At 40.1% G+C, this 144,179-nt stretch overlaps 2 protein-coding genes across 2 annotated transcripts; one reads left to right on the forward strand and one right to left on the reverse strand.

Moving 5' to 3' along the window:
* Window positions 1-35,140: 35,140 nt before the first annotated feature.
* Window positions 35,141-43,956, forward strand: CSRP2 (cysteine and glycine rich protein 2). Its single transcript, XM_063155001.1, has 6 exons — window positions 35,141-35,174; window positions 38,964-39,082; window positions 40,982-41,150; window positions 42,153-42,285; window positions 42,963-43,056; window positions 43,653-43,956. The coding sequence occupies exons 2-6, from the start codon at window positions 38,971-38,973 to the stop codon at window positions 43,727-43,729; spliced, it is 585 nt and encodes a 194-aa protein (XP_063011071.1). The 5' UTR covers window positions 35,141-35,174; window positions 38,964-38,970; the 3' UTR covers window positions 43,730-43,956.
* A 1,905-nt stretch (window positions 43,957-45,861) lies between these two features.
* Window positions 45,862-111,351, reverse strand: ZDHHC17 (zinc finger DHHC-type palmitoyltransferase 17). Its single transcript, XM_063155002.1, has 17 exons — window positions 111,258-111,351; window positions 94,907-95,010; window positions 86,184-86,306; window positions 82,879-82,956; window positions 81,382-81,526; window positions 75,439-75,503; window positions 73,997-74,159; window positions 69,337-69,462; window positions 67,955-68,097; window positions 65,575-65,677; window positions 59,068-59,190; window positions 57,006-57,068; window positions 55,763-55,856; window positions 52,451-52,534; window positions 51,890-52,047; window positions 50,967-51,061; window positions 45,862-48,950 (listed from the first exon to the last, which is right to left on the reverse strand). Exons 1-17 carry the CDS (start codon window positions 111,318-111,320, stop codon window positions 48,812-48,814), a joined length of 1,869 nt encoding a protein of 622 aa, XP_063011072.1. The 5' UTR covers window positions 111,321-111,351; the 3' UTR covers window positions 45,862-48,811.
* Window positions 111,352-144,179: the final 32,828 nt, after the last annotated feature.

Consider the following 144,179-nt stretch of genomic DNA (forward strand, 5'->3'; position numbering starts at 1 on the left):
AACCCTAGTCCTGAAATATTCCTGAAGGCCAGGACATTAGCACACTACTCATTTTATATAAAACCTTAAGGTGGCTTGCAATAAATTCCCACAAACCAGCACAGAGCAAAAGCCCCTCACTATGCTTGCTCATCTCCACAGGTGTTTCCTTCCTGCCCATGGGCACACGGGTGTCCTTGGGAAGTAAAACATGTTCTGTGCTTCTCTGGGAAAGCAAGGCAGCAAGCTATTCATGAAAAAGAAAAAGCACTTCAAAGTCCCATGGAACACTTGGTTGCACGTCAGTGGCCATTGTTGCTGTCCCCTGTGCTGGCCAGCCATGCTCTGGCCTGGATGCTGTGCAGCTGCTCCAGGTTCCTGGAGCTGTACAGCTGGAAGGCTGGGTGCTGTGCAGCTGCTCCAGGTTCCTGGAGCTGTACAGCTGGAAGGCTGGATGCTGCCACAGCTGCCCATCACTGCCAGCCTGGCTGGCTCTCCCCATGGCTGGGGCATGTGCCCTGCAGAAGAGCTCTCCTGAGTACTGCAACACTGTACTTGTCTCTGCACTACTTATGTCTGCCTAGATGAAGCAAGAATTTCTATTTCTTTATAAAATAGACATCCTCCAGATGATTTCCAGTGAGGTGGAGCCCACTCTGCCTGCAGCCAGGCTTACACAGACATCTGAGTCATTCCTGATTAATCCAATACCTTGAGTCTCCAGGGGAAAATTTGGGTCCCTCAGGAATGTGTGGAAAGTTCCAGAAGTGGAACACTGGAGAATTAGATAAATACAATCTATTGAAAGGCAAAATATGTGTTAATTCAATTAAGTGTTTGGGATTTTCCTTCCACTTTTTCAAAATTTCCCTTTTTGTTTACACAAATGGATCGTGTGGCCAATAGATGCACAATGAAAGGAAGAAGGATTTCCTACACTCAGAGATACTTTTATACAGACATGGTGCCTACACTTTGAAACAAGAAAAGAAGGAAACTAACACTCAGCATGTGCTTGCAACTTCAAACAAGTGGGTATCTGCGTGAAACAAAAGGTAAATGTGTGTTTGGACATCTGAACAGGAAAGCCAGCATCTTTTATGAGCAGCAACACCGTTATTTCATAGAATCAGCTCTTGAGGCTTGGGATGTGTTTTGTCTCTGTGGTGCCCCTTTCTGTCTCTGTCCATACACTGGCAATAAATACTTTTCCTAAAGTGTGACACAACTAGTGTGTCCAGAAAAATTCCTGGTGAGTGTGATAAATGGAAGGGGAGACATCACTGCATTCCTTTTATTGGGAGAAGAAATACAGTGCCATCCTTCAGAACTACTTGGAGATGGTGCTGAGAAATAACATGATCACATCAGCTCAGGTCCAAGAGAAGTCCACATAAGCTGCTGGTAAAGAAACCATTAGCAGGGGGCAATCCAACCCTAAGGAAAGCTAAATGTCATTATCCTCAACACACTTAGTGTGCAAAATGCTGTACAGAGGGATGTTACCCCAACCATCTCACAGCCTTCTGAAAGAGCCCAGCTGAAGGGGCACAGGTCAGGGAACAGCCCATCAGGTCATGTTTGTGTTGAGGAGCACACCTGGTGCAGGCAGCTCGCTGCTGGGGGAGATGCACATTGAGGTACAGGTGGAGCTTTGGTGGGAGTCCAAGACAAGAGGCCAGGAACTGCCAACCCTTTGGATAACAAAGTGCACAAAGAGCAGAGGCATCAGCCAGGTGGATGGACACTGAGGAAGGGAGCAGGAGAGGAGGTCTCAGGAGAAGAGCACAAGTAGACTATGAGGGTATGAAAGCCATGCGGTTCCTTGGTTGGGAGATCTCTCTTCAGAGACACCAGCTTAGGCTGTTTCTGTGTTACTGCACCGTGAACAAATGGTTTTATGGAACGAGACACCTGAGATGCTTCTGGGGAAAACCTGGGGTTGAACCAGTCAGGAAACCTGGTCTGAGTGTAAATGGAGTTTGCAGGGAGTCAGGCAGGGCACCTGTGGGCTCCCTGGAGATGTGAAAGGGCTTCAGTCCCAGCAGTGAAAGTCTGGTAGGAGTGTGATGGGCAGAGAGCCACATCAATGGTCAGGCTGGGAAATTTCCTGGACACTTGCATGCCCAGTGGGATTGGATCATCCAGAGACTGAAAGAAGACAAAAGAAAGAGGTGGAGAGGCAAGAAGATAAGTGCTACTAGATCTCTTTGGCAGGTCTTCCTCCACCTATTTATGGCTCCGAGTCTCAAACAGCTAGCAACAGAGTCACTGTAGGTACAAAGAAGCTCATGGAAATCTTGCAAGTCTGTTCTCAAGACATGCAGACCAATGCAACAAACCATACTGCTCTCACAGCCTGTCTGATGCCTCCAAGAAGGAAAGAGAGGGAAGAAGATGGAGGGGGCACAGCTGCAGCATGTTGACAGTGCTAAGTTTCTGTGCATGCTCATCTGTGGAACTATTATTCAAGTTCTGATCTTACCTTTATTTAATTTCTTGCCCATCTGTCCACAGCAGAGTCACTGAGGTTACTGGCTCCTTTGTTTCCTCTGTAGCACCCTCTAAATGGAATAGAGTAAATCAGCAGTGAGTCAGCCCCAGGCTGGCTCACAGCATCAAATCATACAACCAACAGAATTAACCACAACCTGTAATCTTTCCATAGAAAAATATCTAGATCCCGAGTTTCATACCAAAATGAAAGTTTTGGAGTGCCTCCCTGAGTCACCCAAGGCTTCCTGAGCATCCAGTGAGACACAGTCTGAAAGAGTAATTCAGGTTTTAAGATGAATAAATGACATTCCAGGTACCTTGACTACAGGAATAAGAGAACTTAAAGCATTGAGACTCTTTATTTAGATGCCTCATTAACTGCCTATGATATGATGGGATGAATTTGGGCCAAAGGTGTTCATGCCACTGCAACAACAGGACTCTTGAGAAGGTTTCTGTCCTGTTTTTATTTGGATAAAGTCCAGCTCATCATTCTCCCACGAGCTTTGATCTCATCTCAGTGGCTGTGCTCAAGTCACTAATCCCAAAAGCACAAAGCATTCCATTTTCAATTTAGAAAGAGAGTGGGTGTATAAATGAGTATACCAAAATGGGTTTTGGGTAACCAGAGCAAGATGGAGAAAATAATTTCCAAACGCTGTTCTCAGCAAGGAATGTGCTCCATTATCCTCTCCCATGATTCAGAGGAGAAATCAGAGTTTATGCTATGCTGTAAGGGCTGAGTGTTTAACAGGACATACTGTTCTCTTGTCTGAGGACGCCTGGAATACACTAAGTGCACTTTAAGAAACCATTTATTTTATTAACTGTAATTATACGGGCCAGTAATGAAAACTAGAAGGAACTATCCCGAGTCCCTCCCAGCTATCAAGACTCATAACAACCAACATCAATTAGCTAAGCTATAAAGCAAACAGTTTTAAGACAACCAGAAATATCCTGGTAGGAGTGTAACTGGCCCAACTCCCAGCTTTCACACAACACATTCATATTCTTCTGTCTGCCTTATGATTTCATGGTAACTGTTCTTGCCTGGGGAGGGAGATGGCTCTATGTGGAAAATCGAAGTACTGTCTAAATTTCACACTAGATGTATACTACAGAGTGGAGTCTTTCATACATATTTGCTGGGAAAAAAAAAAAAACATTTAAAGACTAAGCTGCTGTTGATATTGAAGCTATAGGATCATGGATATGTGGGTTAGAATATATCTTTATATGCCATCTACCCCAATCTTGTTCTCAAAGCAGGAGTGTTGCCATCCCAAGACTCTTCCTGATGGAAAGCTACATTAGGTTTTTTCTTATTTGCAGGCAAGATAGTGGTTGACTTATCTGCAATGAGAGTGCCTTCTCAGCATCCATCCCCCATGAACACCCAGGACTTTCTGAGCATGGCTGCCACTAGCCAGTCACTTCCCAGCCTGTGCTGATACATGGGGTTATTCTGCAACAGGTGCAAAACTCTGCAATTCTCCTTATTAAATTATTTGAGCTGTTTAGGTTGGACTGGTTCTTATGTTTGGCAAGTGTGTTTTAGAAGCTCTGCCACTCATCTCATCAAATGTTAATTTTAATTAAGTATCTTGTATAAATTCACTGATGGTTCATTCTGTGAAATCATTCAGGCTGCTGATAGAAATGTTAGCAACATCTTCAGTACTCCTCTCATAAGTGACAACTGATCAGATGTAAGCCACCCTTTGAGTCCAGAGGTTCACTGCTCCTCAGTCCACCAAGCATTTTGTTTCTCCAGCCCATATTTCTTCAGCTTTCACATGAGAATGCAATGGGTGATGGATGGCACCAATATCATTAATAAAGTCATAGTGTATTGCCTACATGGCTCTCCTTCTCCACACAGTCACACTGTTGTAGAAGGCAATCCATGTCAACTATTTCTGAGTACCCTCTTGCCCATCTCATGTCTGTAAATGGATTCCAAGAAGACATATCCCATAATCTTTTCAGGAACAAAAGTGAAGTTGGCTGGCCAAAATACTTGCTGCTTTTTCTTTTCCCTTTTCTTTTCTTTTCTTTTCTTTTCTTTTCTTTTCTTTTCTTTTCTTTTCTTTTCTTTTCTTTTCTTTTCTTTTCTTTTCTTTTCTTTTCTTTTCTTTTCTTTTCTTTTCTTTTTTCTTTTCTTTTTTCTTTTTTTTCATGTGTGAGAGAGAGATTCTCAAAGAAAAGTCTGTCAGGACTTACCCTCTGCCCTATCATCCTACTCCTTCACAAAAGCATATGCTTTAGACAGAAAGTTTTCAGTTTCAGAAAAATGGCAGAAGGCTTTGGCTGTGCTTCTTTCTACTCAAATAGTTACATTTTCATTGAGAATAAATTTTTTTCCCTGCTTGTATCCTGCACCTCAGACTGGGAAAATCACAATCCCATTACCTTTGCAAGAAGGGTCTCCTTAACAGCTTTTTGGATCTTCCTGTTTCTTAAATCACTCCCAGCACCTTCAACAGTGCTGTGTTTGTTGGCCTCTTTCCTTATCTTATACACACACAGAGTTTCTTTAACTCCTTTCAAATGGGCTTTTGAGGTTTTGTTTAACACTTTGGATATCGAGTTATCCATTAATACTCTTTGCTGAGGCAAAGCACTCAATGGTTATACTTAGCGCTGTTTCTCCAGCCTCCCTCCCTAACCAGGATGTTTATTTTCCATAATACTCTTACAAGTTTAATCTCCTCACTGGAATTTGCATTTGTCTAGTGAACACAAATTCCCTCCCACTGGCACCCGCTAGCCTCTAACAAGGTAAGCTGTTCTTACAGGGTGTCAGGCACCCCAGCAACAAACAAAATCCCTCCTTCCCAAGATCCCTTCAGCTTTTGCAATATGCTGGCTCTGGAAACTTATTGATGGGGGTGCTTTTTGAAGTGCCTTGTGGGTGCTCAGTTTGAAGAAGCACCAGCTATCTTAGCCTGCTTCAGCCAGCTGGCTGTGACTCTTGCCAAGTGCAAAGGCTGTTTACCAAGATTTACCCTTCTTAGCAGAATTTTTGTGAGGACTTACCAATAATGGGGATTAGTCCTGATTTGAGCTCTCAGTAGACCAGAAGTCAGTACAGGCCCATCCATGCAATCCCCAGCGCACAGGAAGGACCAGCTCCTTCTGCACCCAAAGCTTGTCCCTGTTGGAAGGTGCAACCTGCTGCACCAGTGGTGGGAACCACTGGTTTGTGGGGCTGTGCTCAGGACAGCAGCAGCAGCCACCATCCCCTGGCACGTGTGTTGTGCCCAGTTCAGAGACAATAACTCCTCTTCCAAGGCCTCAGATCCGCAGCTTCACAGGAGGCATTAATTCAATTCCTCAAGTGGATGCCAAGCTCTGGAAAGGGAATCTGTGGCTCTTATACTTTGTATACACTGTGCTGGCAAGAGCACTTGTGTTAGCATGGCTGCATCCTCACTACAGCTGCTGCTGGCACTGATCTTCTGTATTAAAACACATGCCTCTACCCCAGCCAACATTCCTGCTGCAGCCAACGTTTCTAGGGTAAGCCTAGCTGGAGCTCCCAGCCAGGTGCAATTGCACACAACCAGCAGTGTCTGTCTGCCCTTTGGTGAAAGCTTTGTCCTGGAGCACAGCGTTCTAGAAATGGCTCAGCAGTAATGCTTAACCAGGCATGGGAATGCTTCTGAGTTTTTCCATCTTTCAGCCCATAGAAATGATCTTGGAATAATGGTAGATTTACACTCATTACATCACCATGAGGATTGCTTTCTCACTGGAAATCTTTCCTGGACCTCAGAGAGAATGGAAAGTTTGGAGGGGAGGTGTTTTCCAAAGCAAAACCATTCCAAAATACCTACCTCCAGCCAAACAATAGATGTTTGGCACCATCTGTCACAGTCTAACCAGCTTCCAGCTGCATCTGAGCATGCTTACAGGAAAGAGCCATGATGAGAGACAGCTACTGCCACATATAGCAAAGGAAAATGAAACACAGCTAAAAGCTCTGCTTCTCACCTCCCACTGATTCTCCCACGATAAATTCTTCCAGAAAATTAATTAAGGTTCTTTGTGTTTTGAATTCTATATTTGGTTGGATTTCTTTGCACTTGACATATTGTCTAAGTGCCACAGGAAAGAAAAGCCTTATAAGTTGTTGCATGTTATGTTCCAGAAACCATTTCTTCCCAAGGCAGTAAAATTGCACTCACTCAAGCCTAATCAGGCTATCTCCTAGGGCTGGCCCTAACAGAAAACCTTCCTGAGGCTAAGCAAATGTTACAAAGAGATTAAATATGTGCTGCAGTGATCGTTATAGACAGTCAGTGTGAACAAGTCCAGCACCCTGAAGCTCAAGGACACCCCTCTGAGAGGTGCCCACTTCAGAGGACAAGGGCAAACAGATCAATCCAACAACAGCAACCCCCAGCACAGTCAGGCAGGGGTAAAAAAGATTTGGAACTACACATCCTAGAAGGTCTCCAGCTGCTCCATTCGTGCTGGGCTCAAGGCAGGTCTCCTCCAAGTGAAGATGGTAATTTTTTGGTGTCCAGGCTTTCCCAGTGCCAGAGAGCTCAGCCTAAGCTGTGGTTTGTGGCTGCTTTGTGTCACTGCCAAAGGGCCACCACCAAGCTCACAGGTGCCAGGACAAACTGTTGTACAAGTCCATAGGAAGGAAAACTTTGTGGTGAAGAGGAGGAACAGGTGTTGAGTGGCAGTGATGTCCAGGGAAAATGGAAGGGAACTAATCCATTCATCGTTTTAAAACAATAAATTCCCTAAGCGGGAATTTACACCCCCAGGATTTTCTCCACTTTTTCTTTTTATATAGTCTCTTAGTCCCTGCCCAGTGATAGTGGGCATAACACCATTCACCTAATTCTGCCTAGGATTTAGCTTTCTTCCACAAAACCTGGGCTTGGGGACCACTGTACATGGAGCAGAGATGGCAGTAGTGTCTTCTGAAAAGGCAAACAGACCTAAAACCACAATAAGCTGCTGCAGTAGTGACCAGCTTTTCAGCTGGCTGTCTTCCAGAGAGGGATTTACAGTCCTTGACCATGCCAGCACTGGAGGTTAAGAGGCAGAAACCTGACCTAGCCAAAAGGAAATGCTTAAAGGAAGGGCGTAATATAACCTAACCCTCTTAACCTCATCCTGGGCTTGGGTGTTTTCCTGCAAACTCCTGGAGCTGGACTTCCAGCCCAAGCCCCTCCTGGCCTGCTGTCTGGCCAGGAGTGTGTACCCTTCTGTCACACACACTGCTTGTTGTGCACTGGGGATGTTACCTCCTCTCTCCAAACCATTACCAAGTAACTCATGCATTCAGCTATAGCCTCTTTTGCATTTCTTCTGCACCTACTGCTCACACTTGATACTTTGCTCTCCCCTCCTTGGCAGCACTCTGGTGATGCAGTGTTGGGAGGAGCAGCTCTGTGCTTGGGGCAGTACCTCAGAGGACACACATCAGGGCAGGGACACTCCTGCAGCTGGTGAATAGATGAAAAAAGTAAGAAGGAACTAGCAGTTGAAAGAAAACCTTATGCACAGATCCACCATCCAGCAGTGCCTCACCACAGGACCTGGAAGGGGCTGGGTGTGAGGGCTGGCAGAAACAAAGGAATCTGAGGCTTGGGAGGTGTCTGGCTTAAACTGAGTTAGGAGAATGGGGAGGAAGGTGCTTTCCTCTTTGTTTAATCATCTTCATTTCCTTGAAGTCCAAAGCGGTAATAAAAAATATATGTTAATGTGCTGAAAGGTAAGTTAATTTCAAAGTCAAGGTTATTTTGCCAGTGTCACATTGAAAACAGCCCTTGGACTTGAGATAGATTTGAAAAACAGTTACAAGCCCCTCACATGACTCAATTCCTCCAAAAAACCTTTTACCCCTTTTACCTACTTCTCCTTTCAGTTTCTGAGTCTATATTATTTGTCTTGAAATGAATAGTTCACTTTCTTTGATACTGCTTGCTGCCTCAACAGCTTGAGGAACACAGTTGGGAGTCAGCTCTGCATACATAAACACATGCTCAGTAGCAGGTCTTTTCCTAGTCTTTTATTTTTTTAAGAAAAAGCTGTCGGACAGATCAAACCCCATCACTTCCAATGGACACCTTTACAAGTTTAAGCTTGTTCCCTTTTACATGCTCACTCCTCCCACACCCTCACCTGTAGCAGAGCACTGGAGGTGCAGCCCACCTCCCCAGCTGGGGAGGTTTTCCAGTGTGTGCAAAGAAAAGGATCACCACATGCAGCAATGTTTCATTTCACGCAGAAAATGGGGAAATGGTTGTGCAAACCACTATACATATGGAAACTATCATACCCAAACCTTGGCTAGCTTCACTGGAATTCTGAAAGTCTTGTCACCTCTCCAAGGACTATTTTCCTATACTATTTCAGTCTTTACTTGCTCCCACCCATTTTGACACCAAAGCTGTTCAAAACAATCTATCACTTTTTTCCTTTTTCCTTCAGATGATGGGAGATTTTCCTGCCTACAAGAATAGCTGCTCTTTGTTAACTACACATCTAAATAAAATTAATCTGGGGTAAAAACCTGATCTGAAAAGCTTAAGCCCAATTTTTCAGTGGGTAATTATAATCTGAAACTACAGCTGTTAAACAGGAATGAACATACATCCCAATTAAGAATGAGGAGATGAAGCACTCTTTTCCAGGAGGAGCACAGATACCTATCCCAGCAACAGCTCTGGCAGTTCTCAGTTGGTACATCTTAAGGACTTTTATTGCCTTTCCTTTCTATTGTTGTACAACTCCTCCCTCTTCAGCATACTTAGCATATCTGAAGCAGAAAATAAATTTTTCCTCTATACAGATAGAGCCTATGATGGGGATACTGAGATGTGAGCCCTCAAACATATTTTGGCTCCTAATTTCAAGGAGATTCAACAACTCAAATGCATGTGAAGGTTTGGGATTAGTTAACCTTCAAAAGCTGTGTACCCACTGCATGGCCTCAAATCCCAATGGGTTTCCTGAGCTCTGGGCTTGTGTTTTGACACCTAGAGATGTTTTGCTCTGTTACAACTGTTCCTGAGTTCAGAATACTTTCTTGCTCAGTAAGGGAGTGGGACCAGTGCACACATGACATGGACAGACAGGCACAAAGAACTCCTCCACTGCAGGTTTCTGTCTTTGACACTTTGACTACAACCCTGCATCAACTGCTCATGCAACTTTGCCTGGGAAACAGGGGCAATCACATAAACACACACCCTGCCTTTGCCCTGCTGCTGGGGTGCTGCTGCTCTCGCCTGATCATAACCTCACATCACAAATAAAATTTGGCATTCACTCCTGAACCCTTCTTCTTTTTCCTCGTGAGTCCCAAGAGCAGAGGAAAGAGCTGTACTTCACGGAGAGCTATTTTATGAGAGTCTCCAGCACCCACAGTTAGACCCAATGGCAGCAGATTTTCAGAGAATTAGCTCAGGTGTTTTGGAGCTGAGCCCTTTCTAGATATTGAAACTCCACAGATTTATTCCCTAAAGTTGGTTCCTAAGAGCCATACCTTCAACCTCCAAAGCACAAAAATATCTCTTTTGTTCGAGGATTTAACTACTGCTTAGATTCATTAGCAAAGGTAATTTTGGCCTAATTAGTCTTCTAATTTCTATGTTATCCCTTGTAGGAATATGCCTCAGAAATTAGTAAAATGACTTATAATATATGCTAATCACCATAATCTGATTTGTCTTTAATTATACATGTAATGGGGAAACTAATTGGAAGATAAAGGGTATTTGGAAGGGCCAAAACATGTAAATCAGGAAGAGAATATAATACTATCATTAAGCAACAAAAAAAAAAAAAGGTTTTGAGTTTGTGGAAGATTATTTGTTTCCTATAGAAGAAATATCATATTGCTTTGCTTCTTTTAGAGCTCCTTATTGGAGCAAAATTGATTCATAAATCTAATGACAACTGAGGTTTTGGCCTTACAAAATCTGCCTGGCCTCAAATGGACCACCTAATACAAGGACAAAAACATAGAAAACTTATATGCAGAATAGAGAGTAAAGTAGAAATAAGCTTACCACTTATATTAGTGGTTTCTGAATGAAATTTTCTTAGTTCAAGAATTTCCTGCTTGCAGAAAATATCACTGAAGTTTCCTCTGTGTTTAAAAACCAGATTGAGCTGGTGGGTCTTTTATCAACTTCGCAGTGTATTTTTCTCCATTTCCATGGATTTAATGGACAATAACAGCAAAAAGAGCAATTTCCTGGGCATTTATTAATTCTGTTCCTGAAAATTACCTTTGGTATTTGGTACTGTCAAAATCTGTCCATGCTTAAAATGTTGCAGTGTAATGTGACTTTACAAAGCACAGCAAAATAAAAGGGAGAAAAGAAATAATAGCTGCTATATAAAGTTATCAAAAGGATGTAATTTAAAAATATCTTGTTACACAAAGGGCATAAATGAGCAAAAATGAAGATACTAGAGCTATCTATTGTGGAGGGATAAAATGTAAGAAAATAAAGATAGTGTGGAAGGTAGTCTCACACCTGAGAAGTTGCAGCTGTACTGATCACCAAAGATTAGGAACAGACCTGCCCTTAACAGGCCACAGCTCTGTCCAATAAGAAGACGAGAGCTACAAAAGAGTTGGAGTTTGGTGGTCGTGCTGTGAAGATGGTGGAGTCTGTATTGTGGAGGAGATGACCATGAGAAATCACTGAGAAGATATGGAACTTTTGCAATAAGAGGACAACTATCTGTCATTTTGCATAAATATTTGAAAGGATAAGCATTTTGTCACCTTAGTGCTTTCTGACAATAGGAGAATTGAGGTGCAGATTTGTAATTTGTCTTGATGTAAACCAGTTTTTTTGTTTAATAGTGGGTGTTGTTATGGTGTATTGTTTGGCTGTTTTTTCCCTGTTGTTAGACTGAAGTTGACAAATTGTGTTTTGACTATTCCAGTTCAATGAATATATCAGTAGCCATTGTTTTTTGTAGCAGAACCTACTCAGAGGCTGAGATGTGAATGGGGGAAGCAGACCCTCTCAGCCCTTTACCAGGGCTTGTCTCACCTGTGCATCTTTACTTTGTGCCTGCCCCTGAATTGCAGCTATAATGGATTTTCTTTTAAAAAAGACCAGCAGCAAACATTTGCGATGGTTTTCAAGCCTTCAATCCTTATCTTTGCTGATCCCATGGGTAAAATACACACCTTTGATCAAGTATGTGGAAAGCATCCACACCAGATTTTCAGGTATTTAAGGAAGCTTGAGTTATCATTTGATTGAATGTTCAAGTGCAGTTAAATTGAGCACATCCTTTTGGGCAAAAGCTTCCAGAAACCTGAGAGACACCCTGGCTCTTCAGCTCTGTCCCACAGACCAGCTTCTGTAACTTAATGCAGGGGAAATCTGCTCTCCCCAGGAAGAACATAATCTCCTCGCTTGGTACAGCTTTCTGCTCTACCTGGTCACATTCTCATCCACAAAAAAATTACACCAATATGTCCCAGCAAAGTGTCAGTGCTTTGCTGGGCTACAAGCCATTTTCTTTCATACAAAAGCTCTTGAGGAGATTTCATTAAATGACAAGCTGCATGTTATTTTTCAGGAAAAAAATACATCAGCATCTACCATTTTCCTACATTTTAAATCAGAGTACATTTGAATTGTAAGAGACTTGTACAAAATTTCTCTTTAGTACCTTCAGATAAACAAATAGCCAAAAAGAGTGGTGGCCACACCAAAGTCATGAGTTGGAGCAGGACACAGACAATAAACCTTACATACATGCTTAGCAAATACAATAAATACAATATATCATACAAAGAATCTCATCTGCACTGACCCTTATTATTTAAACACAAAACTATAATAGCTGGTATTTTTATTTTGAAATTAAAAGTCTTGTGCTAAAGGTTTTTCTAGATCTTTAGAGTCAGTTGTGTTTCTTTCTGTGTCTTTATGTCAGCAAAGAATTTGAACTAATGGCTATGGTGCATATCTCCCAGTTCAGGCAATATCAGGACCTCTCCTAATTTAGGCAACTTTAAAATATCAACAACTATATTTTTTAATGACTTGTGCATCCCCACCTTTGAGCCACTGGCAGCTGGGATCACATCACAGCTAGAATTGTCTGCTAATCTTCTTAAGAGAACTAACCACACAGCAGGATGTGCCTTAAAGCTTGTTTCTAATTTTTTTATAAGCTTTATTAAGTAGGGAATTGGGGAATCAGAACACGTTCATACATTTTTTACTTCCTCTATCAATAGGACAAAACCAGGCCAGCTACACAGAAGAAATGAAACATGAGTCAGTTGAAATATGAATTTAAATAATTTTCTGCACAGACCTAGATCTTTTATGATGACGAAATAGTCAAATGTTCTATTTGTCTGAGAACTTGCAATATTTGCTGAATAATTTGAACAATTAACTTTCCCATGAGGTATTACAAATTGTTTCAACCATCCACTGGTCTCTTTGGCTGGTAACTTAAGTCATCTGGTATTGATTACAGCTATTGGAAGTTTAAATGGCAACAAATCTAAGCAGACCCAAGCTGCACCTTGTATAATGTTCACAACAATGAAACAGCATTACTAGAGGTAGGAAGCCTTCAGCACAGCCTCACAAGTACCTGGCAATTTTCTGAATATTTACAAGCATCAAACAATAGCAGGAGCAGCAGCCAAGCACAAAGAGGTTTGGGGTTTTTCCTAATAAGCACATCCCATTATTTAGCACACCTTGGCACACATTTCACACAGTGCCACCAGTCATCCCTGTGGAGTTCACCGTGCCATCAAATGCCATCACTACTTGTGACATTGTTCCTTTCAAGGAAATACTGACTGCACCTTCACGTGGGAAGAGGTCTGTGCAGATGCCATCTGTCTACAAATGAAGCCACAGGCTAGAAGGTAACTTTGATTCCTTTAAAAGAAGACTTAAATGGGAAAGATAATCACCATCCCAGTGGGCTTCATTTGACCTTCATCTAGTGTTTTTCCATGGGTGTAAAACTGAGCAAGCCCAAATGTGGCCACACACCATAAATTATGAAAGCATGCCCAGAAAAGATACAGTGCAGAGGAGAATGATGTGAACAAATCTGGATGACATTTAACATAGAAGTTAATAGTCATATTGTTCTTGGGTTTTACTGAAAATTACCAGGCAGCCTCTGGAAAATATGTGCTGTTGGGAATCTGTTCAGAGTTTTATCAAAGCTTCTTTGCAATTAGTGGCAAATTATTGTTCATTCCTCTGGAATTCCTTGGAAAAAGATCACCCTGAATTCAGCCTTTTACTTTTCATAGCTTTGCAATCTGCAGCTCTATAGGAAACGTGTTTTCATAATGGATGTAATAGCAACTATTTGTGCAGCAAGCAGCAGTGATAAAGTGTTAGTGCAATTCAATAGCATTTCACTGTCAAGGGACTCGCCAACCTTAGTCTTTGCAGCTCCCAGTGAGGAATGTGTGTGATCAGGTTATCTCAGTAACCACAGTGACAGGAGTGGCCAGTCTCTCCATCCCAAGGCTGGTGGGTCACAGCAGCTCGCTCTGGTGTCACCGAGGTAGGCTCAGCTGGATTTAGGTGCTGTTCAAATATGCGGCTCTTTTCTTATTCGAGTGCTTCACAGCCATGTGAGTTAATTATTAACATTTCTGGCCAGAAGGAAGGCACATAGAAGGGAGTTTCTTGCCTAAAGCCAGGGTGCTGGAGCTGATCCCGTGGCCCATTTAGGAAGCCCATTGTCCTTGCGCTCCCAGTGCTTGCAAAGGTTCCACTGCTAACCTGACAGCTTCTGGGCTGCTTCTCCACACCTCAGAAAGGGGAAATATTTCACTCTCTAAGTCCCATTTGTCCCACATGGTTATCCTAAGTTCTGTGTGGGTCTGATGCAGCCTGGCCAAGCTGCAGAGGGGGAAGGTCCTTGCTGGAGATGTGGCACAGCCCAGCTGCAGCTCTGCTCAACCTTTACTCCTTCCTTCCCACCACCATTGCTACCCAGGGTAGCAGGCAAAGGAGTGCAGGAAGGAAAGCAGAGACACCTGGCCAAGCTTTTTTCCCTGAGGGAAAGTTTTCATCCCTGTGTCATCCATGGGTTGTGCCACTCCATTCTTTCTAAGGAGACTCTGCAAAGTCACTTCAGTGCAAGAGAAAATCAGAATTATATGTTCCCTCATTGAGGATCTGCCCAAAATCTTGAGCTAGCAACATCTACCTCATCGACAGTGATGGGCCACAGGGTACACTAATAGAAAAATAGATTATTATTAGCTACACCACTGAGAAAAAGCTGATATTAAAAGTACTATAAATATCTAGGGGGTTTTTTTCTTTTTTTTCAAAGACATGAGGTATGAGGCAAAGAAAATTAACCATAAGGGAAATAGTTGGAGTGGTGTCATGATTTTCATGGTTATTCCTAGCAGCATAATTGCCAACAGTATGAACAATGGGAGAGCATTGTTAATTTAAACAGCAAAATATTTTCCAGCAATTTATGTGGCAAAAAAGCAGCCAGAGTGAAGGCATGCAAAGATTTTAAAGTCAAAGATGCAACTAACAGTTCTGCTAGAAACATATCTTTCTTTTTTTCAAATAACAAAAAATGTTACTAATTTGATTAATTAGGAACCTCCAGAAATAAAAAATGCAGCATGAAAATCTTGATTAGCAATCATTGCTACCCAAAGTTAATGACTGTTAATGATTAATTAACAATTGCTCAAATGAGTTCCTGCAGCAGTAGGATAAAATTATATAGGAAATTACTGTGCCATGGTACACTAGACAAATGATTCCCCTAATGTGTATTTATAGAAGTAAATTGCACAAAGCAAGCAGCAGAACAATTATCAAAACTAATCAGTCCTGGAACTTAGGATGTTGTTTATCTTTTATCTGGGGCTATGAAGCAGTCAGATAATAACCATGAAAACCATATCACCTGTGGCAAGGCTCAGCATCTGGTGATGGATGCTCACCCAGAGCGCCAGCATTACAACAACACATGCTTTTCATGCCCCCTTGTAACCTTCTAGTTCTGAAGGAAAGTAAAAAAATTTGTGGAGACTGTTTTCTTCCAGGATCAGGGTTGGGAATTGCAATGATGGCTCTCTCTTTAAGGGCTTTATCCAGCAGACAAATGCAGTCAGGCAACTTTATATACAGCTGTGTGACCATTGGGTTCAAGGAACACTACAGTTGTATTTGCACTCATCTCACTGCAGGATCACTTCTTGGTCACTGACTTTACTGAGCTGTGCTTGCAGCAAAGTGAGGCTGGAAACTGCTTTCTATTAAACTGAAAAGAAGAGGAGGAAGGGGTAAAGATGTAAAATAATGAAATCATCAGAAAATTATTTGAGGCAGTAAAAACCCATTGGTAAGCTAATGAAAAGGAGAGACAAACCTACAAAATGTGTCACATGGTTGTATTTTGTTTAATAAGAGAAATTATTTTTAAGTGAATGGATGATTCACATGGAAAAATATGTCCTAAGTATTCATCATCTGTGGGAGAGTACTGTTACAACATGCATAATGCGGTTTCAGAGAGAACAGTTTGGCTTTGTAATAAAGATGTGGGTTTCAGTGGTAAGAAATGGCTATGTTACTTTAAAAACCTGTCAGAGTTCCAGAAATTAAACTTTTGCTAATGGAAAAATGTACCAGAATGATTCCCAAGCTGTTATTACAACTTAGTCTTGTCATGCAGAGAAATCTGCAGTTAGTTATCCATGCTACTGGATCATTAGATAGCCTCCTTCAAAGATACAGTCCCATTCATTTTATAGCATTACAGCAACACAGCTAAGGTTAATCATCTTCCCTTTCACAATATAGGAGAGTTGTAACACTGCAATGGGGAAAAACCTCCACATCCTAAAACTTTCATTGCCCCTTCTGGGCTATTAACTCCTTACCTACATCTGCTGTTGTGCTTAGTTCTCCTTACTCCCTGCATTCATTTGTTCAGCACGGAAATCTACAGGCAAATAAGCTTCCGAGTCAGTTTTCCTAAAGCAGAAAATTGTTTCATGGATGCAAAGGGAGGCCCAAGTTCATTGCCTCATCCAAAACCAGTTCTGTCAATGATAGCCTTTGATGGGACCCCTTGGACCAGTGTTTACTCACCACAGGGTGTTTGTACACAGCACATGGGGAATATATGTGTGGTCCAGGGCAGAAATCAACTTATTCATGTGGTCCAAACCCCAGTGCCTTCAGCTGAGCCAACTCATGCTGAAATGGGTACCAGAACCACAAGTAGGATGCAGCTTATGCAAATCTCAGAACAGAATCCAGGTGAGTACTGAATTGAAAATAAATGTATGAATCATTTTTTAATAACCCTTTCTGAGGGAAAAAAAGCATGAAATTTATTACTTTGATTGCTCATTCATTCAAAAGAGTACAAATGGAGTGATTTTCTGTAGCAGAAGTACATTTACTGCTTGTACAGCATAAGCTGGGGCAATCTGAATTTTCTTTCCTAACTATACTACTATATGGAAACAGATAACTTCTGGATTTTCAAATTAAACACTGTTACAAAGTCTTAGAGAAATTGATGGATGTGTTTAAAACAAATATGTGAGCTGGGTAAAGGAAAAGAAGGCATCTGTTACTGCAAAACAGTTAACACCATCTCCATGCATTTCAGGCTGCCAGAGCACAGGACAGGAACAAATAACTTGTTTAACTCATTAGCAAAAAAAGCAAACATAAAGCATTACTGCTGCCCTTTGATCATAACTTCCAGAACAAATTCTTTCTCCTCAAACTGCATTTCCTTTGATGGTATCTCCTTCCCAGAGGGTTTCTACGTCCTTTATTCTATTTGCAGGATTTCAACAGGGATCAATTTTGGCAAGATTTGCAGCATGTCCCTGCCCTTGATGGCATGCCATGCCTTTTGATGGCTTTCACTTTGGTGAGGATTTTTTCTTTTTCTTTTTAAGTATCCATGCCATGTCCCTCATATCTTCCCCTCCAAGTTGTGTCTTCCTCCTTGACTTTTTCCCCTGATTTTGAAACATCTGTGAGCTTAGTTTTGGCGTATTTTGGTCCTTTGCAATGCAGCTCATTCCCTCACAGCCTAGTTTTTGAAGACACTAAAACTCGGGATCTTCTGTTTTTTTTGAAGTTTTTTTCAATTGCATTTTATTTGATCCTATCTCCTTTCCAGAGTGTTTGTAAGCCTTTCTTTTCGGGTTCGCAAGATTCCTTTTCCCTTCCGAAAAGGAAATTTCATTTCCTTTTGGGAAGGGAAAAGGAATCTTGCGATTTCAATGGGCACCAATAGAGGAATCTTTGGTGCATGTCCCTGCACCTGATGGCATGCCATGCCTTTTGATGCCTTTGACTTTGGGAAAGATTTTTTCTTCTTTTTTGCATATCCATGCCATGTCCCTCATATGTTCCCCTCCAAGCTGTGTCTTCCTCCTTGGCTTTTTCCCCTGCTTTTGAAACCTCCATGAGTTTAGTTTTGGCATCTTTTGGTCCTTTGCACTGCACCTGTGGTGGTCCCCTGCCATTTTCTTGTAATCACCAAATTTCCCAAATTTTCTTTTTTTTCTCCTCCAATTGCAATTCCTTTGATGGTACCTCCATTCCAGCATCTTTGTAAGTCCTTCTCGTCTGTTTTGGCCTTCAGTGGGCATCAATTTTGGCAAGCTTTGCTGCATGTGCCAGCACTTGATGGCGTTTGGCCTGCCTGCATTTTGACACCTTTGACTTTGGGAAAGATTTTTTCTTTTTCTTTTCTTTCTTTTTGAGCATCCATGCCATATCCCTCATGTCTTCCCCTCCAAGTTGTGTCTTTCTCTTTGACTTTTTCCGCTGCTTTTGTAACATCTGTGAGGGTAATGTAGGCACATTTTGGTGTTTTGCACTTCACTTCTTGTAATCCCGGTCCATTTTCTTCTAGTCACTAAATTTCCTAAAATTTTTTTTTCTCTTGAATTTCATCTTCTTTGATGGTATGTCCTTTCCAGAGTGTTTGTAAATTCTTCTTTTATCTTTGCCGGTTTTTAGTGTTGTTCAGTCTTGTTAAGCTTTTGTGCGTTTCCCTGCCCTTTTTTCATGCCATGCCTTTTGATTGCTTTCACTTTGGTGAAGATTTTCTCTTTTTTTTTCTTTTTTGTCCTTTTCTGTTTTAAATATCCATGCCATGTCCCTCATATCTTTCTCTCCAAGTAGTGTCTTCCTCCTTGACTTTTTCCCCTGCTTTTGCAGCAGGTTTGAGGTTACTTTTCGTGTTTTAGTGCTTTACGTGTTTTAGTCCTTTGCACTGCACCTCATTTCCTCCCAGACCATTTTCTTCTAGTCGCTAAATCTTCACATTTTCTTGGGTTTTTTTGGGATTTTTTCAATTGCATTACATTTGATCATATCTCCTCTCCCTAGTGTTTGTAAGCCTTTCTTTTCTGCTGTGGAAGATTTAATTTCCCTCTCCTGAAAGGAAATGAAATTTTATTTCCCTTCTGGAAGGGAAATGATATCTTGCAATTTGAATGGGGAACTATTTTGGCAAGCTTTGGTCCATGTCCCTGTACTTGATGGCATGCCATGGCTTTCAATGTCTTTTACTTTAGTAAAGATTTTTTCTTTTTCTTTTGTTTTTTTGAAGTATCCATGCCATGTTTCTGATATCTTCCCCTCCAAGTTGTGTCTTCCTCCTTGACTTTTTCCCCGGCTTTTGCAACACCTGTGAGGTTTCTTTTGGCATGGTTTGGTCCTTTGCATTGCATCTCATTTCCTCTTTTCATGCTTTTGTCTGGGGTAGAGCTAATTTTCCTCACAGCGTCTGGTATGTCTGGTGTGGGGCTGTGTTTTGGATTTGTGCTGAACACAGGGTTGGTACTACATTTTTATTATTGCTGGGCAGGGCTTACACTGGGCCAGGGCCTTTGCTGCTTTTCATGCTGCCACACTGGTGAGGGAGCTGGGGATGCCTCGGGGGTTGGGAGGAGACACAGCCAGAACACGTCACCCAAACTGGGCAAAGGGGCATTCCAGGCCATCTGACATCATGCTCAGTGTATCAACTGGGGAAAGCAGGAGGAAGGGGGTGATGTGTGGAGTGAGGGTGTTTGTCATCCCAGGTCCTGACGGGGCTCTCCTGGAGATGGCTGAACACCTGCCTGCCCATGGGAAGTGATGCGTTCATTCCTTGTTGTGCTTTGCTTGTGTGCACAGCTCCTGCTTTCCTTATTAAAGTGTCTTTACCTCAACCCATGGGTTTTCTGGCTTTTACCCTTCCAGTTCTCCCCCTGATCCTACTGGTGGGGGAATGAATAAGCAGCTGTGTGGGTTTGGCTCCTGGGTGGGGTAACTGTGATTAAAATGTCCATATACCTCTCCTCTCATCACATGAATCTAATATGTTTCATTCCCTCTCATGAGATGTGATGCCAAGAACTCTTCAAGTAGGAGAATGCATCCACTGCCAGGTACTGTAGGATGGTGACTATATTTCTTCAACATTACTTTCCTGTTAAAAGTTATTAGGAATGCACTGTTGCAATTTTGCATCACTTTTGACCCAGGCTGTAGCTTTGTTCAATAAACATCACTGACCACACCATAAAGTATCTATCCAGCCAAAAAGGTAACCCCTTAAATGTGTACTTTTAGTAAGTAATAGTCAGGAAAAAAATTATGAAATTGAAAACTCCACAAGCCATGCTAAAGGAGAAAAATGAACCTTTTAGTAATGTTTGTATTAGTGACTTGTATCAACAATCCTGATGCAAACTGAAGTAAAATCTCAGTGGCGAATTCTAATGCATGCTGCAGAGAATTTGGAAAGATCAATATTTTGACACCTTTCTTTTGGCTGAACTCAAAACCCAAATCCCCTGCATTACAATATGTTCCCATACCCTATGGGGTTCTCCCGTTTGCCCTTGCTCCCAGTAATTCAAAGCTCCCTTTATGGCAGATGTTTGCACAGATCTATTTAAAATAAAAGAAGCATGGGTTCCAGTTTCCTCTTGGGTATCATTCTAGGCCTGGGGGAATTCAAGTCAGGTAGAAAACTTTTCTTCTTCTGACAGGAGAAATCCCAGTTCCACAAAACAAAGCTGCACAAAAGTCCCCAAACATGGGACAGCTGCTCCAGATCTGGCAAGTAACCAGAATGCACAAACTGAGCTCTGTCTCTAATGATGAAGTTCAAGGAAATGGCCTTAATTGGTCCCTTTGAAAGTGCCAAAGAATTGAGCAAATCTGATGAGCCAACGATGACCATGGAAACAAGCCACGGCAGCCACTCAGCCAAAAACAAGCAAAGCGATGAGTTGGCCAAAACACTGAATCAAAAAGTAGCTGAATCTTCTTGTACCCACAATGCTCTTCTGTGTTAAAATCCATTCTAGCTATAAGCCTAGAGACCTGCCTTCCTGTAAAACCCCTCACCCCCCTTTTTGCCCTTCAAATTGTTGTTTAAATCACATTCTTTACTTGTAATTTTCCAGCTCCTTCCCTCACTGTAAGACATCAAATACTGATGCTCTTGCTCTGTATATACCTCACCTCACACAGAAAAACCATCTGATGTTAACAGCCTGTTTGAGCAAATAGCAGCATGAGGGTTTCAGGGTGTGGCCAGCAACAGCACACTGGTACCTCTCTAGCCCTGGTCAGTGTTGCTCACCAGCCTGCCCCCATCAGCTGAGTGCCGCTGTCTTTGGGTGGCTTCCCTTCTTTGCATCCAGCACTCCCTGTCCTGTCACTTCACATGAACTACAAACAAACCAAAGGACAGCCTTGATTCCAGAATTAGGGGATTATATACAAGAATGTTGGGGCATGTCCTTCCTCTCAGGCCCCCGAAAAGGTGTGGATAGAGCCAGAAGCCCAGGTCTCAGGAAAACAGGGATGTTGGGGTACTGCATACACCCGTGACACAGAACTGTCCACATCAGCTTCTTCAGCTGTGTTTCAGAACATCCAGATGCCTAAGCCTCAAGTAACCACTAAAAGACTACGAAGTACAGCCCTATGTTTTAAGCAACACTGCAAGTTGACATTTAGCCATCTAAATTGTACAGACTGTGTGCATGTTGGATAAAAATTAACCAAGTGTTGAAACATACTTTCATTCCTCTAAAAATCATTTAAACTTTTGTTATCAGAGCACCTGCAACACAGGGCATCAGTGACACCCACCTGCTGCTTTCATGAGGGCTGGAGTGAGATCCACAGGCTGCTGGAGTGACATTTCCAAGTAAATGCTGTCAAATAAATATTTCTAATATCAGGTCTCTGTGTTCAGGCTCTTCAAACACATGCTAATGCAAGACAGAGTTGTACCAAGCAGGGTTCCCTTGGTACTTGAGGTAAACTTTTGGGTTTACGTTTGCTGAATTGAGCCTTTTGTAATGTAAGTTGGGACTCATGATGAATGAGGAGCTGTCTCCAGGAAAACTGGATTCCTGGAGATATTTTCCTTGATTGACATTTTAATATGTGCCCTGATAAAATATGGAAGTACTTCAGTTCAAAGGCTGAGGAGTGAAAGATATTTTACGAGCCTCAAATGAAAAAAATGTTTCAAGTCTACCACCTCTGTTGAACTCTCTAGAAAACATGCTGTGGCAGGAGAGTACAGAAAGAGCACAGTGCCATTTCTGTGCTATACCTCCAAAGGGGTGGTCATGTCTTGACTCAGAATCAAAGCCTGAAACCCTCACTCAGCTCCAAGACCTGGGCTGTAGCATGGCAATACCAGCCCCCACCGACTACAATGCCTGAGCAGGAACATGAAATCAGGTCCTGTGGGTCACAGCTCTGCTCTGCAAAGCAACTACAGGGAGCCTACTTAAGATTCATTCAAGCTGATGGGGACTTAAGGATGTCCTGAAGTGGGCATTTTATCAGGGAGCATACTTACTGACCAAACAATGCCCTGGGCATACAAAAGGCATTGTTGGCAACTTGTGCAATAGAAATAGCATAAGTACAGAGCCCAAATCCAGAAAATTGCTCTGGATTGTAAATCAGTGGAGCCCACCGACCTCCTGAGCTTCACAAAAGTCTGTCTTAATTGTGTAACACGGTGAAAGCCTCAGCTAGGATCAAGCCCCCAGAGCTGGGAGCAGATGCTCAGAGCCCTGTGGATGCTCTTACAGGACGCAGTCCCTGAGTGATGCACATGCAGGCCTAGGCATGAGGAAGAGCAGGGTGGATAAGCCTTCATTCCAACAGCATGGACCCCTTCTGGACCCACAAGTGACATTCCACTCCCACAGGTCAGCTTGGAGCCCAGCAAGGGGACAGCTGGCATTCCTTCTGCCTGGACAGGGACCTAAGTCCAGGTTTCCCAGACTCTTGTTAACTGCTCTAATTGCAAGGTTGTCGCACACAGCCGCACCACAGGCTGCCTTCAGGGAAGCTGGCAATGGTATTTCTGCAAGAACAATCCTGCCTGTGTACTAAGCACAGCAATGGCTGTGGGACAGACACATTTTGCTTGGGATCCCAGCTGGTCTCTGGCATCCTCCACACCCCAAGGTAACTGCCCAAGTCCTCTACCAGATTTGACTCCGAGTTGTACACAGTGAGGTAACAGTTTTAAGTGGAAAAAAAATATGATTCAGCTTCTCCAGGTACTATTGTATAGTATGAAAATCATATCTGACATCTAGTGAATGTCAGCAACAGTGACAGCTGCTGGTTTTAGACAAATCCTGGAGTGCTGACGCTGCAATGTACAAGCACAGTATTGTACATTATCTGCTCGTGTCCCCCCCCACCCACCTGAAATTGAGCCTTCTGGGAAGACATCCAAGAAAGGAGAGCACCTAATACTCAGGCCTCTTGTCTCCTTTGACAAAACTCCATAGACTGGAGTAGATTTAAGAGGAACAGAAAACCTTAGCAAAACAAAGAAAACCATTTTTAAGAGCTGCACTGAGTGCCAGAAGGCTAAACAAAGACTTTATCTACTCCCAAAATAACAAATTGGTCTAGTGCCATGAGTAGTCTAGCAGTTCTAGAAAGCACATTACTTAATGCCAACAATAACAGACACCTTCGGTCAAATATGACCCCTTTAGAGAAATTTACCATATATGACTAATTCAGACAGCCAGTAGTAAATCAAAAGTCTGTTCCTCATCTCTACGTGAAATTATTTATAGCACAGTGAAATTCTAACATTAGAGTATATTGCATGATATATTCATATATTAGTGGTATATTGCACAATAATTTTATTTCATATATATTTATTTTTTCCCAACATTTCTTCCCTGAAGTACAGTTGAACTATGGAAAAAATACTCTAACTATAAAATACTATATAAATTCAACGGCAAACTTGCTACTAAGACAAACTAAAATAGCACTGAAACTTCACATAAGTTATTTGAAAAGGTCAGGGCAATAGATGTGAGATGATGTAAACCATGTTGTCCTCCCAGTCCACGTGAAAATAATGTTTGCATATAGATATACATGTGCACATGAGTCTGTGCATGTGTGGGCATTCCATACCAGCTTGAGGGCTGCTCTAAGGCAAGGAGGAGTAAAATAGGTCAGATTAAAGCTTTGGAGTGAAGGTGGCAAAAAAGACTGCCAGGCATAGGGGAAAATAAAGGATTAGGCAACATGTTATGTCCTGCATTTTCCATACAGTGAGAGCAGGAGAAGCAAAAAGGCAATGCAAGCAAAATGAGTATCAAGAAATGCTTGTGTAAGTTAGAGAACAGCCCCTTGAAACTACTTCCATACACATTACTAAGATGAACAGCATAGAAAACAAAAGGATTACATTCACACAGATTTGAATATCTTATGGAGTTACAGTAGCTAAATAAACAACTCCAAGAATCACCAGCGTTCCTCATTTAAGAAGGACTTTGTCTTGTTGTACAAGTCCAAAGCAGCAAGAGCAGTGTCCTGATGGCAGGCAAGCTGTCAATGGCAGGACCAGGCAATCCATCGTTTCCTCATTATACAAACTCATTTCAAACAAGGCCCCAGTGATGTGCTGACCCCCACAAACATCCACAGGCAAGTGCAGGGCCTCCATCCTCAATGGTGAAAGCCTCACTGAGCTGGCACAGGCTTGAGCGCATACAGTCACATGTACAAGGAACAAAACATGGGCAAACAGGCCAAAAAATGTCTGGCTGAGCGCCATGCCAGCTGCGCTGTGAAACAGTGGGCTGGAAACAAGGAAACAAACTGATAGAAATCTCCAACACCTCCAAGCCTCCAAGGTGTCCAGGTGCTCTACAGTAAATCTGCATGATCAAAAAATGATTTAGTATCTAACCAGCTTGCCTGCCACCTCGCCAAACAAGAGCTGTACTCCTGAAGCACACTAGCTCCTAGGGAACATTTTCCTGAAATAGCAAACTGGTAAGAGCAAGCCAGGTGGTCTGAGAGAGGAGGCAACATGCACATGAGGGGTCTTCTGCTGTGTGCCCTAAATTTGGGAAGCCCTCTGCTCAAGTAAAACAGCTGATGGAAACTACCAGCATTGATTACCCCAAATTATCGGTGAGAGTCTCATGAAATGGTTGAATGCTCATCTCTCAGCTGATTTCTATACTGGTTTTGCCACCAGACTCCAGATTCACCACAGGCAATGGAATTGCCCCATTTCTTTCTCTTAAGACCATTGAAAGTATCACCAAACAGTAATAATTCTGCTAACCTACAAAGCAGCTCTATTTTACCTTATATCTTCTGCAAAAATAAAAATCCTCTTCTGTTTGGCATAGAATGGCTGCTTTTTAGGAGAGCTAATTACTTTTGATTTGTGTTAACCCTCTTGCTGGGAACATAATGCCTAATTGAAAACAGTATCTGGTTGCCTGACAACAATTACATGCAAACAAATCAAAACAAATTTTAGCTGTGAATTTCAGGCCCACGTAGTTACACTTAGAACATTAAAATCCAGGTTTGGAAGGATGCAAACAATGCCAAGGGGCCTTTACAAGGCCTGATTCACACCAAATTACCATGGGCTGGAAACAAAAGTATTTTATTTCTTTTGTAAAGAAAACACAACGGTTTGGTTTTGGATTGAAAAATTCCTAAGCTTTTAATGCTGCAATACCTGCCAAAATTGTTCAGTGTTAGTTGCATTTTTGCTCCACTGCTGTTTCTGCAGGGTTTGGCCTGAGTTGTGCTGAGGATTTGCTGTTGGACAAAGAGAGCTTGTGGCTCACTGCAGAAACAAGACTGAGACCACGTCTGGTGGAGGAAAGACAGACAGCAGGCTGCTTGCTCAATGACCAGGGCCATAAGAGTATTGCCTAACATTAAATCTTCAGACTAGACTGCTGACCTTTAATTAGTGACCTTTAATTACAGTTGCAACCAGCTGTGAGAGGGATATGGCTCTCTAAACCTTACTGCCCCTGCTCAGTTATCACAGTTAGCTGCTATCCTCACTCAACAGGGGTAAGATGGCCAAGGAAAAGGAGCGAAAAACCGCCCCAAACTTACTGAAATCCACGGGCTTCTTTTAGCTGCCATGGCGGGGGGATGGTGGGGAGGGCTGGAACTAGGCAAACTTTTAAGTTCCTTTCCAATCCAAACCTATCCAATCCAAACCATTCTATGATTCAATAATTAGTAGGTTCTTGATTTGCCCTCAGCCTTGGCTAGATGAGGGGATCACCTACTCTTAGGAGGGTTTTGCAGCCCAGCAACAGCCAGCAGCCAGAGCTGCTCTAGCATGACCTACACCAGCCCCTGGGAGAGAGAAATGCCAAAAACGTTCTGCTGTTCCTCCCACTCTGAACCATGTCACTGAGGCTGTTATGTGCACACAAAGCGTAGTATTAAACTGCAGGGTACAGCATGTAACTTACAGGTTTTCAATTGAGAGCAGAAACGTTTGGGTGATTTACGTTGGACTGGTGGGTGTGTACTTGTGCTGAGCAAATGACAGAGAATAAATAATAATGTGTATAGACTATGATCAAAAAACTACAGGCATCTGTATCATAGAATCATAGATTAGCTTCAGTTGGAATGGACCTTTAAAGGCCATCTAGTCCAACACCCCCTGCAACAAGTAGTGACATCTTTTACGAGACCAGGTTGCTCAAAAAAAAGCCCCAGCCAACATGACCTTGAACATTTTCAGGAACAGGGCATCCACAACTTCTCTAGCAAGCTGTTGCAGTGCCTCGCAATAAAGAATCTCTTCCAAATACCTAAACTAAACCTACCCTCTTTCACTTTAAAGCCATTCCCCTTGCCCTGTCACTACTTGGTCTTGTAAAAAGTCCTTCTCCAGCTCTCTTGTCAGCCCCCTGCAGGCACTGGAAAGTGCTCTAAGGTGCCCCTGGGATCTCCTCTAGGCTGCACAGCCACAACTGTCTCAGCCTGCCTTCATACAAGAGGTGTTCCAGACCCCGATCATTGTTCCGGCTTTCTCTGGACCCATTTCAACAGGTCCACATCTGTATCCAGATAGATAGACAGATAAGGTTGTATACATTTTTGACTTAAAATTCAGTCTCTGATGAAATACGCAAATTATTTTCAGTTAAGAGAACAGGCCTTTCAGTAGTAGGAAAAGATCACCCTTAAATCCTTAAATTCCAATTAATGTGTTGTTTATTAAAGCTTTTGAACATCTGGACTGCTGCAGGAAAAAATCTTAGGACAAAAAAATAAAATCAAAGATAAATCTAACTGCACAAGCAGTAACATAACTTGCAAGGAATAGAGAAAATACATGTATTCCTGCATCTCATAACTAGTTTGGAGTTAATCAACTTCTGCATTTTAAAGTATTTTTTAACCTATTACTAAAACCTCTCTCATGCTGATGACTGTTTCCCTAGGTCAGTCTCCACTCTCAAACAGCATTAAATGCTGGTTCTTTGTCCTCTTCCAGAATGTTTCCCACTAGGATCTTGCATATTATCTTCCTACTTATCTCTGTTCCAGTTTCCCTTAGTACCACTCATCTTGTTTCCCCTATTTACGCATTTACCTCGTTTATTCTCTTTGCTTCCTATGCTCACTCCGAGCTTGACGCTTTCTCTTCTGCTTGCCAGTGTCCCCACTTATGCCTGCAAAACAACCTCCAGAACATTCATTTTTAAAAATCTTTTTAAATCCTTGCCCTTTAGATAATAAACCTCAACCACCTCCCCTTCAGTCTCTGCTAGTACATCTCCTCTTGGGGTTGGGTTAAGTAGGCTGTCTTCCCAACATCCCTACAATCTCTTTTATGATATAATATATCTTTTAATTAAGTGTATGGAAGAGCATAGACTTCAAGGAAGACCAGAAATTACTCTGTGGTAGACAATGGCAATTCCCTTATTTTTAAAGTTTGTGCAGATAGCTATCTCATCTGTGCTAGAAAAGAAAAATTTTTACTGTGGCCTAACATCTAGGAAGATAAACTGACTTCAAACACAAAGCAGAATCAATAAGAAACACAACAGCCTCATTTCATTCCCTTGCCTAATGAAGTGTAAAAAGCAAACTGACAGCACAACAAAGAGAAAAGAATAATTGATTTCAAAATGTATTCCAAAGGTGGCATTTGTAACCCAATTAAGGAAAATATTGGAAATTGTTTGGGCTTTTTCCTGACCGTGGAATTTCACTGTTGTTGATGCTGGATCTTCTTTCCAAGTGATAAAATTTCAATAGGAATCCATTCAGCTCTTTCATTGCTTTTTTATGCCCACATTTCTCAGCAAAAGAGATCTGTACTTTACAGGCGCTGGTCTACCATAGCAGGAGGATGTGTGGCTGTCACAGACCACGCATTATGTGACAGTGGTTGTCATAATCTGAACGCAGCATTGACAATAATGAGTGAGCCGAGCACTGAAAGCTGACCATCGGCGCCGTGCAGACGAGGCTCTGACACCCCCAGCCTCCGAGAGAGAGCTTCTGTGTTTGTGCCAAGAGAACAGGGATCTCTGCCAAGGCTGTGTGATGCCAAGAGCAGGCCAAAGTGCTCTTCCCAAGCGCGGTTGTTTTCACTCGCTGTGTGTGGAAGGGGCTTTAAATTGCTCTCCCAAGAAACCACAGAGCAGCAGAGTGCCTCGCAGTGATTTGTTCCTGACGATGCAGCATTGCCTCTAGGTGGGATTTTTGCACAGTCGGTTTTAGCTGGGGATTGTTGAGCACCCTGATTCATGCTGTGGCCAATAAGAGGGGTAAATAACAGGCAGGAATGGGAGCAGGAATGAGCATTGGGGCCAAGGGACACAGGGAGTTCCAGCGTCAGTGCTGGGTGATGGATATAACTGCTGCTGGGGGAAAGCAGCATCCCAAATGAGCAGTTTCTGCAGGGCAGCTCGCATCGGGTGCTCACAGTGCACTGCAATGGCTTTTACATTAATACAGTCACAAACACATCTCCAAGCACTTATCCCTGACATCCTCTACCTGCAGAAACCTTTGCAAACAATCAGCATTTCTATGGTGCTATTATTGCCTGTTTTTACTGGTTCAGATATTATTTAGTGATAGAGTAATTAAAATTTTCCAGCCAGTGATGATAACTAAATTAATTAATAACCAGATTAGCTGATTGATTGAACTGACAAAGTATTCATTCCTCCTCAGATGGCACTGAAGTGAGCGGTTCAGCTCCAAAATGCAGCTGTGAGGTATTACTGTTGTGTCATGCGGTCACAATAATTGGGAGGGAGGGGGTGTCTTTCCATTCCAGGAAGTTTTCCATCTTCCTTGGCAGATCTTTTAAACCAAGATGGCCACACAGCTGCTGCCATGGATCCTGCACACCAGGGATATGTCAGAGACAGAAATGTGTCCATCAAGAGTTTAATGGAAGTTCACTTTCATGGCAGGAGCTAATGCAGCCTCACCTGTAGCTGGTATCCACTGGAGAAAGTCATCACACAAATGCAGCACTGCTGCTGGTTCACCACAGAGGTTCAGACTCACAGCTGCTAGGCACCAAACCAGGAGCTGTGCAGGTTGGGAATAGCTCTCAGGCACAGGTCTCCCTTGGCAAGCTGCCTGCACCAGAATACCCTTGCTTTTTTAGACAGAGCCTGCTTCAGGTGCTCCGTTTTCAGGCAAAGGGATCAGAGGGGGGCTGTATCTTACGGCTGGCTCTTGCTGCTGCTGCTACACCCAGCCTTAGAAGCACCACTAAGGTGGTGAGCAGCGCCACTGAGGCACTCTTAGAGTCCTATTCCCCTTCAGTGGCTGTTAATGAAGCACGATCATATTTATGGGGAGTCCTGTCTTTCTCCTCCAGGAGGTTCAATGTGAGACAAGGTTTACCTACCCTTTACTTTTCTACTGCTGGAGAAAAACAGGCTTCACAGCATGCTCATACACTCCCAAATGACATGTGCTTGTCACTGGCATTACAGTCAGTAAAAAAGGAGTCTGATGCTCATGTTATGTTCAGATTAGAATAAAAGCCCACCAAGCCCCTCTGCAAAGAGTCAGAGCAATTAAAGCACTCCTGGCTGCACGGAGACATGCTAGAAACTACCAGCCTCACCACACTCGATAGCTTATTCTCCTGCAGGGGGACAGCTTTTCTGCCAAATTTTTCCCTTCCTTTCTCTACATCTGATGTTCCCAGCCTGGGAAAGGTAAAGCATCATTGCATCTTAGCATGTTGTGCTGCCAGGGGCAGGGACAGCTTTAGCAGCAATGGTTTGCAGCAAGCATCAGCACGTTGCTGGGTTTACTGCTGACCACCCCCTAGCTGTTTCTGTGGAGAATGAAATGCTTTTCCTTTGATGTAAGGACACTGGAAACTTCACGTAATGGCAACACAATGCAAGCTGGAAACTGTCCGCCCTCTTCTTTCTCACAAGGCTCAGCAGGGCTCTGGCACAAGACTGCCAGAGGCTCTGAGGAAGGTTGCTCACAGGTGATGAAACTCCCTGGCACAACAGGCTTTGAGCTTCCTGCTCTTATCAGGACAAGAAGCTGCATGCAGAGGTGCTGGTATGGTGCAGAATGGTTTAGAGTCCTAAGAGTTACCGGGAAAGGGGACAATGCAGGGGGAAAAAAAGATCATATGGGCTCTTTTTTTGAACCCAACCAGCACTTTTTGACATTATGTATTTGGAGGAACTGCTATCTGCTGTCCAGGTAGCTCCCTCAGCAGCCTGATGGAGCTGGGAAGCTTTCTGAAAACAGCAGAGTCAGAGAGTTTCACCTGGCTATCCCCTCTTTGCTTAATATCTAATATTAAATACACTTCCCTGCCCTCCTCAAAATCAGTTACAGTATTATTGGAACAAGCTGTGTGGGTCCTCAAATTCTGTCCTCTGCTAATGATATCCTGTCAGTCAGCAACAGAACTTGTACATGGTTGAGATTACTGAAGCTCTTGCCTGCAGGTTTTTCCATAGCATAACACAGGGGATAATCTGGCCTTGTGAGCATACAGTGAAAAAAAAATTGAGCTTTATTAAAGAAATCAATACTTTCAGCCTAGATTATGCCTCCTGCCAGGCAGGTGACATCATTACTAGTCCAGGTATTCATATTCTGCTGAGCTGGCATCTCAAACAGAGCTCATGTTTCCCCAGACTTTTCAGAAACCTCTGTTCAAACCCTTAGAACTTCAATGTTTTGCTGGGTTTTTACAGTGCTGTGATCTGATAATTTCATCACTGGCAGCCTACACCATGCTTTACCTCACTAAATGTATTTAGGATTAGATGCAAACCATGTGTTCCATTTAGATAAGTCCCACATCAGGCTGAAGTGTTGCAGGCAAGACCCTCAGAATGAATGATCCATCTCCCTGGGGGACCAGGAACACACTGGGTCCCAAAAACTTCACTGAACTGGAGAGGAATCTGAGAACCTCTGAGTCAAACCCGCTGCTCAATCTCCTTAAAATCCCGTCAGCGCTCACTTGTAACAGTAGGCAGCTCTGAAATTGCCTCCATTTCTGCCTGGAGCCTCTATAGCAAAATAAATAAAAACATAACCAATAATAAAGAAATCAATAACCTTAAGAAGCGTGGTCTTCTCATACTGAGAATGTTTTCCATATCTGTTGGATTTGAAGAGACAGTTAAAAACCAAAAATCACAACTCTGGTAAACACTAGAATTGCCTGTTGTAGTTTCATAAATTTGTGCAAACTTCACAGATCTATCATTATTATATTTATAGTAGAATAAACATATAACACTGCTGAAATGCATGGATGCTTAGACAAGGAAATTAGCTAAACACATAGTTCCCTTTGTGATAGGACAAATCTGGGTAATGCTAGGCACAAATTAATTTTTCACTTGCTGATGTTGCACTTGAAAATCCCTTTTACTAGGGGCACGTTTGGAGGATGGCCAGTGAGAAATTAAACAAGGAACCATGGGAAGCACTGCTCGGTGTCTGACCTCCAAGGCTGGTAAACAATAAACTCTATGCTAGCTTCAAAATAGCTTTCCTAATAGGCAAAATAGCTAAAATCAGGCTCTTACAAGAATATACTTAAGATTTTCAGTATTTGGATAAAACTAGTTCTGACAAGAAACCAGTGTCAGAATATGGATATACCCTCTGCAAAGTAAAATCTAGACTAACGAGAATAAACTTTCAGAAAACGATAGCAAAGGTCACCAGCAGAGCAGATTGACTCTGCCATAAGCAGCCGTGGGTCCATGCTCGCCGGATCAAATGAGGATAAGATAATCCCAGGTGATTGGAAGGTACTCAGCAGGTGCAAAAGCCCTGAGTACACTGATGTGTGCCAAGTCTTTTAAGAAGTAACTAGGTCAAACAAGCTGATGATTTACTCAGCTTTTCAAAACATGGAAAACAGCCCTCACATAAAATTATGGCATGGCTAAAACCTTGAGAAATCTGTTCTGAGGTGACAGACATGCGTCAGGTGAATTTTACATGTGAAAGGATATTGTCATCTTATTGTGAAATCCCATACCTTCTTGGTGATTTCTCATAGCCAGCTCCTCACAGCACTAACTCCTTCTTCTTCACAGCTCAACCAACGAACTCCAGCTCTCTCCTCACCCAGCTAACCCACTCTTTTGTAGCACTCGTCTCCTTATTGGACACAGCTGTGGCCTATTAAGCTCAGGCCTGTTCCTAATCTTTGGTGATTAGTACAGCTGCAACTCCTCAGGTGTGAGATTACCTTCTGCACTATGCTCTTACATTCTATTCCTCCACAAAGGGAGAACTACTTTTGTGTGGAGCCTGTGGGCTTTCCCATGGCTAAGAAAGCAGAAGAAGAGAGAGGAGACACACACACCCAACGTCCCCAGCCCCCTGAGCTGCCGAATCTGCAGGGGAAAGGAACAGGAGCTCTTAATACACTTGAACACTGCTTTTCAGAAATAAAGTGCCCTAATTATAATCTGCTGAGCTCAAAATGGCAAAAGCCAGACAAAAAGCTGGCAGACTGCAGAAGCCAGGCTGCCACAGTGGCTAGGTGGAAATTTCTCCCCAAGTCAGTGAGTAGAGGCATCACCTGAAATTTCGGGTGAGTCAGAAAGAGTAGCTTACAGCAGGTGTTAGTCAGGCAGGAGCACAGGGAAGGCTAGGATCGGGTCAGGAGGATGCTGAGGAAGGTGGAGGGGGCAGTGGGGCTGCTTGGGCAGTGGCAGGCATGCTCGGGATGACAGCTTGAAGGAGTGCAGGACAGCAAGGAGGAATGCAGCAGGGCTGGATCCAGGCTTTATCTTAAATATATTCTGAACTATGTTCTCAGGGAAGAAACAGAGAAAAAGAGACCTGCAGAGGGGATAGAATAAGTACGCTCATAAATAAAATAACTATGTATTTATAGATAACAAATATACCTATGCATACTTAAATTTATAAAATTTATTGATAAAAATAGTCCATATCAATAAAAATTAAGTATGTGGTAACATTTTTCATTCTTTCATTTGTTTTTCTTCATTCCAAGGTATTATTCCCAAGTGTTGCAGTAATGTATGCTTAATATTGTTCCTATAGTAATGGACATACTTGATATACTTATGTCTGACCCTCACGGTTACTCTGTTTCTGACAAACTGACTAAATACTAAACATGAGAAAATGAAATACTGGATGCCAGACTGTCTTCTAGCTCACTCAGCAGTGCCTCAACACTGAAGAGTGTTTTATTTCGTACCAGCATGGCCCCTTGGTCACAGTGAGAATTTCCTTTCTTTGAGCATGGTCAGACCTTGCTAGGTCTGCAAAGTTTCTCTCTCTCCATTGGGATCTCTGCTGTTTATTTTTTGTACTCTGTAGGAAATGTTATCAAAAGACAAAATGTATTAGCTCTGGAGGCTACCCGAGGAGACATGGTAAATAACTCAGCATCATCACACGCAGTTCCAGCAGGGCTGGGAGCAGGACAAGTTGGACAAGAGAGCACAGGCTCTGTTGCAGCAAATGGAGTCAGCCTGCTCTGTCTCACAGCCTCTCATCGACTCTGAGAGATCCTCTCCCTTCATGCAACCTCCAATTCAAGAAACAACAGTTGCTAACGCTTCTGCTTCTCCTAGTGCTCACTTCCCTCAAAGCCTCACATAAAGTTTTTGCTGTGATGCTTGAGGTCAGACTCTTGGTCTTGCTCACAATGAACACCAGCTTGTTCCACAGGAACAGATACTGGCTTTGCTTATGGAGCAGGACTCCGAGATGCACATAAATCATGCACAGTCTGGTCACTCAAGATTCTTTACAAATAAATAAAAGAAAATTAAAAAATGGAAAGCAAAAAATCTCAGCAAGTTGCAGCTGCCAGCATACAGGCTGCAGTACAATGGAAAGTACATTTTAAGGCGGGGAAGAGTAACCCTTGTATTCTCTGACCTGGGCTGGAGGTCATTGTCAGTCACCTCACAGTAGAGGCAGTTTGGGCCCAGGTGGCATGTCACCCAGTGTCTGTGCCAGCAGCTCGGCGGGATCTCTCTCACCCCAGCCAGCACAGAGCCCACCTCATTGCACAGTGCTTGCGCAGCAGGGCTCCTGCCTGCTGCCTCCACCAAGCTCGCTGAGCCTCATTCCTGGGGCTCCATCCCTGGTGGGTGTGAAAAGGTCGCTCCCGTGCTGCCTGGCATTCCTGTGGGCAGCGAGTAGGTGACTTGGTGTTGGGTTAATAACGAGCAGGGGATAAGCCCACATCTCCCGCTAGGCATAGGGAGCCCTGCGCATAATCCTGAAACCGACAGAGCCAGTGTGCAACAGCCCTGGGAAACTGGGGCGCTTACAGAAAGCAGCTGAAGCCTCGGGCAGTTTTCTCCAGCATGCTGTAGACAGCGCTAATTGCCGGCCTCTAGTGAAAATACTGTGGCCCCTCCTCATCAGTCCCCGCTGGAGCAGTGGTTCAGCGGGAGCCGCGGTGCCGAGTCCCCGAGGCTCCCATGAGCCGGGCACAGGCTCCTGCCCGCGCCCGCTCCTCACGTCCTGGGAAACCACTTTCCCGACCCCTGCATCCTTTCCCTGTGCTCTGGGGAAACGCGGTCACGGAGCCGGCAAGTACGTCAAGCAAAACCCTAAAACTGGGTGAAACCGCAAGCTGGGTTGCTGCGGTCCGAGGCTGCAGCCGGGCCATGTCCCGCTGCCCCCGGGGCGGCCCCGGCAGCGCCGAGCGCCGCGTCCCGAACCCCGTCCCGAGCCCCGGCCGGCCCAGCGCGGGCAGCGGGGCCCGGCCCCTCTGGCTCCGCCCCGGCGCTTTAAGGCGCCGCGGGGCCGCGCCGGCTGAGACGCGCCGAGCCGAGCCGAGCCGAGGTGAGTGCCGGGGCACGGGGGCCGGAGCGGGTCCCGGCAGGGCTCGGGGGTGGCGAGCGGCACACGGCGAGCCGGGGCCGGGGAGGAGCCGGGCGGGAGCGATGCTCACCCGCTCCGCTGCTCTAATGATGGAGCTGCCACGCACCGGGCTTCCCCGGCAAAGCCGTCTAGGATAACCGGATAGCCTGGAATTCTTGTGTGTCTGTCTTGCGGGTGGTTTAGGTCTCTTGAATCTGAGCCGCTGTTAGCCAACGGGTCGGAAAGGACTGGGCAGCTGCCGCGGCTTGTCCCGTGGACGCGTGCTGGGTAGGAGCAGCTGCCATCAAGCCGCAGCAGACAGCCAGAATTATTGGTGTTGCAGTGAGATCACCTGGATGTTTGATTGCTGCTTTTGAGCTCCCCGGAGGCCTGCGGGAACCAGCCGGAGAGTCCCGAGGGAGCAGGGCAGGCTTGAGGCGGGGCTGGCGGTCTGAGCCCGCTCCCCCCGGCGCTCGGCAGCGAGCCCTGGGCAGCAGCAGGCTCCGGGCACAGCTGCGAGGAGCGGGCCGGGCCGGTGCGCTGTCCCGGGGCACAGCCGTGAGGAGCGGGGCGCTGTCCCGGGGCACGGCCGTGAGGAGCGGTGCGCTGTCCCGGGGCACAGCTGTGAGGAGCGGTGCGCTGTCCCGGGCCACAGCCGTGAGGAGCGGGCTGTGAGGAGCGGTGCGCTGTCCCGGGGCACGGCCGTGAGGAGCGGGCCGTGAGGAGCGGGGCGCTGTCCCGGGGCACGGCCGTGAGGAGCGGTGCGCTGTCCCGGGACACAGCTGCTGCCGGGCACCAGCCCTCGCCCCCGAGGCGCCTCCTGAGCACCGCTGCCAGGAGGCAGCTCCTGATGTTGAGTAACTGAGGAAATATTGCCGTTCTTCCCACGCAAGCGTCATAGGAACATCATGGGGAGGATAAATGGAAATACTTTCCCTGGAAGAGAATACGGTTACCTTGACCTACCGACTTCAGTTCCTTTTTATTTTTCATTTAATGAATTCCCAAAGCCCTTATCAGAAGTTTTGAGTTAGCTAATGGTTGTCGGGTCGTCTAGTATTCTGTCTCTCTCGGGGAAGAAAGGGTGGAGCTGCACCCTGTCTTGCCCAACATTTCATGTGAAATCTGGGGCAAAGCTGGGGAAACCTGATTCAGGTCCTCAGCTGTAGTGTGCATGGAAACTGAATTATTGTTTGCTAACAAAACGATTAAGGTAATGCAGGCTCATGAAAATGTACAATAGAACATGAGGATGGTGGTGATGAGAGGAAAAGACAGAAGTAGTTCTTGTACCAAATACCATTTACATTTTGGAAAGCAAACAAAGTGGAAAGGAATCTTTTCTCCTTTTCTTTCCCCCCCCCCCCCCCCTGTCCGTGCATTCCTTTTCCAGAGCGTTGTGCAGCCTATATTCTCTTTAGCTAAGGACGCTCTTTGCTCTGATTGATGTCAGCTGCTGTGCGGTAGCACAGCCAAGCACTTGGATAAAAGAAATGGAATCTTGATTTTTAGACTGTACAGTTGTGCCAAGAATGACAAAAGCAAAGTGGGAAATGTCATAAAACTAATTTTATGAGCTAGGTCAGGGTATTAGTGCTAAACCATGGAGCAGTAATGATGCTAATCCCATGGAAGTATTAAACAAAGGGCTTTCTCAGTAATTGGTGTCAGTGTGCAAATGGCACTGCTCAGCCACTCCAAGAAAGGTTCCTAAGCTGTTGCTTAGGAATGTACCTAAGGTGCCCCAATTTAGGTTAATAAACTAATCTCACTTTCCCACATGCCATGAATGGCTGTCTGCCTGTCTTGGACAAAGGTCTTGGAGCAGCTACCTGGAAGCATGTCTTACTTGGGAACCACACGTCCTACCTTGCACTGCTGAACTGCTGCTGCTCATGCTGCTGGGGTGGGAGGCTTGTTTCACCAAGCAAGATGGGTCACATAATTCAGGTTTAGCCAAAACTGCTGCTCTCAGTTGTGATTTGGGAGTCTGCTCTACCTTGCCTGGGGTACAAGGCAGCTCGCTCTGCGCTGAGGCCTGTCCCCTGCTTTGGGAGAAAAACTCCTTAGAGAAAAGAGCTCTTCAAGCAAAGTGCTCCTCTCTGGCTCCCTGGGGTGGCACTTCCAGTTCCTCTCTGTTGACAAGGGAGGCAGCTGGAGATTGGTAGTCCTCTGCTTCTGGCTCAGAGGGATGAGCACAGAGTTAACTGAAGGCAGCAGGCTCTGGGCTTTGTGTGGGGATGATGTTGTGTGTATCTTCTCCTTGTCAGGCCTAGGAGAGCCTCTCAGGGCAACTAAAGGTGAGTTTTGCAGAGAAAAGTCAGAAGTCCCAAGAAATTCCTTCCCAGCCTCCCTCCCTGATGGCTGACCTGTCCTGCTGTGGGAACTCTGCAGGGAGGGAATGCTCTTGCTGGTGGGGGAGGATGGCAGGAGGTGCCTGTGGGCACCTTCCAGTGGTCAAACCACGGTCCTTGTCCAAAAGCCCTGTGTGAAATGAGGATCAGTAAGGAGCACTGGGGTGATGAGTGCTGAGCAGCTCTGCTGGGTTAAGCTCCTGGAGGCAGTAGCCCTGTCTGGCTGCTGCTGGCCTCTGTGCTGGTGGGAGGTGGTGGTGCTGAGCTGAGCCTTCAGCAAACACAGCTGTGTTAGCTCACGGTAGTGGCAGTGGTGGCGGGAGGAAAGCCCCAGAGATCTCGAGGGTGATGGGCAGGGATCTGCTTTGGAGCTTTAACCCCAGACAGTGAATGGGAGGAGCTGGGGGGAACCACTGATGGTGGTGCCAGAGAGTGCAGGGGAGTTCAGGAGGGAGCAGATCAGCTTGAGATGGGACAGCTACTGCTTCTGGCTTAATGTAAGAGACTGTTCCCAAGGCTACAGGCTGACACACTGGGTGAGATGCCTGTCCCCAGAGTTTTCTGAGTGTCCATTGCAAGTAATGCATGAGAGGGGGTTTCACTTCCTTTTAAATCAGCTGTGGCTACTTGAGTAGTTGGGTTTGGTTGATATACCGGCCTGGTAAAGGTGCAGTTCATGTAACAGGGGTGGAGTCCCTGGAAAATAATCCCCCTTAAACTTCTTTGAAGTGCAGGTGTGATCTCAAAGGAGTTCAGAATGTTCCTACAACCCTAATAAGTGGTTTTCTGGTGAAGTGAACTTTGGCTTGTTCCACATCCCAAATGACAGGCCCTGCAGTAAAACAAAATGCCATTGTTGGCATAACTGGTTTGCTTCTATCAGACAAGAGGCCCAGCATTAGTGAAGCATAGAAACTGAAATTATATCCATCTGGGGGGGCATTCGTTCCAGGTACAGTAAAGCTCTTTTGCATGAAACTGTAATTTGTGCATATCCAATTTATATAACTTTCAAAATCCCCGGGCAGGGACAGAGGACATGGCTCGTGAAGACTGTGTCTCTGTTTTTCTTGCTGTTCAGCAGCAGTGGTCTCTGTTCCCCTTGCCAGTTCATCTGCTTTTACAAACAGCCGTAGAGAGCCTGCCTAAGCCTTTAAGTCTGGTCTGGCATCTGAAGAGCTGGGAAATTGAACTGGTCCCAAAATCTTCTCACGCAGTGGAGGGTCATGTTTTTAAACAGTTGATGAAATTACAGAGTTGTGCTCTGATGCCACCCAAACTTCACAGATCTGGTTTAAAGGAGCCTGTAAGCCCAGCTGTCCTGGGGCCAGGGTGACACTGCATTTAACAATGTCTCTTAATTGTTAATGTGCATTTAACGATGCCCTCCTCCCCTCCTGCCTGGCTGGGCTCGCAGAACCACCATGCCGAACTGGGGAGGTGGCAACAAATGCGGAGCCTGTGGCCGCACCGTCTACCATGCTGAGGAGGTGCAGTGCGACGGGAGGAGCTTCCACCGCTGCTGCTTCCTCTGCAGTAAGTATTCTCCTCCAAAATCTCTCCTGCTGTAGCTGTCTGTGGGGGTCACAGCAGCAGGGGTCTGGTCCACAGAAGTGTCCCTGACACTGGGAAGGGCAGTGGCCAGAGGTGACTTTGTCTGTCATGATTCCTGCTTCCCCATGTGCTTCCTGGGCGTGGCAGTCCCGAGGGGAGAGCTCACCTCTCAGTGAGAGGTTTTGTCATGTCTCAGAGCAGAGCACATCCATTTGTATTCTTGCCAGAACAAATTTCCTCAGGAGTCTAAGGGATCCTGAGGCTGGAAACCTGGCTTAAGCATGGCTCATGCAGAGGAGGAAGGCCAGTGGCAGAGCCTTGTTTGCACTGATCTGAGCTCAGTGGGCTTCTCCCCGTGGTCCTGGGGCTGGCAGAGGCTGCAGGAACAGTTATCAAACTGCTGCCCTGGAGTCCTGTGCAGACCAGGACAGCAGTGCACACAAGCACAGCAGAGTTGTTGATGCTTTAGCACAGCCAAAAGCCTAAACTTTCTTGGCACAGAGGCCTGTGGTTTATTTCAGATGAAAGGAGTCCAAAGCATTATTTTCCAGTCCAACCAACAAGCCTAGTGAGGCATTGAAAATCGCTTTCTGTGCTGAAAATACCTCTGCTTAGATGAGGGGAACAAAGGGTCTCTGTGAATCGGAGGCTCCTACTTTGCGAGCAGACAGCCTCTCTGTCTGAATCAGAGAATTTTACCTTATTGCAAACATGAGGTACTGCTTTTCCCCACTTGTTGGTGATTAATACATATGGGCAGAACTAGGGTTTAGTCTTCTTATATTGTCTGCAGTCACCCTGGGCCTCTCAAACAAGTTTGCTGTTAAGTCTGCTGCCTAACCTTGGTGTGCTGTGCTGGCGTTGAGAGCCTCGGCACACCTACACTCCTTTCCTTGAGCTCTACAGTGGTCACAAAAAACAAAGATTAGATGCCTCGGCTGCCTCATTTTCAGCCTTTTATGGGAGTTACTATTAAAAGAAACCTAGAACTTGCAGTCAAACAATGGCTCTAGTGTGTCTGAATACATGGTTTTCCTTAGTGCATACTTCTGTTGGGGTTAAAGTCCATAGGCTTAACAAACATGCATTAATTCATTTATTTGTTGGATATTATATAAAAAGAACCTTGGAGCTAATGATTCCCATACACAAAAGTCACCCAGTGTTTTGCAGACATTAAAATCTTAAAACAAAAAATTCATTGAGAGTGTTTCTTTTTTTCTCCCCCAAATTCTTTTTCATGGGCATAATGCTGTTGCAGATGGAAAGGGCACGGCAGTTGCCATACAAAAGGTTTAGGAAGGAAGCAGTTCTCCTTTCTACTGTAACCTTGAGTAGAGGGCTTTCATTGTGCTGGAGGACAATGTAGGAATGCCAGAAAAGCACAGCCCCTCCTGTGTCAGCTGAGAACCAGCCCCAGCTCTGCCCTGAAGCAGTATTGGGGGGGGTGAGGGAGGTGGGAAACCTTGAAGATTCGGGTTTTTTCCCAGCCCCACCCTGGCCAAAAGGGCAGAGCAGGGGCTCTTCTGTACTGATAGGCTTTGGCTTCATGCTGTATGGCATCTGTCAAGGGAAACTGCAGACTGCCCTCTCTGGGTTTCTGAGCAGCCTCGTTCATCAAACCACGGCAAGTTTCCAGGCTTTAAATGTCACAGTCATGAAGAGGTGGGAGGGAATAGAGCCCTTTATGGGGCTAAGCATAATTCACAAATTCAAACAGCAACTTGCTCCCTCTAATCTCTGGTGGCCCCACTGCCTAATGGGAAGAATTTTGGACAGGGAAAACCACATCACTTCTCACTTGATTTTTGGCTTACCATGTGTGCTGATGGAAATAGTCCCTTAAGGCAGTGTTTAATTGTTTTGGTTTTTTACCTCCAGTGGTCTGCCGGAAAAACTTGGACAGCACAACTGTAGCAATTCATGATGCTGAGGTTTACTGCAAATCTTGCTATGGGAAAAAGTATGGCCCAAAAGGTTATGGATATGGCCAAGGGGCAGGCACACTGAACATGGACAGGGGAGAGAGACTAGGCATCAAGCCTGAGAGGTGAGTGAACTGAGTTGGGGGTGCATGGCCCTTGTCCTTCAGTACTATTTTCAGAGGAGTCTTTCAGGCTGGATTTTGTTTATGTTCATGTTGGGAATAGAAACGCTGCAAAATACCCCAGTCTAGTTGATTGCAGGGCATTGAACCTGCATTGCATGAAGCTCCCACTGGTGATTGTGTGAGTCAGAACAGTAGAAGCAGGAGTTAGTGCAAGCAAGGACACACTCATTTTATGAACGAGCCATAGGGGATTGGATTATGGAGCTGCTGATGGCATTGCATGAGCTTGCAGATGTGAATGTGGGTCTCACATTGCTCTACCGTTCTACAGATTCTTGCAGGGATGGATTTGGACAACTGAGAATCTGGGGCCACAAGCAGAATGAATTTTTAACTGGCAAATGAAGAACCATTTGTGCTTAATTATAGCCAAAACCAAAAGTCACATTAAATAGTAAACATTCCTAATCTGATTAAGTTCTTGCTGTAAAGCAGAGCATTAGGAATGCCAGAAAAGCACAGCTTTTCTGTGGAAAGAAGCCGAGGTATGTCTCACAATGTGCTTCATGCAAGTTCCCAAATGACTGCTTAGTATTTATATGATGTATGCTCTGCAGCCAAGTTCAGTGATCCATTCAGGTTCCTGATTATAATCAGTGGACAGGAACTTAACAGAATTATTTGTAGCTTACTGTCTGAAAAATCTATGTTCTGATGGAGTTCAGTTCTTCTAGTTAAGTGAAAAAAGGAAGGCTCTGAAGAAATTATCCTTTACAGTACCTTCTTTTTATCCTTTAAAGCCTGGCCTTTCTCTTCTTGTTGTTGTGGCTTTGGTTTTTTCTCTACCAAGTGTAATTGGATAGCCTTTCTGGTAACTTCTCCAGTTTTGCAGCAGTACTGTATTCTGTACTATCTGCTGGGTCGTGGTCTGTTCATGTTGCGAAGCAGAGCAAGAGATCATTTGAGTAAGAGTAGAGAAAACAAATCTCCTGTTTCTTTCAGCACGCCTTCTCCTCACCGGCCCACCACAAATCCAAACCCTTCCAAGTTCGCTCAGAAGTTTGGAGGGACAGAGAAATGCTCCAGGTGTGGTGATTCTGTTTATGCAGCAGAGAAAGTAATAGGAGCTGGCAAGGTAAGGAACTGCATGTGCCGTTTTGTACCTGCTATGTGGACTTTAAATTGGGCAAGGTGTGTGACGTCAGTCCCAGCAGGGAACCAACTGCAGGGCAGTTACCTTAAAACTGCATTTCTTTGCACTGGAAATAATCAAATCAATCAACTTAATTGAAAAAAAAAAGCACTTGAAATGCAGGGTGATGAGTGATCGCTTTAGATTTCAAAGGTGAAGATTTAATATTGTCTCATGTTTAAGACTTGAAGAAAGCGACAGAAGCCCCTCACCCAGAAGAGGAAACAATCTTTAGGTGTGCAGCTTGTGAGGGAGGCCGAATGTTTCATCTAAAGAATGTTTCATCTGAAGGGGGATGGTCTCTGAAAATACCATGTTAAACTGCATATCAGTCTGCCTGGTGTCTGGCTTACTTGCTACTGAGAGCCAAGATTGCTCTGAATTGATCACAGCAAGCCCAAACTTTCAGAGTGCTGCTCTGAGCAGAATGTTGGGTGGAATCTGGGGCTTTGTGCTGCTCACAGAAATGCAGATGCTCTTGTCTGCTGCTGGTGCACTTCAGCTGCTTTTCATTGCACCAGTCTCTAACCAATAGTGATGCAGATATCTCCAGTTAATGTGGTTTTTTACCAACTTGGGTATCCTGTGTGTTAATACTACTGTCATTATTTTTTCTCTAGCCATGGCACAAGAACTGCTTCCGATGTGCCAAGTGTGGAAAAAGCCTAGAATCTACAACCCTAACCGAAAAAGAGGGAGAAATCTATTGTAAAGGTGAGAAAAGAAGCAAAGAGCATTTGTTTATGGTTCAAGATGCCTTACAAGGACAAATAGTCAATGTCTTGCTGATATAAGAAACATTCAGCTTACGGTCACATGGAAGCGCTCTGTAAGTCATAGGAATAGAGTAAAAGATGAAATGGATATTACTGAAGCTGCTGATGTAATTGACATCTGCATCAAGTAAGACATCACATACTGAAAAATGCAGCAGCAGCCTTGCCCTGTGCCTGATCAGAGTAAGGAAACAAGCCAGCAAGCATTGTGCTCTGCCTTCTTGAGTGGTTGTGGATGTAAACTGGATCCACACAGTGGTTTGATGACAACAAATGACTTACAGATACCAAGCCACAGACTGGACCTGTGAATTGCTCTCACAGAGTGGGCAGGGAGCTACACAGATGGAACAGTCCTGGCTACTGAGTTCAGTCCTGTTAGTTATGCAGCTTAACAAAATGTTTCTAAGTGCTGCTTCCCAGGGGGATATTCTAGTGACTAAGGAGAAGCCACTGAGAGGCTTAGCCCAGACAGTGCTGTTCTTAATTAATGTGCTAGAAGACTCAGCTACTGTGTGTTCATCTTTCTCACAGGTTGTTACGCAAAGAACTTTGGCCCCAAGGGATTTGGGTATGGCCAGGGAGCAGGTGCCCTTGTTCATGCCCAGTGAGGGGGCTAAAACGCCTTCCAGTTCTGCTGAGATCCTGCCAGAAGGAGCAAGAGTTTTCCAAATGTTACTAACTACTGTGAAACAGATACTAGTTACTGTAGTGTACCTTCAGCCAATGATTTTAAAAACACACACAATGCTTTTTTTCTTGCCTTGTATATCACACTGTAACACTTTTAATACTGAGTATCAATGTAATAAAGCTTTGCTTGTTGATATACCCTAAATCTAAGTGTTGCCTACTTTGTCAACAATAAAAGTGAGGGGAGTGTTACTGGGTACTTCAGGGGTGGAAGAATGATGCTTTACAGACTTGATGCACAGCTCTGCTGAAAGCTGGACATACGCAGTCATGGCCTTCAGAGCTGAATAACTCTTCTCTAGCATCACACCATAATATATGTGTGTGCAAGGCAAAGAGCTGCTTGCTGCACAAAAGTAGTAAATCTTAATCTACTGCTCTCTAGGGTGACACAGCTCTGAAAGTGATAGATAAGGTGTACCTGTGTGCCTAAATGGCTGCCTGTCTGGCACAGAGTCTCTAGTAAATGAAAACCAAAGCGTAATATTTTGGAGGACTGAGCGTGCTTTGGTATTGAGGTACTGTTATGCACAGAACTTACTGTGCAGGAATACTCCACCCAGACAGCTGCAGATTAAGAAGTTAGGTAAAGATAGGAAAAGAACTTTGAAACTCTTGTCTAGTTTGAGAAACAAGCTGATACTTTTTTGGGATAAAAGAACGCTTCACAACACTGAATTTATGGAAACACATATAACTGGGACTGCTGCAATGAAACACTAAGCAATTGTGTCAGCGTGGTCTAAAGCAGTTTCAAGCAACATCTATGACCGTGGTCTGAGGCAGTGAAGCAGTTCAAGCCAAAAGCCTAATTAGAAAAATATGTACTACTCAAAATAATACACAAAGAGTATTTTGTACAGGTTATAAAGGAACCATGCGGATAGGAGGAAAAACAAGCCAGCTCAGTGACCCAATAACTTGTCCAGTTCACAGAGCAGGAAAGATTAGAGCTGAAAAAGACAACAGTAACTCTGAAGCAGCACATTTCAGGTGGGAGTGAGACAGTAAACAACAGCACAGCCTAGGAAACCTAGGAAAAACTCAGTCCTGCTACTCATACCATTGACATTGCTTTCATAGCAAGTAAGTCTGATTTTACTAAAAGGCAGCTAATGGGAGGTGCAAGGCACTGAGCTCTAGTGGAAGCATAATGAGGGTGCAGAGGGCTGGCTTCTTTCCAAAAAACCCCAAACCCAGGAGCCAGCTTTCAAATCATCAAGACTCCCAAACACAGCAATTCCTCTGGTGGAGAACTGCAAATCTTGGATGGAGATCTTCAGCACAGGTTGAAAGTCTTCCCTGGTCTTTTCCTGACAAGCTCATAGATGGTCAGCCCAGCCACAGCCTCACCAGGAACACTGCTTGGGGAAGGGGTGAACACCACCACCAATTCTCAATGCCAATAGCAAAACAAGACTCAGTGGAAAAACACTTTTTTCTTCCCTTCAGATGTGCTCCTAAGTCCTAGCCTTACACTTTAATACACCTTGCTGGTTATAAATATCCTGACTAGATTTGAACATGGATTGTTACCTTGTTTCTGCTCAAACTCTAACCTTTAGTGTGGATCAGAATAGCCAAGGCAGTCTGTGTCCTGCAAGTGCCACTCAGAAGCACACATCTTGGTGACACATCCTAGCCCTATGTAGATGCCTGGCTGACCCTTAGAATACTTCAAATGACATTATTATAATGTCATATATGAAAGGACATTAGGCCACATGAAGCATTACCTAGATGGAGTTCTCCCTTAAGAAAGCATGCTTGCCAGCATGCTTCACTCAAAAGACAGGAATATTTAATTTAGTGAATGCTAACTTTAATTGGTAGTGCAAAGGTGTAATTTACCACAGTGTAGTAACTCATAGGATTTCACATCTGTTCAGATTTGGGTGCATGCCATCTGTAAGACAGCTGTACCTCTTTCCAGAAAGGCTTCTGAAACTGGACACAAACTGCACTGTATGAAATCACACCCCAAGTCAATACAAACACTGCATCTAAGAGTCAATATTTATTTGATTAATAACTTACAAAATTTAACAGATTTAATTTACGTAAGGAGAGCTAGTTTATTAAACATTTTACAGATTTTTTTTGTTCACAATGTAATACACATCAAGATCTTGACAGTATTAAAATAATACTTGGCACAGTTATAAATAATATACAAAAAAATCCACAGCTTAAAATGTAGTGATGCTGTTTTACACATTAATTGAAAAAAAATCTGGTGGACATCAAAGAATACAAAAACCTGCAAAGAAACAGCACATGTTTAGGGCCAAGACAAAATTCCTATTTATTCTACCTATGTCAGATTAAGTTGGTCTGATCTGCTGTTGGTCTAGATCAGCTTAAGTTTCAGAAGCAATGCAGTTTTGGTTCAACAAGTGAATTTTAAGTTTGATAACTTGACAGAAAAAATGCTGCATAGTTGGCTCCCCCCTGCTTGCTTTATGATTTCACATCAACAATTCAGTGTTACTCAAGACAAGTTACATTTTGCACTGGAAACTTCATACATCCCAAATCCATATATGCATGTTAATTTTCACAACTACCTTCTATAGCTCAGATTCTGCAGGTCTCAACAAATCTGTCACCAGAGAGCTACTGGCATGGAAATAGTGCAGAACTTCCTACGTGCTACCAAGGATCACCTCTTCTTTTGCAAACATTTTTGACATGGAGTGCACGATACAATTCATGGCATTTAATGCTACTGGGTAAATGTGACCAAAACTTGCATCATGCACTGAACTGGGTGATATTTTATAAAGTGTACTGAAGCTCCTCAAGCCAACCTACCCCCAACTAAAATGTGAAAAAAGAAATTAATGAAAAATACACGGAACATCATTGGTGATCAAAATAAACCATAGTGTAAAGCTTTCATGCTTTTTTCTGATTGGAAAAAAAATATGAATAACTGAAGTCAACTGTTTTCACAGAAATAGAGCATGTTTTTGTTAGGATTACAAATTTTGTCTGACAACAGTAGCCAAAGATTATTCACCCCTATACCCAAACCTCTCCTGCTAAAAGTGTCCAAGACAACATTGATTTTTCCAGTAATAAACATTCAAGGACTCTGATGCTGCACTTCTGTAAATCCTGATATCTGGTACTTGCAAACTAAGTGTGTGTCTTGAGATCAATGAATAACTACAGAAAAAATGTTTACTTGCAAATACTGAACATCAACTATTTACAGTTTCACTGCTCCTCCTACTAAGGCAAGGGCCGGGAATACCACTAGATTGCTTTATTATCTGTAATCTGCATATTACAGAAAACGCTAATTTTGCCAAGCATCAAACATGCAGTGAATTTGCAGGGCATAATGCCTATTAACAGCAATATTTAACATCACTAAAAGCTCATTAGATATCTTCCTATACTTTTTTGGTTGAATAAAATGAAAATGAGCAGCTTTAAACACACTAAACACACACTCACAGAGAGAAAACTATTTGATAAATTATTTATATACAGATACACATTCTTTACACTGGTCTCAGACATCTGCTTTCAGGACCCTCCCCAAACTCCCCTCACAGGTTCCTTGAACCACTGGGTTGCTACAGCACTTAGAAGAGAACTAAACTGATTCTCAGTCTCTCTGTAAACAATAGTTAAGGAAGCAGTGAACAATTCACTATGAGTATATGAAAACACCATAACAAAAATCAGTGCATCACATTCAAGAAAAGCCCCTTTGGAATGCAATTTCAGATCATTCCTTACCTTCCAAACACATCTGTAGCATGAGAACTTAAAAACAGAAATTAAGGGTGATTTCCAGGTGCCAACGCACCATCTTCCTCAGAACACTGCTCTGCATTTTCTGTGCGCACGTGCCATTATGGGGATTCTTAATTTTTTGTTTTTGTTAAAATTTGGGTACCATTATTTCACATCCAAATGAAATAAGCATTTCAGGCGACTTTGGGTTCTTCTTCTCCAATTGCATTCAATTGTAAACTATCTTGTCTTTTAATAACTGAGACTTTTGCTTCTACATCTGTGGTATTCCCCATGTAATTTCTCTTCCAATGTGTCTCCAAATACACTACACTGTACTGTATGAGGACCAAACCTAATACTAAAACATCGCTAGTTTGTAAGTTGCTTATACAATTACTTCAAAGATAATTATTTTTTTCCCCACTTTTTTCCCTGAACATTATATGCTGTAAACTAATTTTACAGGTGTATCATGCATTTAGGCAGGGCTTTAACTTTGACAGAAAAGCTTTCCTTATTGGCGCAGCTGTTTATTTCAGACTACATTATTTCAGAACAGGGTTGTTACAAGTATTTAGTTGTACCACTAACTGGTGGCAAAAACAATCACCAAAAAACGTGGGCAACATATTTTTACTCAACATTACCTGACGTGCCCTACTGCTATAACTTAACATGTTACAGGGGATCCCCACCACAGGATGTTTATAACAGTACTGAAAAGCACATTTTTCAATGTACATCTTTCTACAGAAAATCTGTATTAAAAAAATCACATTACAGGAACTACAACATAGAGATCAGTGAACTCTGTATCATGAAATTTAGTTTTATATTCTAGATTCTTGTTTCAGTGGAATAATTGATATTGGGATACAAATTTTTCTGCTCAGCACAATATAACTACTTATGTCAATACTTCAATAATCTCATGCTCCATTGTGAAAGACATTAAATAAAAAATCCGATAACAAATACTGTGAATATGTTGTCATGAATAATTCTCATGTTAAGAACTGTTAAAATCCCTTTTTGATCCTCCTCCTCTTCCTTATCAGGTTTGGCAGTTTATTCTGTCCATTTTTACTTTTGTTAATAAAATTCTGATGAAGAGAAGGTACCTTTATGATTCATCATCAGCCCTACACATAGCATGCTACTCTTCAAGGGATGCGGAGTCGAGAGAGAGAGAGGGAAAATTTTCCAGGCACCACTCAGGATGATATGCTCACAGGATGAAGGTGGTGCTACACTAGCTGGTAGCCTGATCCTGAAGTTTGGTCATATTCTATTGTATACTGCCTTGTCCAGTCCACAATAACAGGCCGAAAAAGCCCACAGCATCTGAATTCAAAGAAGTCTATAATGTTCCTTATACATCCATGGCTAAAAACAAAAGAGAAACACACATTAGCAAGCAATATCATAGCTCATCTTACAAAGTACACAATCTTTTGCCTACCTACAAACTTGATTCTCCACCCTTAAAGTTTCTAACTTTAGAAAATGAGCTCTGTTCAGAATTTTTCTCATACTTGATCAGCAAGTTGATGAATAAGTTCTGAAATAAAAGTGGTCACCAGACTGGTAAATGTTTGATCCTTGGGCATAATCAAGACACCAACTTTCTTCCACTATCCACCAAAACATGTTTTTAGCAGTCCATCACCATGTAGCACAACCTGGTAGTTCAGATCCTGTTTTAAGAGGACAGTTGCATTGTACAGATGGATGCAAAACAAAATGGCATGAAATGAATGTCTTCCTAGAATAATTTCCATATTTATTGGTATCTGTTTCTGCATACATACTGGTTCACCAGCTGCAGGTCTAGAATCAACCAGGTCCCTTGGCAACACAAAATTAAGAAACCATGATCTGAATTAAATGAACTATTCAAGCACTTTCTGTGGCTGAATCAATTAACTGTCAGATATTTAAGAAAGCTACATAAAAACTCCCAGCATGCTGGGAATTTTTAACTTAATTAGACTGATTAATGGGCTGAATAGATCATAGTTTTCTGGAAGAGAAGCTCATGTAATGATATAGGAGAGAGCAGGTCTAAGCAAAAAGGAGATGAAACTATTTGATGTCAATGCTTCATGTGACAGGTGATGCCAAGTCAGTTATTTCAGACATCTGGTGTTATTTTCAGGTGTAATTTTTATAATAGCAGCTATTTCAGTAAAAATAGTTTGTGAATGTGACAGCAATTTGGGATCAAACCAGCACTTTTTTCTTATTCTGTGCACCACCCTGTGTTTTCCAGGCAAATTATTTGGTTTTGCTACAACTCTAATCTGTAGGAACACTGCAACTACAAGAAATGCTTGTCTGCTTCTCACAAGTTTTCTAAGAAGAGATATTAAAAAAAAGACCACACAAATTCCTAGCACAGAAATCCATCTGCTACAGAACAGAATCACGGAATGGGCAGGTTGAAAGAGACCACAGTGGGTCCTTGGCTCAACCAGGATCATCCCAGAGCTCATCGCACAGGATTGTGTGAATCCATGCTGACTGCTCCTGATCACATTTCCTATCTCCTTTACCCTGTGTTGCACCAGAAAGAGCAGCAGCTCCCACAGGAGGCACAGCATGTGCAGCAGGATGAGATGTGCTTTTTTCTTTTTCCAGCTCCTTTTGTAACATGCTCTCAACCCACCAATATACCAGCTTCATGCCTTCATTTATGTCCTGCTTTGGCTCCACAAGCTGCTCCATGACCCTGTATTCCATCTCAGTGCTATTTCATCCCCAAGCCCCCATCTTTCATCTTGCACCCTCATCATTACAGAAACCAGAATCCCAACCTACTCTTTTACATACTGATGCCCAAAAACTGTATGCATCAGCTTGCTCTCACCCATGCAACACCCACTTCAGTTCCTGGGACTCCTGCTCCCTCCCCACAAACAGCTTGGGCCATGCTCTTCCTGATGAATAGGAAGAAAGGGAAGTCTCTTTTCTCACAGAAGAGAAAAAGGGAAGCTACTGCACACAGCAACTTCACCAGCACAGTAAGTATTACTCAGGAGGAAGTGCCCAGTGTGGAAATTAATGTCCAGGTCAACACAGACATGCTGCAGTAAGCAACTACCTCTGGTCTGAGCATCTGCTTTATAAAGATGATACTTATTTCCCCATCAACTCTACAGTGAAATACAACCACTGCTGGAAAGCATTCTTTTCTGTGTTTGTCCCTCCTATGCTTCAAAACATTAATCACTTCCTTTAACTGGACAGAATGTGTAACTGAAAATAGCTGACAAGATTCAGCACTCCAAGTAGAGAAAACAGTCTGGAAGTGTTTAGATGTGTTCTGCTTCAACAAGCAACGTGATTCAAATGTATGTAAGGCTACACAAATAAGAAAATTGTATAGGCTTCAAAACTTACTTGAATGGGCTTTCAATAGATGTGGTTGTAACTTTAAAGTGCTTATATCTTCTTGCATTCATCCTTTCATTTGTTGTGATACCCAAGCAAGATATCTTAAGACAGGAAGAATAAGTATTTTAGCTCACATAAAAACATGCAACGAAGTACTGCACAAGACAGACTGAGAAAGGACCCAATTTACTGGTTTGTTTTTAAATTAATTTTTAAACAAACCAGTTTTTGACTGGGGAAATTATCAGGAGCAAATATAAACCATAAGACTTCGAAATTTATATACGTTGTAAGTGACAAATATTGTAAAAATGGACGACAAAATTTAAACTTCCTGTAAGTTTTATCTAAGCTTTAGAGGATAATCTTTCCAGAAGACTTCATGGAAATAGAAATTAAGTCTCATGGTTCATTAATGGCAAGTCATACTTCAAGGCTTTCAGTATGACTTTTCTTTCCACAGAAAGGATAAAAAGAAAAACAACTTGGGTTTGGTCAGACTAGAGTATAATAATATGGCCTCAACTCACACTGAAGCAGTGTAAGAAATTATTGCATGCTCTTTCATGTTACCACTCCCTTTCTGTTAATAACATACAGCATTATTATAAATTTGCCCCATGGCTCTTATCCTCTATTAGTCTTTGTTGCCTTTTTCTGGTCTGTTTTACCTTTTTGTCATTCTGAGAATGGAAAGCAAGAGGTAGGTATTTTAACCTCTTGCAAAAAAAAAAAAAAAAAGGCCATGTGAATTAGAGCTGAATGATGCCTAATACTGAGAGACAGCAGATGCCTGCCTCCTCCAGCAGGGCTGAGAGATTAAACACTTGGTCTAGCACAATGAACATGCACATTTAAATGACAGAACTATTTGATATTCTTATGTCACTCCCAAGACATGACATTATGAGTGAAGTGCCCTTCCATACCTGGTACATCTGACACATGAGCAACACAGCCACCCACATGAAGTGAAACACACTGTTTAGAAACATCCAAAACATCCATGGAGAACAGGTAGCAATCTGTGTAACATAGGTCCAAAATCCATCCTTTGTGTAACTTGTCTCACAGTGGAAACCCCAGTCTAGAGGGAAAAAAAAAGTCAAAAAATACACAAAGATTTAAGGTATGTTTGTTTTACAGCAACATATAATGCCCACATTAGAATGTGTTATATTAAATAAGAAAATGACAAGTGTCAGAATTCTGAGCTTTACTTCTCTCTCTTCCTTTCCCAGCTCCTTGAATACATGACACATGCACACACTTGTCTGTGATGAAAAAAAAAAGATCTAGAACAAGAAAAACATCTTCTAAATTAAAATACCAAATATAATCAAATATTAATGTGCAGTTCAATTCCAGGATAAAAATACCCAAAACCCTGATAAGGCAAAGACCTGTAAAAATCCATATGAGGAGATAAAGTATTCAGAAGCAATATTTAGAAGCAATATTTTAAAAAGCCAAAAATCACATTTACTCACAAGAGATACATCCATAGATCATCCAGCAGATCATAAAAAGCAGGAAGAACAGGTATCCCATAAAATAACGATGGTTCCCTGCTCCTAAAGTTGCACAACAGGGACCAAATTACTACACTTTTAGCAGCAGAAAGACAACATTACACCAGAAAGTTTAATTGCTTGCTTAGAAGTACTGCTTATTATTGTATACAGAAACATTATGCTACAATATTAAGCCTCTATAACTTCAAGACAGTGAAATTAGCTGGTTTACTTATGATTTTTCTTTTATTTCTCAGACAACAAAGCAACTTTAATTTTCTGTCATGTTACAACTGCAATACAGTAATTCATTTGTAACCTCTTTCATGAGCTAATAAAATTATTGATAGACAATATTTAGAGCAAAGTTGGTGACAGCTGTTTCAGAGCCCTTAACAGCCAGGAACTGAAAATTGTAAGTATTTGTTAAAAGCCACTGAAAAATCATCAAACTATGGAGTTCGCTTTGTTAAAAGTAACAGAAACATGAACAAATATACAACCTTCTTTGATAATTAACTAACTCAAATCTTATGTTGGGATGCCTGATGAAGCTAGCTAAAAATAAAATATCTGGTAAAACTTGTAAAACAAATACCTGTAACTGAACAAACAAGGTCTAGGAAACCTAGCTATAACAATGAATGGGATAAAAACAACTCTGCTTTAGACAGAATTCTAATGCAAGAAAACTCAGTTACTAAAAGACGGATCTATTTTTAACAGTAGCAGAGCTAAAAATATGCCTTTTATGAGAGTACATCATAATTCTGAAGTACTCAGCCTTCCTTCTGTTGGTAAAATATGTCCAGTGTTGCAACCTTCCAAGAGCTCCAGGCTGTAAACTAAACCCACAGAGATGATAATGGGCTACAAAAGCTTTGGCTGTCATCATTTACCAGCACAGCATTTACTTCTTTATTATCTCAAATGTTTTCCCTGCTAAAACAAGAGCATCCTCTGGAGGCAGAAAATAATCAAGTGCTTTCAGCAAGTGAGCTGAAAGACTGTATAAATAAGAGATGAGGAAAAACATACATATAACATAAACTAGACTAAACATAAGACACTTCCTTGAAAATCAAACAAGTTCCTGAAAACACAAAATCATGTTGTAATATTGCCTTCAATCACCTAAGGGCATATGAGAAAGTGGTGGGAATGCCCCTAAGGTATCACTTTCATTTGCATTCTAAATTTCAGAACTGCTAAGTTTCATAAAAGACATTCTATAAAGAACACAGAAGTTAAACAGTGGCCTAGAAGCCCATCTGAGAAACATCTGATGGGATGCTTCTTTCAGCAACATCTTTAGTGATACTAAACAAAATTCTGCCTAACAGGAAATCCGTATGTGTGAGGTAAAAACATGTAGCATTTAAAACCATAAATGAAATAGTACAATTTTGATTGCAGTTTAAAAAGAAAAAAAAAAGTGAAAAAATAAACTGGAGAACCTGTACTTTGAATAAGATTAGGCAAAACACAGTACTGTGCTCTACAGCTGCCTCCTGGACTGGCAGGAATAGAGTCATCCTCCGCAGTTAAAATAAAATTTTAAAAACTGTAGAAAAACATAACGCTATTTTGATGCTCCATTTAGAATATAAATATCATCACTTCCAGAGATTTGTTTGCTGTATTTTAACTAAAATTTTGAGGAAAAAAATTTGCCCTAGTTGCCAATTCCTTTATTTTTCAAATAGTCTCCACTTTTTGTCAACCTCTTAAAAATGGTAAAAATATTCTATGTGCCAAGTTTTATCCTCAAAGGATTTATTTTAAAGTGTCTGTAAATGCTCTTACAAGATTTCTCAGTCCTATCTTTAGCAACATTCTTATCCTTTTAACACATTCCACACACATCCAAATTCCACCTTTCCAGAAAGGCATGATTCATGTTTCCCTTTTTGGCAAACATACCACAAATGCTGTTTTAAGAATGGATTCTGTTTTGCAATCCCATGCTTAGAGTGACCACGTACCAATGTGAGACAGAGAAGCCATATATGGTTGTTCAAACCACCATCCCTCCAGTTCACTCCAGCTCCCATACTGTGATTTCAAATGCTTTTTCCCAGCATACTTTCAAGGGCCCTAAGTTTACCTCCAGTTACCCCTCTCTGTACACTACCAGTAAAAGACAGATTCTACTTTTCCATCATCACTGTGACTTAAAAACCATTTCCTCCACCTACCCTAATCCCATCACTGATACACTCAAACTAAGGGCTTTCCTTCCCCATTTGTTTTTTGGTTTTTTCTGGTTACAGATTAAAATACTGGATCTTTTTGTCCCATTGACACATACTTCTTGGTATCTTGTAAAACCTGAGCCCATGCTCCCCTGCCTGTCTGAATTAAAAATTTCTTAGTTTTTCATTGTAAAACATCTAAAATATAAAACAAAAATATCTCAGATAGTAACATCTGTAGGAAACATAAAACAGAAGGGGGTGATATAAATTGATCAATGAGACTTTAGAAATGTTCTATTACAATTTAAATGCCAAGATTTTACTCTTGATTTTCAGACCAAACTACTCTGATTATTCACTATTATATCTATTTGAAAGGACTACAATGAAACATTTATGCAACTGTCAACTGTCAGTGAACCCAGGTCTTAACTCCTCCCCAAGATTAAAGTTACCTCTGCTTGTGTCCTAAAAAATTAAACACGTGAAGCAAGCTGCACTCATTTCCTAGCTGAGAGGTCTTCAGTGCTCCCTGCATAATAATGGTTTTCAAATAAGTTTCTCAAAAAATATGACTGGAAATAGCAGCATTTAGAGACTTCATTTCTGTTTTATATCCATTCATTTAATAATCACTGGGGTGAACAAAAGACAACCTGGATGGTCGAAAAGAGGAGAATACCTCAACAGGAAGTCGTTCTGGATCTAACTTGTATAACCATAACAATTTTAAATACACATACTCTACCAATAAGCCACTGAATATTGGTCAAAATGAAAAATTTCATCTTATGTAATGGATAATAATCAGTTGTGGAATTGGGACATACCTTTTCAGCAGTAAAGCTTTGAATCTTTTCACTACTAAACTTCATGTCAATTAAAATACATATGTAGCAAACTGAATTAGACACAGAACAATTCTGAGGACGGGTATATAATAGACAATACAAATGAGAATAATGCAGAGAATCACAAGTAGAAAAAGAATTGAGCTCAATACTGAAAAGCTTTTCTTAAGAAGCCAAGTCACTTCCACTGTGAAATGAGAACAGCCAAACCTTGCAGAGCCTTTTAGCAAACTGCTCACCTACGCAGTTCCCCACCCACGGGCAGTGGTGATCAAACTTCGCTATACATCGATTGCAAACACCGCAGTGTTTGGACCTCACTGGCTTCCGTATCTGCAATAGATAACAAACATCTGTTTAGAAAAGCAAGTTACCCTGATGTATTTTAAATAGGCGAAAACACAAACCCTCCATTTAAATGTAAATTGATTGTGCTATTGTTAATTCCTCAGAGAACTTCAAACTTGAAGCTAATTCTAAAGGCAATCCTAGCTATTTAGCTTATTCTACTCACTTTTTAACACAAATATCCTTAAAACTGCACTGAAATGATTTTCACATTTTTTTTCTTACATGAAGAACTATTTTCCTCATACAAAGTTCTTCTATCACCTCCAGCTATTGAGCTTTGTATAGCAACCAGCTTAATTTCAGCTTTTAACAATGAAAATAAAGAATGAGCTTGAATTCCATGATTGTGTATCATTCATAACCAAGCTCTAACATAAACTTTTCAGGTTATTTTCTAAAGCCTGAAATATGATTCAACAAGCAGAACTCGATGGCACTTAAAATACTAAATTACTCCCAGAATTTTTTCTTGAAAGGTTATGTCTTGAAAGAAGTGTTCTGAAATATATATGTATATACACACACATCATTTTTAAGGTGCCACATCTGTATATAATTTTCCAGCTTGAAATTTGGAGATACAAACAGCATTCATGTTCCACATACATCAGAGCTTTGCAGTGTTAACACTGATATGCATGAGCATTTTGTATCTGCTAGTTAACTTCCAAAGAAAAAGCACGTTATATTTGCTTCACAAAAATTAAGATTTCTTCCCCCCCCCCGCCTCCTGACTATTGCCAGATAGGGAAACACACTTGATTTTTGAAAAAATGTTTTACTAGAAGCACACCATAACTTTACTGCAAGTTATAGAGGTAAGTGGAATGTCACATGTGATTTTTCTAACTTGCTAGGTGTATAACCAACCAACCTGGTAGATATACTGGATACTTGAATTTTGACACTGGCAAGTTACTTCCAAAGAGATAATCTTTTTCCTCTCACTGCTGCATTTTTTTTGTGTACATATTATGTATTGAAAACACTGCTTAGATTAAAGAGTACAAATAAATTCTGCCTTTGAAACTGCAGTAAGGTCAAATACGTGTTAATTACAGGAACACTAATTTTGGCTTAGTATTAAAGAAAAAAAAAAAAAACAGAGAAATGGATGAAAAAATACACTACCAAGCAGGTACTGCAGAATATACTGAGGTCCAAACTTCCTGTCTCTGCAAGTTCTACTATTGTCTGCAGGAAAAATAAAATTAGAATTTAGCATATAAACAAATGGTGACAAGCATTTTCAGACCTGTGGCTCTGAACCCTTGATTTCAGGTACTTTCTACACACAGGAGCAAATTCATTTCAGATCAAACTGATTTTGAATCTACTTTATTAAACCAATATGCATATTTACTTCCAAATTAATTCTAGTTTATACTTATTCCTAGTTACCTACTGTGATTTCAGTGCTGCTGGTGTCACTTTTGGTACCCTGGACAATTTCTTTATGAGTCCCTCTGATTTCAGTGGGAGTATAACACTACACTACAGAAAACAAAAGGATGTAAAAACAAATGTGCATGGTCTCATGCACATTCAGCTCAAAACCGGACTTCAGTATTTGCTTGTCCACAAGCAAAATCCCAAACCTGAGGAGAACAGAACTGAACAAGAGCAGATGAAGAGCTTTTAAATACAAGTATTGTGCAGACCCAGGATCACTTCCGTCAGATCCACATCACTGTGCTTTGTAAACCTTTGTGTACCTTCTATGCTTTTGAACTACAGGAATATCTTATTTATTTATTCCTTCACTTGCTTTAAGAGTGATTTGGGTTATTTTGTAACACAGAATGAAGGACATGACATATTAAAACAATAAACATCTGAAATTGTTGCTTGCTACTCATTTCTAAACATAATTAACATGTTCATCTAAAATTAATTTTCTTACTTAGTTATTTCAAAGCTAAAGGATAACTCAGCATTAAATACTTGAAGAGAAATTATGAAAATGTTATGAAGTGCTACACTGCATGAAGGTAACATACATGTCCTACAGTGGTTCATCCCCCTGGTAACAGAACATTTTACCATGTGGTTAGCTGCAATGTAAGAAATCCAAAACATTCACAGCCATATGCATCTGCCTCAAAAAGTTACATTTTGCAATTCCTACCCAGTTCAACAAGGCTTTTGGAACCACATTTAATCACCTACTTAAGCAAGTAGATTAAATAAACTGCATATTTGTGCAATTTGCTGAATCCAGTCCAAAGTGTCATAGTTGACTACTCTACTTAATCTAGTCCAGTTCAATGAGTGGAATTTAGTTGGGAATTTACTTTGGCAACTGGCAATAACAGAAATGGAATTTTCAGAGTAAATCCAAATCTGCATATTGACTAAGTACTCAGCTATACCTATTGCAGAACACAAAAGTTATTTCATTGACACCATCCTTTTAATGGCTATTATATTTTCATTCCTACATAAGAACATAACTCCAAGGGTCTGATTTTGATTCACACAGGTTTTTTCACAAATAACCATGAAGTAGAAGCTCAAAGTTCATTTTAGGTGGAATGTTGGCTTCTAGGAAACTTAAACAAAACAAAACAGTTTTGCTGCTTGTATAATTTTGGCATATTCAATGTTCCTTTTGGCTGCTGAGAACAATGTACTTAATTTAAAATAACAATATGAGATGCTAATAATGATACAATGTCTTAGATATCATTAGATCACCCATATTTTCTCTGACATTTATGCCAAAATAAAAGCCCACCTCAAACTGCCTGGGATTATGGCTGTTTTAGCTTCAAAATGTTTGTCAGTTTAATACTTTTAGATACAAAGGTAAAGAAAATTAGAGGTGCTTAGAAGTCTGGAAAGTTTTCATAAAATTAACTAACACTTTTCCCACAATGCGCTATTTGTTTCACTACGGCAAAAGTCTGAAACTTCACATTTTCTTTTTCACTTAACTGCTTTTCAAACTTTTAATATTGAAAATTCAAGTTACAATTTTATTTTGCTACTCAAAATGACTAATATGTAATTTTGCACCAGTTAAGACTTGAAATGCATTCCACATGTCAAAAAACAAATCTGGAAGACTTTTCAACATTTTAAACTTTTTTTATACAACTTACTGAAATGCAATGTACTGAATAGTAAACTAAATACTCTGATCAGCTGATGGAAGGCTGTTGAAGAACAAGTTCATATCTCTTGGCTTTACCTTTTTCTTTTGTTCTTCCGTGGCCTTGATGATTCCTGGATCAGATTTCCAGGATTTTCCAAAATTGTAGAAAAGTGCAATGCTATTAGCAAGGAACGGAAGATGTATAAAGAAAAAATTGAGATGTGTTTACAGTCAAGGAATCTCAAGTGTAAAACTGAATTTCCTCTTCAACATTCTCACTGATAATTCTGAAACAAAATTTAACTAAATTTAAATTTTACTAATGCCTTTGAGTCACTGTCTTCAGAATTAACAAAATTCAGCACTGCTGTAAGAACTAGCTTGGTACTCAGCATTTGCCATTGCTTGACCTTCAAAACTTACTTTTCAGAATGGTCTGTTTCATAAGATATTTCTAAAGCATTTATCATTCTAAAGGATGAACAACGATAGTTCAGTTTTTGTAACTGTTTTCCCTTTTAATTAAATTAAATCCCATGAAATTTATCTTCTCAATAACTATTTCCTGTTTTCAGAATAAACACTTTGGAGCTCTATTTATAAAACAGACATTTGACTGCCTATGTCTTCACTGGCTTGACATTCCTATGATATCACAGGACATGCTGTTTCTGGCCATAGAAGGAATTTTGCTGCAATGGCCACTGTTGCACGGCAATCATGTCCCAACACCACTTATCTCCAAGAAAGGTAGTGTCTGAAACCTGGTCCTGTAATAAGGCAACACACATATTTTGCATCACTGGAAGTTATTTTTAACATACTAATATGTCTAATACTTTAAAAACCACAGGATGTATTATTCTCTAGAAGTGTTTATAAAATCAGCTACCATAAAGACAAAAAATAGCCATTTGTTTTAAAATACATTTCCTGCATTCAATGTCTTGTCATGTAACATGCTAGTCTTACAGCACTTGACATTTCTTCAGAGAATTAAAACATTTTTAGCAGTGATGTTGAAAAAGCAAATACTTCAGATGTTTCTCCTCCACAAAAGGAAAATTATTTATTCTCATAAACCTACAAAAGACCTGACAAAACTGAATGAAGACACCTGCTGTCACTGCCACTTACAACTGCCAAAAGATGCCCTACTTGACAAATCTGTGGTGCAGAAGCCTCTACAGCATTATCCAAACAAAAAGGACACCTAGTACTCAGGCAGAAAACACTACACACCCAAATGACACTGCATTTTGAGGAACTTAGATACATTCAGATCTAAACAGCTTGCGATGCAAAAGAACCCAGAAATGCAAACAAATACAAGTAGGCCTCTTTTTGACTTCTGTAATGCTAAGGAAGTCACATTGTTTATGTGAAGTGTATCACAAATCATTTTTCTTTTCCTCTGGTTGGGGTAAGGAATTGGCTGTGAATTTCTAATAAAAAATATTGGTAAGCTAAATTAAAATTTTAATAAAGTATACCATATAGTAGAATTAGTATCAGCTTACTAAAGGCAATTTATCTTTCCAGTAACGTTTCCTGCAAGTTTATAATGGGGGAAAAAACATGAGCTATACTATAACCTGAACATTCACAGTTCTATTTTATACATTAGAGATTAAACACTCTGATGTCAAAATTTACACAATCCAACATCCTATTTTTTTCTAAAGCTACCTGCTGCCAAGAATAAGCTGGTGCAACTGAACTGCTTAGCTAGAGAGAGGTTACATTTTTTTAGAATACTAAAGTAATTGCTGGGTTTTTTCTAACAGTGAAAACTGATTTTCCATTAAGTGTACCTTAATCAGACAACCATTACAAACAATGAAGGTACAACCGGAACCAATTTTATGACCCATTTCTAAATACCATACGTCATGTCTAGACTTTTAAAGAAGATGTGAGAAAAGACTAAGAGGGTTTTTATAACCTTAATGCTTTGCAATTGTTTTTCCGCTAACTTAAATTTTGATAACCTGTAACAAAGCTGCAGAGTCCATTGTCTCAATGGACTTCTCCCCCATTTTACTCCCTTAAATACAGACAGAACATAAGAGACACCCCCCAGAACCTGTTTTCCCTGTGTTTTTATCAGGTGGTGTCAGATGAGAGCAATGCTAACAATGCAAATTGTGGCAGATTTTTTTCAGGGTATTTCCAGCACGTGATGTAAGTAAACAACTTCAGGTGTAGGATTCATCTCACCCACTTTAAATCACTCACTATGCCTTCACAGACATCAGGAAGGAAAAAAGCCATGTCCAATCTATCTTCAGTATCAAGATATTTAAATTATATAAGAGAAGCAGAGCCTTACAAGTGGCTATTTTTTGTCACTGGCTATGAAGAGTGTTTAAACTTCAGTACAGATGCCCACACTAGAGGTATCTAAAATCATACTGAACTTCCTTCTGAAGTCTACTTTGAAAGAGATCTTAGCAACTTGCATCATAGACATCTCTCAAAACTCTTCACATGTAAAAAATTCTTGTAGGTTTGCAATAGCTTCAGAGTAGAGCAGGGAATTGGTTCTCTAGGGAGAGTGTCCCATTTTGTGCTAACATCCTCATTTACAGCTACACAAGGAAAAGGCACATTACTGTATTATCAAAGGCTGCAAAATGCATAATATACCAGGCATTCACAACTCCTGCCTTACCACCAATTTGCTCCTCTTTTATGCAGTTTCCCCAGTTTTCATTGAGAGACAAAGCAGAAACACCCACAAAACACTTCCTACTTTTACTCCTGATCAATATTCTTTAATTATTGGAACAAGTACAAGATGCTGAAAATCATTGCAGGAATTGGAATGAAAAGGATCATCTCATTAAAAAGAAAATTTAAACAAAACAAGCACCACCAATCCCCTAAGTCAGGTAAACATGGGATAAGTTAATTTTTCATTGTGAACTGTAGTCTATTTAAAAGGCCTCAAATACATGCAGCTTCCTGCTATCAGGTATCATACAAGACTGAGATCAAGCCAAAATGCACATTATAGACCCAGATATGCCCTTTCACTAACCAAAAATCCTTTTCTCCTGCACAGAAAAATCTGCAGCCAGTGTAAGGTGTCAGAGATCAAATATACGCTAATAAACCTGCCAATTCACAGAATCACAGCATCACAGAATGGGTCAGAATGGGTCTCTTCCAGGCTGGAAGAGACCACAGTGGGTCATCTGGTCCAACCTTCCTGCTCAAGCAAGGTCACACCAGAGCACACAGCACAGGATTGTGTCCAGACTGTTCTGGAACACTGAGGAGAGACTCCAGAACCTCTCTGGGCAATCTGTTCCAGTGCATGCTCACCTTCATGGTAAAGAAGCTCCTTTTCATATTCAGGTGAAACTTCCTGTGCATAATTTTCTGCCCATTGCCTCTTGTCCTACTGCTTGGCACAATTAGGAAGAGCCTGGAAACATCCTCTGACACCCCCTGTTTAGATTCTTATAGACATTGATGACTAATGTCTCTCAGACATGTCTTTTTGAGTCTCAACAGGCCCAACTCCCTCAGCTTTTCCCTATTAGAAAGATGCTCCAAATCCCCAATTAATGACAGCTGTACATCTGGATCTAAGAGTCCAGGCAGGTAACAGCAGCTAGCTACATGAGAAGCCTCATTTCACTAGACATTTATTAGACAAAATCAGTTTGTAATTAACTGAAGCTCTGTAAAAGCCTTTTAACTCCATTTCTATCTGACATAAAAGAATCCCTTAGCTTACAAATTATTTCAGTTAGCCTATCTCGTCCAACACTGGATTTTTTAAAAAACTTTTTTCTTTAACTTTAGAAAAAGTATTTAGACATGGGAACAGAAGCTCTGGACAGCTGGGCCCAGAGTTTGGATATTTGGGGTCTTTAGTTCCTGTAGAAAAACAGCTGCTGACTTGTTTTTTTCTGCATGAAGACTTTTTGCTCTTTTCCTGAAACTAATTTTGGTAATAAATTTTTTTTAAATGCTTAACTGTACCAATTAGCTTGTTACAGTTTTTTAAATCTCATACAATTGTATCAGCTTTGTGAAAGAATGAAAATCATAAAGAATTCTCTAACACCCATTTTTAAAATAATCACTAATTGAAAATATGTGCAATGTTTGTTTCCTTTAACCTAGACCCCAGCAATTGGTGAAGTATATGTGAAATAAGATAATCAATACAGTGTTAGTCAATGATAAATTATTTTAAAAAACACAAATTGCCCTATATAATCTCAAAATCTCAGCATTGCAGAAAGGATGTCACAGCCATAAAAGCTCGCTTACTTAAAACTGCACACTCCCATTTGCACCAAATACAAACAGAAGAGAAAAAAATACTGTGAATAGTTTGGGTTACAGTAAACTCTGACATTTTAGAAAAACAGAGCAGTGTAAGAACCTTTTGACATAAGGAGCAGTATTTGTTCAGCTGCAACTGGAAAGACTGCATGAACAACTGAGGTATAATCTTGGCAGGGCATTTACAGGACACAAGAGAATGTTATACCTATAAATACTAATGAAAAAGAAAAAAAAAAGTGAAATTCTAGTCTCACATTATTAAAAGTGTAATTTTCCATAATTTTATTTCTTTTTCAAATAAACCTAAATTAAAACATAGTGACTTAGTGTGTAGGATTTTTGAGGGCATTTTTGCTCCTACTCTGCAAACACTAGAAAACTAGAATACACTAATGGGGCAAGACATAAGTATCCTTTGTTACAAACAAAATATAGTTACAAGGATGCAGCAAAACAGTGGCAGGGAGGCATAGGACCATAAACTCATATATAGACTCAAAAATACACAGATCATATTCCTCATTCCCTGCAAGAATAGGATTTCTACTTTATCAAATACACCAGACTCAGAAGCTGCTGAGAAAAATCCAACAGAATTGAAACATTTACAAAATGTTCAATACATTTTCAATACTGGCTTTTTGAAAGACACATTATTAAACCTTAGAAATTAGAGATCTATTTTTCATGTGACCACACTGAAATTCAAGAAAATGCACTGCAAATCCTTGTTTTTCTTTATGATACATTGCATCACCTGACCTTTTCTGTCCTATTAGGATTAAACACACAAGAGTTGATGTTCTTTAAATACTTGAATATTAAAGTTGCACTTGCAGCAATTAAGATCTTTATGTTATTTATAATGTAAAGTTCCAGTAAGGCAAGTCCTGATAGTTGTTTAAGGTTATAATTTCTCTTCCCCAAGCAAAAGACAGTCAGAAAATTTGTGAAAACTACTAGGACAGGTTTTATCACTTGAACAGAACAAAGTGTAAAGTAGTACTCTAGTCTGCTGTAAGCAATCATATAAAGCTGTAAAAATACAGGAATTCTTTATCCAACCACAATGCTATGCCTCATGTTATAAAAATAGAGGAGGCATGCAATTTCTTTTTTGCAATAAAGTTACAGGGCTACTTTCCAGAAGAAGAATGAATTTGGAATCTTATTACAAAGACTTCCAATTAAAAATCACCAATTAAAGAAAGATGGCCTCAAGCACTTGGTCTCTAAAACTGATTGTCAGAGAATTGTGTCAGCTCTAATGAAAGTAATTAGTAACTGAAGGTCTTAGACCACAACTTCTCTATACTGTTGGTGGTTGTGAGACACCAGCTTGGGACAGAAGTAGGACAGTATTTCATTGACATTCTGAAGTCAGGTTTTATTAGGGTAATCACCTACAGTTCTAGTGAACAATTAAGATTATTCTCTGCAAAAAAAAATGTGATGAACTTCAAGCTATTTAATCAGAATGAATTACAGAAATAAAAATCTAAGCAAGTTGATAGATATACGAATGAAATATGAGCTTCAGGATAAAAATCCCACAATTACAACTTTAAGAACTGTATTAAACATCAAATCTCTATTTTGTTTTCTTGGCAACTGAAATTACAGAACCCAAGAAAGTTGTTTAAAAGTTTGAATCCATTTAATTGCCATAGAAAACTAACATTCCCCACTGAACTCTGACTCAATTTCTACCTCCATGAGTAAGGGAAATTCTTATCTAGACAGACAATCAAAACCACAAAAATAAGGCAGTATGCTGAATCTCTATAATCTAGTATTGTTAATACACATATTTTCAACATAACTATAAATATAGTTATCAAATGCATCTAAAGTTTGCACAAAATGGAATTTCCAAAATCTTTCAGAAGCTGTAACTGTGAAACAAATTCCACTAGAATTGATACCGACCATGAATCAGCCTACTGTTTTCAGAATAGTGTCTAAAAAATGCAGTCAATTACATTGTGTCCCCTCACAGCCAGAGAATATTTTACAAAGTTGCTAACATGTCCTCCACATAGAAAATTGGTAAAGGAAATTCTGCCGAATACTGAAAGCAAGTTTTGAGGAAAATCTTTTACTTACCAAAGAACAGCAAGAGCATGCACATTTCTAAAGCAATAAATTAATGAACATTTATATAGAAAGCAATGTTTAGTGGTGATTCCCTTTTTATAATTATTATTAGTTCACTTAGTGTTATATATAGGATATAGCTGTGTAATTCCTCATACTATGAACATGAAAAAAATACTACTGTACACTAAAAAGGATATCATTCCAAAACCAGAAGAACCACGTCACATACATCCAGAATTTTGTTGCCAAATATATTCCAAGAGGCAGTGCACTGTGCATGGAGTGATCAAAGAATGACCTGCAATGTAGGAACAATGTCACATGGTAAGTTTTGATTCATAAAATGTAAATCCTGAACTACTGCTTCAGGGAAACACTTCCTATTAAAATATGTATTATATGGGATTTTGCACAATATGCCATACATACATTTTCCTCACTTTTCTGTTCAAGGTTCATGAGAAATTCCTTTTTTCAACCTGCCAAGACAGGCAGAATGAGTAAATACTGATGCTAAAACCACACTGTGCAAGCAGTCAGGAACCTGTGAGATTTTTAGCAACATGGACAGCGTTGCAAACTGCAGTAAGTTTTGAGATTCCAGCGTAAAGACATTTTGAAAACTCATACAATGAAACCTGTACATTAAAATCATGTCCTTAAGAAAACAAGCTTAAGAGACTTTGGTGTTATCAGCCTATATACTTGAAATATTTCAGATAATTCAATATTTTGCTTCTGCTACAGTTTCCAATATAAAGTTGAAAAAAAATCCAGACTAATTAATTTCCCATATATCGCTATATTTACCAAATTCTAAGATAAAATGTTGCTAGATTAATTAAAAAAATTAGGCCATAAGAATGACTTTCACTTTCTTACACTTTTGCATTTTAAAGACTTGTCTGAATAAAGTTGCACACAGTGAGATAAGCTAGGTGAATAACTAGGCTACTCCATATTCAAGAAGAAATTGCTACAAAACCTATGGAAAACAACACTCTAAACAACTAACCTCCCTGAAATAAAATTTCTGCATTATCTGCCTAAACATCCTGCTATTGATCCACTTTGCTTTTTGTGCTGGTGATTCCCTCAGGGGTGCCACAGACAAATGTGTGCAGGGAGTAGTTTCCATTTCCCTTCTTTACTCCCTTACAGTACCTCTCTTTTCTCTAGTGGAAGTTCCCTAGGTCTTAGGAGAAAACCCTGTAAGCAACATGAGCTAATTCAATGAATAATAGGTGAATATAGATTTGGCCACACAGTAGTTACTCTGCACTACTCTTTCTTTCAGTGAATTCTGTGCATTTTTGTGTGTGTGAAAGTAGGGAGGAAAATATAGCTAAGCAGATTACCTAAAATTCTACAGGGGAAGAAAACACTATTACAATAACAGCACAGGTTTAATTCAAACCTGGGCTTTGTGTAAAACATTTTAAAAATTATTTATACTAAATATTAAACAACAGATAAGAGAAAATAAAAATGTTAATCTTGAACTCATGTCAGTTAGGCCAAAAATATAAAACTTGACAAAACACAGATCTTGGGAGATTGGAAGAAATCTTGTCCTTCCTTTCTGTAGGAGGCACACCTGAGAATTTGACAAATGAGAAATATAGTTTTTTGTGGGAGGAGGCCAGCAAATTGCAAATCCTCAGAGGTGACAAAAAGACCAAACAGATCATCTCCAAGATCCTGCAAATGCTGGATAACCTTCCACTTCCCTCCCAGTCTACTAAGTTCACTAAAATCTTCTGAACTTGGTTTAAGGAGCAGATATATTTTCCTCTTGATACAGAAAGAAATGAGAAGCAAATGGTTCTAAACAAACATGACATCCAACCCCAGAAAAGCAGAAAGCTGCTAAGTATGGGGATACAACAAGTACTCCTATGTTGGCAGCACATGATAATGAAAAGCAAAGTAGAGATGAGGCAGTCTACAGCTCTTCAAAATCCACTGGAGGATGACTACACATGTGTGTGTGTGTATTTGTAGGTACATTTACAGACATTTGAAGTAATCATAAATACAACTAAAAGTATTTATGATCAGGTAACAAGATGTACAAAAAACACTATAAGAAAGCAGCCTCTTTCTTTAATCACGTATTTCCACAACAACAAAAGCTTCAAAATCTGATTCTAACTTAATTTCTCTCCATAAATATCTTTAGATGCTTTTGTGCATTTAAATTATTGAGAGAAAACAGTTTTAATAGTACACTTGCACATTGTCTTTATTACTTTATAGTAACTTTTCCATTGCTTGCTTTCTGCTACATTCATGCTGATAACTTTGTAGACAGACAATCAGCACCCTCCTCTGGATAATGACTGAATTTCTGTTCTGCTGTTAGCTTCTGTTAGCTCAGCAGTATTCACCCAAGCTAATTCCAGGTCTCACAAGACAATAGAGCATTACAGGAGCTATAGTTGCACAAGATCTTTTGCAGAAATAAAGACCAATTCCAACAAATGGAAATTTAAGGTTATCCATCCAATAAAGATGTCAGCAAAATACTTCTTACATGCACACTAAATAGACAGTGTCCCAGTAAAACACTTACTTTGAAAGAAACTGTACCATAGCCCAAACGCCACCATACATCAGCCCTTTAATGAGCCAAGAATCAATGTCTAGGTCTGCTATAAACCCAACCAGCCAAATAACTAGGAAAGGAGTTCCCAGCATCACCTTCTGACGGAATTCCTATATAGAAACAAACACCAGTGAGTAACTCTGTTTTCAGGAACAGATTGTATAATAAACACGACAGTCATAAAAACTTAAATTTTCAAAAAAATTTAGGGGGATAAATCTTCACAAATTTTCCTCATTTCTTGTCTTTACACATCTCCAATGAATTTGCAAAGAAAATAAACCTTCCTAAAGTCATATTACAAATTGATAACTTTTAGAACTGTCTTCTAGAGACTTTGCTACTAATCCAGAATCAAGCAACATTAGCTCTTTTTAACAAATCCGTAGGTGTATGAACTGCCACACAGCACATGACAATGTCAGTAAATTTTTATTACTCGTGTAACTGCAGTTTTTAAGCCATACTGAAGCATCTATTAATAAAGATATCACCTTTTTTGTCTTACACTGTGTGGATATGACTCCTGATGAAACCACTGAACTCTTTCCAAATAAATAAAGTACAGTGACAATGAAATATACAAACCACTTCAGGTCAATAATCACAGCAGTGTTACAGTACCACAGGGTTAAAGCCCAGACTGTAGCAGTACTTTCAGGACCTTGATGCAATGTATCTTTATTTTAAAAAATTATATCTGTGGTAGCAACACTTAATATCCAGTCCAACACTCTGCCTAAATGTTGATGGATACTAAGAAGAAAACATTAACTCCCTTTAAATTATCAAACAATATGTAGGAAGAGAGTTCTTCATGCTACAGCAGTATGTTAACCCTTACACCCTCATTTATGGCCTCTTCCTATCTGCAGTATTAAACAATGCTCTGAGAAGCGAAAGGCCTCCACATTAGTGATTCATGTATTAGTTTATACTGCTGAGACTGACTGCTTCTTTCATTCAACACAATAACAATAAACAATACATAACTAGAAAGGAGATCAGAGTTCAGGATACCCAAAATGCTTCTTTCCTCAGCTACCTGAGAATCAGTTTTGGAATGTCTTGGCTAACATGACCACATAATACTTTCCTAACACTTTCTTTTAGCTACCACAAAAACTAAAAGTAAGTGTATAGAAGCTTAGGGTTTTATTTCCTCCTGCCCTAAATAAAGCACTTTTCCCCTTTTCCCTTATTATGACTTTAGTCATAATAAGAAGACATTCCTTAAAGCTGAAATGTGGGGAAACCACAGTCCTGAACTTCTTTTAAACAAACACACAGGTCCCCAAACCAAGAGCAGCCATAAGATTGATTTACATAAGTGTTATGCTACTACTTACCTTATCTGCTTTTAGTTTTCTCAGAAAGGATGGACTATCATAGCCCTTTGCCTGCCTTGCTTCTTGTAGATGATTGATCATCCAAACGTTCTTCCTTTGTTTTGCAAGATCAAGTGGTGATTCGCCCTGTCAGAAGTGAAAATGTGGGAAACATCCAATTTAAAATAAAATGCATTTGCAGCACTTTTGAAACAGAAGATTGGCTGTTAAAACTAACACATTTCAAAGCCGTTTAGCTACATTCTGGCATACTTTTTGCTCTGCAGCTTACTTGACACCAACCATCATTCATTCCTTTTGGTTTTTCACTCTCTCATAACTATACAAGTGTGCACAAGTAGCATATTGAATGTATGATTCTGATGAGATGTATGTCCTGACAGTAATAATTGTTGCCTTTGGCATAGAACAAATCTATGTTCCACTATTCTACACACAGTCTACTAGTCTGTAAAGCAAGGACTGTGCTTCCCCCTCAGCTATTGACAGGCAGCAGAAATCAAGCAAGAATAAGAACTTGTGACCCACTGGATCATGGAAACTCTCCCAAGTCTAAAGCCTGACTTCTTCTGCCTTTTGGCAGACTGAAGTTACTAGTATTATGGAATGCTTCTGGGATATTTTTTTTCCACCAGCCGAATGTTCTTAAGTTTATTTCAGTTATGAAAGTCCTAGGAAGAAAACATGAAAGAATAAACTGAGTGTTCACATCCAACTTATTTCAAAATTCTGAGCTTTTACTCTGAGCTTGTGTTTCATGTATTTTGAGTGCTAAGCCAGCAATGGCTCATGTTTTTATTTCTGTAATTTCAGAAAGGACTAACAGATGCAGCAAAAGAGAAACACAGAGTGAAAGATACAGGGACCTACTAAGGTGCCTACTAAACTGACTTGATTTTTTAAACACTTAGGAAGAGAGATAAATGAAAAAGTTATTGACTTGGTCTAAAATTATAGAGGAGGCAAGAGACAACCAATTGCAGGTACCTCCAGCTTCAGTTTTGCATTTGACTCTTCCTCTCTTCTACTGGAGTTAACTCCCCTCCTAAACAAATCATTCATGGAGGCTTGAAAAATGGCTGAATCCTCCATCGCTCGGCCCCCTCCTAAAAAAAAAGTGAGACAGGTACTAGAAACTGAAACTACCCAGAAAGGGCAATAATTACTATAGACAGAAGTGATTTCAAAGATTAAAAACTGCAGTTAGCTACCTATGTCCCATAGAAAGACAACGGGAACTGAGTACTTGAATGTCATCTCTGCCTTTGAAATCTTGCTTCAAATCTTTAAGAGAGTAAATAGCATAGAATATAAATTATGAGGTGAAGCTTTTTGCTACTTAACACCTTTCACACCTTTTGTGTGAGAAGTTTAACTACAAAAATCAGCTAAAAAAGAATAACCTTCTGACTTGGCTTCAAAGTTATTTAGCCAGATGTTTAAAAAAACAGATTAAATGAACTCCAGTCTCAACAGAAATGCCTGAAATCAAACTATTGGTGCCTGTTTTATCACAGGTTTAATAGCACCTTGAATTGCTAATATCTAGGAAACTCCAGAGATGCTGTTGTTTTAGTATCACCTTATATATCCAGACTATAAAAATTACCTGTGGACAAGCAATCCCCTCTGGGAGTTGATCTCCCAAGTAAATCCTGAAGTTGTCTTGGGGTCCAGCTGAGCATCCCTTCCACTAGAGGGCCATGAGACACCTAGGAACTGCCTAGATAAAAAAATTGAGGGAGCTTTAAAGAAGTCTTTGACTATGCCTCTCATCATCTGGCCATTTTGATATTTTCTTGTCTTTATAGGAGTAGTTGATGGCTGACTTCCTTAAAAACTTAAAAAAATAAATGTATCGGGGAACTTCATCTAGTAACATACTTAAAATTGTCAGCAAGCAATAAGGCTTCAGTAATACATATTTAAAGTATTTACATAGAAAAAATAATCTGAAGAGTCATTACGATAGGGAACTGTACATGCATACTTCCATGGACAAGCCTAAGATACACTGCATAATCAAGAAACTACATTTAAAGTTCAATAAATGATTCACTTATAGATTTAAAAAAAAGGAAATCTTTCTTAGACCATAAGAGCTCTTGTAGGTCTCTCTATCTTTCTACTAAATAAAAGGAGTTTCTGCTCATACTTAAATAAAATTTACAAGTTTTCCCCAAGTCCCCAGTGATAACCTGGCTCCCTGGGAAATCCTATTCTCATCTGCCCAACCTGTCTAATGGTCTGGCAAGAAAATTTCCTTAAGAAAAAAAATCAACCAAACAAAAAATCCACTCTATTTTGATTACTGAAATACAGCTTCCAACTCTAACATTAATCTAGTTCTCAAAAACGAAATACGTATATTACTACCAAACAGAAAATATTAATTTGTTGTACAGCATAATAAAAAGAGAGTAAATAACAAAACAGGACTAAGTCACTGCTTGTACCAAGTTTTGCTCTAGGATAGGAGTGCTGTTGTTCAAATACTTCACAAACTGTCGTGCAAAGTAAAGAACACCTTGCAGAGATGACTGGTCCCAATTTGTTTCAAGCCTAGGCAGTCAGCAGCACGTGCCTTTCTAGCACAGACTGACTAGAGCTGACAACAGTAAGGTCAAAGCTCACATCTAATATTTCAGTCATATCATCATTTGAAGAAGATGAACAGCTTTCAGCCAATGCATTTCTGCAATATCAGCTGTCTCATCACCATTCTTGGTCAATTCCATGGGCTATCTGAGAAAAGGAATTCACTAAAGAGTGCTGCAGGAATCTAGAACTGACTGCATCAGAAAGAAGCCTTTCACAATTCCTTTTATTTCTGAGGCAACATGAGCCAAACATTTAATTAGTTTTTGGCTCAAAGAACACTTTTGCTGAACAGTCAAAGGAGGGGCACCAAACTGAGTTTCTATTGGCCTTTAAGAATCAACCAAATGTTTATATTTCCTATATATTTACTACCACCTAAATCAGCATCCATTATAGTCACTGGCTGGATGGCAAAACTGCCATTGCTCAAATGATTTTGATCCTCTGAAGATCCCAAAAACCTGGGAAGGCATGCAAGAAACTTAGATTTCACTGCAGAAGATAGGCAGTGGTCAGTGAAACCAGACACGTATCTTCTGGCATGACTAGAAAAGTATCATGATCCAGCAGGTTCAAAAACCTATTTTTTCTACTGACTGCTGCTGTCTGTCAATAAAGAAGGAAAGACCATGAACTACTTCAGGCTAGCATATACTTTTTCATATAGCCAAACACAGAAATTTTTATTACAGATTTTATAGAAGTCCAGAAATGTAGGTACAGTGACAACTTTAGAACTCTTGTCACACTAATCAGTCTGCCAAGACAAGTAAGGTATGACATACTGATTTTTTTCCCACAAAAATACCTTAATTTTTTACCATGGGTGGCATAGGAAAATAGCTTTTCAACACCAGAAGTGAGACTAGAATCATTCACACAACTGACCTTACAGACCAGGAATAATTAATGTAGCTTCACCTCAGTCCATGCAAGAGGCTAGATTATTTGTTTTAAACATGTATACAAGTGATTCCTTGTAATGAGTTTTCATTCATGATTATGAGCATTTCTGATATTCTGAAGTGGATGTAGTACCTAAAAAACTGCCAGCAAAATTTGGCAGCTCCCTTAGAAAGGCTATTCCATGCTCTCCAAGATAATTGATGTGTACTTTTTTTTGAATATATATATATTTCTATCACTTGTGGCCAAGCAAAATAGGCCCCAGCCATCAGTAGGAAAAATGGCGAAAGGACAAATAAATTAAATTAAGTTACAGCTGTGTTTTCAAGCATAACACTCTTTGAGTGGAAAATACAAATATTTGAAGAGAAACTAAGTAGAAAATTCTTTTTCTAAAAGTGATTTCTTCTCTGACATCACAGATGAAACAGCTTGGGTAGCAATATGCATCTAATTTGATATACAGAGTATCAGGAAGTAATGGACAAAACCACATTCCAAAGGCACACCTTCCAAGCTGGAGAAGCTCCAAATCTGTGGCAGAAATTCTAAGAGCTGTTTTGCTGGTCTAACATATGCTGGAGATGGCTCTGCTAGTACAGAATCTAGATTCATAGTTAAGAAATTCTGGTAATCAGGCAAGCTAAGTTCACATGCATAAAAAGAGCCTATTTATTTATTTGACTCCTACTGGCATTTTCAGGCTTCCAATTTGCTTACTGGCACTGGGAGACCGACTGTCAGCTCCCTGGACAGGACTGAGATGCCTCACATCTCACTCTCACTCCAACGGTCACCTCAGAATTCCACTAGAAGATATTTGGTCAGGTTTCCAATTTTGCATCCAAATACACCAGTCTTCACACATGCAGTCTAATTGCACATCCCATTCCCCTATATTTACACATAATAATTGTTAAATAATTTCCTTGAGCATCTTTTACGGCGCAAATCTAGTGGTTATGCATCACTCTTAAGAAAAAAATTGCCAAATGACAAATTAGTGGCATTGTTTTTGCTCCATCTTCCTGATCCCACTATACCCACAATAATCCCAACAATACCAACAATACCCACCTATTCTTGAGATTTATCATAGTCTCTGTTATTTCTGCCTCAAACCACTTACAATTAAACCAGACCAAATGTTTACCTTAATATTTTGAGCATCAACATTAGCTCCAGCTTCTAACAGCAGACTAATGACTGTAGTATTTCCTGCTAGCACAGCCCAGTGCAATGCTGTGTTTTTGTGGTACTTGTCTCCCAGATTAACCGAGACGTTAAATGTAAGTAGTAATCGTGTTGGATCCACACTAGAAAAGAAAATTCTTGTTAGAGCTACAGATGAACTCAAATACATGACAACTTATTGTTGATGCATTCAATTTCTACGAAGATCATTGATCAGGCACACTATAATAGCAAAGTGACATTTTTTGCTGCCAATTATGAATGACTCAAAATCTCTTCCCACCAAAACCAACCGCTATTCTGTTGACTTTAAAGGATCTCCCTAACACAGCTCATTCTGGGATATCAAGAAACATTTGTTCTACAGCTCTAGTTTTGTGTTTACCAGAATCTAACACTACTAACAGACCTGTAAAAATATGCACACGATTATATGCTTAAACAATGAAATTCAAAACATGTTATGTTTCCACTTCACAGTCCAGAAGATGAAACTAAAATAGGGTGTGAATGCTGACAATAGCAAGTATTGCTAAGAGCTAGTTTGTGTTCCTCCCAATAATAGATAGAGATAGGCCCTTCCAAACAGGAATCTAATTCAAACATTTGGTCTTTGGAGAAGAGTTATTTTTAATCCATTTTTTCCAGTCATCACCACAGGAAGGATTAGTGAGCACTTCTTCATAGAACCCTCTCTCCTGAAAATGTCATTCTACTGGGTTTGGCTAAAATCAAGTTAATCTTCTCCACGGTAGCTCCTACTGTGCTGTGTTTTGGATTTGTGACCAAAGCAGTATTGATGACACAGGGATGTTTTAGCTGTTGCTGAGCAGTGCTGACACAGGGTCAAGGCCCTTGCTGTTCCTCATGCTGCCCCACCAGTGAGCAGGCTGGGGGTGCACAAATGCTGGATGAGGACACAGCAGGGACAACTGACTAAAGAGATATCCAGTATTGCACGGCAGTGTGCTCAGCAATAAAAGCCGGGGAAGAGAAGTAGGAAGCAGAAGACATTTCAGAGTTACAGCATCTGCCTTGCCAAGTAACTGTTACAGGTGACAGAGCTCTGGTGACCTGGAAATGGCTAAACTTCTGCCTACTGAAGGGAAGTAACAAATGAATTCCTTATTTTGCTTTATCTATTGAACTGTCTTTACTGCAACACATGAATTTTCTCATTTTTACCCTCCTGATTCTCCTTCTCATCCCACTTGGCACGAGTGAAGAACTGGCTGTGTAGGGCTGAGCTACCAAGTGGGATGAATTCACAACAACCATAAATGAAGAAAGATAAAATGGCAACTGTGGAAAGGAAAAAAACTTCCAAAAAACTCCCTAAACCAGTCACTACTATATGCCACTTGATTAACACTAAGATAAAGTCAAAACTGCATGTATTACCTATGTGTTCTGTAAGCTGCCCACATTAAAGGTGTCATTCCATTTTGATCCATCATATCTACATCCTAAAAAGAAAAGAAAAAAAAGTTGGTGAGGTAAGTAAGCATACTTAAGATCCAGGAGATGCAATGTTTTCAATGAGAAGCAGTGTTCTAAGACTAATCATCTGAATTGGAAGAAAAACTGGCAAGCTTTTAGCACTCAAACAGTATTTAAAAAATGAAAACAAACATTGATGCCACCACTGCCAAAAAATAACTGTTCCAATCTATTTTGGAAACTATGAAACAGTCATACTGTGTAAGATCAGTAATTTCTAATTTACTATTACTCTTCAATATTAAAGATATATACAGGTGGTGTATTATTGCATTAAAAAGCAGAAAAAGAATTAAAATAATGTACCAATATTTGAAAAGATACTTGATAAATTACTATAAATACCACTGTCTGAATTCTACATCCTACTAAATGCTAGTTGCACCTATTTTTCCACTTGCAAAGCAATTTCCCATAGTTCACTGAGTTCCAATGGTATTTATGTATCTGGATATCCAGTTAATTAATGCCAGAGAATTTTAAGAATAAACAGCCATTAATAAAAACAACCTCCTCAGAAATAAAACTGATCTATAATCTCTTTCCCCTCCTGCCTAGAGAAATTGGTAATTCCTAAATATTTGGAGGCAAATTAGACTCTCAAGCACATTTGGGCAGACTTCCCACACCAGCACTAATAAAATCACTGCAAGCTAAGGTAACACAGGACATGAAGAGGCAACTGAGCTATGACAACATTTCCTATACCACTTCTCTCAGTTCTTACTAGGAAAAATAGATTGGAAAGCATTTCAATGAAGTATTCTGCTAGAGAAATTTCTGACAAAAACCCAGAAAGTGACTGATATTGCTTTCTGTCACCCCCAGAACCTCCCCTGCTCCAGAGTCTACAAAATGCCTAGCACCCTGGTTTCCCTACTCACACTGCCGCTAGCCTGACCCAGACAGCTGTTTTCCAGAAAATCCAACTTCGTGCCTCCAAATAATTGCTTTTAAAACACCTCCAGCCTGCAGATTACTTTGTATTTCAGAGTTGTTACTCTGTTGCTTAGTTTAAAAAAAAGGTTATTTAAAAACCACAGTTGATGGAGGAGAAGAACAGTTACTTGATTTACTCGTACAGTTTCTTCAGAGGAGTTACTTGGTTTGAGATCAGGATCCAACTCTGTCCACAGTACTTGTATAGGTTAGATCCTTTTGAGCCTACCAGGACTATGCAACTGCTGGCATTGCCATTAAACCCCTGTGGTTGAAATCATGAAGGAAGTTAGACACACAGCCCAATCTCAAGTTCATTCATCCTTGAGAAGCACAACTCACACTGAGATTCACAGCTCACACTGTGTGAACAAGATACTTGGAGGATTGTACAAATTACTGCAACAGGAACAAGCACTCCTTCATCTTTAGATTTTGTACAGAAAAGCATCTCTTTGTGACAGTAGGAATGTGTTTAGATGTAAGTAGTACAGTTCCTTCAATGATTCCACCTGACAAATCCAAACTACACTTTGCACACTAGATGACAGTCAGCTAAAAGAACCCAAACCCATCAGCTCCAGAGCATTCCCTACCTGTAAGTTACCTAGGCAGGCTACAGCTACTACTCATATTAAGCTACTACGTTGGCTGAAGCAGATCCCTGTTCAAAGGAACTTTAACAAGAGGCAAAGCTAAGATTCATTTGCGCACTGCTGTACATATGTAACAAAGATGATGTAGCTGTAGATAGCAGACATGTGCTCCAACAAATCTCTCATCAAAAATTCCTTGTTATTTCTCCAGATCACTACTGTAAGCACAGATTGAGGGAGACATTTTAAAAAGGAAGCTCTGGTCCTGCTTTTTGACAAGGAGAGGGCTGAGGCAAAGAATTAAATCTTCAGCAGCTGGTTCATATTAAGAGACTGTTTTTCCATTCTGCAGCATCCAGCAGGCACTTTAATATTACTTTCTTGTTTAACTCTCAGTGACAGATCAGGGCTCATGGAGGGGTGTGCCTGCACTGTTAGGACATGGTGCAAGCACTGCAAGAACCAAAGATTCAAACAATAAGTGATGCAATGATCAAAAATTGCACATACTGCTGCCCTTTGCACGTGGTTCAAGTGTGAATTCTGTGGACCACAACGAGCAAAATTTCCTCACGTTTCTAAAGTACAACTCTGGTTCTGAAGGAGAAAAAACTTTTCACATGCAATGATAACCAGACTTAATCCTAGGACACTAATACAACATTGCACAAAAAGCTTTTAGTGAGGCAGAAATACTGGGGAGAAAGAGCTTTCTGCATGAAAAGGAGTTGCAGCAACTCTTCTGCTGCTTAATACGACTTTCTGAAAGCAAGAGTTGACAAGGAAGGATTCTGAAGAGATCAGAGCAGCATTAGGCTTACCAGGAGATTTAACAAGCAATGGTCAAACCAGTATTGTGATTAAATATGCACAGAAAGCATCAAGAGATCCCACTTAGAATTACTTTAAATCACACAGAAAGGAACCAGGAGTCTGATCCTCTTTAGAACCATTACTGCTTATTTCACAAAACACAGACCTTCACAGAAAAAGACCCATCACATCCTTGCTCCGAATCCTATTCTGCGTAAGGAAAAGATCTCTTTCACATGAACTGTTGCCCAGGGAAAGGAAAAAAAGGCTTTAAAAGCATATAGTAAAGAAGATTTATCAGTAAGGCTGATGTAAGTCTGACAATATTTCTTAACTTAGAAAAGATGTGCTGGTTACAGACTAGAAGCAGAGATTTTTTAAGATTCCCACTAAAGCAGAGATTTTTACGAGTCCCATAGAACAGAGCACAGACCAACAAAGAAGACAACACACAGAACTAAACCTACTCCATTCCTTCAAGCAAAAGCTCTGTTCTGAATACCCTAGTCCATCAAACACAGTTAGGCTTGAATCATAAGGAAGAACACAACTGGGCTTATAATTCTCTAACTAATGTGCTTTGAGTTGGTCTAGGAAATAAAATACTTGGTTCAGTGTCTTTATGCTGGCCTGAGCTTGGTGGAGAGAAGGAGCCTCAGTGGCAACTGAGGTGACAATGCTTAGGAGCACTGCTCATGGATCACAGCACCAAAGTAACCACAGCTGCTGGTACCACACTGGCATCTCTCCACCTACTTCTAAGCCACAGCTCAGGTGACCCTACATAGCTCGAGACATTAGTTAACATACAAAAGTGTAACTCTGAAAGTATAAGAATGTACTTGATGAGTAAGTGCTAGTTAAACTATGAAAGTGATAGTTGAACTATGAGTATGAAATAAACTGTGATTTTAGAAGTAGAATATTTTTTACATAATTTTACCCTACAAGCAACCTTACAGTCATTCATTATCTGTGATTAAGTTACCTCACACATGCACAGGATGAGAACACATTATTTAACCATTCATACACCACATCTGTATCCTAACTTATTCCAGGTCAATGTTTGTGTATGTAAGCTCCTGATATGCCTCTAAGCACAAGATCAAGCAGTCAAATTGTACACTGCACATTATTAAGTGCCTTCAACCGCTTTTTCAGTTTTTCTTTCTCACATTTTTTTTACATAAAGGTCTTACCTAAACTTGAACTGTGCTACAGATTCTGTTACTTGATTTCTCATTATATTTATATCATGTACCTGTACCACGCTTGATTTTGACCCAGGCAACCTAGTGACACAAACAACATGTTCAAATTCCGATACAGCTAGGTATCAGTCTTTCACAATTCAGTAAGAGGCATGACTAAAGAAAATGCAACTCTATCAGCCCCTGCTGCCCCTTGGCTGAGTAGTACTTGCTGGCATGAAAATGGGTTCACTTCCAATCAAAGCCAGAGTGCATCTGACCAAGAGTTCTTCCCCTTCACTCAAGCCTCAGATTGCAAATTTTACCATTGGCTGCTACAGCCCAGAAGAAAGTGAAACAGCAACACTGAAGTTGGGTTCCAGATCTGTCTCAAAAATTGATAAGGCAGCAATTAGGAACAATTTCTCAATCCACCTGTCAGTCCTCTATTCCATTATGAAAGTTGGCTTTTCTTTGGCCACATTCATCCACAAAGGCATGAGGATCTGAACTAACACAGCACAACAGCCTACACTGACCTTCATTTTGACATTTATTTAGCTGTCACTTGCCACACAGCTGCTAGAATTAGGTTCAGAACAAGGGCTAGCCTATTCTTTGGATATAAGGGAACCTGGTCTCTGTAAAGACAAAAGGAAAATAAGTAGCAGTATAAAGGGTAAGCCCACAAAAGCAAAAGCAGTTCAAGTTTCCAAATCTGAATCTCAGCACCACCAGGAAGGTGGGGAAAGAAATAAAGAGAAAAAAATTAGTGACCTCAGTACTAATTGAAGGAAAATTTAAAAATAGAATCATGTATCTCTCATGGCTTCTAGATAAACTAAAGGTTCTGTAGTTGTGTGTAATGTAGCTAGAGAACAATCATTTTAGAGATTGTTATTATAATGCTATTGATATTACTAGATTTTAGACATACAAATCAATACATAATTTTTCAAGTGGAACTTTTTGAAGCGCTTGAAAAATTACTGTTAAAATAATTTAAATTTATATCATGGAAAGAATACCAAAATCATACTTGAAAATATTTGAGAGATTTAATAAAAATCATTGTTTTAAAAACTATTTATAAGAAGAGCTATTTTCAAACTAACAGTTTTAAATTTTAAGGCACTTTTTTTGTCTTTATGTATGTACTCATGTAAAGACATACAGCTTCTTCTCAATTGAAGCATTTTATGTTCAAATAAACAGGACAAATCTGTATACAAACATGAAGATAAACACAGGGAGACTTCATAACCACAGTAGAATACTTTAAAGGCTACTAGTGCTTTATTAATGCTATGCTCTAAACAAATTCACACTTGTAAAATACAGCAAGATTTTTCTAATAACATAAAACCCACATGCAATTATACATAATTTGAGAAGAAATTACAAACTTGCTCCTCTTAAAACACTCTCCCCTCCAATAATTATTTCTTACAAAACAGCAGTTATACAGAATAGGATCAGACTCTTCTTCTGCCTAGCTTACTCTTTATCATACACTAAGTACTGTTCTACCAAACAGATACAAACTGAATACTGCCTGGAGCAGTAGCTTGGGGTTTTTCACACGTACAGGTATAAGTAATTTTCTGCAGCAAATTCAGTATTTATTTTACACAGACCAAACTCACTGAGTTCATATTCTACATGACTCACTTGGTATTTGAAAGAATAAGCAGAATAGAGAAGTGTGAACAGCATTAGTAGGACTGCCACACAAGAGGAGGGCTTTGACTTTCCTATATGGTTTACACAGTAAATCAAATCTGTGCTTCAGGCACATGCCCATGGGTGTGTAAATCTACAAATTACAGTGCAGGGTGCATAGCAAAACCACAATCAAGTTTATGAGCAGACAGAATGACAGATGAGACATAACAGGAACAGTAATGAATACACATTACATACACACTTTACAGATCTAGCAGTAATATAAGGGGCTAGCAAGAAGGTTTGGGGTTGTTTCATTCTCGCTGAAGAATTCTACAACACTTGCTACCATTGTCATAGCTACATTTAAAGATTAAATTCATTAGAAATAAAGAATGAGAATTTCCATACACTACATTAGGCAGGTGTGAATTAAAGCCAAAGTACTCAGATGACTGTTGCAGGAAATTAGTTAATAGGTGGCATATCAACACTGTAGTCTACAAAAAAGGACATGGAATTATTCTTTATTCAGGCAAGTATTTTGCATCTCCTTAATGACAGGTATAAGTTTAAACTGTGCTCCTACTCTAAAATTTAGTAGAATCTATTTAAATATGGTATTACTTAAAATTTACCTGTCCCTTTGCTATCAGGTAAGCAACAATCGAAGTATGTCCAAACTGGGCAGCCAAATGAATACAGCTACATCCTTCTCCATCAATTAGCGACGGATCTGCCCCATACTTCATCAGCTGTACAACCATGGATAAGTGACCCTGTCTAAATGCAACAAAACACAGAAAACAAACAACTGAATAACTATATGCAGGAAAACTATTAAAATTTGAATAATTGAAAACAACAAGTATGTTTAGCAGTTAATCACACTATCAGAATTCCCACACTTTAACTCATACTTTAAAAACAGCAACTGCCATGATCTGATTCTCCAAGCGAGTAAGCAAACTCATTCATATGAGAAATTCTATGCATATAGTGCACTCATCACATGCCATTTGCTTAACTGTACTGCACAGCAAAAAAAGACAGTCAACCAAAAAAATCAAGTTATGATTGAGAAATCTAATCTACTATGACTTGTTACAAACCACATATGAAACCTGCTATTTTAAGAGATGTCAAACTGGCTAGATACTCTCCCTTTTTGTGGGCATTAAAAACTGTAGTAAAACAAAAGTAGGGGAAAAAAGGAAAACTGAAGGTCTACATTTCCTCCATACTATCTTAAAAGCTTATGCATCTTTTTAGCTTAATGAGCATAGGCATATCCTTCTTTTAGACATGGTGCCTAAGTGTCAGTACACCATTTCTGACATGAGCAAAAGACCTTTTCAGTTTTAAAGAAGCCACTTTAGACAATGCTTCACAGAACTGATTACAGGTATGAATGAACACCAGGAAATTTAGTCAAGATTTTGTGCTATTAACACAGAATCACAGACTGTGTTCTGTAACAAAAAGAAACATAGGAGGTAAAAACTTTAATAGAGGCTAACAAGCAAGTCCTCACACCTTTAGCAAACAGATTATTTTGATACATTAAATCTTCTAAAAGCTAATTTTCCAAGTCTCCTTTTGCCATCTACAGTTTAAAATATTAATGTGGACACTGTTCCTTTCCCATCTATTTCTAGGTGGTTGTCTAAAGGAGCAGGTACTGCATGAAGGCTGGCTTTAATTTTTCCAGCCATTTATCATGACCATCTTCTACACAAGAACCCTGATTTTAAGTACATATTTTTTAAAATCCACATATGCAATAGAACATTTCAAGGACAATGTCACACCAAACCATCCTACGACCCATCTGCAAAAGTGCCACTGAATTTCAGATGACTTGACAAAAATAAGAGCTCAGAAGTAAGAGTAAATTGCCTATACTTCACTTTTCTCCTACTGTAGCAATCATCTTCCTCTATATCAGAAAAAAAAACAAACGCTGAAAGCACTTCTAATTCAAACATATCACATTCACAGTGAGCTCAGTTATCAAAGACTGAATTGATTCTAGTACAAAGTACTTCCATAAAACACAACAGTTCCATAAAACCATCAGTACTCCATGTTAAGCAAAAAAAGAGAGAAGAAAATTTCAGAAGATTTTTTCATACCTTGTTGCCCAGTGAAGTGGGGTAGAATTTAAATCTCCTCCAAGTTGATCAACAATTGCACCTTTTGATATATAGTACCTGGAATAACAGAAACATTAAACATTATTGATTGTTTTGGTTAAATTGAAAGGACATAGGTGAGCATGTCTAATGTTAGGCAAAATAGGCAGCTCGAGATCAGAGGACCAGAGCCTTTTCTTGCCTTCATATAACCTTCCTTTTTAGATGTCATGCATATACTTTCAATTTTCTTGCATTTCTGACATGGGTTGGCAAACTAGACATGCCTCCTACAGTGTTTTAAACATTATGCTATTTCCTAATTTTATTCTAAGGAAAAACAGAACAAATACAGTGTACAGTATGTACAGTAGTACAAACTGTGCTACCAGAGAAGTATTTCATAAACTATTCTTAAATATTATGGGGCTGTTACATTAAATAGAATTCTGAATTACTGGTAAAAGTTTATAGTGCTAGAAGACTATAATTTTAGAGAATTTTGGCTAAATAGTTAAATTATACGCCGTTAGACTTGCAGCTTATATCATCACTGGAATAACCCTGCTGAAGTCATAGATCCCAGAGAATACACTTAAGTTATACACATTTAGTGAAGGACTGAGATTTTTACTTACTTTTCAATTATTATTAATCAAAGGACAAAAATCATCTGAGTATTTAAAAAGTATTTCTAATCTATGGGATAGACATTATTTTCCCCTCAAAAACATTTATAAGAAGATGAGCTATCTGTAAGAACAAAAGAAGTTACCTATTTTTAACTGCAACAATTCATATTCACAGTGATTTGCAATATTTCTGTGAACTGCTGTCATTGCTGTTTTATCTGGAACACTAAACTAGCAACATTACTTTTCCTTTGTAGAAGGAAATGCATGCTTTTTAGAGGCCTTCCTGGAAGGCTTCCAGTTTTTCATTCACCGCTGTCTAACCTTTGTCTATACCTAGCTATAGATTTGTGTTTGCACATTTCCAGTGCATGTGCCTACAGACTTTTCACTTTGAAAATACCTGTCAGGTATATATGAACACTGCTCTCCCACCCACACGAGCTGTCCTTCAAATCCTCGGCAGTGAATTTCTGCCATCTCAAACTCTGCTAAGTGTTTCAAGACATGGCAAGAAGAAGGGCAACAAAGAGAAAATCTTGAAAAACATTAGTCTTAAGTAACTACCTTCATTTTCTAGAGTGCTTATTGATTCAGAGAATGAAATTTCAAAACCAGCCCTTTTAGGAACCTTTAGGAACAGAAACTGAAAAATGCACGTCAGACTAAACACATCTAAAGTTTTTATACTGTTGCTTTAGAGTCATCAGACACAATTAAGTACTTCAACAGATTTGCCAAATTAAAAAAAAAAACATTGTGAAAGACAAACAAGATCTGCTCTGATTGATGGAGGATGGAGGACAGTCCACTCCACTGGTCTCCAACACTAAAAGAACAAAACTTTGACATCTTTCTGTGTAAGTTTTTTTTATTTCTCCATGAGACAAACCAGAGATTTTGCGAAAGTCTTTGTCCCGCCTAGGTGAAAACACAAAGCAGATTATATGGTAAAGAAACAAAGAAATTTTGTTACAGTGAAGTATCAGCTACTAACTGAAGAGCTATTTATTCCTCCTTGGGAAGGAGCTCCAAAGGAAATCTTGTCTAGATAAAAAGACAGCACAGAGAAATTCACAGTCAAAGCTTGGATTCATCTCCCTGATGTGACAGCCACTCATGGGGAGGTGAACACTAAACAGATTGTCTTCATTCAAACACTGGGCCTTGCAGAAATGCAGAATACGTTCAGGTTCTACTGCCAGCAGAACTGCTTACTGGTTAGTAGGTTTTATTTAGAAGGAAGAACTTGCAGTTTGACAACTGGGAAAAGACAAGGCGACAATCTCCTGCCAGATGGTGCATGGAAATAACATTTTATGTTTCTTTAAGGGTGTTTTGAGACTCGGTTGAAATTTATCACTGCATTTTGGTTTCAGTATACAAAAATGGTAAGATTTTTCTGCAAAACCAGACTGAGAAGTGAGTCTATTTGTCTAAGCAGATCTTGCAGAAGTAAATGTGTGCTAGGTGAGAAGGTCCCTGAAGAAAGAAAGAACTGGGCAATCCCACTCTCAGTGAGTCATCTAAGCTTCCAATAGAAGATGCCAGGCATGCAAGTTCTATTTAAGCAAACTACTTACACTCAAAGCAAGCAGATCTCATAAGAGGTCGCCTTAAGAAGAAAATACTTCCACTGATCTCCACATTAGGATCACTAAGTCTTTGGCAGGCATTTGAAAACTACCACAGCTTGCATTCAGTGATTAAGGAATCAAAGTGCATGCAGTCACTGTTAGTAGAAGAAGGAAAAGTAGAAAAGAAATCCTTGTCTGGAGAAAGTTCCCCAGGGCATGGAGAACTACTGTAGGAAGTAAGTAACTGTAGAGACACGACGCCATTTTTTGCATTTTTACAAAGCTGAGTTGAAGAGACATCAATAGATCAGTGTAATTATGAAAACAGAATGGTGTTCTAGACACTCATCCCTGATTCTACAGAAATAGGAAAAGGTTCTGTCGCTTTTCTTATCAATGAGTTTCACTGTTATGTACACTGAATCTCAAGTCTCAAAATAGACAGGATGAAGAAATACTAAAAATAAGAGAAGTCTAATTCCAAGCCTGCACTCCTGACAGACAAGCTGCTAAGGTACTTCACTGGAAAGAATTTACATAGTCAACACTCACTAAACAAGACACTGAGATCTAGTATCACAAGAGTAAACAACTTTATCTCGGCAATACCAAGCTTAATAGCCAACATATTTAATGAAATTATCCACTGCACATAATGGGGAAATTGAGAACACTTGGGAAAAGATGTGATAGGCTTGAAGAAATAGAAAAACCACTAAATAGTTTAATTCTGAGGAAATAAAATAAACTAGTGCCTTGCAAAAAAAAGAGTGGGAGAGCATAAAATAAGGCGAGTGATTAAAAAAAAAAAAAAAATCAAGATCCTCTAAAGACAGAGGAATCTGAAGTGCAAGAACTGCATCAAGAGAAGGGAATTTTAGATACAGTTAGACACAGCAGTAGTTACATGCATGCTAGTAAACAGTGGGAAGATAATGCAATGCTGTATGTCACAGTGGTAGAGGTGCATTAATGGACAAGACCTTTGACATATTGTCAAGGAAAAAAGGACATATTAAACATATTAAATTTAAAGACATTCAAATCAACATTTGTAAGGACATAATTAATTTTAAACTTAAAGTCTAATACATACTTCACCAGATCTATTCTGTTGTTGATTGCAGCCCAGTGGAGAAGTGTTACATTTTCTTTATCTGGCTGTCGAACATCATAACCAGCTTCCACCAACTCTCTGCATCGTTCATAAATTCCATACCTTGAAAATAAAATAACATTTGTCAAAATGCTTACCTTAGATTAAAATGCATTCAGCAAACACCATACTTTCAGTCACAATACAAAATGCTCAACAGAAGAGAAATGAAGAAGAAACTTTACTTTCTTTTCTAAATGATTACAAATATCTTTCAACAAGAAGCTTCCAATGCCAAAAATAACTTTAATCAAAACAAGGTATTACACAAAACTTTTGTCTACAGAAAACTGTACTGCAGAGCAAGGCAAAATATCTACCAGTAGTATACTAAATTTAAGTAACTGTTCACTTTCCAGGGACTCCACTACATTTGCTTCTCTCACTTCGGTTCTTCTTCTGTTCCAGCTCTTGAAGAGCAAATGAAACTTAGTCAGCTGATTTGCCAGTATCTTCCTAAAATTCAGAAGATAAGATCATCAAGCCAATTACAAACATAAGCAGCTCAAGTTCTCCTCATTTTTCTTCTCAAGACAACAAATACCCATCTTTCTGATACAAGTTAGTATAAATTTTCTTTTTAGGGCACCTTGAAATTCTGTACATTAATGTGAAATTTATTTGTCTATTAAAGAGAACTATTAAATGTGATGTACTGTCTTTTGAAAAAAATTCTGCACATATCTGAAATTTGAAATCAGGAAGCATAAACATCACTTAAGCATTCAATGGAGGAGTAACTCCAACATTAAATAATTTTTGCCTTGATGTATACACTCTTTTACCACCTATTTTCAGGGTCAAAAATGCAATGCAGAAAAGCAAGTAAAGATTACATTTCAAAAATCTGTACATCCCATAGGAATTGCTCAAGTCTCAATGAGGAGAATGTGGGAATATCTTGAAATCAAGGTCAATGTCTTGTGATATCTCACTTCTGCTAAAACAGAATTTTAACAGCCTCTCAAAGTTGGGACTTAAGTTTCTCATATGCTGCTTCTATGTTGCAGAACAAACAGCCTCAGAAAAGGCTCTTCTGTTCCACTTGATCAGCCTGCATAACTGATTCAGAGACCTTCCTAAGGTAGCTACCATTCTTACTATTTCTTTCATGTACTTGAATGGAAACTCAATCTGGATTGGTACTCCCATAACAAATGATCAAATGACTTAAGCCAACAAAACTCGGGAATGTTTTCTAAGCTATCACAGATTTGAAGACGAGAAACTAGTTGGACAATATTTAAAAAGCACTAGACATAACAGTTCACTTAGATTGTGTTGTTTTCAATTTCTTAGGAAGCCTGCATGAGAAACTATGAAAAATGTTGGAAATTGTTATCATACTCATTATCTTTTCAAACATTACAAGAGATCAGCACAAAGACTACTGCAAGCAGTATATACCACCTGACAACACGCTGATAAAATGTGGTCCTCCAGACTAAGTAAAAAAGCAGCAGCCATGAACAAGAAAGCTTTTTTTTTTAATGCACTGAGGCAGGTGGACAGAAGATGTTTGGGTTACGATGACTTAAAAATATGCAACCAGCTAGACAAGATACATGTACTCAAGACCAACATAACTGCTAGGAAAATGGTAAGGTTCTAAGTCAATCCAGCCTTGAAGCACACCATCTACCAAATCCTAGTTTAGATAAGTAGTATGGCCTGATGAGTGTCTGTAACACATACATACCATTCCTGACTTCTCATGTCAGCTGGAAGGGCCACTGAAATAGGTTAGGACTACAAAAGGCAGGTCAGGCAAGAACAAGGAATCAAGAGAAAAGAGAAGAGATGGGGGAAAAAAAAACAGACTTCCAAAACCAGACAAAATTCTGATCTTCCCGCAGTACAGTATCACACTGCCATATTACAGCGAAGGCAGCCTGGAAAGTGATTCATACAGAATGGCAATGCAACCATTTGTTGACAAGCGGTTCTACTCCAGCCAGTCTCTTATGACACTCTTTCCTGCTGGAATACCTGCTACCTTCACTTAAACTACAAATAGAAACCATTATGTAAGAAATAATTCACATAAGCCCTGCTATCAGTTTTAACAGTCACCAGCTGAAAAAAATGTATTGTCTAAGGCTGAGTTTAGCTGACTCTCATCCTGCTTTAATAAGGAGTACAAAACAACAAGTAGGAATTTTTTAAATAAAATATTCTAAGTTATTGGAAAGATACAAAGAACACAAGGATACAATAACTTTAACTTCCTATAAAATGCAAGAGGCAATCACACAAAGCTTTCATGCAAATGGATTAGGATTTTCCCAACATGTATCTGTTTTGAGTGGGATTAAGTTACTCTTCTTCAGAGTGGTTCATACTGTGCTGTGTTTTGGATTTGTGAGCAAAACAGTGTTGACTGACACAACAACATTTAAGCTATTGCTGAGCAGTGCTTACACAGGGTCAAGGCCTTTGCTGTTCCTCATGCTGCCCCACCAGTCAGCAGGCTGGGGGCGCACAAGAAGCTGGATGAGGACACAGCAGGGACAGCTAATGCCAACTGACCAAAGAGATATCCAGTATTGCATGGCAGTGTGCTCAGCAATAAAAGCTGAGGGACAAAAGAGGGACATCTGGAGTGAAGGTGCTCACCCAAAGTAACCATTACATGGGTATGGCTGAACACTCACCGGCTCATGGGAAGCAGCAAATTAATTCGTTTTTGCTTTGCTTGTATGTGCAGCTTTTACTTTATGTATTAAACTTTGTTTATCTTTACCCTTTTGGCCAATTTCTCCATCCCAGCAGAGGCAAGCAAGAAAGTGGCCAAGCAGGGCTCAGCTGCACAGCAGCTAAACCACTACATCACTACTGGCCAGCTATGGCAAACTGCACATATGCTTTAAGATGAGTGTCCTATCAAGTTGACTACACAACACATGAACCTCCTTGAAAGTAACATTTGACTGCTACCCAAGTTTTTGTTAGGTCATATTGTCAAGATAGGAATAACCAAGAAGCCCCCTGACAGTCTCAGGGGAAGGGGGAAGAAGGGTGATTATTCTTTGGCAGTTTTTGTGGGAAGGAGGTTGGAGGGGTTATTTGTCAGGTTATTTAATTAAAAGCAAAACTCCAGTCTTACAGAAAATATGACGCTACTTTCTGAAGGACTTGGCTTAAGATGTATGAAAACCAAGGAAAGCAGTCACAAGTGACCCTGCAGCCTGTAGATGCAGAATGCTGTTGCCAGTTCCCACAGAATGCTCCACTTATGCTCCACTGATGTTTACAAGTACCTCCTTCTAGAATTCACCCATACACTGCGGTGAGGCCTTGGGCAAAGACTGCTGACATGGCCTCAGATACAAGAAGGAATTGTAGGAATGGATTCATTCTTTTGGAGTTAGCATCATAGACTTCCCATTCTTCCCACTAGAAGGCAATCTACAAGTCACAGAGCATGGTACTACTTCAGCACAAAACAGAACGTGAAATTCTGCAATATACCAGAATAGCCTTTACAAGAAAATAAAGCTCTTTCCAAAAGTGATACTGAGAATGAAGTATACAGAAATTTTTTAATTTAAGTCACTTCAGTTTGTCTGTTTCTAGCAATTTACATTTAGTATCTTGAACAAAATCATAACTGTTTAGTAAAGATGCAGCACACAAGGTACAATTTTTGACACTTCAATTTATTTTCAGAAGAGGACTTAAGGATCTTGACAGACAATATCTGCCTGGAAAAAAAGTTAGGCATTTACATCCATTTGCTCCTCTTCCTGGAAACAGCAGGCTCTCTACAATTAAATAAAACACTGAATCTGCTGCAGTTACAGTTTCTCCACATCCATCCCAGAAGCGCAGCATTCTTCTCTCACATACAACCTACAGTCTTGTCCCGTCAATTTGCTGCAGCTGACTTCACCTTGCCTTCTCCAAGGTTCATGATGCACTGTTAGGTTGGAAAATGACAAAGTCACCTATTTCAGACACTCAGCATAATCACACTCGCAATGCTGTTATAAAGGGCTCTAAGCCCTTCAAGGGTAATGGAGAGCAAGATTGCAATCCTCAGAGGAGACTGATACATTAATCTGACAAATATTCAGCATCTGAGTGAATTCTAGAGAGTCATGTTGTAAACATCAATATGGAGCATAATTAAAGCATATTATTGAGTTTGGCTTGTTCTGAAAGAAACGGGATTCGTCCAGGACAAAAATACCATTGTGCAATCTCCTTTTGCTACCACAGTCTCTAAGCTGTTTCAGTAACTAACCTGTAACATTTTATTTGACATCTCAGGTTAAAAATATTCTGACCTTAATACATTGAAATACAGTACCCTACTGCCTTTTGCATTTTAAATATGTAATCCATTTTCTATTGTCTATAAATACATAGACTCTTGAAAATAGACACCGCCAGCTTTGCAGCACGATTAACATTAGCTTTGGCCACAATAATAGCAAGGAATCTCTACAGTGAGCACATCACCATGCCAACAAAGAGCAGGTAAACCAGGAGCTCACTCCCTCATCTTGCTATAATTCTAACTCAAATCAAAGCTGTTTGAAGTGGAAATGCAATTAACAGAAAAACGATCTTTTTTTCTCTTTGGAAATCTCCTTCCCATGAATAATGGTGGTAAATACTTAAAAAAGCCTTTAACATACTCTCAAGGTTTTTGTGTTAACAGTAAAACAGTTTTGTTTTCAACGGAAAAGGCTTAACTCAGGAGCTACTTAATAGACCATTAACAGTAGTGTTGAAAGACAAAAGAAATTCAGCTCTTAAATACTGTTCCAAAGCCCTAAATTGTCTAGACAGTTGTGGCCATAATACTAATGTGGTTTAAAAAGTCCCATCCTTCCACATGAAAGTCAGGTACATTTCACTTTCAGCAATATAATCAACCTCATGGGCAAAATAACCAGGAATAAAGAATGTGTACCTGTGTCACAGTCTGTCCACTCTCTCCTATGACTAGCTGAAAAGAGACAGGAGTAACTGTTCCTTTGGCCAATCTTTATCAATTTTAATTATTTCATATATACCTTTTTTAAAATCAGTTACCCTATGACTGCTGAAAAATAGTCATGAAAAAAGCATGTATCTGACAATTTTTTCCCTTGGCAAGATTCAACATAATTTATATTTTATGCTGCACTAATTCAGAATGCACACAACTTCATTTTGAATGATCTCATTGAATAAAACTTAACAGAAAAGTTCATCTTGAGATAATGAAATTATAATACTTGAGCACAAGGAATCAGTCTTCCAGATGTCACAAAAGCACTTATTAATACCATTAATGTTTAATACCCATGTTCATAATGGTCATTTAACTTACTTTCAACAAAGGCGGAATTTGATCAAGCTTGCTACAAACCGAAAGTGTCTATTCACTCTCAAGGGAACAGAAGAACACAATGCCAGGATTAATGTCTCAGATTTTGCTCTCCTAGTGACAGCCCATCACATGCTTCTCTACATGAGACCTTTAGCTACTTCTCAGTTTCTCAGCTTAAAAGATTTAAAACAAAACAAAGCAGCAACTTTGTCAAGTTAACACAGGATGCTTCCCAAGATATCATATTAAAAAGTTATGACTGCTGCTTCTGATGACAGATGGCTACTGCTGCTAGACCATAGAAATAAATGTACCCAACATATCACCATTAAATTTCACTTTTAAAACACTTGTGACAGTTTTGGTTTTTTGGTTTTTTTTAAAAAAGATTCCATTCTTTCCCTGGAGCTCCAGTGAGAACTCTGAATATAGTGGAACAAAACCAAAGAAAAGCATGGATGATTTTTTTACTGTTCCTCTGAAAACAGTTTTTCAAATACAGATGAGTGGCCTGCTTCTGCTTTCAGAAACACAGTGGAGACTTTCCGTGAACTAAACAATTTTGCTATAACCAAATATAAGATGACAAAAAGTTACACACACATTCTAACATCTGCACATGAAGGGCCTAGACAGTATAACTTTTAAAGCTATCTAGATGCTCTTGGATCATTTACAAAGTCAGTGAAAAGTATTCTTTGTATGAATAGGTACTAAAACCAAGCACTACAATTTTTACTCCAGCAAAAGTTTCTGCAAAATAAAAAACAGAGACTGACTATTTTTGATACAAAATATGCCTAGGGCCCCAGGTCTTTGTGAGAACTTATGAGGAGCATAATGGATAAAAAAATACAAATACCAATAAACTCTTTTCAATGAGCCTAACCACTGCTTTCTATATGAAATCTTAATGTGATTATAAGAAGTTATTGTATTTGTAGCTCGCACTGTATGAGGATGTTGGAACAGTTGGAACTGTATGGAACAGTTCAGTGAGATATGAAGCAACACACAAACACTTACGGAAGAATGTGAGAAGTTTGCAAGCTCTTGTTTTTCCTTGCTGAGAAACAAAATTGAGCACAGTATTTCACTAACATTGTTTTATTTCTGTGTAATCTAGTGTCAATAAAAACGTGTCAAAATAGAATTAGAAACTCAAACAGCATACATGAAATATAGATGAGTTTTACATGCTTTCGTCCCATTTTTCTCACCATCATCTTTGATTAAAGGAACAATGCTCTCAATTTTCATGTATGTTGGAACAATAACATAACTAATTATTTTTTTCCAGGAGAGGAAAAAACCAATCCAAACCAAGAGACTGAAAATAATTCTTATTATATTTTGCTACATCTTGCTTGAACTTACTGACCTGCTTGGGGTAAGACTTCTAGGAGACTGATGAGTGGCCCATAAAAAAAAAAATGTTGTGGCATCTTTCTTACATTAGCACTGAACTAAAAAGTAAGGAAAGTCAGCAGATAATCTCAGTGAATATTAGTAACTGAGGACACAGGACAGACAATAAGATCACCTTTTTTCTACATGGATGTGATAGGTTATGCTTCTATAAATGCAAATAGCTACATCATTTTAGGAGGAAAAGTGTTATCTTTTCAAGAACACTGAATTAATATAGCAGCAGGATTGTTTATTTTATTCTAAGTCTTACGATATTTGGTGGGTTTATTTTCTACCTGACATTTCAGAGCTATTTCCCTTTATGACAGACATCTTTTATAACATACCCCTCAAAACGTAGTAAATGCTTAAATAAAGGTGTGCCTGAGAGGACACAGCCTCAAGCTGCACCAGGGGAAGTTTAGGCTACATATTGGAAAACAATTCTTCACAGAAAGAGTGCAGAACCACCACAGAGAAGTGGTTGAGTCACCTGGAAGTGTTTAAAAAACACTTGATGAAGCACTCAGTGCCATGGTTTAGCTGGTAAGGTAATGTTGGGTCACAGGTTGGATTGCTGATTTCAAAGGTCTTTTCCAATCTAGCTTATTCTGTGATTCTGTGAATTCTCCTTCTAGCCAGGGAAGTGCTGCCTGGATACCACAACTTGATCATGTTGACAAACCCCCTTCCCTACAATAATAACCATTAGGGCTACAATATGAAACTGCAGTCCTTGTGGTGAGATGTCAACTCAGAGCTGTTGGTCCCTGTATGAGGAGAGCAGAAAAGAAGTGTACCAACTCAGCTGAAAGCACAAATCAGTCTGAATCTGAGGGTTAAGAAGGACAAAGATATTTTAGGTTTTCAAACACGCAATGAGCAGACAAGAATAGAAGTAGGTAACTTGTGAAACCACTTCTGCTCTCAAACACACCTTCATACTTTTATAAGAAGCAGTCAGTTTGATATTGTGCCAATACTATAATTTCTAAAAATACCCTAATGTGAGTATTATAGGTTTCCATCCTACTATTAAGTATTTAGAGAAACAATAGCAGTCAGACATCTGTTTCAGGAAGCTAAACTCCTTACAGGTCAAAACAAAAAGTGAAGGAAATTACATACTTGCTATGCCTAAACTGGGCCTGTGTCACATGCAGAGCTGCAAAGCTGCTTTCAGCTCAGACAAGGCTTTTTTAAGAAAAAAAATGCAAGAAAATCTTCTTTTAAGAAGAAAAAGGCAAGATACATAATGGCTTAAGCATTCAATTTAACAATACAATAATAAAAATCTTACAGAACTATCTCAGCTCGTTGAAGAAAAGTAATGGTGGTGATGGGTTTCTGAATAGCAAAAAGTAGCAAACTAAAAAATAGTGTTGTAACAACTTTCCTGTCTTGTAAATTAGTGTCTGCTAAAGGATTGTGGAACAAACAAATTTGTATAATACATCTGCATAAAGAGAGCAATTAAATTTGCACTCAGTTTACTCCAACAGTCCTCCTTCAGAATTAAACTCAGTTTCATAGTAGGACTGAGACTGTAGAATCAGAGATAATGGAAGTTAGAGACACATTTTTTCTAACCCATACATCGATCAAACCCTTATGTTTACATATAAATGTTGTCTGCTTACTTATCATCTATGGAAAATAAACATCAGTACCATTCTCTCTTCCAACAACCTGTTCAGCAACCACCTATATTTACAATTTACCACAATTCCTCCCATATTTTTTATACAATGATCCCAAATCTGTCATAACAGTAATTTTTTAGCGCTTACTTCTGAAATCTTCCACTACTGGACTTAAAAATACAGTTTGAAAAATGTTTATCTTCTACTTTACACAAATAGAACAACCTGTTTTACTGTTTCTAACTGATACCAACACAGACAAATCTCGCATTCAAAAACAAACTTACTGTGTGGCTTTGACAATGTCCCAAGTGCTGTAATCATCAATGTGGCTTTTCCGTCCAAGAGATTCACTGTATCCATGGTTGTAGTGGCTTTGAGGTTTTATTTCCTAAAAAAGACAAACCTGCTTTTAGAACACACAAATCAGCAAGTTTCAGAGGAAAAAAAACAAGATGAGCAAAACTAAAACCAGTACACAATTCAATGTATTACAAAGTCACCTAAATATAAGAGTGGTACATTTCTACATTTTGGAAAGCAGGCCACCATACCACCCAGTATACTTATCAAACACTTTACAGAAAATAAACTCACAATCACAGGGTTCTGCCAAATCCTACACTTTTTTCCTACTTGTATTTTTACAGAAAGCAAGCAAAAACTATTACCAAATTTCTTTAGGTAGTTATTTGGTTTGGGTTTTTATTTTTTTGCTTTTATAAAGGCAACATAACATAGGTAGAAAAGCTATTTGCCATAAATTGATGAAGTCTCACACTGTTACTACAAATAAATGTTGCATTTCAAACAGCAGAGGTTAGCTGTGAATGTTTAAGCTGTGGGTCTTGAAAGTAAATGGCATGACCATGACCATACAGCCTTCTGACTTAATTCTGTTGATGCAGGGCAACACTTGCAGGCTCAGTGCTTCCTTTAGGTGGAATCTATATTCAAACACTATTGATATATCACTAGGACAGAAACACATGGTTTTTCTTTAGACATGTGGAAAGCCCAGCAAGCTGAAATTGAACAATTAATTTTATACATCTTTTGGACAATTTTGTATGTGTTGCAGATGCGATAGCAAATCACCTCTGTGCATCAGCCATGATACATTAAAAAAGCATGAAAACTGCAACACAGGTGAAAAAGCAAAAAAAAAGGAGCAAGTCCTGTACAAGTTCTAAAAATGCATTTCAGCTGATTTCATTAAAATGTATTAAAATGTTTACTTTCAGTTTTCCCCAACATATACTTCCAGTAGAAGAATTTTTATCTTTCATCTATATCTGAGAAAACTTTTAAACACCTTATGAAAGATGTTTAATTAAAACAGTTCCAACTTCCACTTAGTCACTGAAATGAGCAATCAACTTGTTCATTATTACACTATACAGATTTAAAATGTTTTTTAAAAAATAAAAGATAATAGAGTCAAGGCAATGACCATGTAGTGCACCTAACCTTACCAAGGATTCATAGTCACGAATCTCCACTACTACCTCTCCCTGAAGGTGCATGCTGCCCTGTTAGCTCAACTAAGAGATGTATTACAGCGAGGGAGAGTTCCAATTGCCAGCAGGAACAGGCCTTCCTATTCTCATATTCTCTCAGCTGGGCAGTAATTTCTGCAAAGGAGATGTTGGGCACAATGAGAAACAACTTCATACTGTGCCTAGTTGTGGCTAGTGAACCAAAGTGTTTTCTTGCTTCCTGGGGCATTACCCAACTTTCCATTGAATGGATGGGATTTTAAGTGAACTGCCCTCTAACCCACAGATGTTACTCCTCTTGGCTGCTATTTTAAAATATCTATTTCTACTCTAAAATTATTACATACATTATCTCTTGTAATGAGGCTAGAAAAAAAAATTAAGTCTGAAACCCACATTTTAATTATTTCTAGATTTCAATATGCTGAAGTACCACTTAGGGAGAAGTCTAAAAACTTCGGATATCAGTTATAACTTCAGAGTAAACTATCAAGAAATTAGTCAAGTTGCAAATATGAAAACTCTCAATATTTACGTAAAAACTGAGTCACTTCAGTTGACCATGTTTGTATCCAGTACATACACTATGCCTATTCCAGACAGAAGGAAAAAAAATCCAAGTAAGAATTTCTAATGTATTGAGTACATTTTGTCACCTTAATTTATAGTTAGAAAAATTATGACCTTTCAAGAATTTGAAGCATTTAGAACTTTAAGACCAAAGCATAGTTAACACGGATGACTAGTGCAGCAAGTCTTCATTTTTAAAATAGACTTATTCTTAGGTATGACTTTTTTTTCAAAAAAGTCAATTTTTCCATTTCACACAGTACCTAAGTGATCAGCAGATTATATCTTTTTGTTTGACCACAATATTATTCTGCAACATTTAATTTTTCTTTCCTAGTGTAAAAAATTACCTAGATGAACCAAATAAGCATTGCCAGCTCAGCAGGAAGGTTGCGGTGTTGCCATCTCTACAGGAGAGACAAACTAAAAATGTAACAGGGCATCTGCTATCATCCAAATCTTACGTTGCAACCAATCCTCTTACAATTCAGAAACATAGCTTTGCTTTGTATCTGAAAAAGGCAACAGCTTAACCAAACCTTTTTTTCCTCCAGCTACTAGATTAGCCAGAGATAAGACAATTCATCGAGAGAGCTGAGTTCATATTTTACATTTAGGAATAGTTGAAACAATTCCTAAATCCCCAAAGTTTTATGAACATCACTTCCTCCAAAATCATACCTTGGAGTTTTCTATATTACAGCATAAACTGTGGGGAAAAGGATCATTTTAGAGAAGAATATGCAAACACTGATTTACTTTGGAAGTAAATCTTTAACAATAAATTACAGCAAAGCACATAAAACTGAACACTCAGCCAATATAGTCAATTGTCTGCAGCCTGGACACAGATTCCCAATCTTAGACTTGAAATTTATTACTCATTATTATCTATGCAACTTGACAGTTGGATGCTGGCCCACAGTAGCATGCTGGCTACTTCAAGTGCCATTCTGTGGGGGTAACTCTTACCTGGCAGTATGAGTGCCTAGTTTATGACTGTAACCTGCACAGTAACCTCTGGGTTCCTAAGTCAAAAAGCTATCAGGAATCAGGAGAAAAGAAAACCTGGATTTTATGAATTACAGTAATCCTTGATTCACCCGGTGATGGGTGATTTGGAGCAAGGCAATGCAAATAATGCTGCTACACACTATGCTGGGCTGACAAGGCAAAAATTGTAGAAGCAAGGCAGCAGCTAGGAACTGAAAACAATTGTTTGAGGGTTCTGAAATTTCCATGCAGTGCTAGGACACCAGAATATAAATGCAGAAAACTAGTTTTCCAAATTATTCTAGGAAGAATGTTTTAGAAATAAATAACCAAAGACTAAGAGCATGCAACACAGGCTTATGCCACTAACTGGGCAAGTTACCAAAAACAGGAGAACAACTGACAGCCTGAAGTAGGAGACCTTTAGAAGACCTGCAGTGAGTGAATGCAAACCAGTTGTCAGCTCAAGGGGCCACATTCCCCATTTCACAACGTTTAGCACAGCAATTTAAAAGACTGCCATTCAAAAAACCTGTCGATATTGAACACAATCTCTTTTTACATGCATTGCTGCCACAGACAATGTTTTCAGCAGATCCTGCCACAACACAGCCAGGCACCTCTAACTGGATGGCAGGCTGCCTGAACAAAGCTCCCTGTGCCCAGGCATCACACAGCCTGCTCAGCCCCAGCAGGACCACCTGCAGTGCTGCTACACTGGGGGGGGGAGTTTGCCCAGCGTGTATTTTGCATCAGCAGCTAAACTAGAAAGAAATCACACCTAAGATATTTACACAGTATCTCTTTTCAGAGTTAACAAATAATAACACACTAAATAGAGATTCCTTCCTCCAACTTGCTGGACAGAAGAGAACGCTCAACTTTTAAATTCTACCATGATCTAGATTACCTGCCTCCCACTATTAGAGGAACAGAAATAAGCATAAAAAAACTGAAAAATGATGACTATAGACTTCTAAGTTCCCACTTAAAAGATTGAATCTCCCCCAAATTCATATACCCTCACACAAATTTTAGGATTATACTTTAAATTCTTGAAACCACTAAGACTTTTTTAAACATATGATATGACAGATTGATAATAAAGTAGCAACATAACATTTTGAGCCTAGAGTATAAACTGCATTCACAAATGGCTTCAACAACATTTCCTAAGTGTTAAAATATTTTCCCTTTTTTGATGAAAATATTTATTCCAGGAAAATTTAATTTTTCAATGATGAGCCACTGTTAAAAAAATCCTCAAGAGCCAGTTAAAAGACAGAAAGCTAATTGAAACCCAAGTGCACTTGTTTTTTGTTATTTTGATCTTTTGTGACAATGGTTCTTCCCCAGCTGAGTCATGAAAACCTGTAAGAAGGTAGTAGAGCAGAGACCTGATGTCAATGATTTAAAATAGGCAAATTGCAAACACTAGATTTCTGGTTGTTCCATCCTGTTTCAAGGAGCCATTTTCAAGCAGGACTGAGCCAAAATTGTTACCTTTGCTAAAAGAGAAAGGTCATTCATCTGCCCACTCTTTGCTCCTGCTGCCTAACTCAAGCCAACTTTGGTACTTGGAGCTGTGGTCACACCACACCCACTCCTCTCATGACAGGGAAGGGGCAGGGGGGATCAACACGAAACAGAAAAAAACCTCAATCTTTTAGTAGGACAGAGCTGAATGTGTCCTGTGAAAACACAGAGCCACTGACAGAGGGAAAGCAAGCCAACCCAAGGTAGCAGGAACATTTCTGCACCTGCTAATTGTTAATTTGACTAAGTAATCATGGACAACTTACTTCAGTTTTTAAATAACCAAAGAATTTGGGCTGACAGGCTGAAGAAATTATTCTGCTTAGAAATTGCTAGAGTTGTCTGGTGTGGAAGGTTGCAAGAAAGACAAATTTCGCTCATCTGTAGGAATGATATTTGGTTCTTCCATTCCTACCAAGGATCACTTCTAGATGAGCTTCCCACATCAGTGGCTATCCTTTGACAAGGCCCTAATCACTCATGTGCATCTGTGACAATTTTGTCATTATCCATTAGTCACAAAATGTGCAGACTGCTTGCACAGATGTACAAGTAACACAATGTAAAAAAAAAAAAAACTCAAAAGAGAATAATGCTGTAAAAACAACAACAAAAGACATGTTTTGGTAAAAAAAGAAACAACAGAAAAAAAACTCCTCTGGAAAACAAGACCAGTAAGATGGGGAAAGAGAAGATAATGCAAAATATGAAATGAAATGTAACTCCAAAGGCAAAAGCATGAAGCACAAGGGAGAGGAGGGGGGAAAGTGTTTATTCTTGGAAGCTCTGCTAATTTCAGCATTCCCAATCAGTCCACCTCCTAACCAAATTCATAAGTAAAGTTACACTAATTTCCCCTCAATACTCAAAGTTCTTAATAGTTTCCAATAAAAAAGCCTAAATGAAACAAGCTTAAGAAGGATTTTGAGAGTAGTATTTACAGAAAAAAATAAGAAGTTACGCATGAAAGAATAAGATGAGCAAGACTGAATTACTCTGAGATGGCAATTTCATAATTCCCAATTACACACAGCAGGCGGATATGACCAGGTCAATGTGCCTGCTTGGACATAAGGGAGGGAGGAAAGAACTGCTGCTTGCAGCTGCCACACATGGCTCTGGGAGCACTAACAGATGGCTAGCACTGCTTCTCCTTTAACGTTATGCAATGTTGCTGAAAGGAAGAGATACCATGATCAAAATCAGACACTCAAATTCTGAATGAGGACCAAGATCACTGAGACTAAAAGAGAAAATACTAACAGGTTTCAAAATATAAACTTAGAAATAGAAGTATTACCTTCCATAAAATATTGCATACTATTGCGTCTGTTTCTTAATAGAACAAAATAAATTTCTTCTTTAATTGATGACTACACTATTTTCATATCTGGCTGTAGTCAGAGAATCATAATCAAATTGGAAGTGACTGCAACTGTTTCAGGGAAGCTAAATAATAACCCTCATGTATGTGTGTTACATTTCGCAGGGACTACTGGAGGTTAGTACCTTCCCCCATATTTGTGTGTTCAATTTCCCTGTACTTCATTTACTACACTATAGTGGTTTATAGTTTTCTCTCCCAGTTTTCCTCCTGCTTTTAAAAAGGTGCAAGAATCTATACAGACAAATTTATATATAGTTATTTGCATATTATAAACACCCACATTCATTTATATACACAGACTAGTCACTCGTGAACTAACATTGATAGAAAAATGCTCCCAAAATAAACAAGCAAATTGATCAAACACAAATAACAAAAAAGTGACACTGCTGGTATTTTAGTATTTTTAATGAAAGATCCTCTTCTAAAGATCCTCTTCCTTCCCCTACCGCTTTAGCTAACTCTGCAACTCACAAAGTTCCAGAAACAGAGGCTAAAATTCGTTAGCATTATAGAAATCACAATGAATCACAATCACAGGCTTAAGAAGAGTAGCTTTTTCTTCTCTCAAAACCAGTTTCTCCCAACATTTACTGCTGCAACAGTTCATCTAACTGTTGACTGCCATCCAGTGAGAACAGTCTGATCCTTCTCGGATTCACACAAACACCTAGCCCAGAAAGTTAAGATTTCTCTAGGGCTATGTTGGTTCATAACTTTGAGGAACCAGAATGTTCAGCAGCTATGAGCTGTTAGATTGTCTGGACCAGGATGATTCATACACACCTTCAATTTAGCTAATCCATACTAGAAAATTCCCACCTAAACCAGACTACGTTCTCCATGGGAAAAAAATGCCATACACTTGTATTATTAACTGATCAAATTATGCATTTTAAAAAATAGTTCAGTGTTTGGCTTGCAAATACATACCATCAGACTTGCCTTACTTTGATCCTTAACCAGTAACATTAGGATTCTCCCTGCCCCTACTATAGCACTGAATTACACAAAATGAGTATGACATGATAAAATAACCTTCCATTCAGTGGTATTTCTGTTACTTTTTTCCATTACTTTGTACATTTTACTGCATTTTGTGAAGTCTGTTCGGCTTACTTCCTATAACTTTGGTCTAATTGCACAGTTTCTTGACTAAAAGAAAAGATGCATTTATGAAAATCCCTAGAGAAGCTAATTATAGAATACATAAACAATGGAAATAAATCTCTGCCTAATACTCAATTTTTTTTTAATCAATATACAGTTTAAGAAGACAATGTTTCTTTAAAAAGTGGAGAAATAGATTGAGGAAAGCCTCACCTCAAACACCATACAGCAGTCCTTTTGCTGCTACAGATTTCCACCCACATGCAAGTCAGGCATCACACAGCGACCATAATCCTGCATACTCTCCAACAGAGATCTAATTTTTTACATAACGAGTTAGAGATGCTCAACTAGAGCCCTTAATCCAACCACTCTATGCAGAGGTCAGAGCTCATGTGATTTAAAGCACAGCTATAATGATAAGTTTTGTTTCTTCAAACCAAGCACCCATAACTAGTCAACTGTTTTCTAATATTTTCCTTGAAAATATTAGAATTAGAGGAGGAATTAGAATTCCTCCTAAACTGAACAGTGTTATACTTTAGGAAGCCATAGCTTCACAAGTAAGCTTTTCAAGAGGCTTTGTATTTGCACACAAAGCAAGCACTATTTAAAAATTACGTTTATTAGCATTTGTAATGGTTAAAGAGCTTCAAAACTTAAAATGCTATGGTGTAAAGCTCACTATAAAGCTTTTGTTTAGTCAGCAACTTACATTAACATGTACATTTATCTTTTTGGCCTTCTTTTCAAGGAGTGCTGCATTATGTTCTTACCCAAAAATCTCAGGACTTTGGCAAAAATGAAACTATGCTTTATCCAAGTGATTTACACAGCTCTAGGTCTCACAGAAGCTTACAGATCTAAACAAAAAATCTCTGAAAGAGCAAGCTTTAAGAGTCAGTCATGAAATTAGTGTAAAACCATTTACATATTTCACTCTTTTAAAGTGCTAAACTTCAAAAATGCACCCAAGATGTGTCTAGCCCAACACTGATACTCAGTTACTTGGAGAAAAAAGTCCTCCTTTTCAAATTCACAGAAAAGGATATTCTTAAAAGTATTTTTCAAATGTAAATGTTTTTTCCCATCAAGAATTAGATCACCAGCAAGTACACAACAGAACGAGCAGCCAGCCTAGCTACAGATGCCCTTTTTCTCAGATACAGAGAAAAAAGTTAGTACAAGTTGTGCTCAATCCTTACAAAAAATTTCAATTTTCAGCGTTCCCATCTCAACTTTTTAGCAGTCCATGGAACCTCTCATCAACAGCCAGTGGAGCAAACTCCCATTCCCACTTACAATAAATAGTGGCTGGTTAACCCACCACAACTAGGAACTGCATGAAAGGTGTTTCAAGTCATGCTAACAGACAATCTTCTGCAGCAAATGAGACAGCTCAATGAATCCATGGTCTAACATGCAGAAGGGTCCTGTTCTCTCCAACTCCTCACTTTCCAAACCAGGACTGACAGCTCACCATCTACCTTCTGTCAGTGCTTTAGTGCACTTGACCCTTCCATGAGTAGGCTTAGTGAACTGGCAGAGTGTTATTCACAGCAGTTTTTTTACTGGATGCATCTGTCACTGATTTACTTCTCTGAACTGACTCATCCTGGGACCAGAGAAGCATCACTGGCAGATGAGTGCAGCTGGAAGCACCTAAATCACAATCAGCTTAAGACAAGCTAAAAGTGATCTGCAATCAGGCAGGTGATCACACTCCTGGTCCTGGCTGCACCTTCTCCATTACCTCTTACCCATTCTCACAACAGCACAGCAAAGGTGTCACATCAGGCCACAGACCCACCAAGCAAGCGCCACCCCAAGTCACCTACTGGCCACACAATTGCAAGAGCTCACCCCAAGAAGGGGGAGGAGCTGTGTCTGTGCTCCACCATGGCTTGAGACCAGCTTAAACTCAACCACAAAAATCACACCCTTCAGAGCCAGCAAGGCAAGTGTTCTCACAGTATGCGCTGATGTCCTCCCTCTCTTGCTACTGTGCTCCCTCCTTCTTCAGTCATCTTCTCCTGATCTTGAGCAGCTTTCCAAGCTCTGACCACGGCATTCCCACTACCCTCCACTTTTGGAACCTCCTCCCTCATAGAGAGAATCAAGGAAACACTTCTACATACCTCAGGGCATCCTGCAAGTGTAGGAAGAAATTACTAGATCTCCAAATTGCACAACTGTAGTCTAATGATACACTACATACTGGATGTGACAGGCCCAAAGCTTCAATTCAGCCAGACTCCCTTTGACTTCACAAAAACCTTTCTACTTTGCTTCACAGTCTCATTTGCAATATACCCCAGTGTTTATCTCAACTACAAGGATACTATAAAAGTCAAATCTTAGTCTCATACTGTCTTTGAAAAGCCACAGAGGACAGTGTGCACGCTGAAATATCACTTACTGAGGCTGCTCCTACCTAAACATGTCAGTCCCAATGGCAACATTGTTCAGTTTTCAAGCAAACAGCAAACAAACATCTTCCTCCTTAATTCTGTAAATTTTCTTCCACATTCATAAAGTCTTATTACTTCCCTAAGCAAACAGGCAAACACAGTGAAACAAGCACTGTTGAAAGATTAATCTTCTGTGAAATCTGAGAGAAATAAGGCCTGTGCTTAATGAGTAAAAGCAAACTGAATCCAAACACAAATTTGGATCAAACTAGACATTTCTCTCTTATGCATTAAGAGGGCCTGTCTCAAAACAAATTTTTAACTTTAAAATCAATTACTGCCCAAATCAGAAGATACATAGAACAAAAATTTTAAATAGTTGAAAACTAGTTTAAGTGTTTCACCCAATGCCCAAGAAGCCACAATTTTACCATTGAGAAAAAGACGAGAGTGGTGAAAAATTGCACTATTTAAAAAGGCCACTGTAACAGAACAACTATAAAAAAATCTTGTAAGAATTGTAAGTGAAGCATTGGCAATGATAATGAAAAATTAGAAAAATATGAAAAAAAATGCTAGCAAAAGGATACAATACCTCCCTATCCCTAGAAGGTCAAGCACCATCCTAGCAATAAAAGAAATTAACAAAGTTGCCAAGATTACAAAGTAAAATAATGGAACTGCCAATAAAAACACAAACCCACAAAATCTGAAAATATTTGGTAAGTGCAGAACAAAAAGAAAATTTAAATTGCCCCAATAAAATGCTTTTTATAGAACAATAACTATAAAACTTCTGCAAACTACAGGTTGTTTGGGTCAACCATACAGTCCAAAAGATGTGAATATTGCTATTCATTATGCCAGAAGAAACTCCTGCAGTCTGGATACAAAATGACATGGCTTATAAACAGTTACCATTTTAAGTTATTGCTGCCTTTTCTAGGTTTTGATATAAAACTGACAAAAGAGCAAATACTAATATAGCAGACTACAAAGACTAGCACCATGGCTTCACAGGAAACTAAACCTGTCACTTGATTTTGATAAATTAGTAGCAATGGTCAAACACAGTTAATGTCCAAAATGTTTGGGTTAGTAGTGTCTGACATTTTGATTAAGAAATCAGAATACAATGAAAGTTAATGTGGTCTATCTTGCATGTATAAAAGCTACAGGTGAGCAAGCTTTATTCTTATTATTTCTTTTGTGACCATTATACCTACTCTCTTTGTTAAGGAATATGCTCCAAATAAACCTCATTCTGGTTATTTCAGTAGCTCCAATATTTAAACCCCCAGAGAAGTGTCAATGTGAAAATACTAAGCATCCTTCAGAGGCTGTACCTTGACCCACCCTATTTCATCACTGCAACCCAGAAGTAAACAACAGTTAGAGATAATTCTTACTGGGAGAGGAGGGTGGGGAGTGTGTGGAGAGAGAAAAGGGGGAACAAGTAATATTCTCTTTCTGATACAACTTAGGGAATATTGGGACAGGACAAAATTTGGGTTTTTTAAATATCAACAAAAGCCAAGTCCTATCTAAAATAAGGACCTATCCTAAAAACTACCTCAAAGGGTTGGTCATTATCTGAGTACAAGTTTCCAGTGTGACACAGCTCCCAACAAGACCAGTACAAATCTATCTATGGGGAATGATGAGCAGGAATCATAGGACGGCCTTGGCTGGAAGGAACCTTGAAGCCCATGCAGCTCAACCCCTCTGCTGTGAGCAAAGACACCTGCCTCAAGAGCTCAGACCCCATCCAGCCTGGCCTTGAAAACTTCCAGGGATGTTTGCTGCCAGAGCAAACATAGTGCACTGCTTCCAAGTTCCTGCAACAGCTACTGCACTGACAGCAAAGCCATCAAAACACTGAAGGGACAAATGAACACGAGAGACTCAAAAGGGTCAGGAGGACTGCAGACCATAACAGGAGTGTAGGGGTCTGATAATCATCAGCATATTAAATAGATACAGACAGACCTATATTTGGATAGGTATCTTGCAAGATGTAATGAACAGGAATAAATTAAATTCAGGCTAGACACATGTTTAAGTCTTCAACAGACTAATTAAATTTGAGGGCAACTTTCCCATTTATGCAATATGACCTATTAACATAGGATTTTATTTTCTTTTTTACTTTATAATTAGCACTCTGGCAATAAAAAGAATTAGTTAAAAACCTTCAGCCTGTGATATAAGGTTGGATTAGATCTGCAGTCCTCTCCATACTCAGCCTCTGGAGCTACCCAAGATATACCAAGCAAGGCTCAGCCTTCAGCGTGAAGCATGCTAATTTGTCTGAGACTTCACAGAACTGTTGTCCTTTCTAAGCAGTATAATAAGTGATACCTGATCTTTAAATGAGCTCACAAATGCAAGACTAGTCTCTGGAGTGAAGCTGACTAAACAACACAGTAAGTTCTGGATCTGTACAGGACAATTAAGAACAATCTGCACTCCAGGACAACCCCAACAACATCGACAGAACTCCAGAGAATAGAGCTGGATGGTAAAGTCAGGCCTTTCACTGAAATTTTGAACAGAAAAAATTAGAGCAAAACTTACAGTAGGTTTACTTGTTTTCTTCAAATCACCAAGAAGGAATATAAGTATATATGCTTCTAACTTCCTTGGTAGTTACAAACTGAACCACAGGGAGAGACACAAAGATAAGAATGATGGCTTCCATCTGGAAAAATTCCTGTCAAACAGAGGCTATAACTGTTAAAATTGCTTTTCAACTTTGCAGGAAGATTGTTCTTGGACAAGATTTTTTTAAATGCCAAGAGGAATCTGTAATAAACAATAACTTCCATCTTTCTCAAATATATCCACCACCACCTGATAGTGGTAAATACACTACACTGACATAGCAAACCAGATCTTCCTTCCCAGTAATAGCTCTTACCATTTAGGAAGAGATGCAGCTCTCAACAGCTGCAATATCTTTGGCAGTTAGGGCCATACTAGACACATATCTAGAATGTTTTTCAAATACAAAGGAGCAAATACAAGCAAAATCCATTTTCTAAGATTCTTCTCCCTCCCCGCCCCTTGAATTTCAGAATAAAACATCCAAACCTATCATCACCTACCATAGAAGAGTTAGGAATTCACTCTTGTTTAGAAGATCCAAGGAATTTAAAGTTAGGTCTGTTGGCCTATTGAAATAATTTAACCAGAGTACAACAAACATAATCAGCATGAACAACATTCCCATAGCAGGGCTACAGTGTATAAAAGGAAGCAGAGCTTGCTATTCTGTCACCAGAAACTTAAACACTGGGAGAAGGGAACAAACCAGCAGGGAGGGACTCCTTGGCCCAGTGTTAGCCTGCCACGGCAGGGTGCTCTGCATCCCTCCTAATGGAGCCACCACATCACACTGCAGGTCAACCACCCCATGGCCATCTGAGACCTGCACCCATGGGGCTCCCTTTGCTCGACCACGTACTTCCCAACCTTGCTGAGAAATCCTAAGAATTCATGGATATGAATCACAGTCACTCCAACACAGTCTACACTCCTCTACATTCATATATTTGACACACCACTCAGTTAGCCATTTGTGGAATTAAAAACTTGCATCTGGTCTATAGAAAGATCCCTGAACTCCAGCTGAAAGCATCAACAGCTGGATAATCCACTACTGCCCTCCTTCCTTCACTACAATGATTACTCACCCTCCACCTTTACCACTTGTGCTTTTCAATTTGACCCCATTCAACTTCACTTTCCAGTCACTGGATGTTGTTAAGCATGAACTGAATAAAACACTGGATTTCAGTAAGAAAATATTCACAAAGGGAAAAAAGATACCACTCACTTTTCCAGGTAATGTGAACAGGGCTTTTGCAGGCCTTTTACCTCCTGTAAGGCATTATTAAAGTAATTTTTAATTCTTTCCTGTACTCTTCACTATTTAATATTTTTTAAAGACAAAACGTCATCATGAGCATTGCCACATGTTCAGCCAAAAATCATCTCCTTGTTCTTATACATTTTTAAACAAAGCATTATACTGAGAACTTCTGCTGAACTGCTTGTTCATATTTGTATCCTATCAGTCAATAACTTTTGGGATACAATCCCATGCATGTGCCTCTTACCTTCAGTGCACTACTTTGAATATAGCTGCTCTAAGGTGTGTCTTAGCATAATTTCACATGAATTCTAGATGGTTTTCTACAGTTCCAACCTCCCTGCTTCGCACCCATCCATCTTGTTTGTCTGCAAAATTTATTATTGACAATTTTGATATTGCGTCCAAATCATTAAAGAAGAAAATCCAAGTCCAGTAGACTAACTCCTTCATGACTTTTAGGAATAATGAAATTCAGGAATAATCCTAACAGCTATTACCAAGATGGATCAGTTAGCCAGCAGTTCTCCAAGCATTTATCACATACTAAGATCCTCCTAAAAGTATCACATTTGCAATCAATATTATTTGTTGTACTTCACCACTAAAATTATCTTCAGAAGCTTTGCTGTCCCACTGGCAATCTTACAGCTAGAAAGATGGGATCTACCCTGTCACACTAAACTGAACTTGCCATAAAGCAGAATAAATACCATTGGAAAGAAGAGTCTATTACTTAGGTTCTGCTTGCATTCATGAGGGAGGGAGCAAGGGAGGCCCAAGAACTCGGCATGGTACCACACAAAGCCCCTCAAAAGCAGTCCCATCACAAATTTCCTAAAGCATGCACATTTCCATTCATTTCTACCTCTTCTTACCAAAATTACCGAATCACTTTAAACTGAGTCTTTCACAAATAAATAAATAAACAGATCTCCCAGCATGACAGTAGTTAAGTAATTTTCACTATTCCTTCAAAGCTCTTTCCTACAACACTAATATTGTATTCATAGTATTTCATGGCAAAATGCAAAGCCTTAGAGCCCAGATAAAAACAAACACATCCTTTCAAAACAAAAAAAAAAAAAAAAATCAAACAAACAAAAAAACCTGCAAAAACTTCAAACAATTTGAAAGTAATCCAAATTAGTCAATACAAAAAGACAGTAAGAAGCAAAAGCCTCATTAAAAAAGGTATACAAAAATACCTAAAAACGATACCAAAAATAAACAACAGCATGAAGCAAAAAAAAAAAAAAAAGTTAAGATTTTGTCAGTCCTATAAAAAGCATCGGTTTTAAATGTACACAAATGTTGAAACTGATTATATGCTCTAACGTCACTACTTACATAACGACATGGTGCTATTTTCTTAAAAAGTGGAAATCACCATGTATTAGGGGCCCTGACCTTCAGAAACGAGTGAACACAGATGCCGAGCATTGCTCAGTGGGCAGGTCTGTGCAGTACAGCTCTGCTATGGCACACCAGCCGTAAGTTTTCAAAAGAGCATCTCTGGAGGCTCTGTGAACAGCCACACACTGACGTCTCACCACCAACATGAAAAACATCCTTCTCTTTTAAAGTTTATCTGTACAAAGACTTTGGGGAATAAAGAAACACTCACTGAAATCCATGTAGACACTCTCTTGTGAGTAAGATCTAGTCAGATACAGCATTTCTGGAAATATCAAATAAAACTCCCTCCAAACTAGTGATGTTGATTGCATATTAAAAGATTCCAGTTTATATTACAGCACACAATATATATTAACTTCAATTCCCATCTTTTGTGCAGACACTCAATTTTATGCATCAAAGGAACAGCATAAAATTCTACCAGACGAGCTAGCTAGACTACAAATTTAAATTGAGATATTTTCGTTTGCTATACAATAAGTACTCCAAGTTAACAAACACTAGTCTTCAATCTTTAAAACACAATGAATTTCTGACAAGCTGTAAATGCTTTTTATTCCACTTTCTAATCTTAGATTGCCTATTTCAAGTTTCCACAAGTTAAGAACTCTGTCTTTCAAAGAACATCAACATCCTGCAGTCTGGATCACTACTGAAAAGTTGTGTCACTGAAAATCATCAGACACCGCTACCGAGGGTACTGCATTTAATCTGACTCCAGTTAGGCTGCAAAAACGTGTAGCAACAGTCTACACACATCCCTTAAAATAAATCCCCAAAAAACAAACAAACAAACCAAAACCACAAAAAAAAAAAACCCCCAACCAACAACAAAAAACTCGAGACGTTCACTTGGGGTTTAGTGATAGCTAATTACCTTTCAGAACAGATGGGTATACCAAAGTCATGATCATAGTTTAGAGAGGTAGAGCAGGTAAGGTACAATGTATAGAGGCCTATACAGCCTCTTCAGTCATCAAATAAACTAACAGTCTTTTAAGATACTGTTTAAGGAAAAGATACCATCTGTTTAGCAAAAACTGGAGCCTGACATATGTACTTATCTGTTTTGTAGGCTGAAAAATCAATTCTTATAGTCCTTAACGTATCAGGTGACAAGTCCAAATGTAAAAGCTTTTCTAAACTATTTAAAATACCTTTCAAAACAATCATGCTAGTCCTCAAGAATACACACACGCTGCTGACAAAGGTGGGCGGCACAAAAGGAGGATAAAAGAAAACGGCATAAAACGACCTCTACATGTTACCTGTAAATATTCCTCCCACCGTCAACACACTGGAAAAAACCAGACCGCTCGCTCTCTAGATAAGCCCACGCCACACAGGGAGCGCTGGGCTGGATGGGGCCAGCCCCGACCTGCGGCTGAGCTGCAGACCGGTGCCATCAAACCCGAGGGAACAGTAATTCCTGCGAGCCGCTTTCCCCCGGGCAGCCGGGCCGGGCCGGGCTCCGAGCGCAGCCGCTCGGGGCCGGTGCGGCGGCACCACCCGGGGCGCCTCTGCCCCCGCCGCTGCCCCCCCGGCTCGGGGGCGGCCGGGACTGCCGGCGAGGGACCCTGCACCGCTCCCCGCCATCCGCACCCGCCTTTCCTCCCGGCCCGGCCCGATCCTGCCCACCCCGGCCCGCCACCGCCGCCACCGCGCACACCCAGGCCGGCGGCGGGGGGCGGCAGCGCCGCACCTCCCGCCCTCCGTGCACCCCGCCCGCCCTCCTGCCTGCCGAGCCCCGCTCCCCCCCGCCCCACGGCGGGACGCCGTCCCGGCCGCGCCCCGAGCCCCGCTCCCGCGCCCCGCTCCGTGCGGGCGGGCCGCTCGCACCTCCGGGTGCAGGATGGGGACGCAGCCCGCCTCCTTCTCGTACTCCTCCAGCGGCGCCGCCATCTTCCTGCCAGCCCCGCGCCCGCTGCATGCCGGGTAGTGCGCGTGCCCGCCGCGCCCCCGCGCGCCGCCGCTTCCTCTGGCGGCCCGGGCGGGAGGGACGGAGCGGAGTGAGGCGGCCTGAGGGTGCGAGTTAGCTACGGGTCTACATATATATATATATATATATATTATATATATACATACAGTGGGTGTCGTGTGTGGTGTACATATATACACACAGTGTGTGTCGTACATATAGACACACGGCGTGTATCGTGTGGTGTACAGATATATATATATACACACACACACAGCGTGTGTCGTGTATGGTGTACATATATGCACATACACAGCGTGTGTCATGTGTGGTGTACATATACACACACAGCGTGTCGTGTATTCTCCTGGAATCCATACTCAGTATAGCGCAGGTTAGCGGAGATACCCCTAATGAGGAGTGGGGTTCATTACAAGTTGGAATGTGAGCCAGAAGAGAGCCCTTCACCTTCTGCCTTAATGGAGATTTGGTTCCATACTAAGCAGTGTCTGTCCATTTTTCTCTGGGGGCTACCTTCATGCCTGCTGGAGTAGCAAAGAGAGCATGGGAAGAAAGCAAGAAGGTTTTAGTTAGGTTTTTGCTCCCAGCTGCAGGAATGTTTGAAACCCCCAGCAGGACTCCCTGAGGAAGCAATTCCTTGCAACCATTTGTGCCCTACTGGGCCAGTGGTTTCTCACATCCCGACCAGATGGCTGCAGATTTGGGGACAAGTGACAAAATAGCTCTGTTTAGCTGGTCATTTCTGCTGTCACAGGCTGAATAGTGGGCATAGAGCCAAGATCAGGAATCCTAAAGTGCTTTATTTCTTTTTTTAAAAAATAAATTACATTTTAATCAAAATGGTTTTGCAATTACAGAATGTTATTGCTGGTTTGACTAGGGCTCTATATTGCTATATCTATGGTGCTCTAATTTGCTATTGTGAGAAAGGGACCTTTGGATAATACATTCTGTTGTATCATAATACATTAAGCTCATAAGCCTAAAACCCTACAATGATATTCTCTTCATTACTCTTTCCTATCTCATGCAAAATGTAACAGAGAAGCACTAATAAAATCTGACTGCAGCATTATTAAAATGTTAAACCATAAATGTCTTTTTTTAAATGTATTTAAAATCAAAATTGTGAAGAAGAATGACATAAGATTTAGAAAGCGGGGGTGTGAAACAGGTCTCAAAGCACATATTTGAAACCATAAGGGCTGAAGTGCTAAAAGAGCAGAACAAGACACTGAGTATACAGGAGAGGATCTTTTTTTAACTGTCTATATTATTAAATGTACTAGGGCTTAGATATAATTTGCAATTTGATTTGCATGAGGAAGAGGGTTTTCAATCCCCTACAACCTCCAGAAATAGAAATCCTATTAATCGTGACAGTTCATCACTCCTATTTGTAATAAAAGCAAAGGTGTTAAAATAACTAAAAATCTTTATAGTGTTTTTACTATTCAGATTATTTTTCCTTAGAACTCTGAAGAAGTTATGCTTTGTCCCATAGCTCTGAACGGGATTGTAAACACTCTGACGTCTCTCTAGGTATTTATAGCCTGTTCTTCACAGATCTATACATTTGCAAAACAATTCTGTTCCCAGATATTTCTGTACAGAGAATTTTTGCTGCTTGAACTGAGGCCTGATCTGCGAGTGTAGTTCATGTGCAGCCTATTATATTTTTCTTCAGAACAAGTGTCCCTTTTACTGCCAAGTAACAGCAGAACTAGAATATGGGATTGTGCTGCTGTGCCTCTGCATTGGAGCTCCTCGTTCAAAAGCTAGCAGTGGTTCAGGAGTTTAAAAAGTTTTCCACACTTGAAGCATTCCCTGTCCTTTCCTAATCTACATACAATCTAACATAATTACATGGAAATGTGATTCTTCATTGTTTTGCATTGTCATTACAGAGAGGTTATGGTCTGTGCAGAGGAAGCAAATGGCAGATAGAAACCCAACAATCTGCTACAGTAACAAAGTTTACTTCTATTTCCCACAAATCTAAAAGTCTGTAAGGTTAGATGTTTTTCTGGACTCTGCCAAAATAATTACTATCTGACCTTAAGAAAGTGTTTCACTTCTCTATAATTTACTTTGCTCACTTGTAAATCAAAAACTTTGTCATCTCATTCGGGGGGTAGTCTGGGAATTTATTACCATTGCAGAGCAATTTTATCTCTCTGATTAAAGATGCCTTGTAAATGCCAGGAATTGTTGTTGATCAATGGCAGGAAATGCTCTTCCGTGTGATTGCATTGAATGCTCCATAGCTGATGTGTGAAGTGCTCTCCCTATTGACCCAAGAGGTTTTATCCAGCTCTACTTAACTTGGCATGCAGTAGGGACAAATCTGTAATATTGGTTAAACAACACACACTAGAAATTATTTTAGGTCATATTCTCACAAAAGGAAAACAGTTCACCAGTACCACAGACACAGATTTTCTTGCCTTTGCTTTGCTTTATGTTAATCACTGTGAAAAGGGGCATAAGGTCTTGAGACCTTTTAATTTTCAGGTAAGCCAAACAACAGACGAACTGGGAAGTAAATAGCACAAAGTCTTATGAGTCTCTATTCTGTGACATGAATTTTATCTTCTTTAACAAGTTATTAGGAAAAAAACCCTTTGGCAGAGACAAAACATTTATGGAACACATATCTGTACACGTTATTCAGTGCTAGGCATGACTGTGCAGCCTTTTTAGCTTTGGTATTCTACTAGACTGTGAAATGTGACAGTGAAATAAAAGACTTTTAACACACATTTCTTAGTAATAGCTTTGTATTATGCCATCAACACTTAAAACAACTAGAAGTGTGTGTAAACAATGTTTAACTTTGCAAGGAAATATTGCTATTAAAGCTAAATGTTTATTCTCATGGCAGGTCAAAACTTAAAGTAAAAATATTGGAATGTCTTAGTACAAAAATAGGCAGCAAGTCAAAAGTACTTTACCTAACCCTACAAAAATGTGTATCTTTAAAACAGTTGTGCATGTCCTTCACTTTTCATACATAGTTTTGATTAATCCTATTCTAATTAATAAATCATCAGATGGATTTGCCAACCTTCAGAGGTGCCTCTAAAATTTTCTCTGGCATAATTGTCACTTGCATTGTGACCCAAAAAACTAGCCTCACTATCAAGGGCTAAAATATCTGGAGAAGTCATGTCGTGGTCCTGTTCTCTGAGTATATTTGCAGAGGGGCTATGAGTAATTATCTTTATTATTCTCTATCTATGCTTCATTTTCTTATTACTGTTTGAGCCTTGTGCTTTATGTATTGGAAATGACACCCACCTATCTAAATGCGTATACCAAAATGAATATATAAAACGTGTCATTCTGCATGGGTTTATCCAAGTCTATGATTTCTCTCTGCATTCACTCCTACATGGAGAACATCCACTTCTCACAGTTTGGACCAGTTTGGGTGACTGAAAGCCTGTGAGTTTGCATGACAGCTCCACAGAATTTGTCTTTAAAAATATAATCCGGCTGAAAATGCTCTCAAAGCAAGTGCATTAAGAGAATATTAAGTATGCATGATTGAAAACAGAAATCAGACAGTGAAATTCTTCAATACAGCGCCTCTTATAGCTGCAGGCGCTGCTTCTGTTACAGTATCTCAGGGCTCTGACAGCAGTGTGGATGTGAATGAAACCTGTGTGACTGGTCCCAACAGGCTGCCCCGCCCTCTTGAGAGGGATTGTGGTATTTTCGGGGTCTCCCGTGCAGGAAGGAAAGATGAATCTGCCTCCACGTTCTCAGAAGGCTAATTTATTATTTCATGATATTATATCACATTAAAGAATGCTATACTAAAACTATACTAAAGAATAGAGAAAGGATACTTACAGAAGGCATAACAAGATACTGATTAAAAACTCGTGACTGACTCCTCAGACTGACTGTGATTGGTCATTAAGTAAAAACATTTCACATGTTGGATAAACACTCTCCAACCACATTCCGAAGCAGCAAAACACAGGAGAAGCAATCAGATAATCATTGTTTTCATTTTTCTCTGAGGCTTCTCAGAGAAAAATGGAGAAGAAATCCTGGCGAAGGGATTTTTCCAGAAAATATGACAGTGGCAAGGAGTGACTGTCCTGCAAGGCAGATCCATCAGATCTCGCTGTAGGTCCAATCCTGAACTACTGCAGGCTTCAGCACTTAGGGTAATGTGAGATTTCAGCATCCTGGGCAGGAAGCCATGGCAGTTCAGGAGAGGACTCATGAGGGGATCAAGTGTCCTTACTCAGCAGTGACAGCATCTGTCAGCCGGGATGGCTGGGGACAGCAGTCGTGTGGCCATGTAATGTGCTGCCACATGTCAGCCGGGGCTGCTGTACAAGGCTGCAGGGGGGGATGTGATTTCCCTCGCTGCTGAGCGTGGTCAGGTTCTTCTCTGCACAGCCAGTGCAGAGGATCAGTCACAGTGGCTGCGTTGGGCAGTTTGTTCCTGAGCATCACCAAAGAGAGCCTGCAATGCTCTTACACCAGTTTATTATCAGTGTGTTTCTGAATTCCAGTGGTGGTCATCTTGATTTACACCGTTGCGTTGAGAGAAGAAAGTCAGATGCTTTACTCTTTGCCAAATAGCACTGTACATCATGACAGGCGGTTTTAGGTACCATGAAGCAATCCTCCTGAAACAGGGGGGAAAATATTGGAAAAATCCCAGCTGAACTATCATCCAATGTCTGGGTTCTCCCTGTAGTCTGTAGTGTACACAGCATGGACAGGGGTCCTAAAAGGGAAAGTCACCTTCTTCTCTACTCCTCCTGAGTGTATTCATTGGGGGCAAGCTTCTTTTGATGGGATAAGAAGGCATAGTATTGTCTACTGGTCTGCAAATGATACGTGCTTTTATGGAACAGGGTGATTCTGCCAAGGAAGTCTTCTCTTTTGCTTTATAGCCTCTTGCTCCCTTGGAAACAGTCCAGGAGGTTGCTAGTCTTAAAAAAGGCCCAGTGGCAATGTTTGATATAAAACATCAGAAAAATAATATATTTGTACTATTTCCCCCTCACTTTCCTTAACGGAGCAAACTTTCCATTTTACTACTGGAAGCTGGAAATGCCCTTCCAGTGAGGAAATTGTCACCCATTTCATTTAAAGGGAGCCTTTTCTGCATGTAGTTTCCCACTGCATAATTGGACCCCAAATCCCTGTATTAAATTATATCCAGGGAGATGTCCCTATAGAGTTATTGAAACATAATGCTGATGACATGAGCACATAGAGAAAACAGGGACAATCTGCAAGATGCTAGACATCTACTAAAAAAACCCCCCTAAATAAATTGTATTTGTTGAATCCTAAATGTCTAAATTAATCTTGTGCTTTCAAAACAGTAAGCACATCAGCCTGTGAATCCAATATCTCTTTCTGGAGAGATTCTTTCTGTCACTTTCTGTTGCTTTCAAGTTTTTTTGTAGAATCATTACTTAGTATTTGAACACAGAGGGGTAAGGACTAAACATAATTTGCTGCTAAGCATATCACCCTTGCTCTCCATTTTTGGTGGTTTTGCATTTTAGTGCATATTTCTTTTCTGCCAAAATAATCTTATTAGCATGAAATATGTATAACCCGTGAGTGACATAAAGCAATCATATTATTTCCCTAGGTGATTATCTTTGCTGATGCAATTCCACTGCTGACAAATTCTGCATTGATTTGAAAGTGCAGAAAATGAGTGGGGTTATCTAACTTGACTTTTTATTCCCTTTTTTTCCCCCTTTAAGATGATGTGCTTCTGTTTCCCACTCACTGTGTTTTAAATATCTGATCTTGATACCACATCATACTCATGGATGACTTTGCTGCTCTCCTTTATGTCAAAGGACCGTCTCTCCTTTCTTTGCTCATTACAGTCAAAGTGGCTATTACTTTGTGTTCTCATTACTTAGACTAGGTAGATCTAATAGGTGCACTAATATAATTTTTCAGTTACCTGAGTCTGTTAGTCCCCTGTGAGTTTCCCCCCAGAGCTTGTTCTTGGCACATTCAGTAACGTGCCACATGTACCAGTTTGTTCTGCTGACACATCTGCCTGTGCTCATGTTTTGGGGAAACGCAGGACTAGTGTGATGCAGCTGACACTGAATTATGCTCCATATTTGTAAAGGAAAATGGACAGACTTAAATTGAAGACTGGATTACACTTTCTGAACTTTTTTTCCTTTTCTACTTTCATTTTCTTTATCCTTTGTCCTCTCCCACACCTGTCTTTATATCTTTTGCATTGGGCTGATTATTCTAGCTGCCTTTGGAGAAGGTGCAAAATATATCCAAAGAATGAATATTTGAAACACAGGCAGTTGCTGAGGCAGAAACTCACTGCCAAAATGAAAACCAGTGACAAACCAATAAAATAAAATTAATAGTAATTCCACTACTTTAAAAAGATACCATTGAGAATGAAGCAATAAATATTCAGCAATGGTTTTATGGAAATACTGCATCCTCAGGAATTTAGGTTGGAGGGGGCTGAATGATGAAATAAGAGAAGAATAACAGTGAAGAGTTTCATTTACAATCTTTGGTTGAAAACCAATAAATGAATTCTTTTTGGCACTTTATATCAAATGAAGCAAATATTTTTCCTGCTCAGATATAAAGCAAGCTCTGAGGAACATGGTAGAATAACACCCTTCCCCTTTACAAATGAGAATTTTCTAGCTGAATTAAAATAATTTTCAGTGACCAAGGTGAAGTCCAAACATAAATTAATAAGACACTTCTACAAATAGCATGGTCCTAGAATACTACTGTTTTACAATCCTCTTGAGCAATTGTTGTTATCATGGCCATGGCAGCGAATGTGTAGAGCCCATTGTCAAGGGAGGTGTATTGTCAGGGATAGACCTGCTCATTCATTGCACATGAAAGAGTAGAAAAAAGGAATAGTATACAGGAAAACAATATAAAAGAGGGAAACTTTATCAAAAGTAATGAAAAATAAAATTAAATTATTTTTTATAATGATAAATTAAATAAAATGATGATGAAAGTTTCTGATAATAGAGAAGAGCAAGAGATGAGAAGTGCTCAGTTCGAAGAGACCTACAATAATCATCTAGTCCAACAGCCTGATTACCTCAGGGGTGGCTATTTGCTTTTCATGGGAGATGTTTAAATTCTCTGTGGTTGGTTTTGATTTGAGTTTTTTTTTTTTTTTTGTAGAGAACAATTAATTTGCTTATTGAAGTCCTTAAAGCATGCTATGCAGGTATTTTAGATTTATTATATTATTTGAATTAAGGACAGAAAAAAATAAGCCAACAGCACTTATGAAAAACTTCCAAAATTGTGATGGAAAATGTTGCATGAATTACCATCTTATTTAGGTTTTTGCTGAATTTAAGGTAAATTAATAACAGTTGCACAGAGGCAAATACTCTAAGCATAGGGGCCAATATAAATTTGACTGTGTTTTAATGGAAAAGAGAGGTAACAGTTTTCTGCCCTTGACTAAGAAAGGATACATAGCAGCAACCTCTTCCACTGACTCATTGATACAGTGGGGGAAAATTGTTTCATTAGATTCATATAAGGACTGCCAGAATATTGAAGGTATGACCAAATGTAGAAATAATCCCCATAACCAGTCTTTAAAATAATCAAGTAAGTAAAATACATCAAACATTCATAAGGTTTGGATGCAAATGGCTAATCTGAAATGCAAACTCAAACTTCCCTAATATTCAATACACCATATTAAACATCATGCTGTGTGATAATAAAAAAAACAAGTCTGGAGTTCAGAAAGTTGTGTGTTTAGATGGTATGCTTGGGAATCATAAAAGACATCAAAACGTATTGGAGGTGCATAGTTGGTATCATCAAATCTGGAAGCTGTAGGGAGTGAACCAGTGGCACTGTTTTTGGAATGAATGCAGGCGAACTGAGCTGTCACATTAAAGCTGACAGCCGTGCTACGCAGCTCTAATCTGCTGTGCAAAGATCTGGGTTAGGAGAGGATGGAAATCTACAGATGCACGATTCCAAGTCTGCCTTCCTGAGCTTGCAAATGAAAGTCAAAAACCATGCCTGATCAGAAACATCAAAAACCATGGGCAATGTAGATAATTCCAGAAAGAGGCAGATGATTTAACCCTCTTTCACCATTCTTCTCTGGAAAAAAAGTCTCTAGATGCAAAGACATTTTTAATGCAATGACTGTATTATCTCCCTTGAGATGCTGAGGTAACACAGTCAAAATAGCATCGATGATTCTTGCAGCTTGATGAGACAGACTTCCCTTGAATTGCTGCAAAGTTTAAGACTCTCATCCCCTGCTCTTGAGAGAATCATCACTTAAGAGATTTCCCAGCACTCTAACTGTACATCTTGATGGTAATGGGAAGTGGCAACACTTCTGAACTTGCAGGACCTTGGTCATCTTGGGTTTCATTTACTGCTGGTGCTTTTAGTGGTCCTTAAAAAAAAAAAAAAGGAAAAAGAAAAAGAAAAAAGGCTTAGTCATGCTTTAATACAGTGGAAATAAAAGGTTTGGCATACAGAATGGTATTTAATAGATGAGTATATATCTGGGCTTTAAAACTGCTACAAATGGTCATATATTGTAGCAAAAGGAGTTTATTATACTAAAGCATGCTGCTGCTAATTTATAAGCTCTTTCTCTTAGGTTTCAGCAGTTGCTAGAAGCACATAAATGTTTCTGTCATGTCTCGGAAACAAATAACAAAACATGTCCATAGGGGAAGTTACACCATAAAATTGAATTTTAATAGAGCAGGAGGGGGCTGACAACAAAAATAATTTCATCTGCAAAGTTGCAGGTCAGTGTATTGCAGCTGAGAATGCTCTGGCAGTTGTGTAGATGTGAGCTCCCCTGTGTAACACTAACCCAGTCCCTGCCTGTCTCACAGGGAGAAGGGGTAATTCTGCGAAGGTGAAATGACATGTAATACAGACCTAGGAGCCATATGCTTTGTTTCTTATGAATATCTTCATTTTGCTTGTTAGCCTGTCTCTGGCATTCCCAGTTTTTAACTCAGAAATTTTTCCCAGTGCCATGTCCTAACAGCTTCAGGCAAAGGAGCAGGGCTGCTGCTGCCTGGCTACCCACTGGGCTGGTTGAGGGACAGCAGGGGGGCACCAGCATCAGTCACTGCCCTGGGCATGGGGACAGGATGGACAGAGTTGTAGGAAGCTGCAGGCTCGTGCTGCTGTGGCATCTCTGGAGCAGGGGCTGATGGTCTTGGGGGGCTGACATGGGGTGGGCAGTGTGGGGGAGCCCCAGGAGTGAGGGCAGGGACAGTCAGGGCTGGTGGTACCATTAGGGTCCTCATGTACTGGGTAGATCTATAAAATCCTCTCTTCTGACCCCATTTTTCCTCACAATTGTATGGCAAATATTTTCCTATTCTTTCTGCCCAAGGTAGTGTACTGAAGCAGATAAGAACATAAAAATACACAACCTAAACCTGCACTTTCTGCAGACTATTGTCCATCATCACAAAGTTGGTTCTGCCACTCGCAGAGTAATAAAACCAAATACAGAGACTCAAACCCAGCTAAACTGCCTGGAAACCTCTCTGTGTATTACTGTGTCAAGGAGGGACAGGCAGAGCTCTGGTAGATGGAGCAGGGCACAGGGAGCTCTGGCGTGGGCTCACCTGAGCTGGAGCATCCCTCTGCTGCAGCATGGAGCCCTGTGCTGATGGAGCAGCACTCCTGCAGATGCCAGCTGGGTAACACCCTGAGGCTCCCCGCTCCAGAATTAGCAGAGCCAGCTCATGTGAACCCAGCTCAGGGTCAGGATCATGCAGAGCCAGCTGTGCAAGTGGCCAAAGATGCACATCAGAACCAAGTCCCAAACATTTTTACATTACTTTTACAAGGCATAGACAACAAATCAAAAGAGATCTTGAATTTAAAGAAGAAGATGAAGAGACTTCAAACATTGTAATACAGTTGCCCCACAGAAGCACAACTCATGACAAGCTAAGTTGTGCAAGGTACTGTGCTGTTAGGCTGGAAACTCAGCCAGCCCTCTTAGTTTGCCCCTCACAAATGTTCAGTTCCTATCCTAAGACATGGATAGATTCAAATGGAAGGCAGATTGGAAATACAAAACATACCAGAAGGAGCCACATGTAACTGTATTATTCTTTTAAAGAAGCAGTACAGGAAGACCCACAACATTGCGGTCATACTAAACCTGAAAGCTATATCTTGTCAGGCTTGAGCACTTCAAATCTATGGTAATGAGCTCCTTTCTTACCAACACATGGGTTTTCCTACACATAGGCAGCTGCCAGAATGGGAAAAGAGGCAGTAGGTAACCTTTGCAAGAAATTGGGTGGGAAAAAACCCAAGGGTGAATTTGAAAAATTGAATATTTTAATATTAACCATGAGTATGTATCTTCTCAAATTTGCTGCTTGGCAAGAATGAAGCATCTCAGGGTTTTACTAGTGAGATAGGTGGTTAATGAGGAACCTGGTCCAACTTCTCTCATGCACCCAAAGCAGATAAAAGCCAGTTTCTGTGATGGTGAGAGAGACCCTACATCCTCCCTGTGAAAGCTATAACACTGTTCAGACATCAACCTACCTTTGTTAGGAAGGGAGAATTTGTGAGTGACCCCCAACAGAGGCTACTGCCTTTGGCACTCCACTGGAGAGTGACATAATTTTACCCTATCACTCCTCTGAGTGATATTTTTAAAAATTGCTTTGGCTCCAAAGTAATGTAGGTGTTTCTGAAGATAATACATTTATGCAAAAGGATGATGGCTTGAATCTGTGTTTAAATCTGTGAATTTGTTTTGTAGTGGTATTTCAAGTGCTTGTCAAATGCATGGCAAAGAAGGTGTTCAGAATGAAGGAAGAATAAATAAAAAACTTGGCAGCAGTAGCCTCAAATTGTGAGACTTTTGCAGACATAAACCTTATATTTTTTTCAGAAAAATCAGTAAAATCATTGTAGTAATTGGCCTTTTAGAGAAAAATCAAATGCTACACTCTTACTTGCTTCCGTAAGGACGCACTGGAATGAATTATGTTAAGAAGGTCTACTGTGATTTTCTTGCCATTTCATTTCTCAAAATGTTGTTGACTTCTGGGTTTCCCATCTTCTCCTTTGATCCTAAAGCATGTCAGCAGTCTGTAGTCTTGGCAACTTCATAGCAGCCAGCTGGTAGGAAATCTCCCAAACACAGATACTGAGAAGTCTAGCCTGATTCCTTCACATGCTGTCCTTTCAATTCAATAAGATATATATTCCTTAAAATTTCTATTTGGAAGTGCCCATATATGAATGAAACAGGTCATGTGCTATGCTTCTAAGAAGTCTTATTTATCTATGACATTGCTGCTGTGATGTAGAGGAAAGACAATGGAGGTTTAGACTTAATAATAATTAGAAATCTGATTAATGAATTTGGCACCCTTAGCTGAAAGACAGGAATATATTTCTGGGTAGTTTTGCTGTGGAAAGCGCAAGCACAACAGACATCTGAAATATCATGTTCTGGGGACAGCATTAACACACTTTTTCAGTGGTGATTTTTGTGGAGTTAAGACTACCTATGATGGGTGAAGTTTTCCAGGATATGAAGAGGATGAAGTAAAAGGCACGGGCAGAATGAAGATCAAAAATATGAAAGTTTGCAAAATTATCTTCCACCCTGTAGCCTGTTATTCTGCAGTAAAGAGAGGAGATTCTGGCTAAGAGAAGAGCCTGGCCTCTCTGATGCATTATGACAGAGGAAAAAAGAGATATGTGTTCTGTTTATCTGCCATGAATCAACAAGAAAGAGGTCAGCAGGAACATGAAATGAATTTTTATGAGAATGTTGGACATCAAAAATTGCTCACTCTTTCTTGCCTGAATTATCACTCCAGCTCTTCTTTCTGTATTTATGCTTTTGACTTCTAGTGGGAACAATTAAGAAGAAACAACGAGCCTCTGCTGTCCTGACATAAAATGTGCAATAATATCTAGCCTCTGGAAGAAAAGCTTATAATCCATCAGGGAGAAAATACATCCCCCTGATAATTGTTTAGCAATGGCAGAGCACTGAGGACCCTCTGAGGATATGAGGCATGAGATTATAGATCTCATAAAAATGTCTGTAAAATAGAGAGTAAGTGAGATGTTTTAGGATATATTCAGCAACTATGAACGGACACAATAGGACAAAAAGCTATCAGTCTGCTTGAAATAACAGAATCAGCAGCCTTGCAGGGTTTCCTTCAAGGACAATAGCTTGGGTTTGGGGTTTTTTTTCTGTACTATACCTTGGAGGAGTTTTCAGTTTTTAAAAGCACAATAGTGCCAGAGCAGGTTCTGTCAAACATGAATAATTGAATTTGAACAGAAATGCAGAGACTCTGAAAGCACAGCTGAAGACTTTGGAAAAAGCTCAGAAAATGTACAGGCTAGGTTTGCTGCTCCTGGTCTCACATCACTAAACTTGCCCAACCTCCAATGAGAGCACTGAAGTTCTGCTGGTGCAAAATTTCAGCAGATAGCTCTGAATCAGGCCCAGTATTTGCAGGGGTCTCCTCTTAAGTGAAAGGATCAGTGGATATCTTTGCAAACACTAGTAGACAATATGATAACATTAATACAAGGTGAATTATTTAAGACTCCCATTAATCAATGCTCTGAGATCAGCATCTGCTCTTCGCTTTTGCTCCAGTGACAAGTGCCACTCTGTGATTGTGCTTATTGCATTAGGCGCTGATGGACCTCAATGCTTTCTGCAAGGGCACAGTGCAGATGCTGAAGCCTCATGACATCCTAAGTTGTTTGCTCCTTAAAGAGTTCCCCTGTGTGGTCCTGCCCTCTGCCAGTAGCCTTGCCTTAACCTGGCAGCAATCTCAATAAATAGGTGGAGAAATAAAAAGAGGAACAGACAAGGTGAAAATTAAGGGGAGGGTGGCCCACATAAGGAACCAGAAAAGAGCCTTGAGTAGAAAGGAAACAAAATGAGTCTGTACAGCTTTGGAGGAAATAGAGAGAATTGCAGACAAGCCATTACAACGGGCAGCAAATGGTAGAGAAAGAAGGACACTAAAGAGGAAAAGGGTGGCTAGGTAAAGAATAGGGGACTTCTCACCCATATTCTCTTGAAACAAAGTTTTCTTTTTCATGTGGTGTTTGTTAATCATAAAGGCAGCGCTTTGTAATTTTTCACTTGTACTAAATCTTCTGCTACAGAATGTATACAGCCTGCAGGCTGGAGCAAGGGAAAAGGCCATGGGGTCTCATGCATCTGAAGTGCAATACTAGCCATAATTTTTTTTTCTTTGTGATTAAGCAGTGTTTAACTTTTAGCTTAGCTGACTTTGAAATGTCAAGAGTAGCATCAAAGCTTTGACCTGTTTCTAGTGTCTCAAATCCCAAGCACTCAAAAATGGAAAAGAATATACTTTCTTCCCCAGGGCTTTGCAGATAAAGGATATTTCTAAAAACAATGCATACAGAATTAGAAAATCAGGCAACAGAACATCCTTTTAAACAAAGCAGCTGCTGTTAAAACTGAAGCCTGTATTCATGGTGTGCCATTGCCTGAGAAGTGCATGTTTAAGAGCAGCTTTACACTCCACATTTAGCCCCTTGAAAAGAAAGTCCCAAGCAGGCAATTCCTTAGATATATGTATACCTAAGTCTGCATTTCTTACTCTCTCACACTATAGGAACAAAACCTTTTCATTAAAGATCAGTTTACTCCTGCTGGGTAGTCCTTATTTCACCAGGGCTGGATGATATCTGGTAAGTGGTTCAAGATGCTTGAGATGCAGAAAACATCCTGTTGTGTCCAGAAAAAGGTCTATGCATTTGCCTGTTTTGAAAATTCATTGACTATTGATGACTCAGGATATCTTTAAGAGCAAAAATCAATGCAGTATGCCACTAGAAGGCTAATCATCCAGTCCAGCCTTCCAAAGATATATAGCAGATTGTTTTCTGGGCTCAGTGGTTCATGAGAGTTTGAAGATAAAAGTCACATTACTTTCACTAACATCCTCTCTGCTTGCATTGATTCACTAGTTCTGACCCAATTTAAGTGGCTGCTGCCTCCAAGTGATTTATGTTTGAAACACTGCCATGTTTCATCTGAAAACATATAGTCACAGCTTCCAAGCTATATGAAGCATTCACCCCCAACTCCAGCACTTTGTGGACATAATGGCTCCAAAGCTAATTCAGGAATTTAAAGATATGGATGAGAATTGTGACAATTTCCAAGGTTGCTATTATTCACCATATTCAATTATTTCAGAAAGGTTCTGTTGAGACTGTTAGGTAGCCTTCTAACCTGACAAGAGCAGCATATATGTAAAGAAGAGAGAATTGAAGAGCAGCAGATAAATAGGAAAATTAAACAGAAATGGGGACACAATATCTGTGAGCTCGCTGTGGGTGAGGCAGCAGGTGGGACTGGGAAAGAGCCTCTGCATCACTGAGTTAACTCCCTGCAATCACACTGTCATGGCATCAACATTAGGATCAGACAGATCCTCAGTGTACCTTCTCCCTCACCTAAACCTCATACCACAAAGAAACCTCTGAGACCATGCAAGACCAGTATTGCAAAAGGCAAAAAGCCTCAGAAAACTACACCATGGCATCACATTAAAGAGAACATAAGAGAGGCACAGCACTGCCATTGGTGAAACATCCCTGGAGAATTTCTAGCAGATGGACCCAGCACTATGCCCTATAGGAAACAAAAGGTGCTGATGCTCTGCCAATCTGACATGAAGGAAAAATTTAAACCTCAAATAAAGACCAAAACTGAAAATTAGTTTGGCCCTGGGAATGTGAGCAAGATATTGCAGCTAGCAGCCTGAGAGATTTATCAGACTGTGGTCCTGACCTAGCTCTTATGGCCAATACTAATGCATGTCAGAGAAAGTGGATCACAGACCTTTCCCTGTGCCAATACCTGGTGGTAGCATTGCCAAATATCCCCTACAACAGAGGATATGAGGAGTAAGAAGCTCAAATTTTGTAGCATATATGAGATAGCACTTTCCCTCATTCATCCTCTGCTTACCTGCTCAAAGTCAGACCTGAGAGTTGCTTCTCCCAGAAGCCTAGCAAGTGACTGGGAGATTTGTGCATCAGCCCCAAAAACCTGACTCAGTCACACAATCAATGCAGAGACTACCATGCTGTCCCTACACCTGACCCAGCCCAGAAGGAGCTTACCCTCTCCTCTGCAGATCCTCCACTGTGAGGCCTTCAGTGTGCAAAACTGAAATAATAGACTTAATCTCTGTGTTCACTTTCATTTTTGTACCCAGATAGTTGAGGACTCATAGGCATCAAGCAGCCCATCCTCACAGTCACCCAAAAGGCAGTCTGAAGATCATCCATCTCAAAGGCTTCTCTCTTCTCCTACTGGCAATATCCCTCCTCCAACAGATCTAGCTCCAACTCCAGTCAAATTCTAGCAAGGTAACATTGAACAGTAATTAAAAGGGCCAGAGTCCCTTTCCATTTCCCTAAATTTGAAAATACAAAAGTTTAGGACTCAAACACTCCGGTGCAGTCTAGGCTACTTTCTGCTTCTCTAACTGGTGATGTTCAAACAAAGCCAAAAGAGATGAAGTTATTTGTCATAATTATAGATAAAGAGAAATAAGATCAGTGCACAAACAATCCATTTTCCAACTGCACCTGCAGTGAAATGCCAGTCCTCTTCAATAGAGCCAATATTTTCACTTGGAAAGCTCAAGCAAGTCTATCTTAGAATTAATTTGTAGACAGAACCAAAGTTGAAGTATTACTCAAGCAACTGAACCACAGAAAAGGATAATGCTGTAGAAGAGGGAGGTTTAATTATAAGAACATTTTTATTTTATCTGAAAAATATCAGTAATGTAAAGATACAATATACTTAATTTTGTTTGTTCAGTTCTGAATAATTTTACCATCCTATCTCCAACTAACTTGCTTGTCTTTAAATAAATGTACCTGATCTCATTAGATTGTTTGCTTTACCAAATTCACCAAGTAAATTTACTGAGTAGTGTTAATGTAGCCATAGGGGAGTCAGTACCATGTTATCCCATTGGGGAGCAGCTTTAAGCACCAGCAGGAACTTTGCACCATTTGCAAGTTCTAATACATCCCATAGCCCCACCTGGAGTCAGCCCAGTTCCATCGTGTGTGTTTGGTTTGGGGAAGGGGGAGAAAGGGGCAATCACTCTTGGATGGACAAAAAGAGCTGATGCCACACTTCCTCAGGGGCTTTTGCGACTGACTCTCCTCGGACAATGTACTCAGTAGGACCAGAGAAAGGAATTTACATTAAAAAGTCTGCTAGATATACTGCCTTGTCACTGAATGGAGATGAGAATACATCTCATCTAAGCAATGAATCTTAGCAATATACAACAGGAAAACAGGACTGAATAAGAAAAGAGTAAGTTGTACACTGAGAGCGAAACTTTCCATCCTAATACACTCTGGAGAACTCGAATAAGTGCTTTCTAATTAGCTAGCATTGCACTTGACATATTTATGGCTGTCGTGGCACAAGTAGACCAATATACAGGGCTTTTTATTAAAGGGTCTCCAGAGAAAAGCATCCAAACCTGCCAGCAACCATGTTTGAAAGGTTTAACCTCTCTAATCTTTATGGTTCAGTTAAAGTTCTTCCTTCACACGTGCCAAATATACCATTCTGCCAAGTGAACTGTAAGACTGACTAAGGCATTTATCTTTTCTATTCAATATGCAATTGCATTCCTTCTTATTTGTGGTAAAATTTATATGATTTGCTCCTAAAACTTGCCTAATTATACAAAGATATGGTAACAGAAATGCTAAACCTAACTATTGATTTACAGAAGGCAGGTGTAGCAAGCACTGTTCATGACCAGATGATCACTATACATTGAGGCATGAGTGATCCATACAGCATCTCGCCTGAGCAGGTGTGGCTTGCTACAGCTTGGTTTTCTGACCTGTGCTGTGCTGCACAGGTGCCTTTGCTGCAGGGTAAACCTGGGTGCTTGCTGGTAATGGAGGGGCCTGCAAGCAGCTTGGTACCAGAAATGACACCACTTGGGTGTCCTCGCCTTTGTCTGAAACTGCAGCAACAAGTTCTTCTGGAAATATCCTTTCTATCTGACAGCACAAACAATGGATAAAGTTTTGCTTTAAGAAAATCCTGAAAGAGAAGGAATTAACAAAATATAAAAGGTGGTGTAAACTTCTACACAGATGGGATCTGGAGGCCTCTCTGAATCTGCGCCACACAGCATCGGCAGCATCTGGAAGGACATAAGATTATCTGTGCTACCTCTCTTTCTCTACAGCACTGTTGCTAGTAAATAGCAGTGCTTGCCAGAATCTGAATGCCTTTCTTACTGGGATTTTAAAAATCTAGCACCTCCTGCTGCAAAGCAGCAGCTAACAAAGCAGTGTCCAAGTCTGTATGCTTCTTTATCTACAGGACTGGTGTCATCACTCCCATAATTTTTCTTTAATTAATAAGATGCTTAATTAGACTGGAAAAGCTGTATCTTGCTTGAATTTCTTTTTCCTCATGAACTGGGAGAACCATCCATTTTGACTTTCATGCTCCTAAGTTTGGTGGCTTTTGTTTGCCCAGTACAGGTGGTTGAGACTTCCTAACAAGCTTTCTCTTTTTTTTCCCTTTTCTTAAGGTTCAATGTAGCTTGATTCTAGCAAAGAATTTTCAGGTCATCAACCTACATGTCACCAACCTCCTGGCCACCCAGCCCAGCATTTTCCTGACAGACCCTTGCCTAACCATCCATGTTCATCTTGGTTGCTCAAAAACATTTTTAGCATTGACTAGCTACTAAGCAAATGAGTGAGCCACATGTTTTACCCTCACAGTGAACATTTTTCAGCCTATTTCTTTTCCTATTCTTCACTGAACTGGGATACAGTGATGTTAAGATGTTTGTGTCTGGCACTAATTAACAAGTGTCACCCATCAGAGCTGCTAAAAGTAATATTTGTTTTATCCCACAGAGGGATTCAGTGATTTTTTGTTTCATGTAGGCACTGTGCCTTCCTTCATGATTTTCCCCTTTGGAAGAGCATCATCTTTTTTATCACTTGCTTTCAGCCAGAGATTCCCTAAGGGAATCCCTCAGCTATTTCCTCAGATGTGTCCCTTGAGTGTATAAAGCACAATGGAGCATGATGTAGCAGTGCTGACTTGGAATCAGCTCCCAAACAGAGCTCAGCTCCCTTCCTGAAGTGCTCACTCACTTGGCTCTGCTGAGAAACAACATTCAATCCCAGACAAAAGGCACAGGGATGCCACTTGTTTTTTCCAACACCTAAAGCATGCATTGTGTATTTTTTTTTCCTAGAACTCATACCCTTTTTTTGCTTGAACATTCATTTTGAGCAACAGTGTAAGAAAACATGCTTTGAGTTTTGCCACTATGCTAACTATTCTGAAACCTGTTCATATACATATTGGACACCTCTTTCTCCAAACTGAAATCTTACTTTTTTCTTTATGTGTGTGGTGTGTTTTTTTTCCTCTCTCTCTCTTCATAGACTGTCACCATTAAATCCTACCCAAAGTGGAATATGCTTTTCTTCTTTTGCATGTGTCACAATGAGCATCCTGAGTCATCTGACAAGGAAATTAGGAAAGTTCATTAACTTTGCTTCCACTGCTTATGTTCAAGCAAAGGTGGAATGAAAATGCTTACAAAGTATAAGGGTAGTGGTTTGACCTGGCTGAAAGGACTGGTATCCATCAAAGCCACTATATCACTCCCCTCCTCAGTTGCACAGGGAAGAGAAAATATGAGAAGAGGCTCATAAGTTGAGAGAAGGATGGCAAGAGATCACTTACTGATTACAGGGAAAATATACTCCATTTAGGGATATTAGCTGAATTTATTAGCCATCAAAATCAGAGTAAGATAATGAGAAGTAAACTAAGTCTTAAAACCAGCTTTTTTCCACCTGTCTCCTCTTTCTGGGCTAAATCTCATTCCTGATTATCTACCTCCTCCTGCTCAGTGGTGCAAGGACATGGAAATGGAGGTTACAGTCAGTTCATCACATGTTGTTTCTGCCACTGCTTCCTCCTCAGAAGGAGTCCCTCTCCAGCTCCAGAATCCTCAACAAGCTTCTCCAACATGAGTCCTTCCCACAGGCTACAGTTCATTAGCTGATCCAGCACAGCTCCCTTTCATGGTGCAGTCCTTCAGGAGCAGGCTACTCCAGCGTGGGTCTCACGGAGTTACAATCCTTCCAGCAAACCTGCTCCAGTGTGGGCTCCTCTTCCTATGGCTCTGGCCCTGCCAGGAGCCTGTTCCAGCACGGGTTTCCCACAGGGTCACAACATTCTCTTGAGCATCCACCTGCCCCAGTGTGGGTCTCTGCTTCCCCATGGAGCCCCATCAGCTGCAGAAGGACAGCCTGACTCCACCACAGGCTGCAGGGGAATCCCAGCCCTGGTGCTTGGAGCACCTCCTCCCTCTCCTTCCTCCTTACATTGGTATCTGCAGAGACTTCTTCCCACAGTCTCACTCCTCTCTTCTCTGGTTGTGTTTACTTCTGTGCAATAACTTTTCTTTACTTAAATGTGTTATCACAGAGGCATCACTTCCATCACTGATTGGTTTGGCCACGGACAGCAGTGGGTCCATCTTGGAGCCAGCCGGCATTGGCTCTGTTGGATATGGGGAAGCTTCTGGCAGCTTCTCTCTGATGTCACCCCTGTAGCTCCTCAGGTCACAGTGTGGCCTGAGGGGAGAGGGATGTAACTAAAATCAGTTTCTCTGAGCCTCTGCACTCCCCTGCTATCAGACCACTTGCCATGCAAATGCAATACAATAACCAAACAAAACACACACAAACAAAAATCAAAAGTCACCACTTGGTTCAGTGGTGACTCAATAAAAAAGAAATTATAGTAGATATATGATATCTAGATAAGATAAAAAATAATCCTTATGCTGTGAAGAAAATCAATGTAATCAAAATTAGTATGCTCAGAATCCATATGTAATTAATTTTTGTAATGCATTATTTGTACAGGGTAAATATTTTTCACTTAAACAAGAAGTTTCAGCCTTTCATTGCAAGAACCAGGCAAAATCCAAATTGCTTATTGACAAGCTGCACTAACTATGTGCAAACAAGAGATGAAAGATTTTTAGCTTGTCATTCATAATATATTCAGAAAACATATAAATGAATCATTCTCAAGTAAGCCCTATGCTGACTAAAGCAAAAAGGAGAATCTAGCCCCAGTTTCCATAAAATAATTTTTAAGAGCTGCCTAGAACTTTTTATCTTTGGCAGTGGTTTAGTGCTTAATACTAGTACAGGAAGTCTCAGAGATTAAGGGTTGCTGCCTTGCAACAAGGAATAATTGGGGAGCATGAATATTAACTTTTTTAGGAGGAGGAAAGGAAGAGAAATGGATTTCAGGAAAGACCATCTGTTTTGCAAATTGAAACAAGGATTGAAAAATTTTAATAAACTTAGGATCTTGGTAGCTAAAATTAAACATGTTGGTATACAGTTTGGGAAATAACCTAGCAATTGAGGTTAAAACCCATTAATAGTTCTGGAAAAATTGGATGGGTAAAACTGACACGAGACGCAAAAGCAGAGAGAGAGGCTGTGTGAGCTCAGGGCAGCTGCAGGGTCCAGCTGCAGGTGGTGACATCTCCATATGCGAGGGAGGTGCTGGCTGAGGGGATTGTGCTGCTGCTGCCATCCCTTGGCTGCACAATGTGACCAAGGAAAGGCAGTGCTCTTTGTATTGATGAGTTTACACCATGAAATTGAATGCAATAGCCAGTAATTTCCCTTTAGTCTTACCTTTTCTGTCAGAAACCCAGGCTGCAGCTATCAAATGCCCCCTGGGTTGATACAGAAGGGCCTCGAGTAATAGCATGACCAAGTAGTTTACTTTTTTTCTCCCTTGAAGTATAGAACACAGGGATTTGGTCATGCTGTTGCATGTATAAGTCTGGGTGATTATGTATATACATGGACACTTACATACACAGACTTCTCTATGTTTTGATAATGCTTTTACCAAGGATGAACCAGAGAGATGTGAGTGCATTAAAGATAGCATCTTAATAAATTCTAGCCTTCCAGTCCTCCACTTTGCTGATGATGGTCTTCTAAATTGCACGTTTGAGGTGAATTGCCTTAAAAGTACTGGAGTTTGGAGAAAAAAGTGGGGGGGAAAGGAAAAAATAAAAGAGCAATATTCCATTAAAACTGTTATCTCAAGTCTTGGAATTTTTTTTTTTTTTTTTTGTAAAATGCTTCATTATAACTCAGAAGCAATTTTCTACCCAGGTTACAGTAATTATGTTGATTGTCATTAACCATGCAATACAGAATTGTGTTTATTATGAAGTGCAATCCTGTAAATAACACAGGCATAGCTCATGAATACTGTACACTTAATTGGGGTCTTGGCTTGAAATATCCCCCAGATGACAGTGAAAGATAGATGGCATTATCTATAGATAGATGTAACCCCACTGAAGTGATACACCACAAATATCTTACTCTTCCATGCATTAAAGGGAATTGGAAATAGAATCCTGAAAATGATCTAAACAATATGCAAGTCTTTCATGCTTTCAAACCTGTGTCATTGATTCTCATAATGGCCTTGGGCTCCAAATAACTTTCACTGTATGCACTAAAACATTTCCAGCCTGAGTGCTGTTATTAAAATGCTGAGAATTTCTTAAAGAAACTCATTTGTTATTTCCCTTATTATGTTACAAAGCTTAGGACATAAACACTTACATGCCCTGGTAAAGGAGAAAATTGGAAAAGCTAGCACCATCCTGCAGCACAGAGTTTAAATTAAACAATATATATGGATAGTGTGCTTCAGAGACCTCTATTACCTCCTCAGTGGGGTCAAACAAGTACAGACGCTGTTGAGAGTTACAGTAACAAGAAACCAAATGTATTTCCAACAAGTAAGGCAATAAAAGCATCTTTTATTAGCTATCTACAAATAATGTAAATTCCTATGTATGACCCAGTAGAGAGGGATTTTCTGCCAAGATCATAGAGTCATTGAATTATTCAAGCTAGAAGGGCCCTCTGGAGGTCACCTTGTCCATTTTCCTGCTCAAAGAAGGCATGGCGAGATCAGATAGTTCAGAATCCCATCAAGAGTTAGTTAAACATCTCCAAGGAAGGAGAGTCTTTAATCTCTGAGGATCCCTTTTCCAGTGCCTGACCACCTTGACCCCCAGCCTCAAAATCAAGCTTTTCAAAGCCTTGAGTGACCATGGCCTTTCTGTGTTACAGTGATGGTTTGAAAGTCATCGTACACACAGTGGTCTCTACAAAACCAGGGAAGTCTCCAGGGATGCGGTGGGTGGAGGTGGCTTAATCTCAGCAGTGCTCCAGTGCTGCTGCAGCACTTTGAGGCTCCAGGGAACTGCTATAGTTTAGGTTAATGAGAGACTGCTCCTGCCATCGTCCACACATTGATTGTTTTTGCTAGCAAAAGTCAGAATGTAAAAATGAAGCCAGATATTTGTAGTGGAGATTTTAAAAAAGAAAACTCCACTTTGCAACCTTCTTTGTAGCATAAAAAAATACCTGTCTAAGTTTTGGAACTAGCTTAATATTTACACTTATACAGTGCCATAATTCCAAAATACAAACATAGGGTTTATAAATACAACATGTAAAATAGAAATATCTAATTATGTTGAATATTTATATGGTACTTCTCAATCTCTAGATTTTCACTTTTGCCTTCATACATATAAACAAGTAAATCTTTAATAAAATGAACCAAAGTCCTAACCAATTGCTTCTGCTAAGGATGTGAGCTCATGGGCACTCATTTCCTTGTGGGCATCATGAAAATCTCAATAGTTATCATGGCACTCTTTCTTCTGGTATACATTTCACTAGAAACATGCAGAAACTGATCATGCAAGGACTGAGGGCCTTGGAAGGGCTTCAAGAGACTTCACTCCCTTGTGCCTACAGCAAACCTGTTAACTCAAAAAGTGCTTTTCACCAGCTGATAATAGCCAGTCTTTGAATGGCTTCACATGGCCCCCTTTTTCCTCTTGGGCCTGGGTGCTGACAAGAAAGTTCACTGATCCTGAAGAATAACTCAGCACCTAGCCCAAGGATTTGAACATGGTTCTGTCCTGCTTACTCCTGAGGCTGAATGATGTAGCATTCCAGTCCCAAACCCTCCCCTTCACAAGAGAACCTGCTGTACAAATTGCAATACTACAGAAAGGAGCATTACCTTCTGCATTGGAAGGTGCCATCTCCTGGTGGCCACCTGCCAGGTATATGCAGGACTTCCTACCTCATCTGCAAATCTCTATTTCATCTCTTCGCAGACAAAAACACCCAACCCAAACCAAACCAAACCCCCCAAAACCAAAATAAACTAAACCAAAAAGAAAAAAAAAAAAAAAAAGAAAAAAAAACCTGGAGAAGTTACAGCAAATACAGAATAAGGCCATTTCACTGAAACCCACCCTGGCAGAGACCCCTCCTGATAGACCTTCCCAGACTCTCCTTGCTTCCACACTTGGCTTCAGGCAGACTCTCTCCACTGTGTATGCCACACAGTCACTTCTCTGACCAGGTGGCTTTTATCCTGCGATGTCCCACCACAGCTGCTCCCTTTGATACCTTGCTTTCCTGCTGCTGGAAGCTCATGGGGCCCAAGTAGGGAGCAGGTTACACAGGTTTCCACTTAGAAGCCAAATGAGCCCTTTTCATCCCACTGTTCCTGCAGGATAATGTTCCTCCCTTATCATCTGCTTTTTGGCACAAGTGAACATCTGGTCCTCTTCTGTACAGAACATTTTCCTAAAAATTAGAGCAACTTCTCTTGCACTTATCTAGTGGCCAAAGGGGAGAGGTAAAATGTGACATGGCAACATCTCCTGGTGAAAAGAAGTGCCTACAGGCACTAAATTTAAAGCTGCATTTTAGTTGACTGAGTTATCAGATTGTGTTTAACAGCAACAGTGATGCTTGTGGTAGACAGGAGGATTTGGAGCAGAACAATTTGCATGTGTGAATGAATACAAAGTCTAAATTCAGTTATTCATCAATTAAAAGAGTGGATCAAGACTAAAAGCCATTACTATTGGGGCCACTGTCTCCCTGGCTGTCTTTGGAAATGTTCCAGCAAGAGGCTGGATTCACTCCATGCAGAATGGCTTCTCTGCTATGTTAGCCACCCAATATTTCATTAATGACTTTTCCTTCTCCAGTCTCTTCCTCTTTCATGGAATCATTGAATAGTTTGGGTTGGGAGGACCTTTAAAGGTCACCTAGTCAAAGCTCCCTGCAATGAGCAGGAACAGCTTCAACTAGATCAGGCCACTGATATTTGGTAAATATAAATTAAATACCACCACTCTTACTGTGTTTATCACAGCTTTGCTCCTCTATAAAGAGGAGGTCACCATGAGGTTCTCAAATACAACAGTCTGGCATTTCGTTGAAGATTAGCATAGTTATTTCTGTGAACTGTTCTCTGTGGGACTTCCATGGTGCTAAAGAAGTCCTGTATGTCAAATGTTCTACTTGTAGCCCAGCCCATATGCATCACAAACAGAACCAAACCCATCCACTCATTAAGATCTAACCAATAACTGAATATTTAGTAGCGCCAAGTTCAATCTGCCTAACTAGTATTTTTTACCTTTCCAGAAATATAAAGTAAAATTGAGACCATCAGAAAATCAGGAAATCAAGAAGGAAATGTGAAGCCCTACATTTAATAACTTGTCCAGACACCTCTTTCGTAGGTGGAACATAAAAGGAACAGATGGAACACTAGAAAAATACAGAGGCCCCAGTTCTTTTTTTAGTTATATCAGTAAATTATAATAGCTTCCTTCAAACAGCACAATGCTGTCATAAAGCTGGTAATATATTGGTTGATTTGACAAAAATAATTAATTCCAAATCATTAAACCTTCAATGGAAACATTTTTGTATTAGCTGGGTAAATACTACTAAGGCTTGCTCTCAGTTGACCACAAACTTGATTTTACCTCTTGAATTACAAATTTGCCCAGTTGAGCCCCAGCTTGTAATGACCAGCAAACTGGCTATGAAGCTTGCTTCCCTCCAAGCCATAGGCTGCCATAGGAGATCCTGCCAAGCTCACATTATCTCCCTGTGTAATTACAGCTTTTTAGTTCAGTGGGGTGTGATTAGCTCAAGCTGTAACTCATTAAGTGCACTATAATTACAGTGCTCTCAGCTTCACAGTTGGTTCTGACCTAGAAAGGGTGTGTTCCTGGGGTTATTTTAACAATCTGTTGGCAGTGCTCATGGGCCCTACCAAGCCTCGCAAGGAAAACATCTGAAATTCGACAGGCACTTGACAGTCTCGTTAGTGGCTGCCAGTGTTAAACATGTCTGGATATTTCTGAGCTTTCTGCATGTTGGTCCCATTCATGTGTCTTCACTTAACATGTCAAGATTAGCTCTTCTTTTAGCAACAGATGCCCAGTGGGGAAAAAAAAGGTTTGTTTATTAATGATGAGATTGTTAATTTCTGAATAGAATAATCAAGAATATAAATACTCAGTAAGTGCTGGAGTTTTAGAAGGCAGTAAAAATTACAAGCTGTGTGCAGGAGAAATCTCATTTTATGATGAGGAACTATATTTTAGTGCAATTAGGGCAACAGATGCTTAATGCCTGGTCTGAAAAAAAAATAAATGCAGTTTCCACAAAAATCTTTTATGACAATTTACCATTATAGATGTGTATAAAAGAACAATATTATAGCCACTTTCAAAAGAGTGTCCCCCATTTTTTTCATTTTTTTTAACATTTTCTTTGAATTAATGTTACTAGGTACCATTGTATCAATTTAACCACACCAATGAAGAAAACCTGCCAATTCATTTCCGTAATGGTGGTGGCTTGGTGACACAAAACCTTGCCTGCCAGTCACATCAAATATTGTCTGTTTTTCTGTGTTAAAAAGAGCCTTCCTGAAAATCTCTCTTCTCTGTCTCTCTTTCAACAGGTGTTGCTTTCACCCGTTCTTTCTGGTTATATGAACGCTGATAAACTGTTACTACAAGACCAGAATTCCTTTTCACCTATTAAGAAACAAGAATTGATCATGTGAACTATAATGACAAAATTAAATTGGGCTTTTCTTTGAACGGTAGGGAAGGAGGATTTTCCATTCAAAAAAAAGTGTGAAGGATAGGCCAATATTTTTAAATCACACATAATTATCAACAATGGCCTGCAATATTGTGACAGTTTTGTATGACCTTCTCCTGGGATTTTATACCTTCAGGTGGCAGAAAGGGGTGCTGAAAAGCAGCCCTGGCATAAACGTGACTGAGAATAGCCTGTAGCATAATAGATAGACTACACTATTGTTGCAGAAAACAAACTTTTCAGCTTTGATTCTATGAAAAATACCCTTGCTCTCAGGAAATTCTGTTCCCATCAGGGAAGTACAGTGGAAGAGCTCAGAAAAGTGGCTGCCAAAGATGTAACAGGTGCATTTTTCTCAACAGGGGGTTAACTTCACTCTTTCGTGTGCAAGACTGAGCTCTCTGAATCACTCTGAAGTTCCACTGTCACTCATCTCTCACTGTTCTGCTCTTTTAACCCTAAGGCCTGCAAGGCACCCCCAGCCAAAGCATGAAGAAAAGTCCCTCCCCTGTGAATGAAGAAGTGTCCCAGCAGATCAGCAGAGCACTGCTTGTGGCAGGCAATGTCTGTGTGAACAATGGATCACAAAACCAAGGCACTGTGCTTTCTTACACAGAGAAATTGAAAGAAAACCATCAGTCAGACCTGCTGAGGGAATCTGAAAGAGATGAAACCCAAGGACCTTAAAAAACACCTTTTCTTCAGGCTCTGCATGCAAGTGCATGTTGTATGGCCTTCATGGCTAAATGATGCTGGCTAAAGGCAAGGGGAAGATATGTCATCCTCCTGAAGTGACATTATTACAGATGGCCACTGTGGGAAAGGGACTCATTTACCATCCCTCATCAACACAGGGACTGCTCTTTACACATCACAAGGCTTTTCTTACATGTCCCAAAGGGCTGTGTAATTCTAACAAAAGCTTCTGCTGCTCTAGCCCAGGATAGCTGGGATTTGGGGAAGTTTTCCCAAGGTCTCGTCTGGTTAAATGTGCATTTTATTAAAAGCCCAAGTCTGCTACTGTTTGCCATGCTGAGAGATGTTGTGGGCAGTCAGGGCAAGGTCTTGTGTCCTAAAAACTTAGGCAGTGGAAATATTATAGGCTGACAGACTTGATTCAAAGTAAAAATATATTAGGCCTTTCTTTTTGTCCTCTCTTAATTTTTTCCCTGTCACTTTTCTAAGACATTATTTCAGAAATTCAGTTTCTAACTGGTTATAAAAGCAGTTACTTCTTCATGTAATATTGCCCAGCTGATTTTATTACTAGAGGTCCTGCTAAAATAAATAAATGATTGTGCAGAAAAGGAGTGTTTCCTTCTAAGCAGAGGGTAGAACATATCTCATGAGCTAGTTACTAAAATAACAATGTGCGCTAATACAGATAGATTCACCAATCAGGTGGTATTTCAATTATTTTATTAGCACTTTCTTTTATTATTATTTCTATTTTAACTATTCCAGATATGAAGTTTAAAAAAAAAAATCAATCTTATGTATTAGAGTTCCACAGATGTACTCTTCAAAGCAAACGTATTTAAATACCAGGTTTGTCTTTGTACAGGTGGGTGCACTGGAGTCAGCAGAAATTCTGTAAGAGTGAAATCAGCTTCTCAAATGTTTAGGACATGCCTAATGAAATGGTTTCTCCAATTCAATAGCTGGGGCAGCAGAGGAGGATGTATGCAATTTGATTCAAGTTTCAGTCTTGGTGCTCCCACACAGAATCATCAAGGTTGGAGAACACCTTTAATCTCATCAAGTCCAACCATCCACCCAGCACTGCCACTGTAACCGCTGAACCACATCACCCAGTACCAGAGCCAGGTGCCTCTAAAACACCTCCAGGGACCGTGACTCCAGCACCTCCCTGGGTAACCAGTGCAATGCCTGACCACCCTGACAGCAAACATCTTCTTCTGTTCATGATACTGACAGAAGTTAAGAAAATAGAAAAGATAGTACAGTCTGCCTGTTAAAGCTGGGACAGCATATGGCAAAGAAGATTTCCAAGGCAGGGAAACCACAGAGCAAGAGGCAACATGAACCTGTAGCCCAGTGAAAAGAGAGCTTAATTTGATTTGCCTTTCTCTCCTCACTAAGCTATGTGCAAGCTCTTCCTTGCCCCCAAAATATCAAATTTCCCTCTCTGCTGTGCCCCTCTAAAAGGCAAAATGGGGAGGGAGGGCACCCAAAAGTCAGACTAGGTGCCTAAGAGAAAAAGGGAATTCATCCTGGCATTAAGAGAGAGCTGAATTTGGGAACATCCCCTGCAGTATGCTTTCTTCATGACTGTTTCCCTCAGCCCATCTTATCAGCAGGCGGCCTTGTTTTCATCCCATTTCTGACTCACCACACAGAGAGAAGTTGTTCCTAACTCCCATGTATGGATTTTAGGATCTGGCTCCAGCACTGAAGTTTTGTGCATCCAAATCAGTAAGAAGTAGCACTTCAAAGAGGACATACTATTTAGTTACTGGGGTATCACGGGCCATTTTCATGCCCTTTGGTCATCTGCAAAAAGTAACACTGCATCAAGGCCCTCTTCAGGTACAGCAACCAGTGACAGCCACTCTTGCCTGCCTGAGAGCACAGAGTCATCTCAGGCCTTCCTGGTCTGTTCTATTTCCCCCACATTTCTTCTCCTTTATGTGATATATCCATATTGCACTTATAAGGGAGGCAATGGCTTAGCACATCTGCTCTCATGCTTCTTCCTTTTTCTTTGTCTCTTCTGAAATGCATTCCAGCTCCTTACCCTGCTTGAACTGACTGGAATAATGAGGAGCCTTATTCAGCATCTTGGCTGTTCTCTGCCTTATATTTCACTTCATAATGAGTGGAAAGGGTCAAATTACTAGTAAAAATTCACTCCAGTAGCTGGTCTAACTATCCACTTTCAGTCAGTGCTACTTAACTTGGACCAATTACATCATTCTAATTTGCTTTTCCATGTCAGTGTCTCGCTGCCTGACAGCTTCTCACAATTTCCACTAATACATCCCTGTGCAACAGCTTTGACACAAAGGTACCCTCCCCTTCAGGAGAATTCAAATGTCTTCATTACATTACTGGAATCATTCTCTGGCTTTCTTCACTGTGAAATGTAGTTAGTCTCTTTCCTCTTTCATCACACAGAGGAGAGAATGTGCCCAAGGGAAACCCTTCTTGTGGTCTGCTTTGGGAAGAGCAGCTTCCTATGGCACACTGCAGGCACACGTTTGCTGGCTGCAGGGCTCAAAAAATTAACTCAGAAGTACAATGAGAGCATTGGAGGTGATAACTCCTCCCACCCCCACCCCCCAGTTGAGGATCACAAACGCAAGGCAAAGAAAATAATGAAAAGTACAGCTCCTTCTGTTAGACTACAGTTTGAAGTGTCTTCTAATTTGGCCTTTGCTCTCTAAATCCTTGGTCTGTCTGGAAACACAAAAAAAAAAAAATCAGAAAGAGTTAAAATTTACCAAGAGAGACTCTTTTGTAGGTCATAATTAATTTTTCCATTGATTTTCTGTATTTACATTACACTTTCTTGTGCATGTCAGTTTTACTTGTGTCTCTGTAAGTGGAAATGAGCATACACTTCTCCTTATCTCTGCCAGGAGGGTAGCAGCTACCCATCAGTGTCACATTGGGTTATTGCTCTGGTTATTTCCCAAACTTGTGCCCTGTGGAGATATTCTTCTGAAAGATATAGCCTTTCTTTACTGACTATTTCTTGCAGACAATTGCTAGTTTAGATATAATTGTCCTTTTCAGGGATGCACGCCTCTTACTTACTTTTCTAAGGTACTACCTTTTTGGTACTCCTTGGAAACCTATAGAGATTCATCAGGAAATTTGCATTAGCAGATTTGAAAAGAGACCAAGGGGACCTCTCTGTTTAGAGAGCAGTATAAGGACATCATCCAGTGGATTATGTTGATTTAAACTGGTTCATGGTAGATGCCATAATGGATGCAAGACATTTAGTGCCAAGTGGAAACATACAGTCATAATAAAAACCAAATGAATAAGCACTTTTTAAAACAAAAATAAAAACAAAATAAAAACAAAAACAACTAAAAAGAAAAGCATTTTCACATAGTTCTCCAATCTGAAATGAGATTTTCATTACAGGGTGATGGGCTAGACAGGGATGACTAGTGTTATTAAGCACATCCAGCTTCCTTTACTTGAGTAATTTGGTATTGGTTTCCAGTCAAGGAGAAAATATTAGTAGAAGATGATGCTGCAAAAGCATAACCTGGATACGTAATTTTTTAAAGTCTAGAAAGATCATTCAGGGATCTGCTGAGAATACTACATTGCTCTTTATTGAACTGGATAATACACAAAAATTCTAGTTCCATCTGTACCAGACATCCAGAGATTAATATAGGATTGCAATATAATATTTGTCATTGTAAAGCCTTTCCTTCAAAGATGAAAGAGCTTCAGAGTCATTAGTGAATGAGACCATACAGTATTCCACTGAATCAAGCTTTGCAAAGATGAAACACAGCAGCAGCAGTGAAAAGGACTCACAGAGTTTCTGCTTGCTTTGAGAGGGGTGGTGGAGCTGTGTGTCCATTTGTGGTTTCTTACAGAGGCTTTTATCAACAGCAAGTGAAACATAATGGCTGCAGAAGGAGGTGCTGTTCACAACAGGACTGGGAAACCTCACTCTATCATGGAGAGCTCTGTCCATCCCTGTTTTTCTCAATCCCAGGCAATGTGCTCCTTAACTCCTGAAGGGGATATGTGTGGCCAAAGAGTTGGGCCTGGCACAAGGAACAAAGTCTCATTCCTGATGTCAGAAGCAGAGCAGAAAAATAATCCTACACAAAATTTAACCATAGAAACAGTATCTTTTTGGCAAGTCAGTAGCAAAACTGAAAACAGAATCTCGTTTTTCTTCCACTTTTCTTCTACATAGGCACAATTAATGCACATGTTTACTACAAAGCAAATATACATTAGAGGATGCCAAGGCTTTCTTCAGTACAGCTGTCTCTGGTGGAGTCAATGGATGGTCAGCAGGGATGAAATTTCTCTTGATCTAATTCACAGTGCAAGACGGTGCCTAATTAGACAGCTATTTGCTAAGGAGTCAATTTTCACTTTTCTCTTTGTTCTTCTTCTTTTATTCTCCTCTTCCATTTCTGCGGTTAATCCTGTTCAGTCTTTCTGCAGGAGCTCTACAGAGGAAAATAATGAAGTTACCAGTATGCTGTTAATGAAACTTCCTCCCTTTATTAATTGTTCCAGTAACACTCAGAAGTGAAGGTAGAATTTTTATGATTTTGTTGATGACCAAACATTACCAGTTCCTCTAAATTGTCAACAGTATAAAACAAATCACAGGCATAACAGTGCTGCAACAATTAATGTAGGAAGTTGGAGTGCAAACTCTTCTAGAAAGAACAGTTGAATCAGCCATGTATGTGGTGAAGTCCTGCAGATGTGCAGGAAGTTGCTGTTTCTGGTTTTAAAGCTGTTCTGTAAAACTTCACAACAATGTCATCTTTGTTTTGTTTATCCACCATAAAATATGATGGATAAATTTTAAATTACTTTCCTTTTCTCTTCCCTCTGCCCCCTCAGTACCCAAATGTTTCAAGAAATATTTTGCAGGTCTATTTTATTGCTAGTCCCTCTTCTCTTTCTTGTCTCCTGCACTTCCTTATTTTCATTAGTAGTTAATTTTTATGAATCTCATTTCTATCTTATTTAGAAATAGATCGTTGGTCTTTCATGCTTTCCCAATGTGCTTTCTTTGCTTGGGAGAAACTATTTTTTCTTGCATCCCAGACTCCTTTTCAAAGTACATGAAACAGTGAAATCCCTTATCCAGTTTTATATGAGTTCTACCATTTGTCCTCTTCCAACATCTCCAGTTTTCTTTCTAGGCACCTTGCCTCTTTTCACCACTCTGCTCCACCTCCCCATCACTCCCTGCTGAACTCCAGTTCTTGTCCTGTTGCTGCCAGGATTGATGCTGTAGAAGGAGACCTGAAAATCCCAAATAGGCCAGCTCTTTGCTCTCAGCTGTTTTATCAAGGACCACAAAGTCTTCATCAGCCAGAAGCAGCATCTTGCTCTCTCTGTCTTAGCTTGGGCAAGAACTTTGCTTACTGCAGATCAGATTTCTTGGGAAAATGGGTACCAAACTGCAACAAATCTTTATGGAGTTCACAATAACTGAGCTACCAGAGTGCTTTATAACCTTTCCAAAAACAGTCTGTTTTCAGGAGACAAGAAAATAGCAAATACCTCTGACATGAGGACATTCCCCTGCCAAATATCAACTTCCATCTCCAAAGCAGGAAGGCAGCAGAGAACTTGTTTAATATGGAGAAGCACTGACTCATGCCAGGGAGTCAAGTGAAGGTGCCAGGATGGAGAACTTCTGTGTGACAAGGTGACAGAAGAAGAGCCTGCGTGCCTTGCTGGTGCTGGTAGCTGCTCTTGCTAAGTCCAGCTGAATGAAAGGGTTCCTTCCAGTGAAGTGCCTCCTGTGAGAGACTGGAATGTTAGTGGCTAATGACTCGAAGCAATCAGCCATCTGCAGAGGCTGCAGGGTGCTTTGCTCAGGCTGCTTTGCACCCCCTGGCTGAGGAGAAGCAGGATCTATCAACAAGAACCTGAGTTACCCTCAC

This window comes from Melospiza melodia, chromosome 4 (genome assembly GCF_035770615.1).
Source record: "Melospiza melodia melodia isolate bMelMel2 chromosome 4, bMelMel2.pri, whole genome shotgun sequence".
Classification (NCBI taxonomy): Eukaryota; Metazoa; Chordata; class Aves; order Passeriformes; family Passerellidae; genus Melospiza; species Melospiza melodia.

What these genes read in the sequence shown, in the direction of transcription:
- CSRP2 (XM_063155001.1), top strand. Translation starts at nt 38,971, where the DNA reads ATGCCGAACTGGGGAGGTGGCAACAAATGCGGAGCCTGTGGCCGCACC. An exon ending in CTAGGCATCAAGCCTGAGAG is followed by an intron (nt 41,151 to 42,152) that starts GTGAGTGAACTG and finishes TGTTTCTTTCAG; the next exon opens with CACGCCTTCTCCTCACCGGC. An exon ending in AAGTAATAGGAGCTGGCAAG is followed by an intron (nt 42,286 to 42,962) that starts GTAAGGAACTGC and finishes TTTTTTCTCTAG; the next exon opens with CCATGGCACAAGAACTGCTT.
- ZDHHC17 (XM_063155002.1), bottom strand. Translation starts at nt 111,320, where the DNA reads ATGGCGGCGCCGCTGGAGGAGTACGAGAAGGAGGCGGGCTGCGTCCCC. An exon ending in GCAGCTTACAGAACACATAG is followed by an intron (nt 74,160 to 75,438) that starts GTAATACATGCA and finishes TTTCTTTTCTAG; the next exon opens with TGTGGATCCAACACGATTAC. An exon ending in GTGGGTGGGGAACTGCGTAG is followed by an intron (nt 52,535 to 55,762) that starts GTGAGCAGTTTG and finishes GTGCAACTTTAG; the next exon opens with GAGCAGGGAACCATCGTTAT.